Source organism: Hippocampus guttulatus, chromosome 7 (assembly GCF_054856545.1).
Source record: "Hippocampus guttulatus isolate MCC_2025c chromosome 7, RoL_Hgut_1.0, whole genome shotgun sequence".
Lineage (NCBI taxonomy): Eukaryota > Metazoa > Chordata > Actinopteri > Syngnathiformes > Syngnathidae > Hippocampus > Hippocampus guttulatus.
In genome coordinates this window covers 10,614,740-10,727,547 of record NC_141267.1, presented here as the reverse complement: position 1 = coordinate 10,727,547, position 112,808 = coordinate 10,614,740, and the positions used below count along the sequence as shown (strand labels likewise).

Genomic DNA, 112,808 nt, shown 5'->3' with positions numbered 1-112,808 from the left:
CCCACCTACAGTATGTGTGTGTGTGTGTGTCACATTTGTAATCGTTTTGGATTTTTTTTTTGCTTTTCTTATTAAATACATTTACTTTTAACTCGTTTTTAGTGCAGATGTGTTAGTTTTTTTGCAAGAAAAAAACAGGTCACTAAGTATTGGGTGATAAAGTACATAATACAAAAATCCATCTTATTCTGAAATAAATTCATTGAGCGTAAAGCCCAAAAGCTCATATCTGAAATTAATTGACAAAGGTGAAAAACATTTTTGCTGTAACTATAGTAAATGTTAACTACTTCTACAAACATAAAATCTTTTAAATTAGTTTCGCATTTTCTTTATTTTGTTAACGGAAATGCTTTTTTCTATTCGAACTATTTTGCTGCTGAAATACGAACCTGAGTGGACTGTGCGCGTGTTTGTGTGTGCATGCGTGTCTGTTCTAATGAATGAATAAATCATGACTCGTTGTTTTGAGCTGCCCCAAGATGAAGAGCAGTGGCGTGATGGAATGAAGGAACGCTCGGATGAGTTGTGTGTGGACGAGCTTCCCATCAAATTTGCCACGTCAACCGGGAAGGTCTTCCTTCCGAGAAGAGCGGTGGAAGCCGCGACGCTTATAGAGGCTCTCCGAGACGCTGTGCGGTAGGTGGTCCGATACTTGGGCCAAGTGTTCCCTCAGTCTTCTTTTCCCCGTTACGTCCTTTCCACTCGCCAACTCGGCGGACGTGACAGATGGCGTCTCTGGTTTAAGCTAGGCCAGACTGAATATACATCAGCTCACGTCACTCAATATGAAACGTTGGCTTTTTCCCCCACAATCACATGAAGTTGTTGATGAAAACGTGGACTGTTTTCGCGGTGGTCAAACTTTTACGATAGTGTAACTTGATGGCGAGGTGCTCAACTGTCCTCATGTCAACTCTGGCGAACAATTGACACATGCCTGTCATTTTAGCACCTTTCAAAATGTAACGTCATTCTTTTAATATTTGGCTTTTATTCTTCAAGGAATTGGGCCCTTTTTTGGCTGTTGTTTAGGTTGCTGTCACATTATTTTGTTCTTGTAAAATCCTATTTTTCACTGGGATATTAATATTTGTAATCCAAAAAAAATCCAACGTGACAACTTCATTTAAATCAAATTGACTTTTTTCAAGGCATCTATTTTGTAAAATCACACTTTATTGGCAAAATTTGAAAGTTTATTCCCCCAATCCTATTTTTTAAATTACATTTGCTCATGTAAACTACATTTTATTTGAAATCTCTTTTCTTTCTCCAACTTTATTAGAGAAAAATATGACTTCCCCCTCATAAGATGCCTACTCTTTTGGGTGATATTAAAACTGCTGTTGGATCTAAAACCAATTTTCTCACTATAATTTACAATGTCATCCTTCAAGTCTGCATTTCACTGACACACTTTGACAGAGAAAGAAGCATACGGTGTCCATGTGAGTGGAGTAGCTCACTGGTCCGGGAAATGATGAAAGACCTTCAAGTCAACAGTACTGATTCAATCAAGATTGACTAAGGCCAGGAAGAAAATCCAGCCATGAAGAGTGCTGACTCTTCATTTCAGACACACTTACGGGCACGTTCCAGGATTTGGGCTTCTTGGTACTTGGAGTTCCTGGTACTAAAAAGGCTTCTGCTCTTGGACCTGTTTTAAAGCACCCACAATTTTAGTAGAGAATCAGTTTCCCAAAAAAATTGCAAAGTACCTCAGTTCCTCTCACGTGGTATTAATCGTTTAGTTTTTTTTTTTTAAACACTAAGCAAACCAAATAAACAAGAATAATTGGTTAATAATTAGCAATGAGGAAAAAAATGTTTTGTAATGCACTTTAATGCAAAATAACATTTTATCTGCACGACTCTGTAATTGATGGAATAATCAATTGTAAAAAAAAAAAAAAGAAATAGCAACAGCCCTAAAAAATGTATTAAACAAATTAAACCCTCATTTGGCAAGATGCCACAATCAGAAGAAAACCACCATCTCTATAGGAAGAAGTTGTCTGTTCCATATAAATCAACAAATCATTTTACTGCTGACATAAGACATGACAATATTTCCAGTGTCGGTGATGAAACTTCGCAGCGTTTGCGTATTATCTGCAAAAATGACAAAAGACAGTTCACCCACTGTAGTTCTCATTGTCTCAATTGTACTGAGTAAGTTTTACTGCTTGATTCGCTTATGATGTTCTCACAAATGTAATTACAAATGCTGCTTTTACTTGGTCTTCATGGAGGCTCGCTTTTCTTTTCACACACTAGCCTTCCCGAGAACAAGAAACTGCTCGCCGAGTTACAACACCCTCCTCATATGATGGAATAGATTGCGTGATGACACAAATCCAGCACAAAATGAAGCATTTTAATCAGCAATTATTAACCCTTTCATGCACCCTGTAACCTGATAACATGATAAGCTGTCCACTGTGGTAACAGCTGTCCATGAAAGGGTTAACCAAATCTTAGTTTGTCTGAAACTTCTGAGCCATGCAGATTTAATGAGTTCATCCAGGCTTCGTCAACATCAATCGGAGTGCATTTCAACACTGCTTCTGTGTCATCATGTTCCTGCAAAAAGCAGCAAAAAAAAAACCTTCCCCAAAGAGGATGCTAAACAGCTGCACGGCACATCTGGAACAGTGGCAACATGCCTGAAAGCTGCTGGAAAAAGGTGGGATGCAAATGGCTGCGGGTTGAAATGATCCAGAAGGATCACATAATAATAACGTGCGGTGAAGTACAAGAACAATAAATGTGTTCATAGCACACGCTTGATTGTTTGGATTCTCAGCAGCAAGCAGTTCCAGAACACAGTTCAGACTTTGCAATTGACTGTGGACAAATCTCGCCTCATTATTGACATTCTCTTGTGCGCTGCCGAATGTACGACCACCGCGAACATATTGTGACACAAATCTAAAGGGAGCTGGATGGCGATACAATGGGCATTGTGTACCTAATGTTGTGTCCAATGAGTGTTAAGTTTGTCAAGGGAGGACAAGTGCAAGCGTTGAGGTATAGTCAGCTCTGGACTCCAACATCGTTTTATGGAGAGGAACACCTCATGTGGTGGCCCTTTATTTCTCCACAGGCAAGCACACCGCAAACCTCCTGGAAAACAACCAGAACCAGGGCTACAGCCTGTGTGTGTGTGTGTGTGTGTGTGTGTGTGTGTTTGTGTGTGTCAACACACATTACAATCGAACACCTTTGGCCAAAGATTGTATTATCTGTCTGTTACTATCTGTCTGAACAACATTTACATGTTCACTCTCCCTGCCCCCATAACTTTCAAAACGTATGTTTTGCCTGTACCTTTTTTTCCCTTATTCTTCAGGACAAAAGAGCGGACATGAGAAGCCAACACACTGCTGTCCAAATACAAGGTTTGGGTTATACAAAAAAAAAAGAAAAAAAATCATCAAGTGAAGACCTAGTTTAGGTAGGCGTTTTTTAATTTATTTTTATTTTATTTTATTTTTTTTTTTACCAGTAAGTTAGTTAGTTAGTTAGTTCCGCCCGCTCCTATTTGGAACATTGGGCGACGAGCCTCCTCCATTTGTTCCGGTCACTGGCGACCCTTCTTGCTCCATGCCAGCTGACACCCATCTCACTGAGGTCTTCTTTGGCAGTCTGTCTCCACGTCTTCTTTGGCCTACCTCTCTTCCTCTTTCCACCCTCTGGCATCCAGTCCATGGCCACACTTGCCGGTCTCTCTCTTGGCAGCCGGAGTACGTGGCCGATCATTTTCCTTCTCCTTTCAGAGACAATGTCTGACAGTTCAGCCACTCCTGCCCTCTTCATCACCTCCTCGTTGGTGATGTGGTCTCTCCATGAGATCCTCAGGATGGATCTCAGGCAACGCCGATGAAAGACATCTAACTTGTTGGTAATGTTGGCTGTCTTCATCCATGTCTCACAGGCGTAAATCGCTGTTGGGATAACCACTGACATATAGAGGCGTAGCTTGGTGGTCGTAGTGATGGCTTTCGATGACCAGATGTTGCGGAGGCGTTGGAACACTCCCGCAGCTTTACCAAGTCTACTGTTGACGTCTTTCTCCACACCACCTGTATTTGAGATGTTACTCCCAAGATATGTGAAGCTGTCAATGTACTCTATGTCATGTTGGTGTAGAGTGAGTGGTTGAAGGTGTTGGTGCTGTCCGACGGCCATGGCCTTGGTCTTTTCCTGGCTAATTCGTAAACCGACCTTAACTCCGTGCTCATGCAGATTGTTGGTCAACTCCTGGAGTGCGGGCTGGGTGTGACTTAACAGAGCCAAATCATCTGCAAATTCCAGGTCAGCTAGTCTGCTCCCTCCCCACTTGATACCAACTTTTTCCCCTGTGATGGACTTCCTCATCACAAAGTCAATTATGATGATGAAGAGTAGGGGTGACAGAATGCAACCCTGTCTTACACCAGTGACAATGTCAAAATCATCAGTTGTGCCACTGTTGGTTTTGACACAACAGGTTGAGTTGTGGTACAATGACCTGAAGATGTTGATGTACTTGAGGGGTACACCATACAGCTGGACGATCTGCCACAGTGACTCCCGGTGGATGCTGTCGAAGGCTTTCTTGAAATCGATATAGTTGATCATGAGTGGTGTCTGAAGTTCTTGGCACTGCTCTATGATGTTTCGAAGGGTAAAGATCTGTTCGGCGCAAGACCTTCCCTTCCTGAAACCGGCTTGCTCTTCCCTCAAGATGTTATCCACTTCATCTTTAAGGCGATGTAGCAGGACACTGCAGAATACCTTGCTGGGGATTGACAGCAGTGTAATGCCCCGCCAGTTATTGCAGTCTGCGAGGTTTCCCTTCTTAGGAAGCGTGACAATGACCCCACGTCTCCAGTCGGCAGGAACCTCTTCAGCATGCCAAATCAGGTTGAACAGGTGGGTAAGGCTCTCCACAACAGCGTCTTGGCCGTGTTTCAACATCTCGGCAGCTGCCTCATCGAGTCCCGGTGCCTTGTTGTTCTTAAGGCCCTTGATTGCTTTGGCAACCTCAGTCTCGGATATCTCTTTCGATGTAATATTTAGAGCTGGAGCTGGTGTCTCTTGATCGAAATTGAAGAGCACGGGAGGCATTGGTTGGTTGAGAACCTCCCTGAAGTGTTCCAGCCATCTTGCTTCTTGCTCCTCGTCGCTTAGAAGTGTCCTGCCATCCTTGCTCCTGATTGGCACGCTAGAGCTGCTCCTGGAGTTGGTTAGCTCCCGCACGATCTTGTATAGGGTCGTCGTGTTGTTGTTCTCGGCTGCTTCCTGTGCCTCTCTTGCTTTCTCTTCTAGCCACTGTCTTTTATCCTTCCTGCAACTCTTCTTCACTGCCCTGTCCAAGCGCCTGTACTCCTCGTCTTCCATCCTCCAGCTCCGGAGCCTCCTCTTTTGTTCTCTTTTTATCTTGGCCACTTTCCTTTCATCAATCAACTTCCAGGTGTCGTCTGTTATCCATCTCTCTTTGTTGGTACCCCTCTTTCTGCTGATAACTGCTTCTGCAGTTTCAGCAATGGCACAAGAGAACATACTCCACTGCTCCTCAATGTTTGCAAGGTGTTGTGATACCTTGAGCTTCCTACTCAACTCCTCACAGAAGCTTTCTGAGATGTTGTTATCCTTTAGCTTGTCCACTGCGTAAGGTCTCTTGGGCTGCACCTTTTTCACCTTCTTCAGCTTCAGCTTGATTTTACTCACCACAAGGAAGTGGTCTGAACCCACATCTGCACCTCTGTGGGAGCGAACGTCGAGCAATGACGAGCGCCACCTTGTGTTGATGCAGATGTAGTCCAGTTCGTTCTGGGTCCCGCCACCAGGTGAAACCCAGGTTACTTTGTGGATCCGCTTGTGCTCAAAAAAGGTGTTGCCAATGCTGAGGCCGTTGGTACTGGTTAGCATCAACAGTCTCTCCCCGTTGTCGTTCGTGGAGCCTGCAGACCCATGTGGTCCAACTGTGGCATTCAGGCCCCTTCTGTCATTATCCAGTTTTGCGTTGAAGTCTCCAATCAGCATTTTGATGTCATGTCTGGGGATTTCCTCAAGCACGGTCTGGAGCTGGTTGTAGAAGGTGTCTTTATCGTCCGCTGAGGCAGCTTCGGTTGGGGCATAGACTTGTACGATGGTTACTTTGGCATATCTGGTGTAGAGCCTTGCTGTAATAATCCGTTCATTCACCGGCTTCCATCCAATCAATGCTTTTGCTGCACTATTGGAGAGGATGATGCCGACTCCATGGGAATGGTGGTCTTGCTTCCCAGAGTACAGAAAAGTTGCTCCATCAACCACGAGACGCCCTTGCCCCGTCCACCTCATTTCACTAACGCCTAAGATGTCCAGGCGATAGTCCCTCATATTCTTCAGCACCTGGTCCATGCGACCAGACTGGAACATTGTGCGCACATTCCAGGTGCCTACTCTGGTGTTGGTTTTGGTTCCAAAGATCGGGGTCATCAGGGGTCGGGCTTCCTGCTGGATTTCACCCGGCCCCGTCATAGATACATCCAAGGATGTGCCGTCTCTTCTTCGCCGTGGTTTACCGGAATGGCTTCCTCTCGTCGTTTCTGTAACAGGTTTTGTTTTACAGGGTGAGGTTGTTAACCTCACGCCCAACCCCCAACCTGGAGGACCAGTTGGATGCAGTTTAACGTCGTACCCAGGACATACCAGTAAACGACCATGTATATCGTAAGGCGTTTTAGCCGAAAAAAAACGACCATGTATCGTCAGGTTTTTTTTTACCAAGAAAATGACCATATACAAGACGTTACTAGCCAAAAATAACGACCATGTAAGGTAAGGCATTTTCAGCCCAAAAAACGAGCATGTATAGTAAGGCGTTTTTAGCCGAAAAAAACGACCATGTATAGTCAGGCGTTTTTACCCGAAAAAAACGACCATGTATAGTAAGGCGTTTTTTGCCGAAAAAAACAACCATGTTTAGTAAGGCGTTTTTACCCGAAAAAAACCACCATGTATAGTAAGGCGTTTTTACCCGAAAAAAAACACCATGTATAGTAAGGCGTTTTTACCCGAAAAAAACCACCATGTATAGTAAGGCGTTTTTACCACAAAACAAAAACGACCATGTATAGTAAGGCGTTTTTAGCCGAAAAAAACGACCATGTATAGTAAGGCGTTTTTCGCACGAAAAAAACGACATAGTATAGTAAGGCTTTTTTACCCGAAAAAAACGACCATGTATAGTAAGGCGTTTTTTGCCGAAAAAAAACGACCATGTATAGTAAGGCGTTTTTTGCCGAAAAAAACGACCATGTATAGTAAGGCGTTTTTTGCCCGAAAAAAACGACCATGTATAGTAAGGCGTTTTTTGCCTGAAAAAAACGACCATGTATAGTAAGGCGTTTTTAGCCCAAAAAAAACGACCATGTATATAGTAAGGCATTTTTTTGCCCGAAAAAAACCACCATGTATAGTAAGGCGTTTTTGCCGAAAAAAACCGACCATGTATAGTAAGGCGTTTTTACCCGAAAAAAACGACCATGTATAGTAAGGCGTTTTTTGCCTGAAAAAAACGACCATGTATAGTAAGGCGTTTTTAGCCCAAAAAAAACGACCATGTATATAGTAAGGCGTTTTTTTGCCCGAAAAAAACCACCATGTATAGTAAGGCGTTTTTGCCGAAAAAAAACGACCATGTATAGTAAGGCGTTTTTACCCGAAAAAAACGACCATGTATAGTAAGGCGTTTTTTGCAGAAAAAAACGACCATGTATAGTAAGGCGTTTTTAGCCGAAAAAAACGACCATGTATAGTAAGGCGTTTTTACCCGAAAAAAACGACCATGTATAGTAAGGCGTTTTTACCAAAAAAAAACACGACCATGTATAGTCAGGCGTTTTTAGCCGAAAAAAACGACCATGTATAGTAAGGCGTTTTTAGCCGAAAAAAACGACCATGTATAGTCAGGCGTTTTTAGCCCGAAAAAAACGACCATGTATAGTATGGCGTTTTTAGCCGAAAAAAACGACCATGTATAGTAAGGCATTTTTTGCCCAAAAAAAACGACCATGTATAGTAAGGCGTTTTTAGCCGAAAAAAACGACCATGTATAGTAAGGCGTTTTTTTGCCCGAAAAAAACGACCATGTATAGTAAGGTGTTTTTACCAAAAAAAACGACCATGTATAGTCAGGCGTTTTTAGCCGAAAAAAACGACCATGTATAGTCGGGTGTTTTTAGCCCAAAAAAACTACCATGTATGGTCAGGCGTTTTCAACCGAAAAAAAAGACCATGTATAGGAAGGCTTTTTTAGCCGAAAAAAACGACCATGTATTGGAAGGCGTTTTTAGCCGAAAACAACGACCATCTATCGAAAGGCGTTTTCAACCGAAAAAAAAGACCATGTATAGTCAGGTGTTTTTAGCCGAAAAAAAACGACCATGTATAGTAAGGCGTTTTTAGCCGAAAAAAACGACCATGCATTGTAAGGCGTTTTTAGCCCAAAAAAACGACCATCTATAGAAAGGTGTTTTTAGCCAAAAAAAACGACCATGTCTCATAAGGCGTTCTTAGCCGAAAAAACGACCATGAATAGTAAGGCGTTTTAAGCCGAAAAAAACCTATCATGTATAGTAAGGCGTTTTTAGCCGAAAAAAACGACCATGTAAAGTAAGGCGTTTTTAGCCGAAAAAAACGACCATGTATAGTAAGGCGTTTTTTGCCCGAAAAAAACGACCATGTATATATAGTAAGGCGTTTTTGCCGAAAAAAACCCGAACATGTATAGTAAGGCATTTTTACCCGAAAAAAACGACCATGTATAGTAAGGCGTTTTTTGCAGAAAAAAACGACCATGTATAGTAAGGCGTTTTTAGTCGAAAAAAACGACCATGTATATAGTAAGGCGTTTTTAGCCGAAAAAAACGACCATGGATAGTAAGGCGTTTTTACCAAAAAAAAACACGACCATGTAAAGTCAGGCGTTTTTAGCCGAAAAAAACGGCCATGTATAGTAAGGCGTTTTTAGCCGAAAAAAAACGACCATGTATAGTCGGGTGTTTTTAGCCCAAAAAAACGACCATGTATGGTCAGGCGTTTTCAACCGAAAAAAAACGACCATGTATAGTAAGGCGTTTTTAGCCCAAACAACGACCATGTATAGTAAGGCGTTTTAAGCCGAAAAAAAAGACCATGTATAGGAAGGCTTTTTTAGCCGAAAAAAACGACCATGTATTGGAAGGCGTTTTTAGCCGAAAAAAACGACCATGTATAGTAAGGCGTTTTTAGCCGAAAAAAACGACCATGTATAGTCAGGCGTTTTCAACCGAAAAAAACGACCATGTATAGTCAGGTGTTTTTAGCCGAAAAAAAACGACCATGTATAGTAAGGCGTTTTTAGCCGAAAAAAACGACCATGTATTGAAGGCGTTTTCAGCCGAAAAAAACGACCATGCATTGTAAGGCGTTTTTAGCCCAAAAAAACGACCATCTATAGAAAGGTGTTTTTAGCCCAAAAAAACGACCATGTCTCATAAGGCGTTCTTAGCCGAAAAAACGACCATGAATAGTAAGGCGTTTTAAGCCGAAAAAAAACTATCATGTATAGTAAGGCGTTTTTAGCCGAAAAAAACGACCATGTATTGGAAGGCGTTTTCAGCCGAAAAAAACGACCATGCATTGTAAGGCGTTTTTAGCCCAAAAAAACGACCATCTATAGAAAGGTGTTTTTAGCCAAAAAAAACGGCCATGTCTCATAAGGCGTTCTTAGCCGAAAAAACGACCATGAATAGTAAGGCGTTTTAAGCCGAAAAAAACTATCATGTATAGTAAGGCGTTTTTAGCCGAAAAAAACGACCATGTAATGTAAGGCGTTTTTAGCCCAAAAAACGACCATGTATCGTCAGGCGTTTTAAGCCGAAAAAAACTATCATGTATAGAAAGGCGTTTTTAGCTGAAAAAAAAACGGCCATATATAATAATAATAATAGATTTTATTTAGTAAGGCGTTTTTAGTCTAAACAAACGACCATCTATAGAAAGGCGTTTTCAACCGAAAAAAACGAACATGTATCATAAGGCGTTTTTAGCCGAAAAACAACCATGTATTGGAAGGCATTTTTAGCCGAAAAAAACGACCATGTATAATACGGCATTTTTAGCCGAAAAAAACGGCCATGTATAGTAAGCCGTTTTTAGTAAAAAAAAACGCCTTACTATAAAAAGGTGTTTTCAACAGAAAAAAACGAACATGTATCGTAAGGCGTTTTTAGCCGAAAAACAACAACCATGTATCGGAAGGCGTTTTTAGCCGAAAAAAACGACCATTTTTAAAGTAAGGCGTTTTTTGCCGAAAAAAACGACGTTTAGTAAGGCGTTTTTATATGAAAAAAACAACCATGTATAGTAAGGCGTTTTTAGCCGTAAAAAACGACCATGTATAGTAAGGCGTTTTTAGACGAAAAAAACGACCATGTATCGGAAGGCGTTTTCAGCTGAAAAAAATTATGTAGTTAGGCGTCTTTTGCCCAAAAAAGACAACCCTGTATAGGAAGGCGTTTTTTGCAGCCCAAAAAAAAAGGAAACCATGTCGAGTAAAGCATTTTGTGAATTGTTCCTCTGCGTGAGTGTGAGCGTGAAGAAGAGCATGAGAAAAGTGGCTGGCCACACTTGTTTTTGAGAGCACACAGGAAGGGCAAGGTGGGATTCAAACCCTGTACCGCTGCACTGGGACGCAGATGCACTAACCATTCGACTACCAAGCCAGGGTTTTCCATTTCACACTGTCCCTATATGAGACAATTTTTTTTAAATACGAGCATGAATAGACGTGCTTTTTTTTTTTGTAAACTATTTTATTAATTATACGAGGGTGTTTTTCAAAACAAAGAAACGACCATGTGCCGGAAGGCATTTTCAGCCGAAAAAATCGCCATGTAGAGTAAGTCGTTTTCAGCCGATAAAAAACGACCATGTAGAGTAAGGGTTTTTCAGCCGAAAAAAACGACCATGTATATTAAGGCGTTTTTAGCCCAAAAAACGACCATGTATAGTAAGGCTTTTTTTGGCGAAAAAAACGACCATGTAAGGTAAGGCGTTTTTAGCCGAAAAAAACGACCATGTATAGGAAGGCGTTTTTAGCCGGAAAAAACGACCATGTACTGTATAGTAAGGATTTTTTCGCCGAAAAAAAACGACCATGTATAGGATGGCGTTTTTTGTAGCCAAAAAAAGGAAACCATGTAAAGCATTTTGTGAATCGTTCCTCTGCGTGAGTGTGAGCGCGAAGAAGAACATGAGAAAAGTGGATGGCCCAATTTGTTTTTGAGAACACACAGAAAGGGCAAGGTGGGATTTGAACCCTGTACCGCTGAACTGGGACGCAGATGCACTAACCATTCGACTACCAGGCCAGGGATGTCCGTTTCACATTGTCCCTATCTGAGACAATTCTTTTTTTAAATACGAGCATGAATAGTAATGCTTTTTTTTTTTTTGTAAAACTATTTTTCTAAGTGTACGAGGGCGTTTTTCAAAACAAAAAAATGACCATGTGTCGGAAGGCATTTTTAGCCCAAAAACGGCCATGTATAGGAAGGCATTTTCAGCCGAAAAAAATTACCATGTATAGTCAGCCGTTTTTAGCCCAAAAAATGACCATGTATATATAGTTAGGCATTTTTAGCCAAAAAAAGACCATGTATAGTAAGGCGTTTTTACCCGAAAAAAACAACCATGTATAGTAAGGCGTTTTTACCACAAAACAAAAACGACCATGTATAGTAAGGCGTTTTTAGCCGAAAAAAACGACCATGTATAGTAAGGCGTTTTTCGCACGAAAAAAACGACAGTATAGTAAGGCTTTTTTACCCGAAAAAAACGACCATGTATAGTAAGGCGTTTTTTGCCGAAAAAAACGACCATGTATAGTAAGGCGTTTTTTGCCCGAAAAAAACGACCATGTATAGTCAGGTGTTTTTTACCCAAAAAAAAACAACCATGTATAGTAAGGCGTTTTTAGCCGAATAAAATGACCATGTATAGTCAGGTGTTTTTTACCCAAAAAATTGACCATGTCTCGTAAGGCTTTTTTACCCGAAAAAGAAGACCATGTCTAGTAAGGCGTTTTTAGCTGGGGGGAAAAAAAACGACCATGTACACTCCAGGATTCCCACGGGTCCTTAAAGTTCATAAAAATCCATTAAAAAGTTGTGAAATGATGTTCTTAATTGTCCTTAATTTTCAGAGAAAGCTTCTAAAATCAATAAAAATCCTTAAAAATTAACCTGTGGTGTTCATTTTATTTGTGTTTGTCATTTTCCCCACCCTTCCAATTAATAGTTTGGTCAGAAAATGCGCCTGGCGCCCTTCCCCTCAGACCCCGCTGTTGGGCGACATGCCTTCCTGGTTCCCGCTCCGCTTTTCCCGCCGTCTCCGATCAGTTCCAATGATGATCACGTGATCACTTCGGGCCAATTTGACATACAATATGTCAAATAAAGGGTTAGCTGATTGCCCCTAAAAATGAAGATGTGCCCTTCCTTTGGCAGCAATGATTTGAACACCACCTCATTGACATGTGGTTTTCTGTTCATTAAATCCACTGTGAATACCCTGCTGAATGGAGAAAAAGTCCTTAAAAAATGGCAAAATGTTTTCATCGGCTTTTCGTGACATGTGCTTTCTGGACAAAGTCTGAAGATTTTGTGCCAACGCTAACTGCTCTTTTTTACTGGTCGTAAATGCTTTCATGTCATCACAGACTCCAGTTCTAACATAAGAAAAAGAGTGCCGCAGCATGATGCTATCAACATATTCATTGAAAGCCTGGTGTTATTTTGGTGTTGTATGGTGCGGCAAAATAATTTTGGAATAATAGCTGTAAAGTTAAACCTTGGTTTCATTGAGCGATAACAAAATCTCGTAAACATGGGGCCAAAAGTTACAGAAAAGGTGTGCACAGTTGAGCAACCACATTACTTCAGTTGGTTTTACTTGCCTTCTCAAAAATGTGACAGAAAATACCCCAATTCAGCTGTGTAGCTCATCGGACATATTACCGGCACGTTTGTGGACAGTTGTTTCCATCCACAAAAATATGTTTTGAAATGTAATACAAAACTTGAAATTTAATACAAAAAGTCACACTAACATGAAGGTTTTTTTTTTTTACATAATACAAGTACTGTATTTATGATGTGGCCGGGCGGCTTTTTGTTTTACAAAGGGGACTAAGGCTGTGCTTCACACACACGAAGCAACACAATTCGTCAGTTTGTGTATATGTAAGTCCAGCTATAATGTTGCTATTGATATACAGTGCCATACATGTAAAACAAAACAAAAAAAAAACGACATGAGTAAAAGAACGAAAGAATATACACAAATTTCATTCAAGTACCGGTGAACAATTTAAACTTTTGTGTAAAGTGTGTGTATGTATCTCTCTCTCTCTCTATAATCTCTCTCTCTCTATGTGTGTTTTATATATATATATATGTATATATATAGAGAGAGAGAGAGAGAGAGAGAGAGAGAGATACATGCTCAGACCACAAACACACATATATATACACAACATATTTTGATTTTTTTTAATCCCAACTAGTCTTTTCATTTTACATTGAACACAAGGACATAAACATACATGAGACTTGCACGGAAGTAAGAATGAATTTGAGGTTTGACAATTTGACAACACTATGCCTCACAGACTGCGATTGGCTGGCAACCGATTCAGGGTGTCCCCCGCCTACTGCCCGAAGATTGCTGGGATAGGCTCCAGCACCCCCGCGACCCTAGTGAGGATGAAGCGGTTCGGAAGATCAATGAATGAATGACTCACAAGTTGGGTTTTTTTTTTCTATTCTATTTTTTTCTAGTCAGACTTCATGTTGCAATGATAAACGCTCACTTAACAGCGTCCGGTGTAGTCCTTTTCAACACGACAAATCAAAAAAATTAAATGAAATTCTAATGTGTGGACAATATCATGTCAAGAAGTTGAACACAATTGTCATCCTCCATCATCGGCAACGTCGCACTGTCGATTGATTGCCCCGCTGCTATTCACCACAACACGTGACATGCCAAAACAACAGATTCATCTCTGACACGTTTGACACACACACACACACACACACACACACATCTTACCCTGAGGTAAACACTGGTGGTCACGTAAGATAAACAGATTTGTGCAAATTAAAAGTTTGGATAAAAAGGTCCGACTAAGGCCTCAAATAAAAGAAGGATTTTCTAGGTGAGCCGAAGGAGCTCACCAGGCTTCAACGGCGTACCTTTCACTTGCTTGACTTAAGGTCGGCGTCCAACACCGGTCCTTCACTTTAATGCTCAGCCTGTGCTTACAAGCAGGCATCGCCACGTCCAAAGAATTCAATTTGATGTCAGACATTGGAATCAAACGCAAAGGTTCGTCGTCAGGGTCTCTGGGGGTCGTAGTGCTGGTAGCGGTTCAGCTTGTCTGGGTCGTTGGAGGCCATGTGGGTGAAGTCCTGGAAGATGTCCTGGTAGGTTTCATCTCCTGCCACAAGTAAAACATAAACAATTGCCTTAAAAGAATGCAGATATAACACCAAGTTTTACGTTCTCATTTGTGGAATATCTGAATAGAGATGTGTATGGACAGCTAGATGGTTGTGGGTCATCGCATGGATAAATGTAAGTGCACCTCAATATATTTGAATATGGACATGCATCAACGAGTGTAACAGAAACAACTCGAAAGACTCGACAAATGATAAAATGTGTAGAAGAAAATGACACAAATTTAAAAAAATATTCCGAAACAAATGGTTTGAAAATAATGACCTACTGACAGCTACAATTTTAGTGTCTTCCTAGGAATTTCTATTTCTGATTCATCTCATGAAGAATAAATGGCCTACCTCAAAACTGACAATTTTTTGCAAGCACGTGCGTCTTGATGAAAAGCTTTGTATGTATTTTAGGGGTCCCAAACCCGACGCCCTAAAACCCACTCTGTAGCGCCCCTCCATGGAAAGGGTCTTATTTGCCATCAAATCAGTTTCAACCCTAAATTGGGAGGGGTGGGGAATCCATCGAGACTGGACCCACAAAAAAGTCATGGGGATCCATGCCAGTAATTGAACAGGAAGTCAGACATTTAGCTTCGAGGCAGCCATTTGGAGCGAGTTCCAGGGTTGGTATTTCGACAATGCCCGAGGAGGGAATTCAGCCAAATGAGTCCCAAAGATCAGGTAATGTCACAATGCATATCCTGGTGACGATGTATGCAATTCAGAGTTTGAAACAGTGCCCAAACCCACCCTGTGGTGCCCCTTGGAAAAACTTCGACCATGCCATCAAAAGCCACGGCAATAAAGTTTGAACATTTAAAAATGGGAATTTCAATCGTACAGTAAATTGTTCCTTATATTGTGAGCTCATCTCCCAAGCTTTCCTCACAAAATCAACTATCAGGTAATATATTGCAACAAAGTGGAAATGACATGACATTAGATGAGAAATAATCAGCCAGTCATCAAAGGAGATGGGGGAACAAAAGAGTCACATTTAGAAGAAGCGGGAGGGAAAAGGAGAAAGTCAGCCATACCTGTCGGAGCAGCGGCGTGGCTGGACATATGAAAGAGAAAGCAGGCCCAGAGAACACAAAAAGATGGAGCAGAAGAAGCAAGCAGACACTCACACACAGGAAGTTAGCTTATTGTTAACAACTGTATTGTGTTTAAAGTGCAGCCTTGTATTGACAACAAATACAGTTGGGGTAACACAAAAAAAAGGCACAAATTCCAGAGTGGGATTTTACACCAACCGAAACAACCAAAAGCTCTCAATTTGCCACTCATAAAAACATTTTGTCCCCCCCCCTCCCGCCCCCCAAAAGTTATGTTTGTGAAGTTGTAACCGTATCGGTTCAAATCTGTTGAATGCAGCCGTAGGTGAACAATCAAAGGAAGTGATGAGACGGCTTGTCTCTCATGAGCAGCGTCATTCATCATCTGATTGGGCGACTGATGAGTTGGCCCTCATCTAGCCAAGAACGAATGAGAAAATGATGACGATGGCATCAAATCGCTTGTTCGTCTCCCCTTTTCCGTGATTGCCGACTGCTCTCGAGACGTGCAAGCACCAGCAATCAGCAATCATCACTATCATCCCCCTTTTAACAGCCCACGCCAAGAAATGAGTTGCTTTCTGGCTCGTCATAGGTCCAAAAACTCCTTCTCCCCAAAGTGACAAATGATTGCTCAAGCGGCGTGCAAAGGCGTTCAAAGGTCCAGCAGTGTTGGACAATTAAAGGGTCAGTGTGTTGGGGGGGGGGGGGGGGGGGTGTCCTCGGTTTCAAGATAAAATGCGCTGCAGGCTATCCCTACACAGTCATTAATTCTTAATTACAATATTTGAAAGAAAAGACAATTTGACTGACTGGCTAACAGTCCGGGATCGAGTCAACTAGAAGCCTAATGAGGACAGACACTATAGAAAAGTGAATGGACACTTCGAGGCCATATAGGGAGAACAATATTCAAGTTTGCCGTCTTGTGCCGAGTGAAAACGGATACCTATGCTAGTTCATCAACAGAGGACCTCCCCCACCCCCCTGAACAGATTGTGAGGCTTAACCGAGTGTTCACCCATTTCTGTCATATGAAGAAAAAAAAGGATTGAGACAAGCAGACCCATGTCTGTGTGTGTGTGTGTGTGTGTGTGTGTGTGTGTGTGTGTGTGTGTGTGTGTGTGTGTGTGTGTGTGCGTGTGTGAGGGCCACTCCACCATCCTACACACTGCTCCTTTAATCAAAGTGCTTGTGCGCTATCTAAATATTTGGAGCTGCGTGGAGCGGCAACAACAGATGAAAATGTGGTACATCTTTAGAACTCTGTCACTATTTACACAATACTACAGCCCGCTCCTCTTATGCCACCATCTTTTTTTTCACCATCAAAAGCTAATTACCTTTGCTGATTTGCATGAAAAACAACCATCGCGACCATCACAGTCATTTCTTACAATTCTGGATTTCCTGCCATAACATTGGATGAGCACAAAGAAACGCTCCGGGCTTTCGACACCATCATAACATCATTACCAGTGAAACTTTGGTCCAACAACATCAGTCAAATCTGTTTTGTTTTGTTTTTTTCTGTTCAATGGCGAGCATAAAATATTTTTTTGTGCACGTTTGAAATGCGTACACACAACAGAATTGCCTGGAAAGAAAATAAGAGATTGTTGCATATCAACATCATGACAGAAAGATGCTTCATGTATGGACATTCAACGACAAAGTAGCAAGCAAACAAACAAAGAGGAATTCTCACTTAAAAAAAGAATGCCCGAGTATATACTGTACTATAATTGCACTACTTCATAAACTGGACACTTATTTGCCCAAAGATTTAGGTGAACATGTCTAATATTGTGGGTAGAGACGGAGCGGAAAAATGTCAAGGAGTAATCATGGAAAATCAGCAAGTGTGATATCCCTGAATTTAAAGGGAGGGTGCAGCCTCCATGTAATATTTGAGAGAAGCTTTTCATTATGTTGCCACCAGGATATTTTTCTGCACAATGTTGAGTGTCCTGTGTTGAAACTGAACAGTGCGGCGCTGCCCCCGACGCTGAACCATCCCAGGGGCGCTGCGGGTCACTGACGAGAGTTGGGCTCTGACTATTTTCCATTAAGCGGAAGTGTCTCAACAAGCAAAATGCTTCCCATTTGTAAGAAGAATCTGAAAAAGATTTCAGTGATTTCTGAGGACCACAAAACTCTGCTGAAAATGTGCCTCCTCAGAAAAATATCCTCCAAGCAGGCCCTTTATCCCCCCCCCAACCCCCCACACAACCCCAAGCCTGTTTTTGCGACACACGAGTACTGTGCATTAGGTGCCATCCAGCTGCAGACTGATAAACTCCTGCATACACTTCCTGTACTGCATCTCAGTGGGGCTGTTGGCGTTATATTGACCTGTCTGGCTGTAGGGGCCCTCCGCCTCGCGCATCTCCTCGTTCATCTTGGCCAATCGCAGCCTGTGGAGCAAGAAGAGAGGAACGCAAATGGCATTAGAAAGATTCTTATCAGTGATCAATAATGCCCTTTTCAGACAGCGCAGCTTTACGTATGAGAGCTGATTTTGACTGGCCAGCTGAAATATTGTGTCTATGTAAGCACCAAATGGTGAAGGAGATAAATGTGATCATATAGTGACACCTTGTGGTAGATTCATGCGACAAGGAAATTGGGAGGAGAAAATGTATGAGTGCACTAGATTGACTTGAGGGATGATGGTTGAGACTCATCCAGTTGTCCTTTTTCTACTTTGCTTGACCTCATTAGGGTTGCAGGTGAGCTGGAGCCTCTGCCCACTGACTTTGGGCAAGAGGCAGCTTACATTGGTCCGCCGGCCAATCATAGGGCACGGACATTTAACAACCATGCACGCTCGTATTCACACCTAAGGACAACGCAGAGTTTTAAAGGAGCCAACAGCACCGTGGTGGAGAGTTAGTCATCAGATCAGATCACCTGTACTATACACCCCATGATATAATCTCTCACTGTCAGAGTTTATTTAGTGACAACGATCAGCTCACAGTGAGACGCATCTCATTGCAATGATGAAGAGAGAAGCCAGCAAAAATGTGTGGTGACCATCAGCGTTAAACAAAAAGGATGCGATTTTTACTAAGCTAAAGCAAAAGATAAAGACTGCGGTGAAAGGACAAAACTCACAATGTAACAATGTCTGCATTAGCCGCTTCCACCGCGATGGCCAGCGGTGTTTTCTCCTCAATGTCTGCAGCGTTTTGATTGGCTCCTCTCTTCAAGAATAAACACACTTGCCTGAAAGTGAGACAAGGTAAATGGATGCTGTTCCAAAGTTTCGTTGACGAGACAAAGAGTGCCGATCACCGACCCTGTGCGTCCCAGCATGGTGGCGTGGTGCAGAGGTCCTCGACCTTGAGCATCCTGCTGATTTACATTGGCCGCGTTTTGGAGCAAAAACTCGCAGGTCACCAATGAGCCCTGGAATGAAACATGAATGAAACACTGAATTTGTTAAGAAAAAATAGATGTACAGTATATGTTATGCATAGCGATATCTCTCTATGTACACACACACACACACAGTTTTTATTTATTTATTTACTAATTCAGACTGAAATTGTAGTTCAATGACGTGGTGAAGCCTGCTTACCCCGTGCACTGCCATGATGAGCGGTGTTCTCTTGTCGTCTTCGGTGTTGACCCAGTTGACTTGGGCTCCGTGGGCCAGTGCCTCAGCCATGTCAGGTAGACTGCGGGCAAACGAAGCCCAGTAGAGCTGAAGACCTGAACTGTACTCCTTGGGCTCGTAGAACACGGTCTCCTTACAAGGTGATGGCGGCGGCAGTGTGGCTGGCATGGGCATGGGCGGAGGCTCAGCAACATCTTCAGAATAAAGGCAATAGATCGACATTCAGACTTTTCAAACTGAATGAATGATAGCATCATATGGCAGACAATTCTGTTTTCTAGCACATGGCAGACAATTCTGTTTTCTAGCACAAGTGTATTTCAAAAAAAAAAAAGTAAAGACAGAAGGGGGTTTTAAAGCAAATCTCTCTGTATATGAAAACATGCCAGCTCCTAAACACACTTTGGACAATCAAAAGCCAAATTTCAGATGACACAACCACTACAGACAACACCAACAATTGCATATTTGTGAAAGTCGAAACCACCTCTAAATGTTTTTGCTTTCTTAAATACCCATGTTCGTGTTAATATGGCTTTAGTTTCAGTTAGAATCGATGGTTCAGTTTATGCGAGAACTGCATTTAATTGTTTTTACCTGCATCGGCCAAACTACTATTAGAGGGAGTGGTGGCCAGCAGTTCCCTGCTGCCATCAGCACTATGCTGGATTCCACTGTCGGCGCTTTTGACTGCAAAGAAAGAAAAAGACCATCAATAAGGAACACGGATGTAAAACAACCTGAAAAATTATATTTGATGAATTTTGAATTTCGTAACTTAGAATAGTTAGAATACCCAGCATATTTTGTTGTCTCTGTTTTTAAGACAGACTCAAGTATTGCCGCAATAAAAAAATGTTTGTTGAATAATATTATGACTATGAATCCTATTTTGACATTTGCAAGTTTATGTGCTAAATTATCACCGACATCTTGTGTTAGGATTGCTGCCTACGAATAAAACTGTGTACATTATTCTTGACGTTATAATTATTAACATGTAGTGTCAAGATGAGATGTGTGAGGACAGATTCCAACAATCAGGTTTCTAGATCACATCAACATAAAGACACCGTGTATATTAATCAGCGAACCACAACCGTGTGTGAGCATCATTCCCTCCCCCGGGAAAAAGACAACATGGAATAATTCTCTTCCCGCAAAGAAATCCTCGATTAGTAGAGTCTGGGTGAAGGAGGAGAAGGCGAGAGGATGAAGGGTTGTTAGGATCACAGCCTCCAATTTAGCGAGAGTCAAATGGGCAGATGGGATGGAGAAGCAGGCCAGACATTAACAACACTGAATACTTACTGCTCCTGAGCTTGGAGGAGTTGTCAAAGTAGGAGAAGAGTGAATGAAGCTCGTCAGGACAGAAGAGAGAGTCCCGCCGGGCCTCCGAGCCACTGGCAACAGCTACGCAAGGAATTTGGGGAATGGGATGTTGGGTAGCACAGGTTGTAGGGGGGCAGGTAGGGGTGGGAACGGCGATTCGAGGAAGGCGGGTGGAGCAGGTATTAGTCCAGTAGCAAAGGACAGCCGGGGGAGGGGGGCGGGGAGACAAAATGTGACAACGAACGAGAGAGAGAGGAGAATGAGAGAAAGAGCGAAGGCAGACATAGTTAAGAGTAGCTGCTCGGCTGACACTGGAGGAGACAGACTCGAAAGAGGCAATGGGAGGCAAACAGAGCTGAGACATATGCTGTTCACGGAGAACATACACTATGCCAAAAGGCTCGTTCACAGCAGTGCAGAAAAAGCACACCGAGCGCAGGGGAATGGGACAGGCTGCGATGAGGGAAGGAAGAGTGACTCTAAAGATGTGGTGCTCGTGTCATCATTTCTCTCACCCGCAAACACTAAAATCGCCAAGTTTGACAAAAGGCTTCAGACACACGTGCTAATACGCGGCCTCCAAGTATCAGTTGGCGCTTTCAACTGATGGTTCCACTGACCTGACTGTCCAGATGCGTTGGAACCGGGTCGCAGTTTGGGGGTGGGCGGCGGCGGTCTAGGGGGCAGGTGCTCGGAGCTGCTGCTCAGTCTCTTCTCCTGTTTGCTGAGGGACACCACCTTGCTCCGAAGCTCCTCATCAGACGGCCTGTGCACGAACCTGCGATCCACATACTTGGCTTTGATGTAGGTCTCCACTTCATGTCTGGGAAAATAAAAAGGAGAATAGCAAATGAGTCACTTTTGAATCTCTCAAAAGTTGTTTTCAAAACTAGAGGTGTGTGCTGTATTGCCAGTTAATAGTGACCCATAAATGTTATCCAAATATGCTCCCTGAGGAACTTTGATCAGCATAATCTTTATGTCTTAAAGAATTAGTTAAATCAAAATATTGAAACTAAATGAGCATGGGATTATCTTTGATCTTGTTTAAAAAATATGCATGCAAAAATCTGTCCCAAGTCAAGGTATACCTTGGGTCTCCTGGCTGTGGTTTTCTCGCTCCCAATTCCTCTCGCCGAGCCTCATATATCTGGTTAATAACTCCGTTTCCAAGTTCACACATTAGCTGCAAAAGATGGGTTAAAAGAGAAAGAAGGAGAACACACTTTTGAGTTGAACGGATCCTGCAAGCACTTGTTAAACATCATGAAATGAGAAAGAAAGAAAGAAAACTTGATTGAAAATAAATGCAAAGTAGTTAATGCAAAGTAGGAACAGTGTATGTTGGAAGGGTATTGTGCATTTGTTTGTGAACATTAACTCTAAAATACCTTAAGCAGTTCTGGCTCCCATGAATCCAAAGTCAGCGACCGGACCTTTGAGAAATGAACTCCCAGACTCCTGCACATGAAGAAAAATTGACACCAAGTGGATTACCTCTGGTCATTCGTTGAAAGTTCATTGCTGTGAGGTCTAACGCTGCTAAAAAATACTGTGACATGATGCTTTAAAACTGCTCATTTTGTTCCCATTAATAACAGTTGTAATCAAGTAAATGGGCCCTCTGCAAACGACATCTTTTGGTATGACTAAGTTTTCTTTTTGGCGTCATTCACTCCAGAAAAACTTAACATTTGTGTATCGTGATATTTTTACCTGTGAATTCCAGAGCATTGAATACAAAGGGTGATGCCGAGATTGATGCTGGCCCAGCGTGGATCTGGCTGGCCGCAGTCACAGCAACAAGCGTTGCCCGGGATGGCGATGACTTTCTGCAGGGCGCTCTCCCCTTTTAGCGATCTCTCCTTGGGTTCCCCACCCGAGTCTAAGCTCCCCGTTGATGTGGAAGATTTCCTGTCCAGCTTCTGTGGCGGTCACACAGCAAAGAAACAGCTTTTTTGAATTTGTATTTGTTGAAATGGTCCTCGCCGAATCATGACACTTCAAAATTGTTGGTACACAAATGAACACACAATTAGGCAAATATCACACGCTACGATGACGATTATCTTAAATTTGAGAAATGCAGAGGAGTCAATAAAATGTGTTGTTGATATTATTCCAACATATTTTCCATTCCACCCAACGTCAGCCGTATGTGTTTTTAAAAATGTTTTATCTTCCATCCAAACAGTCCGCCTTGTGTGTGTGTGTGTGTGGGAGGGGGTTACCTCAGCGTCATCTCCCTTGTCGCGGAAGGCAGTGGCGATGCTGTTCTGGACTGCTTTGATCCACGCCTGTCGCAACTTCTCAGAGTCTGCTTGCATCATGCAGCTCCTGTTGGGAAAACAAGAGACGCACAACTACTCCCTGCTTCGTGTGTGTGTGTATCTTGTCTTGTGGTAGGATGTTGGTACATTACTACTTTTCTATATTCCTGTGCTCATTAACATTGACAGGCTAACTAGTTGTGCCTCACCAGTTAATGTGGCAGTGCTGTCTTTGTGTGCAGTGCATTTTGTTGTGTGCACTTACTTGGTGGGTGACACCACCTCGAAACAAAAGCGGCGCTCCAAATCTTCACAGTGTTTGACCGTACAAAGCCTCAAGTCTTCCACGACCACCGTTGGGTTGTCCTGGGGCGACATCAAAAGCAGTGGGTATTTCAAAATTTTCACTTTCAGTTGATAAAGTGTGCCTGGGTGAACCCATAAAAGTCACATGCAGCAATTTGACCATGTGTCAAACTATGACCCTGATGCTATCATTCAAAAGGATCAGCGTTATTCCCCTTCACAAGAAACCTATAAGGTGAAAAATGTGACCGGTCACGCAAATAAATAGTCTGTTTGGAATGGCAGGTAACATCGACTTAGTGCTTAAACATTCCGTTATTCTCTAAAAATGAGCAACAGACATGCAAGTCTACTCAATGAGGTTGGCCGAAAGGGAGTCACTTGGCATACCTTGAATTTCTTCTGGTAAACCAGCTGATTGTTTTGGATGGAGAACCACCGTCTGAAAAGTGATCACAAGACTGTTAGCAGGGCAAAATCCATACTTCTGTTTGGGTTGCTCTGTTTTTAAAAACAATGGCAAATTAATTTCAATATTGTTCGGGTTACTTTGGTCCTCAAATGATCCATAATCAATGTTCATTCCCCCCCAAAAAATCAAGCCTGGTCTCACATCCCTGATTCCCGACTTGCTTATATATCCATATTCGTGTGATTTGAATTGGTCCCGTCATACCGATTCCATGTCTTGAAGGCATTGCTGGCCCTCTTAAAAAGATAACCCTCCATGGCGATGCCGTTCTCTGCATCCACGTTGTATTCCAACTTGGTGTCGTCATTAGAGAAGTCCTACACAAGACAGGGGGAATGATGAATAAAATGCAATGCAAATTAAGAAAATAAAACACAACAATAGGACATAATCGGGGGAAACACTCTGGTAGAACTGATTGCTTTTCAGGTGATGAGTGAGTCTGCACTACCAAAGACACCCAAAAGGCGTATTGAGTTGAAAGTGACCCCTTATTGTTCAGTGGTGTTGATGGTCACACCGACCCCAACACACAAACATCTTGTTTTAAAGTTGAAGTCGAAAATGTCATGTCTCAATTTGATCCCTTTTATTTGCCTTCAAATGCACCCTTTTTCTCTCTGAGGTGTGAAACAAGTATACCTTAGCCCCACATTTTTGGGGCCCAATTACACATCTGAAGATGGCATACAAATGACAGAACCAAATTCACACTGTTTCAGTCGTTGTTATTGCTTTGCAACTCATGGCACAGTCAGCTGCAGTCAAACAAAACAATTGGCTGTGTAGGCAAGGGTTCGTATGACTTCAACTACCTCAGTGCTCTATTGTTACACAGTGATAAAAACCCCGCTTCATGCGCTTCAAATGACACTGAACACTGGCATGCATGCATTGTGTGTGACTACGTGTATCCTTGAGGACTCGGTTTACATCAAGGGCAAGCGACCTGTCAACCCATCACGGCTAGGGCAAGCTACACAATTCATGGACAGAAGTAAACCTGGCCATGACATCTCCCTGAGGTTAACACTTGGGGGGGTATGGAGTTGGTTTCCCCTCTGCAGCGTCCATACCACCTTGGAAGATTTTCTTCCTGTTGTTGCAGCAAGTACCCATAATCAGGGATTTCTGACAAAATGTGCGGTTTGAAGTGTGACTAGTGTATATCATCGACTCTCTCAATTTATATCGAGTCCACACAGTGAGTGGTGAAGTTGCTGGAACCTAGTTCCATGAAAGTAACCCATAACACGCGCAGGAGTGAATATCATGGTCCGCATGACACACAAGAGGACAACTGAGGTTTATTATTGGGTGCACAACAAAGGGCCTGAAAAGGAAGGCAAAGGGAAAAGACCTACATACATTCAACCTGTCAGCTCTTGCTTAAGATGAGACACAAACTCTGCAGGTGGACCATCACTGAAAGGTAAAGTTGGGCTGAATGAGGAGGCTACTCAAAAAGTAACTCAAGTTTGAGCCACGTACACACATACTAAGATGCGCACAGCACTAATTATTGAGACGAACAAAATAAAGGCATGAAGTGCAACACTGTTGCTGACTTCAATCCAATGACATGGCTTCACAACAGCATGGCAAAAACCAATGAAGCATCACAACAAAAACATGTCGCCAAATGAAGACAAGATCAGGTGGAGCGCTCGTAAATGAAAGGGCAGTCGTGGGTGCAATCGTGTACACAAACACCGCAATGCAGTCTGGGTTGGTTAGTATGACCAAGGTGAGAAGATGAAGATGAGCGAAATGTTACATGAGAAAAAAATGTCAATCAGAAATCAATGCGGTGATACTACGTACGGAGGATGACCTCCAAGCACAAAAGTTTCGGTGGTCTGAGTCCAACTCCGTCATCTCCTAAATGTCACACAGCAAAAAGAAAAGAAACATGTACTTCTCGGCCCAATTAAAGATTTGTAGATAGAAGAGAAAATCCAAGCTGAATGTAAGACAAAACCAAATATATCAACAGTCATGGACGCATGCAGGCTCACAATCAAATATGCACAAAGATGTACACAAATGCACACCGCAGCCCGACTCACCAGATACCAAACATAGTGGAAACGACTGAAAATCTTCATTTTTAACAATCCTGTCAAGTTTGGACAATCTTTTGCAAAACCCTCATGGGCTCAAGAAGTCTTCAGCATCGAAAGCCTTTTTTGCAGTGGAGCATCTCTATGCAGCATAGCCATTCCTGAAACAAATATAACTCCTCCTTTGGCTGTGTGTGTGTGTCTATCAAAAGCCTGTGCCAACCACTGCTACTGATCCTCCTCTTGAGGCCTTATGCTGTGAAGGTCACCTGTGTGCCTGTTTGTGTGTTTCTGTGTGTGTGTGTGTGTGTGTGTTGGAGATCCGATATTAAAGGGGGCAGTGCCAAACAGCCCAGTCATCAAACATTTATATGCTATTGAGGTTAGCGGCCACACACTCAGCCTTTCGTACGAGCTGTGGAAAGCCCTCATGAAAGCAGCCATCCTCTTTCTCCCCTGTGGCCATCGTGTCATGGATGAGTAATGCACACAGTGCCAATGAATCAGAAAATAGTGGAAGTCCCTTTTAAGAACTTTTGATTATTGAAGTCTGTGGAAATAAAACAAAATCATGTGGCTAGCGATAAATATAATATATTGCAGCAGGTATGCACGAATTGTTTAAAGTGGAAGTCAACTCAAAAATGTTCTTTATATTCACATGTTCTATGCGGCCCCACTAGTCGAAACACGGTATTCGGATTAATATTGTGTTTGTGGAATATGAAGTAGGCAGCAAAACCTGTCCACCCGCTTTTGTCCATCTCAGTGGTTGGCCATTTTGCTACTTGCTGCTAACTGAAAATGGTATCATAGATGCTCATGGCTCAAATAACGAATCACGCCTCACCTGTTTTCTGAGTTTGGACATTCCAAGCTGAGCTGTGATTGGTTGTTAGTTACCTAAGCCCTGAGCAACTGTAATGTCATTTTCAGTCGACGGCTAGTGACAAAATGGTCGCCTCCTGAGATGGATAAAAACATATTGTGTAGAACATGTTGTAAAGAAAAATTTTATCTGTAGAAGAAAATGTCCTAATATAACACATAAATCAATTTTGGTGATAAAATGATACAATTATGAATTACAGAAATGTTCTGTTGATGCTTGTGGTCTACTAAGAAACAAATAGTCATTTTAGTCTATGGAAAGGGAGCCAATGTGAGGAAAAAGGTGACCAAACATTGCTTACCTGCAAAGCAGCCTGAACCAAGAAGAAGAGATAGAGGAAAAAGAGGATCGGACATTTGGTTAGGAGGGTAGAGGCAGTGAGTGTTGGCAGACGGACATCATTTAAAACAGGAGGACGAGGAGGAACGAGGTGTTAGGGTACAAACATGACCTTGCAGAAGCAGAAAGAGTGGACATGCAAACAACACATCATTCCTAACTGGGCACATTTCATTGATGGCGCAATTATTTGACTGCTGTTTCGGTTACTTAAGTCTATAGTTGAATGAAATCACGGCGTCTCGTTTGACACTAATCTGTACCTTTTGCTGGATGGTGGAGTGTTTTTGCTCCATGTCCCGCTTCTCTTTGGCAGCATCCACAACCAGCTGGTCCAACTGCAAAGGACAACAAACAGATTAGTCAGGCATGCTAAACCACCTGGTCACACTCTAAAAACAAACAATGTAAGATCTCACAAATATGTCAAAGATATTTTTCACAGCTAATTTCCTAATGCTCAATACAAAACAGCTGAAAATAATTGCAATGGAAAACAGACGCTTCATATTCCCTTGAGATTCTTCAGATTTGAATATGAACTAGATAGGAGAATCCCTCTTCGACAAACAAAACCGACCCGTCAGCAACGGTGTCATCTTGTGTGAAATCAGGTGGGAAATGAATGATTCTCTTCAACCCTGCCTGTCGACATCATTTCACAGAAAGAAACAAATGTCTGCTTTCATAAAGAATGCCACAAATGTGCCAGTTTGCCTCAAGGCGTTGAGGTTCAAGTCTATTCATAATTTGTTGCCACAATGCGACCTAAATCAGAAGGCAAGACAAAAATAAAATCCTTCTCAATAAGGGGGCAAAATTAACAAAAGGTGAAAAGGTGAAATGTGAGACAAAAGTATTGTTTGACAGCGGTCACTAATACCTTGTTTCTTTCACATAAATGCTGACACAAAAATATTTTCTTTCATTTAGAGTGTTTTTTTTTTTGTTTATCGTTCAGAGGTTTTAGATGAAAATAAAAATAACTTTTTGGCAAACAGTCCACTTTACAAACATAGGAGAATAGAACAACCATTTCCCTCAGGAAGGCCATCCTAAAGTTACACTTAAAAGGGAAAGTCAAGTCAAAAATGGGCTTTACAATAATATGTTCTATGCTTGCCCACTAGTCTAAACACCGAATTCTGATTATTAGGTTTGTGGAATATGAACTGGCAGCAATATCAACCCATTTTTATTTGGCTAAAACTCGGGAAACAGGTGAGCCGTGCCTGGCCGTTTCGGAGTCATTTACAGTCGACAGCAAGTGGCAAAATGTGACCGCCCCTGCGTTGGAAACAAACAGATGGATTTTACAGTTTAAATTCTTATTCCATCAGAATACCATTTGTAGACTAGTTGGGGAGCATAGAACATATTTTTGTTAAGAACATTTTTTTGAATTGACCTGACCCCTTTTAATATGACAAAGCCGTGATACAATGCCATACAGTGTTGTTCATTTCGTGGAAGATATTAAATACTAGGAGCTTTTTAAAAAGAAAAAAAAAGAAAAAAGAAAAAAAAGATGCTTTGTTTTTGGGGGAGATTAGCCTTTCGCTTTGTTTGGGCAGGAAATGGGTGGACGGCAGAGCAGCAGTATGATAGCATCAGATGGGAAATATGTTCCTGCTGTCACAACCATAACAACAAGTCCAGTCCAGTCCAGTCCAGATTGTCTATCTACATACATTTCATTCAAATGTGTTTGAGGCTCCCTCCATAGTTTGAGAGAGTGACTTGCCTAAAAAGTCCAATATTTTATGGTTGCAAACGAACCATTCTCATAATGACAACGCTGAATTCAACCACTATGCCGCCATCTGTACATACAAGTATTACTGCTTTGGCCATAGTAAGACGTCAGATAGATTCACTCGTGCCGTATCTTCCCCCATCCACAATAACATAAATAAAATTAACCGGACCACTTTTTTTTGTTTGTACTGTAATTTTCCTGCCCTTAGTCATACATTGACAACAGACCTGTTGACAGCTCCTCCACACCTCCCTGCACAGCCGCTGCACTTTCTTCAGCTTCATGATGGACGAAGAGTTAATCGTCGTATCCTTGCTTCACTGTTTAGATGCTGATTCTCCCCCCCTTGTCACTTTTACGCAGATCGCAGCTTTCCAGATTCACTCAGCGGGGTTACACTTCATGGTCGAGTTGTTCCTCTCCCAATTTTCCTCTTCTGTCCTTTGACTGTCGAAGCCACGTGTTTCCATATGTGCCTCTTCCTTCTGTGTCCATCACTGTGGAAGATTATACTCCGCCTCTCATCCTGTCCTAAATATGTCTCAACAAAAGCTTCTTTTTGCCTGATACAGTTCTCTCTTGTGAAGGATGGTTCCAATTTCAGTACATGAGAGCTAAAAAACCACACTTGTCTCACCGCTCCAGTTCCGAGGAATGTTGTTTGAACTCTTCAGAATTCCCTCAAAAGTAAGCCTTCGCTCTCGTTCCCACAAAAACACTCTTTTGTCCGTGCACTGCTTCATTCTTCTCTAACTCCCCTAATTTAAAAAAAAAAAAAAAAAGATATTTCATTTAGATTTTTCTTTTCCTGATGTAGCCTCAGAACCATCCGCTAACAATCCATAAAACTTCAACAGGATCCTTGGGTTTCTACGCCGCATTCTCTCAGCTGTGTCGAAACTCTAGTGGGACTGACGGTGGGAAAATACATCTCAAGCCTTCTAGCTGCCTTCTTCCTCATTCTACTGATATCACCATCTCAAAGTCACAAATGGGCTAAGAGGGAGGGCTGTTTATCATAGGATGTGCACAGATTCACTTCACAGAGAACAATGTATTCAAATAATGCCACTACAAACTAAGGACCGCATGTTTTCAAGAACCCAAATACAGTCTCCGTCTCAGAGACAAATCCAAATGAGTCTATGAACAGAAATGCCATTATAATCAAACTACGCTTCCCCCCTCCCCCAAAAACCATAAGAATGAATGTTGATCCACTGCAGGGAAATGGAATGTAAACATTTTTTACCGTGAGTCTGCTGCTTCACTCAGGATAACTCCAAGTTTGCATGTGATCTGTTGTACACACTGTTGATGTACCCGTTTTAAGTTTAAGAATAAGAATATAACATTAAACTTCCGTCTACTTCCGCACCTCTGCGGACAACGATATAAGCCATGTTGCTATTTTCATCCATTGCTATCCCCAGTAATTAATATACAGCTGAGGCAGCAGAACAATTTGTGGAGCGGTAGGGGTGCACAGTGCTCAGGGGTGAACATCCAAAAAAGAGGGCAACCAGGCTCAAAAATGAAATACATCTCACTTTGATGTAACTATGCTACTGATAAGCAACCCATGCTGAGATAGGCATTATCGCACCATGAGGGTTGTGAAAACATACGCGATGAAAGGAGCAAAATAGGGTTTGGCGGTGTCTTCCCTTGCCTCTGGAGCTAAGTATACTTGTACCTAAGGCGCACGAGTATTGTATGTACCACATGTACCGGTACATATGCCTGTAAATTTGTGTGTGAATTTCTGGCATGCTGTACCTGTCCTCCAAGCTGTTTCATTAGAGGCTGTAACTCACTGAAGAGGTCATAGCCTTGGTGGAAAAAAGTCAGGTGGGCATACATGAAGGACAGCATCTGTGGTGGGGGCAGTCATTATCCATTGAGCAAAACAAGCGGAGTCTCTCTGGATCACGAAACGGTTGAGGGTCCTGTACTCACAGATTTGAGGATTTCCGATCTTCTCTTGGACTGTAGCACGTTAATCTGCCAAAAAAAAATAAAACCATAAATATTGAGCCGATATTGAGTGGTGATGGAGGCCACAATAAGGTTAACACAAATGTTTTTTTAATACTGACACCAGGGGGAGCTCTGTATGACGGCAGATGATACTGGCGTCACAAGCTGCTGCCAATTTTTGCCTCAAGCCTTGTCTAGGTTTCACTGCCTATCTGCTTTCCTAACAATGTATGTTTCGTTAAATGGGCGTGCCAAGCCACAGAAGGATAATGCTACCGAGTAGAGAATTGAAGTGCGATTATTGTTTCATGACTCGATATTGCTTGTAAGTCTTCTCCAAACTCAGTCTGATCTCCAAATAACAGCTGCAAGTGGACTGCAACCTGAAAAGACATGAACATCCTTGACTAATTTATTGGTGCACCAAGCATCCGATGCGCTGCACACTCTCTCTGCTGCATGTTTACGACATCAAAGGAATGAAATGATTTCTTCCTATTGTATGACACTCATTTCTGCTTGAGTGGCGTCTCCAAAAGTTTACCAAGGTTTTTGGTTAAAAAAAAAAAGTCTCATAAGTCAAGCAATACATGGAGCTCAATGCATCATCGTAGGCGTTTGAAAATCTTGTTAGCTCAGTGAGAAGCTAAGGGATTAAATGGACTCTCTATTTGGCCTCTTTGTGTGTGTGATGAAAACTATAGAACGAGAAATGAAACTTATTATGACATTGGACAGTAATGAATGTGGTTTGGAAATTTTCAAATTCGTCATTAGTATCGCATGCTTCATTTCAGGGTTATGAAGTTTCGATACCTGCAAATTAGTAGAGATTGGTATTCCGGACCAATTTGCACAACAGAAAAATGTCTAACGCAACAGGCTCACAGCACCTCTCTTCCTCCATCTTGGATGTCACTTTTCAATGTGCAAACATATTAGTACTCAATGCCACAAAAAGAGCACAAAAGCAACATTTCAAGTCTTAACCGTTTCCTACAAGATCCAGAAGCGGAATTTTTCTTTCTGCTGCGACAGCAGCTTGCCAGATAAATTTCCAACATTCAGACACAATGGCAAGAAAACCAGTCAGAGCTAAACTTCATCTTCGAAGAGAAATCATGGAATGAACCAAAGGAGCTCATTACAGAAATGTATTTTCCACATCTGATTTCTTTTTTTTCTTTTTTTTTTTGCTTTGGATTCTTCCCTCTGAGGCTTTTTGGATAAGTGTGACATATGCAATAATTTTACTTGAAATGTGGCTGTGAGGCTTTCCGGGTGTTGTACTCATTCTATTGCTCCCTTCCTCTTTTACTTATTCTTCACTATTTTTACTCAAGTATAGGAATAATTGGATGCATGTATCCATCCCCATGCCATATTTTAAGCATTATTTCTCACTAGTAATAGTCCAAACTACAACTTCAGCGAAATGAATCCCCATCATGCGGTAGAGTGCATTATTTTGTATTTAGTGGGATCAAACACATCTGAGGCTCATTCTTCCGTGTCCTAACATCAGCAAGTTAAACCCTGACTCAGCACATTAAGCTTTCGGCTCAAATCTATGACTGCTTGTACAGCATTTTTAGAACGTCTGGTTAAGGAGATATGCATGCCTCGATTTATTTGTGTCCTTTTGAGAAAAAAAAAAATCTCCTCAGAGACCTTCAAAAAATATATACTGATTATTAAATGAACTGAAATTGTGTAATATGATTCTTTAATTAACTGGAAGAAAAACTTAAAAACAACGGACAAATAGCCAGTGCATTTTAAAACTATATGCCGGCATCTTGCTTTCAACACAAAGTGACGACCAGTGAAATACGATTGATACGACACTTTTTCCTTTCAGAGAAAAATATGTTAACAAATGATTTCGATTGTAGATGGATTAACATGCCACTGTACCTGCAAAACATAGTCGAGAACGATGTGTCGGAAGCACTTGCGAGTGGCGGTAAGGATGTTGGTAGCCTCTTCCACTTCGTGCTGCTTGTTGCGGGGAGCCTGGGCATTTTTGATCAGCGCTGCATCCTTTTCTTCACTCACCTTGTCAAACTGCTTCTTGGCTTCTTTAAATTTACGTAGGTCACTGGCAATTGGATCGGGTGGAAAGACGGGTAGAGTTTTAGGTGGTTTTGCCAAGGTGTCGAAAGACAATGGCAAGTGAAAGTAAAACTTGAAAAGAAGCCAAGTTGTCATTGATTTTAACCCGACGGTTAAACAGATTTAAAAATTCGCGAAGGGACCATGCAGTCCTTCATGAGGCTAATGAAGCCGCATGTCTAAGAGTGTCTGCAGTGCACACACTTTAAACATTCTCGTGTCTCACCTTTGCTTTCTCATGTCTTTGGGTTTAGAGAGATTAAGTCATATTTGAATCCTGTAAGGCAGTGGGTAATTATGGAGAAACGCACTTCCCTGCTCTATCTGAGTAGGCATGTGACTACTGATGTGGGTGTTAAGTCCTGGTGAGCCAGGGGCAAAAAAAAGGCTAATTCCTAAAAATCTAATTAATCTGGGTTAAGATCTCCTGCTTCTTCAAAGTACAAGCCCATCTGGAGTGCTATATTTGGAAATAAGACTCCGTAGAAAAACACTTAAGGTAAATAATTTTGGACCCATCATCCACTCTAAAAGTATACTTTCTAACCTCTCATATTATTTCCGACTTGGCTGCAGAATGCAAAATAATTGATCGCCATTTCTGACATAAATGATCATTCTTTTAATACTCACTCTTTTACAAATGTTTGAAGCTGGGTCTTGATTGATCTCTGGGCCTGATCGAATAGTATCTGCACAGTAAAAGATCATTTCATTGACATGAACAACGGTTGCATTAAACAGTTCTCTAAGAGAGTCCCGAAGAGCAAAGTATGCATTTATTTGGCAGGTGACAAGATGCTTGGCAAGTAGTGGTGCTCCGATCATAAAACCCTGATCGGAACAGTGCTATTGGCAAGTCATTTGCACTTCTGTATGACTTACAAAACATTTTTGTTCATTGTGACACACAAGCACGTCACTGTTATTATGGATTCTATGCAATTTGGAAAGTAGAGAGGACAATACGAGCAGTGTGGCTAGTAGATGCTACCAATGTCAAACAGAGCACTGTTTGAGATCATGTGCTTTAAAAAGATCGCTGAGTGGCAACAAACACTCATGAGAATCAGCTGACGTGACCGGCGTTTCCTCAACAGACTCACACTCATCCTCAACTGTTGATCAATTTAGAAGAACAGACTTAAAGAACTTGGCCACCTATTTGAAAATATACTGTGTTGAATAATAGTGGTGGCACGGTGGACAACTGGCTAGCATGTCGGCCTCGCAGCGCAGAGGTGCAGGATTCGATTCCGGCTCCGGCCTTCCTGTGTGGAGTTTGCATGCTGTCCCCATGCCTGCGTGGGTTTTCTCCGGGTACTCTGGTTTCCTCCCACATTCCAAAAACATGCATGGCAGGTTAATGGAACACTCTAAATTGTCCCTAGGTGTGATTGTGAGCGCGGGTGATTGTTCGTCTAAGTGTGCTCGGTGATTGGCTGGCAGTTCAGGGTGTACCCTCGTGAGGATAAGCAGATGGATGAATGGATGGATGAATGGATCATGGCTGATTATCCATTTCTAGAATGTGCTGAAGTCTTGACATGCCCATGAAAATCTGATGCAGTTTCAGACTGTGAGACCAGATGCGTTTTGTCTTCAGCCAGCTGTCAACAGGGAATTCTAACACATCCCGTTTCACATGGATTAACCTACCGTATGATAGTTGATCATCTCCTGAAGGCTTTCTGCAAACTTGGAAAGACTGGACTGTGGAGAGAAAAGAGAGACAAACGTCAGTATAAAATAAGTCAGTAAAAGATGACATAAAAAGCAGGAATACATTGGCAATTCTGAAACATCGCTAGGGCTCAATCAAATGCAAACTTCATCATATTACATGACTAACAGAGTCTGTGTTCAAAAAGAAAAGGAATAAACACTGTGCTTTTGGGAGCGAAAGAAAATATATATGTACACACACACACACACAAATACATGTATAAATAAACACATGCACACACCTACACATCCCTTTCCAAATGCAAGATTTTTGTGATGTAAAAAATGATACCAAAATAAAACATTAAAACTTTTTCTAGCATTAATGTGACCTATAATTGAATTGAAGAAAAAAATCAAGGGGAAGTAAAATAACTGAAATGTGGTTGCACGCCCTCTTATAACTTGTCTGTGTTCAAAATTTACAAATCACAATCAACCTCATGTTAAATGAAAGTAAGCACACACCTGCCAACATTAAAAGTGGGTCCAATTGTTAACGTGAAATAATTGTACTATCAGGCGTTGCCGACATCGTTTTTGCTTCTAGCAGAAGCCTACAGGTTTCGTGCTAAGGCATACTGCCATTTTGAACTGTTCATAATTCCTTCCACAGCCCCAAAGCATGACAGTGGCACCCCCAGGCATCACTGCAGGTAAGGTGCTCTTTTGGTGATGAGCAGTACTCTCTGTGCCAAACTTACCTTACCTATTGGAATCATAGCCTCGTAGCTCAACCTTGATTTAATTTCTAACACGTGACTGAAACGTGACTGGGTAATTCCGAATACAACCAAATTAGAGTTAGAACACAAAAGAGGCATGAGTCAGATTTGTATTCACCTCGATGACTTCATCTTTGGTAGATTGCAGGGCAAGCTCCCGGATCCCGTTGACAAACTGTTTGTTGGCAGCATTGTAAGCTTTCCCAGCATCTATCATCCCGATACACAACTTCACCAGCTAAAGAAAGATAACATCAAGAAAGCATGAAAATGGGGTATAATTTTAGAATAATAATAATGTGGTGTCAAGTATGAGTCCAAAACATTGTTAGCGTCTTCTTAATAAAAAGGAATTTGTTTTGTTTCCCTTCTGAGTCACTTGGGGGGGAACAGAGATAATTTCAGGTTATGTAAACGTAAACAGAGCTTGGCTATACACCATTCTCTCCCACAGAGATATCTGAGCCAAAATGAAGCAAACAAAAATAAGCCACTTCAACTGTCAAGGTCTGAAAGAAACAATCATTCATCCATTTTCTGTGCCAATTAACAGCTTGCTTTGTTCTTATATTAACATAAGATGCATGAAATTGTTATATAATGTTATGACTTTTGTCTTTCTCTTTGTTGGGTTCATCCATCCATTTTTAACTGTTTAAGGGTCAAGAAGAGCTGGAGCCTGTCCAAGGTGACTGTGAGTGAGAGGCAGAGTACACTGCCCGATATTTGAATGTAGTCCTGCAAAGTTTTGCAAACTCTCCTCCTCGCTCAACTCCTTCTGCCAACTACAAGCTATTGTATTTCAAAGAGCACACTCAGATCTGACTGACTGTGTAGGGAGTTGTACATTTTCCGCAAGCCCATTTTCCGCATTTTCCGCAAGCCCGATTGTAGAGTCCCTTAGTCAAAGCAAGTTGATAAGAACTGTTAAAATAATGGAAGGAGCTCTGCAAGCATATAATACATTGTCAATAATAGGACACATTCACAATGAAAGCAACTGCGTGAACACATTCACGGCTCGACACACTGGCGAGTGGCGACAATATGAGAGGGGGTTAAAAATAAACAGAATAGTTAACAGGGAGAAAATGTAAGTGCCTCGGGAGAATTTACGAACAATTATGGGAATGTAATCCTTTTTTATTGTCTTGTTTTAAGTGTGTTACGACATGTGTATGTGTAGCTGTTTCAAGTCTCCGCCCTTCAACACACACACACACACAAGCACACACGGGCGAGTACTAACAGACACTCCCACTCTCCAGTCAATCCTTCCTCTTTATAGCAAGAAGGGAAGTGAAGGCTGCACTGAGTCACAGAGGTGGAGTTTTGAGGAGGGGAGGAAGAGGAGGAAGAGGAGGAAGAGGAGGGTGAGGACACGATTAAGTCCAGGAACAATGAACATGAATAGTTTAGGCCCAAGGTCTTTCCCTCACTGAGTAAACATAGGCTCTGCTCAGCTTGGAGAACAGATTAAGTTGCTAAAAACTGTATGGGGATGACACAAAACCACACAATATGGAGAATTAGAGCCAAACTGAAAAGGTAAAAAAAAAAAAAATAGTAAAATGACAAGTGTTGTTATTACAATGGCGCTGATTAAAACAAAGGAAGTCATTTTTGGGAGGAAAATTGCCCTTCAAAAACAGATTTTTCTTTGTTCTCATGTGTTATGTGCTCCCCAATGTTCTGGATTTCAAGCTAAAAGATTGAAGGAATGTGCAGTTGCACAGTCATTTGATAGTTTGGGATTTCTTATGTTCAGGCACGTATTTTTTGTATACAAAATACTTTTTACATTCAAAGAATTGATGAAAGACTTGATTCAATGAATTGATGAAAATATTCAAGAACTCTTGGTGGTACTCACTTTGTCGAGTTTCGATTCCAACTCACACACATCCCCCTCCACGTCCTCTATGGTCGCTCTGCAGAGGAGAAATACAAGATTTGAAAAGAAATGTTGGTTTGGCTCACCACTTACTGATCAGCTGTGATAGATTGGGACTTAATAGAAATGTTAAACATTGCAATGTGAAAAACATTATGGGAGAGACTGTAATATACTACTTTTGTTTTTGTTCACTTTTCTATCATCGGGTTATGTTGACGTGCATTATTTGTACTACTCGGTGTACCGCATTGCTTTTAAGAATTGCATGAAGTCAGCGATGGTCCTCTCAATTACATAAAAGCAGTCTTTGGGCGCTTGAGTGAAATTGGGCAGATTAAGAGCAACAAACTACTGTAACGGCATTGGAACATTTGCCAAACTCCCTGCAGCGGTTGTTTGTCCCTTTGAGTCACAGCAAAAACCGCCAACATCATCTCTGGCATCGTGTCAGAGCACCAGAGGCAATCTCATCTTGTGATCTGCTTTTACTAAAGAAACATTGGACATGCAGCTTTCAGAAAGAATAAAAACAGAATACAGTTAAGTACACAAAGCATAGTGCCCAACTGCATTGAAAGTGTTGCATTTCCCCAAGCTATCATTCAAATCAATCAAGTCAAAAAATGACTTATTCAACAAGACTACTCCTCTCTACAAAAATCCTTCTGCAGTTGACACACACTAAATGTCAACAGTTTGGGGCCAAAACATGCTGCGGCCGTTATTCGACCAAGGACAACATGACAATTACCTCAAAGCTTGTGAATGTACTGCGACCCAGGAATGTAGGCAAAACAGCTAGCACATGTATTTAATGTGGAAAAACATGCACCGGCAGCATGTGAAGCTGAGGTCTGCAGAGATTCCCAACCATACCTATTGCACCCGTCAAAACTTGCAAATAAATGTATTTGGCCGATTATGTTACATCATTACTTGCAAATATTAAGATGCACTGTAGCTCTAGCTATTATTAACCAATACAGAGAACATTTTTTTATACTACATTAATCAAAAGAAAAGTAGACACCAAGGACAAAAACTTATTTTTAATAGGTAACATTCTTGACAAGATATGGGCATATGAGACTACATTTCCTTGACTTTAAGTAATTACAGGGTAAATTTAAAAATACAATACAATACATATTTATTTAGATATCAATGAAATGTTTTGTGCCATGGGATAAGAAAACTCCAGATGTGGTGAATGCCATTGTTGAGCGGAATAACGCTGCTCAGAGCTGTTATGCCATTGTGGAGATTTGGGTGCAGGGCTCGAGATTAACTATTTTCACTGGTTGCACCATCTCCCCCCGCCTCCCTTTGGAGCACCAGCGCAAAAGTTAGTCGCAACCAAAATTTGGAGTGCATCACATTCAACACCATAGTTTCAATGTCAGTTTTGTTCTTAGCCATATCTGACTGCAGCACACGCATCTCCAAATCCAGGCACGCGAATATCTGGACCACAGCCAACCAGGGTGGCCACACCCTTCACTTTTTCCTGATTGGTTCAGACCACGATGTGCCTCATGTGGGTTGCAGAACAACCAAATGGAGGCTTTCAGAGTCACAAAGACTTTCTAACCCTAAACATCAAAAGGCTGGTCATGGCAGTACAACTTCTTATTTGTTTTAGCGTTTGTTTGTTTTTTTTTTACTGTTGAGAAATTGGTCTCAATCTAGATCGAGCCATGGGGTCGATGTCGATCAACTCCCCATAGCTGACGTTATTTATTGTTATGCTTTAGACTGCAAAGTAATTGAGACTGGATCAACAGTATCTCTGGTGTGTACTACTTTTTCCTTTTCCTTCAGAAAAGGATTACTCAACAGCCACTTCCACATAATTCTAAGCGATCATTATGCCCACTTCTACTGGGGACTCTGAGTCGAACAGACCAGTAGTCATCCAGTCTATGCACTAAATTTACCACTGTGCAATGACTGTTACAGTCCCTTCTAAAAGAATTGAAATAGAGAGAAAAACCTGTTCTTTCAGAAGTGTGTATCAAACTGGTCACCCTTTGCATTAATTAGACAAGCTTTCAAAAAGGTTGGTGACATGGAGCCTAATTCTTCATGCCAGTGAATTCAACAAAGACCCACCCGTAGCAGAGAAAAGGCAATATACTTAAGTACAAGCAGTGGTCAATCAACCTCTTTATTAGCGCAGATTTAGGACCCGGCTTCAGAGCTGTGACCTTGAAACATGTTTGGGTAACCGAATGAGCAAAGGAAGAAAGAGACGCTACACACCGTGCGCGGCACTAATGCTCTATGTTGATTATTTTTAAAAATCTGCAAAACGGATGCTCTTTAGAGAGTAACAGAGACAATTCATAAAGGTAATCATGTCTTCCTATGTCTGCCCATGTAGTTGTGTGTTATGTAATAGAGGCATTAACGGTGTCATCCAACATCATAATCTCCCTTTCGGGCTCATGGTTCTTTGCAAATCCAATTTTATTTTCATTTTCACAGTGTTATTTGGGTCCTCTAAGGACGGTGAAACCTCTTTTACACAGAGATCATGTGGAAGCATCAGAAGGTACACATTTACATTTTAAATACAACCCATCAAAGATGAGAAATGTCATATTCAAATTTCATACAGCAACACAATATCTCAATCAGTCAACGCCAGATGTCATAAATGAAATACTTTGTTGGACACCACTAATTGCTTTCAACACAACTGGGAAAACAAATACACTAAGGGTTGGTTTTTACAGGCAGTGTAAAATGACCTTTAGTGAACTTGGTAATAGTGAGATGCACTTGCAGAGGACACACTAGACTCAAGACAAAATATAACACCACTCAAGACAGATGTAATTAATATATTTTATAGCTTTTGACCATAAAACAGCATGTCATCAAATATATATTAAATACTTATCAACATTTAAGAGGGGCCAGTAGGGATATGTAGATATTTTTTTACATTTATTGACAAACGTATGCTTATCACAGCTTTATAAAGTGGCATCAATAAGCTTGCATCTGTATTTTGCTTTAAGTGCAAAACACTTTTGGCAAAACATCTGACGTCTGGCTCCAACACAGCCCAAAAAAAAAGTGTAATGAGAGCTGCCGCAAGGCACACAATTGCAAGTGACTTTGTTCTAATTTCATCACAATGAACTGAATTCGGTTTTGTGATATGATATGTGAGGTTACGTTTCCATTTTGGGAATATCATAGGTGAACCTGACACAAAAAGCCAGCAGCAGGTTAGTGTACGCACACTACACAGAATACAGTCTTCTGTCTACGACACTTGAACTTTTCTGTCCAAGACAAAACAAATGTGAAAACCAAGACATTGTGGTGAAAAAGCTAGCTAGTGAGGTTGACGCTAGGGCTAGATAAAGACTGAGATGTGGTTTGATGTAGTCTACAGCCCATCGAAAGGAAAAAAGCCAGCTTTGCAAACCACATGAGCAAGGAAAAGGCCAATTCAGCATTCAGGGAACGTTGAGGTCCCTGTTCTTACTGACGAGGTATTTCCTCACAAGGATGGTCCATCTTAAAACTGAGATATTTACACAATTGAGAAGAGAAAAAAAAGCTATGACATTCTTTTAAAAAACAGTGTGAGTGAGTCTCGTTCTGACTGTTACTTTCAATGAAGCATGATTTCGCAGTTTCCAACAATACTATTTAAAATGGAAACCAGACCCCCCCAGGCAGGTAGAATGAGACAAAAACAAAAATGTTTATTTCAATATAAAAGGGACGGACGGCAAAAGAGAAAGCAATATACACCGTGCTGCTTGTTTATGGATGATGTCGGAATTTTGTCTTGTTAAGTGTCAATTGTATCACTTTTGTTTAATTCATTGGCGACTTACATGCTGCAAATGCATATCCATATTATCGATTTTTAAGGGAGGTATGGGCTCTTATAAGTGTCCTGCCTAGTTAATTCTGTCCTATTCAATCTAGAACAAAAACAAGATACAAAAATGAATTATTTATATTTGCTAGGTGGAGAATAATAATGAGACCTGTACTTCGCTTTCTGCTGCCATGTTTTGAGCACCAAAGTTTGTCGGGCAGCCAGTAAAATCGAGTAAGCCTCTTGGGTTACGGCTAACTCAAGAGGCTGCCCCTGCGATGACCAATCAGCATCAACTAAAGTAACAGGCATGAGTCTTGGATCACAACAAGGCCAAAGCCCATCTTCCAAGACTGTAGCACCCCTGAAAAGAGAGACCTCCTGATTCTTCTCCCCTCATTGAAAGTGCTTCTGCTATAAGAGGCTGTAACTGGCGCCAAGACTGAGTTGTTGGTTGCCATGACAACGAAAATACAATTTATTTTAGGCTTGTTGTTTTGCAAAGTATTTTGTATTTCTATGTGAACTTTCATATATGTTTTTTCTTTGAATCCTGTGAATAGGTTATTTGGAATGTTTTGTTAAGAATCACTTCCGGGTCACGTGCCGTGGATAGCGAGGAATGAGAGAAAGATCGAGAAGACAACTTGAGAGAGAGAGAGAGAAAGAGAGAGACAGAACTACGATACCGTGTGGTCTATGTGATTTACTGTAATTTGATCTACTTTCGGTTTACCAAGGTGCACACGGTATGTCATTTTGTGTTTATTTATTTAATGTCCTGTTCAAGATATTTAATTTTGATTGTTGTTTGAAATATGTTTTAGTTTTCACGGTGTTCCACGAGTAAACGTTTTTGGACATCAGTACGAGGCGTCATCCTTGACCGGGGTAGATACAGAGGCTGTCAGGAGGTCAGGCTGTCATATGCACTCTGCTTGCAAAATGAGCTAGAAAAACAGGTTTGTCATGTCAATACAATTACCACAGTCACCAAAGTTGGCTCTTCAAGCGACCAAGTCAAAACATGAAGAGACCTTTCGGGTTGTGGACCCCGGTGACCCGCATCCGGGCAAGGGAAAACAATTATTTGTGTATTTTCACTACTTGCAGCAGGGCTCGTCTCCCCGCCCGAGAATAGGGGAGGTTCGTAATATACCGTCAATGCTGATTGGTGAAAGGAACTCCAGAGTATTACAGTGACAGAGCCTGTTGCAAAAAATAAACAACTCAATAAAAATAACCTCAACACTATAACTTGGTTATCGTGGACAGATATGTGGGGAATGGGGTGAGCGCATTGCTATGACGAAGATCCTGTAATTGTTTGAAAGTGGAGCAGCGATTCTTTGGAGAGGCGTCCTGCTGCTGTAGAACACACCAATGGAGGCTCGAGCAACATCACCAAAATAAAATTATGATTTAACAAGGCGCATCTACTCATGTTGTTGTAGTATTATATTTGCTCTTAAAAGGGGGATGAACATTTCAAGCAGTCTGATGACACTGTAGGCGATACTGTAGGCACGTGTTTCCTTAAAGGCGTACGATGACACTGTAGCATGAAACCTGTCGGTCACGACAGTTAATCATCATTACAAATGCCAATTAAAAGGCAAATGGGCCGCAGAGTAATTCAATCACACAATAACAGGGCCAGCATGCAAACAATCACACAGCTCACTTCCCAAAAGACGCGATGGCAATGTGAGCAATGCTCACCAGGTGCAGGTTAGGTGCCTGTGATCTGCTGACTCGACAGCTGTGTGTGACTCAGTGCAAAGCAGGAAGGTTTGACCAACTCCTTCACACAACGAAACCCATCCTAGTTCCAAATAGGCACCACAGATATGCAACGAGCAATCACGAACAAAGTGAAGGAAGGAAGTCGCTGCTAATTAGTTGCCACTAAAACTTTAGTTTCCTTTCTGTTGTCGTCATGCTTATATTGTGCTCTAATTGGTGGGAAAACACTTGTTCAGGTGTGAGCTAAATGTCAAATCAGATTAGGAAACACATTAAACTATTAACTACACACAAGACATTACTAATTGTGTGATATTTAAATTCTCCACTGGAAGCATACTCTCACAGGACACTACATTAGGTACAGTTGGTCAACTGACACGGTTACACTACTTCCGTATAAGAAATATTCAAAGAGCTCTTTGCTTGCTAAGTAAAATCGGTAAGTAGTACTACTGGGGTAGGAGTGGTGTATGCCAGGGCCACAGCATTCCTAAATTAATAAATTAGTTAATATTAAAACTTAACACTTTTTAAACAATAACATTTAATGACAAATGAGAAGAGCATAATTAAAATTGGAAAGCTCATCCAATGTTGTAATATTAACGATCACACTACTGATTTCACAATATTTTGATCCCCCGCAACCTCCAATGAAAAGAAAAATCAAATGACAATGCCATATTTGGAAACTTGGAAAAAGTGCCCGTTTCAACACAACACTTAATACATTTTAAATGTTTGACAATTTACCATTGATAAATTAATATGCTAATCCACATGTAAATATCAAACAGTAATTCTGTGGAAGAAGGGTTGATCCTCATTATAGTCAGGACAGCAAAGCATGGATAGTATTGCCTGCTATGTGCATGTCATAAATTTGTCAGCTTAGGATGGCAAAAATAAAAATAGAGCATGGTTTATGAACATAGACAGCTCCAAGGCCAAATGAGGATGAGTCCAAAAAAACAAAAAAGAATTTAGTATTGTGCCAAAATTACCACTTGAAAACAAGCCTTTCTCTTTGGGGGCTCCATATTCTCTGGCGCAAAGTCATAAGCAAACACTAAAATGGAAACAGATGTTGAGCGAATGAAAGCTGCTCCACTTTACTGGTATATGGATGATGTTTTCATCCATTCTCTTCTGCTTTGTCCTCCTCTATGGCCAAAAACAAGCTGTTGTGTGGGGAGGGGTGAAAAAAAATGAGTGAAAACATGGTATGAATGGAAAACTGTCCGTAAATAATCTGTGCCTCATCCGAACACGTGACAAAACTGCGGTAGCGGGATGAAAACCAAGTGATGACTTTACTAATCGGGCTAAAGGTCACCAAAGTCATGGATGAATGTGGCCATGACTGCACAGCATTCTGTGAAAAACATTACGATGACATTGAAGTTACAGGCTGGATAGTGTTCTCAACTTCACATCAGCGTCAACAATGGCATTAGCATTCATGAGAAGCAAATGACATTTACCGTATTTTTCGCACTAAATGGCGCACCTAAAAGCCTTCCATTTTCTTAACTCATTCACTCCCAGAGACGTTTTTAAACGTCTTTTCAGACTTGGTCAAGAATTGGCTGGTACTGAATGAGTTAAAAGCTCACAGTGCGCCTTAAAATCCGGTCCGCCTTGTGTATGGTCATTACGGTAATATTTCAACCCCAAAATGGCTCCTTACTCGAGGCATGCTTACAACGCATAGTTCAAACTTAAGGCGATCGGTTACGCAGTTGAACACGGAAAAAGAGCAGCGGCAAGAGAGTTCAACGTTAACGAGTCAATGTTATAACTTGCTGTTGGTTAAGTGAACTGTGTCGCTGCTTTAAGTTTTACTGACATCTGATCATTCTGTTGGCATTTCCTTAAGTGTAGCTTCATCTAGTGGATGCATTGTAGATTGCGTCTTATAATGCGGTGCGCCCAATGTAGGAAAAAAAAATACAAAATAGGCCATTCATTGAAGGTGCGCCTCATAATCCAGTGCGCCTTTTCGCGAGGAAAATACGGTACATGAAATGATGAGAGCGATCGAAAATACTATTGTTGTGAAAGCATTTTATTGAACCAAAAGAATAATTTGTAGCTAAAAAATTCCTCTAATCTGCACCCAGGCAATAACCTGCATCTCAATAACCTGCATCTGAACGTTAGTCACCTAACGCTTTCCACTTCCACCTGGCCTAGTGAGTGACAAATGAGTGTTGTTGACTGTTGTTAGCTCAAGTTAGGCATTCTCCGTTTAGAGTCCCTGGGGATCAGTTGTGGCCATTGCATCTTGTGTCGTGATAAGTGTATTATGCATTTATTTTAGCTTGGTTCAATCAAGCAACTAAAGGTGCACTGGCGATTGTGTCTATTCTTGACCAGTTGTAGAAGCATTACAATATGTTCTAACTAGTGGTAAGCTGATATTTACATTACCTTGTGTCAGCAATTGTAGATATGCTGTTGCGTAAGCCAGCTGTACTTTGCACAAGAAACACTGCAATTTGTCTTCTTCCTTTCTTAGTGTGACATGTTTCGAGACTTTGAACATTGGCAGTTTTTTTACACAGTCTTCCCTCCTGGCCTGGAACCATCGCACCAAAGTATTTCTGCAGAGGGGTGCGTGAGCCTGTATGTGGAAAAATTATGACTGCAATACCCTGAAGCCAAAATATGTTTTTTTTTGTTTTTTTAAGCAAATTGAATTGTTCATCTATCGTTTGCAGCACTTAAATTACCAGTAGTTGAATTATTTTTTTATTATTTTGAAAGAGAAACTTATGATGGCCACATTTTGAATCCAGTACAGATTAAAACCGTCCTGTTTCGATGTTAGGAACACAGCACAATGAACTAGTTTTCCGGGCAGCGTAGGACGATGTGGTTACGTGGCACAAGCAGAGATGCTCAGTTAGCGCCATACTTAGTGTTTTCATTGGATTGTTTTCTATGACTGCTCTCCCATTCATCCCACCAACATCATCATCAATTTGCTGGCGACACCTCCTTTCTAAGACTGACAACAATGCGTCAACCTGCAGGGAGGTGGTCAGGCATCTCAGGCAATGGTGTGAAATGAATCATCAGGACCCCAATAGCAGCAAAGATGAAGAAGGTGATGATTGACTTCAGGAAATCCAACCGCCCTCTATATCGATGGCGAGAAGGTGGAGAAGGTGGAGAGCCTCCAGTTCGTAGAGTCAACATCTCAGCAGATCTCACCTGGTACACCATCTATGTCAAGCCTTGCCCAACACCTGCTAATATACTTCCACCATGGAGAGCCTCCTGACCTACTGTTGCACAAGTTGCTGCGCAACAGATATATTGTGATGGACAGGAGGGAGTAGATGGTGAAAGCAGCAGCGTGGGTGACTGGATGTTCACTAACCAGCCTCAGAGACACCTCCGTTGGCAGAAAACAGCTTATACCTGCAGTTTTTATTGTTATTATGACTTTACCGCCACTGGTTTTCAAAATTTTTAATGTGTGTCCAAATTCAGGTTAGGTCGCATCAATAGGAAGTTACGGGACGCCGCCGTAAACCAAGGACCTCTGAATTCCAATTCCTATTAAATCCACACAAAAGAGAGTATGATTAATCCACATCCTGGAAAGGATTGTTCGTACTCAACTTTACATTCAAATGTATTTACAACTGCACTTTCATACAAGAACAATCGAGGAGATGTATCAAAGGTGTCAGTGGTTTCAGTGGTAAACAATTACGGGAATGACTTCATCACTGGTTATTCATGTTAGTCTTTGGTAAACAATAAAACCCAAGTCTTTGTTACAGCTGCAGCTGTTGTGAAAGCGCTATTTAAATAAACAAGTATTGTATACGCTGACATGGCTGCTCACCGAGTAGGTTTGAGAGATCAAATCAAACTTCACTTATGAGAAGATCAAATGGACTGCAATGATTCAGCATTTTACGTTCTACGTTCGTGTCAAAAAATTATGTAACCATTCTGTTTTGAAAAGGAAATTAAATAATTGTTTTATGACAAACTTGAAGCACAACAGTTCTTGACACTCCCCTAATTTAATACATACACACATACATATATATATATATAAAATCATCCCCCATTGCTAAAATGCTCAACAAATGAATCTTTAACATCTGTTCCTCATTTGGATGAGGAAAGCGGAAGTTGCAGTATCACAAAATGAGGAGGCCGGTTTCTCAGAAATCTGGGAAACGTAAGATGAGAGCAAATAAGCAAGTTTAGATCCAAAATCCCAGTTTGAACACACTTCACAGGTTTTACACACTGAAAGAAACTTTGGCTGTAGCCAAAGAACATAACCCCGCTTTCACAATCCAGATAGATAGATAGATAAATAGACAGACAGACAGACAGAATAACTCTTTGGGGCTGTGAAATGCAAAGATCACTCCCTGATCAAATAGGGTGACATCATACAGGATGGGTGATATAATGACATGAATGACACATTGTGAGACCCAAAGGTGGCATTAATATGCACAGTGTGATTACTGTTAATGTTTTCGTTGACTGGATAATTTACTGAGAGATCTTTTTCCACTCAGTGGAGTCTAACTTCCTCTGAGCAAAAGTAGCCACAAGCTAGTGTCCATTCTGGTATAATATGAGAACATCAGAAAGTCACACTGAATGATTAAGAGGTTTGTTAACACGGGGCTACTTACTCAGTTATTACTATACAATCTGCTTGGTCCTCTTTACATAATTGATCAACATTAAAGAGACTCACTTGCTCCTATGGCGATTGCAACATATTGCCCTGTGAGTTTGTTTTCCCTGCCTGCTTGGCTGGCTTCAGCTTTCTTGAGAGACCAAAAATAGCAAGGTGGCAGTCGTCAAGGACCATTCTTTTTAAAAGTGCTGAGCACAAAAATTGTACAATATTGTCAAACGCACATTGGGGGGGAGATGGGCTCACATTACGCACGCACCCAAACACATAATCGGTTGTCATCGCTCACCTGAACCGTGGGGAGTCCTTCAAACATTCCTCGAAATCCACAGTTATCTTCATTTTCCTCGTACTCGTGAACCTTAAACTCCCGATCGCCGTTTGATTGCGGACAGTAATCCACGGTGAGCCTTTGAGGCTAATTAGCTTGTTTTGCTAACGTTGGTGTGGCGCTACGCTGCGCTGTCCGACCAGCTGGATCCTGCCTCCTCCGTCCGTCAAGGCTCTGCTAGCCAGCTAGCCTCAAAAGACCAGCCGCTACGGTCTACAAGAGGCACAAATGTAACCATAAACGAGCGCAAGTGGAGAGCGACAAGGACGGAACCGAAAGTGACTATTTCGGACACGGCAGTCGGTCACGGGAGCGGAAAGTGTCGCTCTTAAAGCTCGCTCATGGAAGCCAGTGGGAGAGAGAGGCTTTTCTTCGACGCACATACTATGGACTCGTACGGAGATCGTCTATACACGTAAAGCGGGATGCGACGCAACCGACAGCCTCAGCTCGACAGTGCGTATGTTTTAATCCACAATACAAATAATCGAGACGCCATTCAACAAAATATCTTTTGAAAAATAACAGGTGAACAACATGCGAGGTTGAGTCACAAAGATTTCAATTTGGGTTTTTTTTAATTGGTGAACGGGGAAAAATAATTTACAAAAATGAGGAAAATGACAAAAACCAAGTTAACAGCCCTGTAATAGTAATCAAATCTTGCTGAAATGCCCCCGCTAATTATATATACGTGTGCGTGTGTGTGTGTACAGTATACGTATGCACGTGAGCGTGCACATTCCGAGTGAGTTGTGCTCTCCTTATTTGTAATCGTTACACCCAGTGACAGCCTTCCTGATCCGTTAGAATTACTCTTGATGATTCCCGGACAAGCAAGCGCCGACCTTGCGGTACGAATTGAATACGATTGAATCCATTAAAGGGATTGTCTCTATTAAAAATATTTTTATATAAAATCAAGCATTGAATGAAATCTGATTATTTGCACGGCATGGAAGTGAGTGCGAATTGCAGTTTCTAGAGCGAACGTTCATAATCCAAGCATGAACCCGGTCGTGACTTTTATCCTATTAGTTGCTCCGAGTACAGAGGAACAAATCCAATATGATGTTGAGCAGTGCCACCAACTGGCAGGTAGATAGATTACATGTGTCGGTGTTGGTTAATTCTATCAGTCATTGTACCGAGCCGTCAGATACTTTCCAATGTCACAACGATTTCCATGTCAAGTTCCATGCTTATTGCCACTTTGCACTCTCTGGTACCATTTCTTGAGGTAATAATGAAAGACACAAAGGCCAAAGAAAAAGCTAAATTGGATTTACTACTTTGTCTTTTCTGTCATTCTGTGTAACATTAGACATGCTATTATATGTCTAAATTAATTGTACAACTTTTGCGGCGTTGGACTTGAGTGATGAATAACATGGAAAGTGAAAACAAAATAATTAGCGTCCATAGTTTTGGGACCTACTCACGATAATAGGTTGGATCCTCATTGCAAAATAAGTAAAGTATATACTGTACAAGCAAATCAGTGGACAAAATTAGACAAAAAAATTAACATGATACATTTGTATCATGACTACATTTGATTCAACTAAAAAGTGAGCATGTCTACAAATAGAAATTCCGGGTATCTTTTTTTTCTGAGCCCAGTTTGTGCAAATGGTCGACGGATTAATTCATTGTGGCACAATAATGGAAAATGCTAAATTCAGAATGACAAGAACAAAGTGCAAGGGTGAGTCTGCAGAAGTCAAGATGTTCAGTACTGTATTTCCATAACACAATGTTCAGAATATCACCAGTCACAACAGGAATTTAATGGGTCAATGATAAAAATGAATGCAACAAGACACTGTCATGGCTCCGACATACTGTACTTAACTGTCAACCTTTCCCCCAATATTTGAAATGATAACTTTATATTCGGAACCCATAAGAAAGCCAACATTTATGAATTTATTCATCAGTAGCATCGTTTTTTTTCCTCCTGCTTGAACATTATTTATTAGCAAAGCACAAAATGAACTAGGCCATTCATTGCATGTTCCTCATTAGAATTTACATTTAAAATTTGTAAACTGAAGCTTAGACATTGTGGAAAGTCAAAATTATCAAAGCGTAGTGAACACAGCATTCATTCAGGATGACAAGAGAGCCTCGTGAAAGAAACACACAGCATTCCTCCAACATCTGACTTCCTATGCACATGCATTAGTTCACTGTTTGAGTGAGTGACTTAATACTGTTCCGTCCTTGAATATTAGATAAAGTTTTTACTCCACCCAAGAACAACAGGGAGCTGGAGCCTGAATCAGTCCCGTCTTTTACGTTCATCAGTTTGAAGTGCAGGGGAAGAAAAAAAAAAAACAATCCATGAAAAAGTGCTTCTTTAAAGAAAACCACGATTGTAAATCTTTCATTTTTGAGTTAAAAGGTCACTCGAGAGAAGAGAGATATTCTTAAAATTATAATTGAGGTTTGGTGCTTTGTCAAGAGCCAAAACTCAAGAGAGAAAAAAAATCAGGGTTGGTTAATTTGCTTTTATAAAAGTCTGTTTTCGACCGGTTGTCTGACACTGCAACATCCAGTGTCTAGCAGTGATGGGCATCAAATTAAAACTGTCAACAACATCGAAACAAACCAGAGCAGTGAGTTCCAGATTTGAAGTCCATCTGAACTGCAGCTGGTACAAGCACAGTCATTAGAGGGGATTATGCCGTGCCTGAGGGAAGTCCCATTCATTTTCCTCGAAGGCCTTCAAATCCTTTTACACTCATTCAGTATACTGTATTCAGTGCGCGCCAGTGCAGCGGAGAGGGCGATGGGGACCTCCAAGGGGCAAGGGAAGGACATTTCCACGAGGTTTGAGGTTCTATTGCACTTTTTGGAACAGTGGAGACTTCAAGGTTACTGGCTGTTCAGGGGAGTTCAATGGGTGAAGCGGGGTCTAGTGTTTGGCCTGACATTGAAAACACGCGGCGCAGCGACGTCGTCTGTCAGCATGGTGAGCCGACACACGTACTGGGGCGAGGAGAGACACCTCATCTACGAGTCCAGAGATTCGGCTAGCGAGAACAAAGACAAACATATACTGAGAGAAACTGCATCCAACAAGACACTAACAGCCAACAACGTATTTACATGACATACCAACATGGAGCTGTTGGTGATGGTAAGAAGACTAACTGTATACAAGAGGAGATTTATAGAAGGGGAAAATGTGGAGTAATGTCGGATTAACTGGTACAATGCAGATCCAAGTACCCAATTACGATTCAATGCCCGTATACAGTACACATCTATTTATGTGTACTTTTCAACTTAGTGTCACATATATAGATATGGCTGTGTTTCCACTGACTGAATGTATGAAACAACCTTTATAAGATGGGATAAGAAAACCTGTATTAGTCTCACAATGAACAAATTCTCAAATTGTAAACAAAGGGCATGAGGAGAACAGAGTTTCTTTACATGAGAAGCTCAACCGAAACTTTCACCCAACCCAAATATTTGATTACCTTCCTGGGGTGGGTCAACACTGATTTCCTCAGCCTCCTCCGTTTCATCCCTCATCTCCTCGTCTTCGTCCTCGTCGAGCTCGCTGGCGATGAGCTGCCGCGCCAGCTTGATGTTGAGGCCCTCATTGTAGTGCTTCTTCCTCATCATTTGAAAATGTTTCTTTTTAGCTGGAGAGGAATAAGGGGAAGCATCAATGTAAAAAGAAAAACCAATCGACACGTTCATCTGGTCATAATGAGCTATGATGACATGGAACAATAAGGTTACATTTTTCCAGAAAGGACCCCCCCCCCCCCGAGGAACTTATTTATCTCCATGGAGTGTCGAAGACGACAATGACTATGGAAAATGACAGCATTTTGAATATTTAATTTTCCTACATTATCGTCATCAGCAAAAATCCCATTTGATTCGAAAAATAAAAGTCAAGGTTGAATTGAGAAGACCTTTTCTTGGAGGATACTCTTTTTCCACAAACATATGTGCCTGGCACTGGTTAAATGGGTCAAAGACTCAAAGTTATATATTCATATATCCTAATTATGAAGTAGATTCCCTTTAAAATGATATAAAATGAATGAAAGTACCTCAATAATTGACAAAGTTACAGTAAATTGAATATTGCCAAGTTGAAATGCCTAATTTTATGAAAAAACGCATTGAAAGTTTTGGTTACATAGTGTACATCTTTCATAGGTCTATAGCAACCAGTATCTTAGCAAAAAGATCAACCCCAAACGTTCAGGAACTGTTGAAAGACCAGGAGAAAGTAAATTCCAATGGCGGGTAACGGCATTCTGAGATTTTAACCCTTAAAAAAATGATGAAGTTAAATCGCCCAAAACTGTTGATTCAGCCTTAACCAAAAGCAACTTTGAAAATCCCATTGAGCTGACAATTCATCTCCTCGGGCACGATCAGCCAAGTTTGGTCATTTTATTGTTGCTACTTACCCCCACCCCCCCCCCTTTTTTTTTTGTTGTTAAATGTCAAATGTATTCAATGTTTACTGATATTTTATCATGGATAGTATAATCTCAAATGCATTTGGCCACATAAAATGAAAATGTTGTGATGGTTCAACACAATTTTTAAGCAACACAGTCCAGGGTGAAACCTGCCTCTCGCCCAGAGTCAGAAACACATGTCAGGACAAGCCGATATTAAAAAATTAATGGATGGATTATTAGTAGGACTCATTTACCCTTGAGAGAGAATCCATTTTAGCCTAAAATATGGCAGAGAGCATTCACAAAAATGTCAATGAATTGCTGAATTCTGCCTGAGCAACAGAATAAACATTTGACCATCCCAGTGACAACAATTATATCCAATGATGAGGTTGAGGTCGAGCAGATGTCTTGGCTCACCTTGTTCCTCGGGGGATAACTCCTCTTCTTCTTCTTCACTACTTTCCTCTTCCTCCTCCTCCTCTTCTTCCTCTTTCATAAATCGAGGTTCTGAGCCTTCTGCTGCTTTTAGCCTTGACAAAAAGAGGAGAAGGTTCTTTAGACATTCTATCACACCTCAACTGCAAATATCTGGTTAACTTTCAAACAGGCCATATTCGGAGTGAGAGCAGATGGGGAGAAAGAGGAGGATGAGATTAGGGGGAGGAGAGCGTGGGCACGGGGGGAGAGAAGAAGCAGCAAGCGTGTGAGCATGTACTCGAGCATGAAGCAAAAATAATAGATTTACCATTGCCATCTCTAACACACAGCAGCAGCCCAGGACAAAATGAATCACAGTTTATGGCTGAGCGGATGGTTGACAATGGCCGTGGGGGAAGAGCCCATTTACTGTCCTACTACTCTCCAACCAGATTGGCCTGATTCAGCCTGTCAGTTTAAAATCTGATCTTTACGCAAGATGTGGACAAAGACAAGTCGATAAAAATGTACTTTGAGATAAGGTGCATCAATTTAAAAAAAAAGGGGGGGGGGGGGGAAACATTTGTTGGATGAGTTAGTGGACATGGTAATCAGTAACTGCAGGAGGAAAAGGGCAGCTGATATGGAGAGGCTTCAACAGGAAACAGCAAAAGGAGGCTAATTGAGTTGCTAGCCGGGAGCTAACCACCGTCCTCACTAAAGCTTGTCTTATTCCGACATCAATGCACTTCCATTAGATGGCAGAAAACAAACATCTCCCTCCCAACACACAAGCGACCAAAGCTCAAAAAGTATGGATTGCTCATGCTACCAACATACTTGCAGAGATCAGTGAGCATCCAAAAGATTTTTATACCAACTTTTTACATTTGGCAAACGATAAAATCTGAATTTCAGGCTAAGAAGATGAATGCAGCATGCTGTCAATCTGTATTGCATTTAAGTTAGGAAGCCACACAAGTTCAACAAGCATTCAGTTTCTGTCAACCAAACATTGTCACCTCCAAAAACTCAAATCTTACTTTGACGTCAAGTCATCCACTGGGAGTGCACTCCGACCTTCTGCGTCACTCAAGGCTCCCTCATCCTCGTCATCTCCAACCATCCTAAAAAGTACAAAAGATGAAAGTCATGTGACCTTTGCCTCATCATTCTGAGGCACTCCATTATGAACCCCATTTCTAAACCTTTATGCACTGGAATTGATGAGGGCTGTGAACAGGTGACAAGTATCCAGTCCACATTTTTCAGTGAAAATATTTTTGTGATAAAAAGGCGGACCTGTTATAAGGTGTGCTGGGCTCGTCTATCTTCATCAGGCCGTAATCTTTGTCTGCTGGATGGTATGTGGCCAGGATATTCATCTCATCCCACTTCTGGGTTTTCTTTCTGCATATAAAAAAAAGGCCAGCGCAAAAGCAATGAGAGGTAAATCAAAGATGAGTGCATTGTGACCACGACACACCGCAACCAACCGACATCCTCAGTCCCAAAAGATCTGTCCAAGAAAGAACGTGAACACATTTTAACTGGGGCTCAGCATGTCCCAGTTTTCACTTTTGACTGCATCCTTTTGGGAACACTTGAGAACAAATGCGTGAAAAATATCATGAGCATCCATTTCTTAATCAGTCCAAGAAATACACAAACATTACAAATACGATTATTGGGAACTAAGGAGGCCGATAACTGATGTTTGGAGATGACATTAGTTTGCAGTAAAAGGGAAAACATCACTGTCAAAATGAAAAAAATAAAAATAAAAATACCTCAGCCTTAACTTCGTTTAAATCCCTTTAACAAGTGTATTAAACAGCTTTTGAGGTGTGAAGCTTGTTTTAAAAAAAAACTTGAATTGACAGACTTTTTTAAAATTCAAACAACAATAGCAGGGAACTGTCCAGCTCAGTCAGCAGCATGTTTTAAACAAATAAAGCAATCTCTATACTTTGACAATAAACAAAGTCTTCCAAAATTTCAGTACAACTGAAACGCTCTGATGCAGCATCAAAATAACCGATTTTTGAATCACTCTCTCGGGACGTTAAAAAGCGCTGATGCCGATATGCTTCAAAATGCCAAATATCAGTGCTCATAATCAGCCTTGCCAATAATTGGTCTCTCTCTCCTTAAAGTGTTTTGTGATGGTATTTCAGCAGCGAAGCAAGTCAGTTCATTTCTGCTCTGTCATATATAACATGCCTAACCAATAGAGGAAAGACCACTGACCGCAGCTACAAATAAATAGAGGATCATATGCTGATGACTTTACCTAGCCGGAGCTGGTCTACAGCTGGCAACATTTTGCTTGGAGATTACTCATTAAATAGAGTGAGTCATGAGAGAGAGCTGAGCAGCGAGATCAGGTGACAGAATCGAAGGGCAGTGAGGAAAGGTGCTCCCCTACCGACTTCTGTGAAGCGAACCCAATAGCAACAGCAGTGGGCATTAGTTTACTCCGAAGATAGCAGCTGGTTCAAACATCCTGCACAGGAAAGCTCACAAGAATCAAGTGGCAGATATGGTTTTCGCTAGGGATGGTCATAAAACAGATTTCTTGATTCAGTGTAACCTCTGACGACGAAGCAATTTTTTTTCATATGGACAGAGCAATGTCAGACATGTCCTGTGCTAATTAGGTCTGTTTCAGGACTCGTTCAAAGTCATCAGAGTCATTTGAGCGTTTTTTCGGGTTGTTTGCCATGTGGTGTGTGCAGTGGAATATGAGAAATGATTGGCAGAGCGGTAATATTTGCAAGCCATCCATTTATTGCACTCTTTGGGTGGGACAACTTGGGGATTTGCTTCCTTGTTTAAACTGTACACAGGAAGGCTGTATTGTTTGAATGGGGACAGCTGACGGGATGATGGGTGGCTTACCCAGGAAATCCTTTGGTTGTAAATGAGAAGAGTAAAGGGGTTTGCTCCACGACAGACACATAAGCAGGGAGAAGTGTTTAAGCTGTTGGAAAACTCAATGAGCATATAAGGCGGTCATTGTTGAGGCAGCCCTGGGAAAGTTCATATTGGATATTGTGTCCTTCATAAGAGCTCAGGCTCAGTTCAGATTGTGGTTCAAGAAAATTTACTGTACTCCGAGTGTATGTTTCCATCATTTAAATGGGAAAACTGCCTCTGAAAATATTTGGTTCAAACCATGGTGCTCTCAGTGTTTGGTGCTGGGCTCCACTCCAGGAGCCTCTTCTAGATGTTTTTCCCTTTACCTCTTCACTCCCTTACAGAGGCTATTTTGGGATCAAAACAGAAAAAGCTTGATTCACTAATAGCTGTCATCTCTGGCCTAATTTTACAGAGTGCTGCTCTGACATTACGAGCTCACGTCTCAAGCTGCTGTCTCGGTTAGCAAAGGGACAATGCTGGATAGTCACTAATTACAAAATGACTGATGGAACGATAAGACCAGTGTGGCAATTGTGCAAGCCTCCTACAAGATTTGATAAATAAGTGTTTACTTGCTCCAATGCGAGAGCTACACGAAATTAATCTACCCCTAAAATTGTGCTGTTTTGAGAATTTTACAACAGGCCTCTCCACCTGTCCATCCATCAACAAAGATTTTTTTTTAATAACCAATAGTCACATAATTTAAAATCCAAGGCAGAGTAGACATCTTTATTCCTAGTTTGTATTTTTGGCAGAGGAATGATAGAAGTCTAAAGAAGAAAAAAGATGGAAATAAGCAATGTTAAGCATCGTTTTCGTTCATACTGCCGGCTTCCAAGAGGTCTCAAATAGAGCTGGTATTGACCAACTTTTTGTGACTTCCCCATCAAATACAATGCATGGACAGAAGTCATAACACGCTCATTTCCGAACCAATTTTTTATTTAGTTTACTTTTTTTTTTGTTTTTTTGTGAACGCCAAACCTGTGCTATCGATGCATGCTTGATATTTTGGTTTTTGTGCTACCCATGAACATGCAAACACATTTGCCCTTCTAGTTTTAATATCACCATGGGCACTACTGACGTGTCGTATCTACCAATTGTTCATATCAATACTAATGACAGTCAAGCCGCTTGGTTCACAGAATGCATTGCATGGTGCAATACATTGAAAATTTATGTTTATAAGGATGTGAATCGTTTTTAACAGATCAGTTCGATTAATGTGTGTCTTATTTATCACATGTAAATACAGACGGCAAGGTGACCACCTCACAGTGCAGAGGTGCAGGGTTCGATTCTGGCTCTGACCTTCCTCTGTATTGCGTTTTGATTGATACTGTCAAGAGAGATGTTCACATTTAGCCATATGTTCATCAGTGTTGTTGTAATTTAAAATAATGTATGGTTGCACCACTTTGTCCATTCGACATGTGTAAATTAGGAACACTTTTTGTGAGGTGGCAAAACAGGGACGTTAAATTATGTATTCTGTGTCCATTAGTAACTCTGTTACTAAGAAAAGTGAGATGGGTGTAACATGACACAGTATTTCAAACAGTAGGTCAAGTCAATAAGACAATATGGGGAATCAAAATACATCAAATAGTGGGCCGTAAATGTGACATCTGACACGTTTGGTCTCAATATGAACTTCGATTGATAGCCCATTGATTGTGTGTATTTCTCATTTATTTAACAGGTGGAATGTGGAACGATGTCTTACATGTCTTAGGAATCGTCAGAAATAAAGGCTCGCGAAGAATAAATATAACACACGTAGAAGACTAACAGAGGATAACTGAGCATTTGGAAACGAGCGCATCCATTTCAAACAAACCATGCGAACACGAAATTACTCAATGTTGCGACTTTCACTGTCGTAAAGTTACGCTAGTCTGCGCTAACAAGCGTGCTGTTGTTAAGCTAGCTGTCATTAATGTAACGCATTCATACACACATCCGACAGGAGGCGGCAGGGAACACTCACTGCTGGTCTTCATCGGAAAGTCCGGGAGTTTGTTCGGGTTTGTCTCCCAGAAAGTCGCCAGGCGCAGGTTTAACGCTGGCTGCGTTATTCTTGTTTTTTAGGATGCCTTTTATCGGCCGTGGAGCTGCCATTCCTTCTCCCACGCTGGCTGTCAAAGCAGGCTGCTCGCGCAGGTGTTGATCCCCGACTGCTTTTCCCAACTCGATTTCTTCCTTTCAATATTCAAAGAGAGAATCAAACATCCTCGCTTTGATACCTCAACGGTCTTCGGGTACTTTCAGGGAAAACCTGGATAGGAGCCACAGAGTGACAACACATTACTGCTCTGTCGATTCAAGACTGACGCGGTCACAGTGTTGGGAGCGGGTGTACGCCAGACATCCTCTCGCGATAGTTTGAAAACGAGATTACCGCGTGACATTTGCTGCCCTCGGACAAAACTGTGTTGCACTTTATCTATATACGGTGTTGTTTTTCATTTATGAAAGCAAACACTAGCCACGTGTTTTTAAAATAAATCAGTAGACATCTGAAATGCTTATCCTCACAAAAGTTGCTAGTGTGCTGGGGTCTAACCCAGGTGTCTTCAGGCAGCAGGTGGGGTACACCCTTAACTAGTTGCCAGGTAATCTCAGAATTTTTAAAAAAAAAATCACAAGTCTTACTCTTCGAACATGGTAAACCGGAAAATAAATATGTTTGTTTTCTATCTGCTCTGGGCATTTTCAAGTGAGAATTTTGTGAATAAAATTTAAGGAAGAACTACATAAATACATACATACCTAAATAAACATACATTTATTTTTTTCAAATCAATAAGATCGGTAGTCAATGTATCTGTAATATGATTTTCATATAGCCATTGGGTAAGGGAGAGAAGGCAGAAGAGCAAATTTAAGTACAGTGTAATACCATTATTATTTATTATTTACATGTATTTAGTTTGACAAGGAAATACTGAATTACAAATATGAATCTGTTGTTTCAACCATTCATTCCGATTCATACATTACAGATATCTGGGATATTATTTTCATAATGACTCACGCCTTACTGTATATCTCAAAAAGCTAAGTTAAAGGGAATGGCTTACTGTGGCAAAGTCTGAGGTAATTCTCATTTTCCACTCCAAAACATTTCTTAATTGTGTGGTTCAGGCAAGTGGGGAAGCAGATGGATTATCCACTGTACCTAGGATATAGCTGATTGACAGTAGAATTAATGTGTGCTCTGATTGTGCTTCCTGGCGAGTGTTCGAGCAATGCTTAGCTGCTTCGACCAAGGATTCTCTGTGAAGGCACTATTTGCATTTCAATTATTTATTACTCCAGCACTAGGCAAGCCATTTTTGGGGGGTCTTTAATGTAGCAGTATGCTTGTGATCAGCCTTCTCACCTCAAGCTTATTTTGTTCTTTTATCTCAAAATATTCTTGAATTTATTTAATGGAATCAAAATGAGATGTTCGGTAATTTCAGAGTCTAAAATTTTAAATGAAGTTAGCATGCTCTCGACATGTCCACACAAACATGAGTTTTGATTCTGTGGATTCCTCCCATATCCCATTGAAGCATTGTCTAAAACAGTGCCTCAAACGGCTTTAAGAAGCTTGTGGAGATGCAATATTGTAGCTAACCATTCGGGAATTATGTTATATATACTTTCAGTGTGGCAGAAAGGTTAGCACATCCGCCTCGCAGTGCAGAGGTGCCAGGTTCGATTCTGGCCCCGGTCTTTCTGTGTAGAATTTGCATCTTCTCCCCATGCCTGTGTGGATTTTTTCTGGGTACTGCGGTTTTCTCCCACATTCCAAAAACATGCATGGCAGGTTAATGGAACACTCTAAATTGTCCGTAGGTGTGACTGTGGCCTGCGATTGGCTGGCAACCAGGTCAGGGTGTCCCCCACCTACTGCCCGAAGACAGCTGGAATAGCACGCTCGTGACTCTCGTGAGGATAAATGGATGGAAAAATAGATGGATAGATATTTTCAGTGTGCAACATAAAGCACTGAATGAGAAAAATGACTACATTTTTGCATAACAATGGTGAGATGGTTGACCACACTGCAACATAAGCAGTTTCCTAATTGGCAATGATTAGAGAATGTGGTTGCGACAATCTTAATTTCTTTTTTGTCACACTTGGTGTATTGAACTGACCCACTGACAGAATATTTAGGACATACCTAATTAAGATCATAGGTACAGATGGTGATTGCCAGCCAGTCCGAGAGATTACAGGTGTGCCACTGGAAATGATCCAGTTGTCCAATTTCACTTTAATGGTCCAAAAATGATTTCTTTACCACAGATCTTATCACAGATCTGTGAGTAACGTTTAGTGGCAGACAGACAGAACAATCAAATGTTTATTTTCCACAAGATGGATGAAGGTACATTGCAAACCCAAGTATCCACTTTTTTTGTGACAATTAATTAATTAATTAATTATAATAATAAATCAGAATTAAGTTGATAAATGGAGAAAGGTACTGCAATATCCATTATGAATACAAGAGAAAATTGACACAAGAGTGCCAGGGTGTGTATGTATAAAATCCCGATACAAACCAAAAGTTGTAAAAATATCACGGTTAAGGGTAAAGCATGAGCCTTAATGGAGACTTCTTTCTTCTTACTTTCTTTCTTTTCTGATTGATATAAAAATGATCTATTTATATATAAACACATAACACGGGGTAGGACTAGATACGTTTTTCACTTCCTCCTACTCCCTTGAACATAATTGTGTTGAATGATGACTGATTCTCTTTCCTTTTTACTATTTTACTTACCTTACTTTCTGTCAAATTATTACTGTATATGTTTTATGTTCAATGAACAAACGAAACGAAACAATTTAGTTTGGTGGTATGCCTTGAGATTTTATATTATATTTATAATACATTTAAAATATGTACCTTGCATTTATTAAGGTTGGGAAACACCGCTAAGATTTACAATAGTTGAAAGAAACCTGGCCACTGTCAAGCCTTATATACTATTGTATTTTCTCTGGCATTTCAGCCTCTGAGATGCAAAGGCGTGTTGAAGAAGCGGTGGGAGGTTGGTGATGTGCCAGCGAATGCTTGCTATGGAATGTGTTTTCTGCTAAGAGGTGGGAGTGAGCAGTGGCTGGCGCACAGACGACTGGGTCATTCAGTGGTGTCACTCATCATACAATATTTGCCCATAATCTGACTGTATTTTGGCTTTATATTTTTTACATTCAAAGAGGAGTGAGTTTGCATGCTTTTCCACTTGCCTGCGTGGGTTTTCTGCGGGTACTGCGGTTTACTTCCACATTCCAAAAACATGCATGGCAGGCTCATGGAACATTCTAAAATTGTCTTTTGGTGTGATGGACGTGCGAATGGTTGTTCATCTATGTGTGTCCTGTGATTGGCTGGCAACCAGTTCAGAGTGTATCCCGCCTACTGTCCAAAGACAGCTGGGGTTAGGCCCTGGCATGCCCGCGACCCTCGTGAGGGTAAGCGGATTAGAAAATAAATGGATGGATGGATAGAGAAGTGTCTACAATTTTCTCCCAAATCACTTTTTGTCAGATTTGTTAAAACTGTCAGTCTCACGTGATATAGTACATTGGTGAAATGATCTGTTTTGAAAAAAAAATCATCCTTCTATGGCTCCATATTGTACATCTTGATTTTAAAGAAATCACTGTGCCTGTGGAAAAACTAACAATCAGAAAGAGAAGGTCTGACTGATTAGGTGTCAGTCATTTGCAGAACGCTGGCGGGCACACTCATGGTGAGCACATCACTGTGGCCTCAAGCTGATCTTTTAACTTGGGCTTCCAGAACTTCCAGAAAGAGTAAGGATTGATTTGGTAGTGATTTATGTAACTTCTTTGAAAGAACACATGTTACCAAAATAAAAAATAAAAAATGTAATGGAATTTTTAATTTTATTTCAAGTGTGAAATTATAAAGCCATGTAAATCTTGTATAGCTATATAGCTGCTGCTACAACAAGGAATCTAGCAGCCGGAGTAGAACGAAGCACTATGTCAAATTCAAAAGATAATTAGAGTTGTATTGTTTGCACAGAGTGGCTAATGGTAACCAATGTAACCAACATAACAAGTCTCTAATCAGTCTCTGTTTGATTATACCTCCTTGGCGTTTATGCAGTTATGTCGGTTAGCAGCCTCTACTGGTAAAAAAGTTGATGTAACAGTTTATAGACGATAACTTCCACAGCGTTCTGACCTACTTACTATTATAAACTATAATTTTTTTGGCTAAAGGTGGAGATTTGATAACATTGTGTGAGTGATAGTGATGCCAGCCTTGTACAATAAAATATGGTGTTTCAAGATGAGTGGTTTCTCACCTGAAACAACATAAATTGGAGATTACTGTGTGTGTGTGTGTGTGTGTGTGTGTGTGTGTGTGTGTGTGTGTGTGTGTGTGTGTGTGTGTGTGTGTGTGTGTGTGTGTGTGTGTGTGTGTGTGTGTGTGTGTGTGGCAAGGTTACCAGTGATAAAAACTCTGGTACATTCATATAAACTACCATAAAAAAACAACAACAAAAACAAAACTCTTTGGTGTAAACATGTAGAATCACTACAGTGACTTTTTATGCCACAAATACTGTAGATTGAGGGCACAAAAGGAACCTCTAATTCCTTTCTGTGTCATTGACTGAAAGTGGAACGATTGCCCGTTACTTTACTGCATCAGAGTTGCCTCACTTCTGCTTAAGTCTGAATACCTTTTCGAGGCCTTTTATGGTGCTGCCGCTCCTCATGCCCACGTCATTCAGAGCCCAACAATCTTGGAGTGCTGCACCACCACAGCTCAGTTCCAGGTATTGGTACTTGTCTTTGGAAAAGACTCCTAACAGAAGTGATCATAAAAATTATTTCTCACCATAAAAGAAATCATATACTGTACGGTGCTTTTGGAATTGTATCACAGCTTTAGCAATAGAAACATGAATACACACACACACACACACACACACACACACACATAGGCAGGTGCAAACAAATATATGTACAGTATTTGTAGCGCCATGATTTACTATTCAGTATCCTTGAGTCCCTCAGAAGTAAGTAAATCTAAGTCCAAACTAATATTATGATTAAAATATAGAATACATTCATGTGCAGGTATATTATCATGACATTATGCCTGATTTCCCAACCATTGTGTCATAGGGCATTTGTGTGTTGTGACTCATGACCTATCTTTCAAGTGCATCGCAGGAAATGATCAGTTTTCACCAAATTAGTCCAAATATTGCTATTATTTTGACAAATAAGAGGACTGATGATGCCATGTTGTTTGCAAGTGACGAGTGATGCACAAAACTGATGGTGGTTTACTGAGAGATTTTTCTCATGCAAAATATGTCTTGGCCCAATAAAGGTTGAAAAATTCTGAGTGCAATTTCAATCCAAAGGATAGCACAAATGTAATTTTGTAACGCAGTGGCAGGCTATGCCATTGGTATCACAGTCTTCAGTGGGGATTTACCCTAACCCACAACGAGCATATTTTTATTATAGAAACCATCAATTCTATGTAAAATAATTTTACATAGAATTGATGATCGGTTAAAAAAGTAAAATAAATAAATTATTTATCGAGTGGCTTTCAATGTTATTAAAATAACATTGAATATAAAAATAATATTGAATGTTATAAAAATAACATTCAATGTTATTTAAAATAACATTGAAAGCCACGGAATGGAAATAATATGACGTAAAAAATACAGAGAATAATTTTGTTTACATATTTATGAAAATAAAATAACATAAATTAAGTTTATGTTATTCTCTGAATGTTTAGGCCAGCAGAGAAGGCCTTGCTGGCCCTGAGGGTCCGCCACTCGTAAAATGCAATATAACAGTATACAATCGTTCATCATGTACATCATCTGGAGCAGTTCAAAATGACTATTTTAAGTCATAAGATTACAAAACATACGTTTGAAGACGTAATACAGTATATGTAATGTATAATTATAAATAAAAATTATATTGTTTTGCTAGTTGAACTTGGTTGGAACAAGTTTACTATGACCAACCATTCATAGGACGGGAGTTGCTTGTTATTTTGAGCCCGCAGGCTGGCCCTATGAAGCGAATTTGAAATCATTTCATTCCATGAAACAGTCCCATTGTTAATATAGTTTAATACATGGGCCAAGACAACTGATTCTGAAGGCCCAGAAGATTAGATTGACATGATAGTACAAAAACACTGAAATCTTGTTATTTTTATTTTCTAAAGTCTTATTCTTAAAATTTATATTGGAAGCCGTGTCGAGAAATGTTAAGAAATAAAGATAAAAGACTATTTGGGATGCGTTAATACAATTTCAACCGATAAACCTGTAAATCAGCGTGCAAATGTTGCTTAATGTTTCTGTGATATTGTTGAGGACAAGAAAGAAAGGCTTGGCAGCCCTGGGGGACGTACACGGAGCTCAGAGTTGTTTTGGAGCCGTCACGTGTGAAGTGTTTTCGTCTGCAATCATTTCCGGAAAGAAACATGATTGACAGTTACTTTACCCAATCAGAGGCCAGACGTCTGAGTACGCGTGTGGCGGAAGTTTGTATGCTCACATGAATCACCAACATAGGGGACCGGAGCGGATTAGCCTTGTCCCAAGCGTTCGAACGGCATGACGAGCATCCACGATCGATGTCGTTGCTCTCACTCCTTCACATGACTTGCATGTCCCTGCGTGGAGCTTCAATTAGATAAGAAAAAGCACCGCGGAGAAATCGAGGTAAATGCCTGCTAACGCGCATTAGCACGTTCCTAGCTCCTGGTATTATCTGGTTTACATTGCTTGTCATTCCTCATTTTACAGATGTGTAATCGTTTTGCTCGTGGGCCTCTGAGATTTGTTTGTCATCATTTTCACCTCATAATATTTAAGGTTATGATTTGGTCTGTTTGTATGTTTTGTCATCTTCAACAAATCAGTTTGATCATTTCAAGTCACTTGATTTTTAGTCATCTGCTCGCAGCAATCATGTGCACCGTAGCTTTCGCTTCCCTTTTATTTTACTTTGAAATAGGTGTGCAGTGTCTGTCTATCTGTCTATCAATCTATCTTGTTGTTATGTCACCAAATCACTAACATTCATTCTTTAATGACAGTGAGGATGGTGCCTGCACATTGCTTTCTGCATGACTTGTTTGCAATAATATAGTCTGTCTGGTAGTTTAGATATCGTGTCCTGCTATAATCGATTTGAAATAGTTGGGCATCGTTGTGATGATGGATTATCATAGAGCTGTGCCACAAGGCCTCAGCATAAAATGTCAGTTAGTTCCCCGCCTCCATATGAATTTAGTTTTCAATTTTTATGATTTTCTTAGAATAACAAAATGATAATGACATTCTTTAAAACAAGTCAGAATGGCATTCTTTAAAACAAGTTATGTTAATGACAAGCATGCATTGAAAATCCAATGATCAAACAATTCAAATTATTTTTTCCCCTTTACAGTTATGAAATTGTTTTGTCACATGCATGTAAGTAACCATGTATGCATCCCAAACACACTAAAATTTGAACTCACTCATTCCTAATTTCCCAATTGCATGGCTTGTCAGATTCATGTGCCTGTTGTGGAAGAGTGATGCTGCACCCAATTCAGCTCTCTCATGCTTTTTTTCTCACATAGAATTCAGGTGTGGCCAAAGTGGCCTCAACAAAATATTATATTATTAAAAGGGGCAGGTGAGCATTACAGGAGGAATATTTAATGGAAACAAGTTTTTATTTCTGTGTCATTTGTGATTTTTTTTTATGCTGTATGGATTTTATTTCTCAAAAACCATCTGTTGAAAGTTTTTCAAGTTATTATTCACATAAATATTATAATTAATTAAACAGAATGGGGGCATTTATAGAATAAGGATGGAATGTTTTTTATGAACATTAGGTAACAAAGCCTCACTTTCCTTGAATGTGGTATACAGTTGAACTTCAGTGCTTGGTCAGTAGCCACAGAGCGCACTGGGTGGAGTTGCTGTGGTTTATTAACATGATCTAAAATTAACCATGTGCCGTGCCTGTGGAGTGTGACACACTCGGCCAAGGGCATTGCTTGCTCTTGGTACCGTATACTTACATGCATTTGTAATTGTCGAAACTTTAAAAGCGCTATGACAAGGAAGCACACCCTCATGTTAGGAAAGAGTGGCAGGTGGCTTCTTGCACAACCGTGAATTTAACTGGTTTATAACGTCTTAAGTACAGTGATCATGCCACTGTCACAAATCATGAATCACCCTATGACCCCTGCTAACAAAAGAAATCGCTTATGTCGAATGTATATAAGCCACTGCTCACCTCGGCCACTTCTAATACGGCATGTTGAACGCAAGTATGGCTTTGCTATGCGTTACTGTGGTGTCCAGGGTGTTGAGAGGAGGCAGGCGGCTTCTTGCGCACAAGTGGAATCGGCAGCCCAGAGTGAAAAATGTGAGCACCCTTAACGACAGTAAAATGATTATACATTATTATTATTCTTATTAAAAGTGTGGATTGTATTTTTACTCCTGGAGGAGACACAAATAATCTTTTGCAATTACTCCTTCATTGTTATTCATAACACATCTGAAATATTATAGCAGCAATTTGTAGTTACCCATCCATCCATTTTCTTATCCGCTTATCCTCACGAGTGTCATGAGAATGTTGGAGCCTATCCTAGAAGTCTTCGGGCAGTAGGCAAGGTACACCCTGAACTGATTGCCAGCCAATCGCAGGGCACATAAACAACCATTCACGCTCACAATCACACTGAGGGAAAATTTGGAACATTCAGTCAATCCACCGTGCATGCTTTTGGAATTGTGGGACTAAACCGCAGTACCTGGAGAAAACCCACGCAGGCATGGGAAGAACATGCAAATTCCACACAGGAAGACTCAATCTAACGACCTTTGCACTGTGAGACGGATGTGCTAACCAGTCTCTCTATTATTATTAGTAGTAGTAGTCGGCGTAGTATTATTAATATTTTTATCTTCGTTATTATTGTCTGCTGAATATCTGCGCTGATATTCTGCATATATGAATATATATATGAATACATGAATGAGTCGTTTAACTGTACTTTCTGCCATCCAGTGTAATAACATTTAATTGTCCTTTCACTATAAGTCACATGGTGTAGATGAGCAAAAATGCATGATTTGTAGTAAATAAATAGTTTTTTTAAGTAAAATTTGATCATTTCCCGCGGAATATTACCTACCACACATGAGTTGAGATGATAGTCTTTGCCCTCATTTTCTTGAATGCACAATTGATTATTAACCAATTCCTCACACCTGAAAAAAAATAACGCGACTGATTGGCAATTATCCTGCCCCTGTGTAGTCCTTACCTTTATTTTAAAAAGGTTTGTGCTTTTTTTTCTTGTGGCAAGATCAACACGCTGTCTCACAGTGCGTTGTTTATGAGTGAGCGGTGCGGCAGCAGCTGAGCATTGCAACGGGATGCAAAGATGCTGCTGTCCCTGGGAATGCTGATGCTGTCGGCCACGCAGATCTACACCATCTTCACCGTCCAGCTCTTTGCTTTTCTCCACCTGCTGCCTGTGGAAGCCGACATCGCAGCTGTGAGTAACTCTCAATGCGAAAGCCTCCCGTAAGACTGCAGTTTGTGAGATTTGTCCACAGCCTTTTTGTAATAATACCATATCTATCTCAAGTCAGTGTCCTAAGTAAGACATTCTTAACCTTCTTTCAGTACTCATTTGAGAACAAAACTAAGACCTTTGATGACCTCCCGTCAAGGTTTGGATACCGACTACCTAGCGATGGATTGAAGGTGAGTCTCAAAGCATCTGAGGTCTATTCTTACGCATCCAACACAATCCATTCCACAAAATAAGATTCCCGAACAAAATAATTGATGCATTAAAAAAACCAAATCTACCCCATGGTCAACATTATACCATCGTAAGATCTTTTTTTACTTGTATAGCATCCGTCAGAAGTCAAAAAGGTTAACCCCCTTTATAGGCTGTTTAATACATGCCAAAGCAACAACTGGTTTTATATTCCCTCAAAGAAAAAAAAACATTTTTTGCAGCATTTTTACTTTTTTTTAAAATAGAAACATGCCTGCAGCGATTCCTTTTGCATCATAAGGCAACACAAGACTGAGGATTCCCCTCAGGGCAACAGGCGGCCAAACAAAGCCTTCTCTGTTTTCACTTGCACAACTGCTACTGTGTACACTTGCCACACATTTCCAAAACAGCAACACGGGTTTCAAGCCACGGAACGCAATGCTCTGCTTTGTGGCATCTGATTATTTTTGAAACTTGGTGCTGTTGATCAAATAATGAAAAATGAGGCGCAACACTAACTTTGTCTTCCAAAATTTGGTGATGGAGGCTTTGCCGTGGACAGCAATTATAAGCTTGTGAAACACTGTGTTCCATTGAATTATTATTTTTTTATTTTTTTGTCAGAGGTTGTCATTCCAAATCTCCCTGTGCTGGATGTGTTTATCTCTTGAACTGTTTTTCTCCCACATAACAAATAACATAATGGTAGGCTATTTGAATACTTAAACCCATTTAATCCCACTGGTCACATTTGTGAAGGACAACAATGCTTTAATTTACAGAGCTCAAAAATTTTTTAGAGCTACCAATGACACCTGATTTTGACTTTTAAATGTCTGGGGAAGATTTGGGATTAAATGGGTTAAACTGGCCATTGGATGTGACAGTGAGTGGTTCTTTATCTGTATGTACCCTGTGATTGACAGAGTAACACTACCTGAACTGGTAAGGTCAATTGGGATATGCTCCAGTACTAGACTTGTGACCTTGAGCACGTGTGCGGACTTGGGCTCAGGGACTTTTTATGGGGGGTTTTTCAAATGGCGAAATGGGTCAGGTCATTTATAGATTACGTAAATTAAAAAAGAAAGAGTTTTTTCAGCTGCTGCCAGGGCTTTCCATGGTAACAATGACAAATGCATATTGCTGACCGAGCTGTGGCCTAATTATACATCAAAACCACCGGGAAAAGTCCCCATTCTAGTTCCTGTTCAGTCGTTTAGCAACCAGCACCCAAGATGGGTACGTTTGTGCCGGGCCGCCATGCCTGTTCCGTCCTGCAGCCCACCACGGGGTTGGGCACTTTGAAAAGAAAGTGCAACGTCTAAGCGACTTAACATGAGTGCCCAGTACATCCACATGAGCGCTTTGTTTCACGCTTTCAGCCTCCTTTATACAGAGACCTCACATCAGAGCCGCATCAGAGCTGCAGCAGAACACCCCTCTCCAAGAGGGACTACACGTTTTATACACAACCCTGCAAAGGAGCAGTATTGCTGTTGATTGTGTGATTTTTACACATCAAGCCGGCATCGCATAATGCGATTACAGTTTCTATAGCGTCAGTTTCTAGCGTGAAGTGTCACAAATACAACAATGGCGGGAGAGGTGAGTGTCAAGGTACTTGTCCGAGCAGTTGTTGTTTTTTTCAACTTTTCAAACTGCACTTCAACTGCTGTACTTCAAATTCCTCATTTTATAGGTCATTACAATGTCTACCCATTGCTGGCTTTACTCTATAGGATGTTTTTTTTTCCTTTTTACAAATGCAAAACAGTGGGCTTCCTTATAGACAATAAAAAACATTTTCATTTATGAAGGCGGCTCTTCGTACATTTCACTATTAAGGTGGGTCATGCTGATGTTCAACCCATGCATTTGATGTTTTTTTTAATTGTTTTTGGAAGATAAAAACTTTAATGATCATTCGACAATATTCAACAAAAATACTGTAAATCTGCACTTACTTCACAGAACAATGATGAATAGACAGCATTCCTGAACAACAGCTCGTTTATATTTTCAATTGCTTTGTAGATATTATGCAAAACATTGCACAGTGATATTCTACAGCAATATTTAACAGTGAAAAACTTCAAATTAGGGTGTTTTCATTGATTTTTGTGACAATTTCTGTCTACTGAATGCGGTTTCTCCTTTAGGAGAGATATTAGCAAAGTTTGATGTATAGCATGCAAAGGCCTACCATTTGTCGCTACTACAGCAGTCAGATTCTGAATGAAAAAAATATTTTCTTTAAGAAATGCTGATTTATCACTTTAACGTTTCTTTTCTCAGATGTTCCCAAAATGTCTCATGGTTTGTGGGAAAGTGGTGTACTGACGCAAAAAAAAAAAAGTCACGCGAGGTTCTCTTCCCCCCCCCATACTGTGTCTCGCTTTTTTTCCCCCATAATGCACCAAGGCTCACTCCCACTCTCATTTCCTTGCAACATCCTGTGCTTCCTTATTTGGCCAACAGAGAACCCTTCAGCACGATCCCCTTTCCACCTACTGTAGAGCCTTATTTGGCCTACAGAGGGCGGTCTTGCCGCGGTTTCCACAGTCAGTAGGGCAATAAGGCAGGAGCACAGTGACGTCACGGAGCGCCAGCCAAGGAGAAAGGGGTGATGGTAAAAAAAAAAAACGGGATGGGGTGGCCAGGGTGCTTGGTAATTACTCACATCCTGTGCTTGATTAAAGATGAAAAAGATAACTAGCTAGATGAAAACCTAACTTGCTTTTGGTAAATTGTTGTGTAGATCGTGCGTGGGTGTGCGTGCGCACGTAAGTGTCTGCTCATGCCTGTGTGTGTGTGTGTGTGTGTGTGTGTGTGTGTGTGTGTGTGTGTGTGTGTGTGTGTGTGTGTGTGTGTGTGTGTGTGTGTGTGTGTGTGTGTGCGTATGTGTGTGTGAGAGAGAGAGAGAGATACATGGTGTTTTTTAGCGTTATCTTGAAGGGTGCTTGACTTCTCCACACTTCCTGTTGAAACAGCAATTGACACTTACACACTTATGCACACACTCCTGTTCCTTATACAGTGTATGTGTATATATATATTTTAAAAAAAATCCTCGTCTCACCCCTCGGGTGGTGTCGTCCCTCATTCAGCTCGGGTCCTCTACCAGAGGCCAGGAAGCTTGAGGGTTCTGCGCAGTATCCTTGCTGTTCCAGCACTGCACATTTCTGGGCTGAGATGTCCGATGTTGTTCCCGGGATCTGTTGCAACCACTCATCTAGTTTGGGGGTCACTGCCCCGAGTGCTCCGACCACCACAGGCACGACTGTCACCTTTACCTTCCAGGCTCTCTCCAGCTCCTCTCTGAGCCCTTGGTATTTCTCGAGTTTCTCGTGTTCCTTCTTTCTGATGTTTCCATCACTTGGGACCGCGACATCCACTACAACGGCTTTCCTCTGCCCTTTATCTATGATCACGATATCTGGTTGGTTCGCCATTACCATCTTGTCAGTCTGGATCTGGAAGTCCCACAGGATCTTCGCTCTGTCATTCTCCACCACCTTCGGAGGTGTTTCCCATTTTGACCTTGGGGTTTCCAGTCCATACTCCGCACAGATGTTTCGGTAGACGATGCCAGCCACCTGGTTATGGCGTTCCATGTAGGCTTCCCCTGCCAGCATCTTACACCCTGCAGTTATGTGTTGGATCGTCTCAGGTGCCTCTTTGCACAACCTACACCTTGGGTCTTGTCTGGTGTGGTATATCTGGGCCTCAATGTGCAGGATGAGTGCCTCTGTGCTGTCCTTCAGGCCACCCCTCTCTAGCCACTGATAGGACCTCTTGAGATCGGCCACTTCAGTTATGGTCCGGTGGTACATCCCGTGTAGGGGCTTGTCCTCACATGATGGTCCCTCTTCCAGCGTTTCAAATGCTAACCCTCCTTCTGTTCCCCATTGTCTGAGGCATTCTCTGAGTACGTCATCCGTTGGAGCCTTCTCCTTGATGTATTCATGGAGCTTGGATGTTTCATCCTGGACAGTGGCTCTCACACTCACTAGTCCCCGGCCTCCTTCCTTTCGGCTTGCGTACAGTCTCAGGGTGCTGGATTTGGGATGGAACCCTCCGTGCATGGTTAGGAGCCTTTGGGTCTTAACGTCCGTGGTCTGAATCTCTTCCTTTGGCCACCTTATTATTCCTGCAGGGTATCTGTTCACTGGCAGGGCATAGCTGTTTATTGCCCGGGTCTTATTCTTGCCATTGAGCTGGCTTCTTAGGACTTGCCTCACTCGCTGGAGGTATTTGGCCGTAGTGAATCTAACGTGTGTGTTTTTACAAAGGGGGAGGAAGCCGTAGTTCCACGAGCCAGCCCACACAAGCAGATTTGAAATCAGAATCTCTCACTTGCGAGACAGAAACGCTAACCATCTAACCCACCGTACCAGCCACCCTGACCTACACCCAAATTAAAACCATTTGCAATGAAGTAGAACATACTTATCAGGGTCCTAATGACTAGCTGTCTGTTGTAATATATTCATGATTATGTATAACCCATTTTTGATGTGATGATGTCACAAATATTAATTATGTCATTCCCACAGGGCTTCCTGATTGATGCACGACCAGCAAATGCATGCCAGCCCATCGACCCCCCACCCAGGGACAACTTGACCGGTGCCTTCGTTGTCCTTATCAAACGCTTTGACTGCAACTTTGATATTAAGGTTTGCCCTTTGTCACTGCTTGGATGGGATATGCCTGTGTGAAATACAGTGGTACCTTGACTTATAAGTAGCTGCTGGATAATATGGGGAGCGTGGAAGGGGTGTTCTGCAAATAAATGTTCTTAAAATGACATTACAGTAGATTTTACCTTTTTTTTCTTATCAGACCCAGATATACCGAGTTTAAACTTAAATATATTATATTGTGTTTAAAATTGCCCCACTGAAAATATTTCTAGACAAGAAAAATAGTTTGTCGCGATGTACAATGTGAATTTAACAAATAAAAACGTATTTTTATTATTTGACCTAAAAAAAAAAAAACTTCAGGTTCCTGGAATTAACCAGGAAAAAAATACAGCTCAAAATGAAAACGTTGCTCCTCAAATGAAATCATTGGTTCGCAAAACTACAAAAAAAAATCTAAAAAAAATAAATGAGCTTTGGCACTTCGCAACAGACCTTTGAGGTACACTTCCAACAGACGAATAAAACACTGTTCTTGTGTTTTATTCACAAGAATATTATTATAACACTTTCTCTTCTTTTATTCTAATTGTGTACATTATACTGTAGTGCTAGATTTTGCGTTATTGGGGGAAAGCTGATTAAACGTGAGTGAAATGAGTTTGGAGCTGAGAGCAATTTAAACCTGTAAGTCAAGATACCACGACCCAATACATATGTTTCTATATATTTAACCAGTTTATTTTCTTACAGAAAAACAAAGGCATATGTGGTTAAAAAAAAGTTATTTCAGCAGCCGTGATGTTCCGCTTGTCAGTATTTAGTGTTTGAGGTTTAGCTTGTCTGAAACGATAGCACGGAAACAGGAAGTGGGCCCATCTCTCAACCCGACATACTCCATATGCGCCTCTGCCGTTCGTTACTTTGCTCATGACTGTCTTGACTTTTGCAATAGCTGGCAACTGAACAACTTCAAATTCTTTCTATTTGTATTAATTCAGAAAATGACAAGGAATAGAATGAATTTGATCAAATGAATACATTTTGAAAATGTTGTTAAACCTTTAAAACAATTGAAAGCAAAATATTTCTCACTTTTCAACACTACTGATAGTTTGTTGTTTCTGACAAAAGCTTTGTTGTTTTCGCAAAGTTATCATGGTAATACTGTAATACTGTAATACAATGTAATATATATCTAATATAATGTAATACATAGGAAGCTACTAAGTTCGTCCGCCAAGGCTAAACCAATTTAAAAAAGTGAAAACAATCCATTGAGGTGTGTATTTGGGTTTTTATCCATCAATGTGTTAGTTTGCGGCCTATTTCCTGGAGGATGGGAAACAGACAATTCTGTGGGATGGACGGTGCTATCGATGCCACGGTGACTCTTAGTCCAGAAATAAATGATGACGATCTACACCCTAATTCATATCCACAGAAAAAATACTTGTGTGGCCCACCCAAGCCCCTTTTGACACAGAGTTGAGGTTATCTAGGTAAGGTGCAATTTTTACATGACAGTAGTCAATTTTCCAAAATACATGATGTCTCCTTGGTTGCAGTCTTTTCCTTGTTTTGTCTTCATCATGCTCTGTTAAAAGTGATCAACGAGGTAGATGTAATGTAAAAGGAGTGGGAGAAAGGGTGAGGGTTAAGCACTGGAAGAGGATGTGTGAATAATTGTTGCGAGATGAGCAAAGCATGCTGGATCTTGGCAGCATCTCCTCCTCGCCTGTATGAGCTTCACCCATCCTCTCATTCATTCATTCAGATTGTTCTTAGTTTTTTGTTGTTTTTTTTTAACACTTGGTTGCTCGGTACATTGGTTAAAGTCAAGCCTGTTTTCCCGTTTTACTCTTTTCGTCTTTTGTGACTGAACCAGCCATACAGCCTTATAAGGTCTTACTGCAGTACGTACGCACACACACAGACAACATTTATTGTTGTAAACCATTTATTCAAGGCCGGGCCACCCCCACCCTCACCACACGAGTTATGCACACACAACACACACATGCAGGAATTTGAAAGTTGGGTTTTTGTCAAAATGGCCTCGCATTCCTAAAATCTTTATAAGACTGAGACACAGACACACTGGTAAGAGTGTAAACCAGATTCCATCTCACAAATCGGATTTGCGTTGACACTTACACACACGCCTTGATGGTTGCCGTTTACACTCCTCGCCCTTTTAGTCAGATTAGTGCTTTTGGCTCTATTGTCTGTTCTTGGATGAAGCAAAGCACTACATGGATCACAGACTTCTCTCCAGTAGTTTTTTTCCTGTAGTTGGTATTTTATGCTGCCCTATTAAGTATACTTAAAATGAGTTGTGTCTTGTTGGCCTTGTACACACAGATTAATCCTATGCCATTTGCCTGTGATCCAGATGTGCTTCTCCTGTTGCATGCACGAATGGCCTTAAGGGGGCAGTGTGGTGTGCATATGCAAATACAGATTTGCAGAAAAGAACAAGAGAAGACAGTAGTGTCTGAGTTTCAATATTGCAGATTTTTTTCACTGAGAGGAAAGACATTGTGTCTCTAAATACAGTTATATTTCATCTTTCTGAATACAGTATGTTGCTGCGCTGTTTGCGGTCGAATATTTGTTCTTTAGAGGTTTGCACTGCGACAGCAATGCTATTTGTTAGCCCGCTTGTGGCGTTCTTGTGTGTGAGCATTAACCTTGCAGAGACAAAGCTGTTTTTTGTAAGATGAAGTATGTATTTGGATTAATGTACAACATGTGTATTTCTCTTTTCTTGTATGTTTAGTTTTACAGTAAACTTTAATTGGAATGCCTGCCAATAAACCGTTTGAAGCAAGCACACATGGACTCTTTTTGAAAAACTGCTTGCTATGTGGCAAACGACACACTGCAGGCTCTCGAGGAGGACAGTACAGCATAGTACATATAAGAGGAGCTTGTACTGGGTGTGGTAGTATCGGAGTGTTTTTTTGGGGGGGGGGGGGTGAGCAAGAGCAGCTATCCTTGACCTTGGTGTGCCTGCACTGTAAGAGCTAACAGTGCAATCTATGTACATCACGATATCTATTTTGTCCCACTTCTATTGCGCTTATGTTTGTATGCATGTGTCAGCATTCAATATTGCCACCCCCATGTTATTTCCAGAGAACCTCCGCCCGAATACATTAGCTGTTAGCATCCAATGACTCTACATCATAATGGATCTGTTGCTGTAATGGACAACAAAAGAGACTTGTGTCCTCTTAACCTTTGAAGTGTGAGCACTTCCACAGGCTCGTGCGCGTGATTATGTATGTGTGTGTGTGTTTGGGGGGGGGGATGGCATTCCTCCTGATTCTCTTTAGAAAAACAAATCTCCAGAGGAAAGGGGGTTGCACTTCCTCTAGCCAGATTTTTTTAATGTATTTTGGGGAGTTGGGGCGGCACATGACATCAGTGACCTCTATGCAGGAGGGGGGAGGTTGAACAGGAAACTGGAAACCTCAACGCCTGCCCCCTTCTCATAGCGTCCTTTCTTGCTTCTTTCATTGTCAGAGTTGACTGTTCCCCTTGCATGCTCTTTCAAGTCTATACACATTGAGACATAATGTTCTAGTTATGCAACATGCACAGCCGAGGCCAACTATTTTGACACACAAATTTGCTGGCATTGGACTGACAAACAAGCCAGATTTGAACATTTTCCTTGCCTCACAATCAAAGTCAGCAAATGTCAGATATCTCTTTCAGCTTAAGGAAAAGATAAGAAAACCTTTATTAGTCTCGCAACGGAGAAATTCCCAATTCACAGCAGCAAAGTTATGAAAGGAAGAAGTAGAACAACAAAATATAGGAGCTGCTGGAAAGGCAGCCACTCTCGCGGCGCCATTTTGAAGTCAAAATAACAAAAATAACACAACACAACACATAGGACACAGACAGTCGTGCAATCTTCACCACTTTTCTGCATACACTTTGTTCTCTGAAGCAGTTCTAGATGAAAGAGGAGAGGATCAAAGTGTCCTTTCACCAGTGGATCAGAGACGTCATGCTAAAAATGTGCACACGTCTGCTACAAGCTAAGTTTTGAAAGCAAACACGAAGCTGTAACGTCCATTGACGAAAAGAGATTCGTTCACTTCTCCTGTCCCACGTAATCCGCTTCAAACTCCAAGCCGCGACTCCCAGTTCCAAATCCGCATCGGCGCTCCGCGCTAACGCTCCTTTCTTCTCATCGTCGGCTCCTCAAGACTTACATCCATCCAGCCGCAGACCGTTCAACAGCACCGATCTCTCCGCTGAACAAAGCGGGGCTGTGAAAAATGCTGCCCATTACAGGCGCAAGACACAAGCGCCACGGGACTGTCCAGCAACGACAGTCAAATGGCGCCGACATTCCTCCCAGTCAAAAACAGTGCTGGTATACCCATGCTGCCGAGAAGGCGCAACCACCAAGCACAAAGTCTCCTCCTTGATGAATGTCGTGGCCAAAAAATGCTGAAAAAAGTCCACATCAGGTCCACATGACGTAACAACAAACACAAAGTGACAAAGCAAACACAAAAAAAAAAAAAAAAAGCAAGGCTCATGAGAGCACTTGCTGACGGCTGCCTACTCGGGCGCCATCTTGACTTCAAAGTGGTGAGAGCCTGCAATCGTAAATGTTAAAACTGTTCAGTACTCTTCTGCGTGTGGTCAATACCAAGTTTGGCCAAACTGTGGACTCGGCAGTTGTGACGTGCAACAAAATTAGAGACATTTAGGAAGTAACCTGAAGCTTGACACAAATAGAGGTGCAACTGGTTGAGTTTTGTGTTTATATAACATTCACAGGTCACTTGAGACAATAAAAATGACGAGAAGAGTGTGCAAACACAATGTATTTATCAGATAAGCTAACAGACAGATAGCCTAGCTTCTCCGATAGCTGTTGTCTTTGTTTGTTTTTTAAGTAGTCTTAACATCTACCTTTCAAAGGTCAGTCTTGGTACTGTTACTGACATTTTTATGGGTATGGTGTGCTGTGTTGTCTTAAATCCACACTGTGTCTGAGCTGTCAGAACACACATTTTCTTTTTCATTCATTTGAAAATCAGTACGTGTACTCCACTTACACGCTCTAATAGTGTCTGGTCCGCAGACCTGAGTCATTGGGCAGGTGTGTAGAGGCGGAGGAGCTGAGAGAGGTAAAGTGGGGTCAGGTCATTTAAAGATTTGAAAACAAATAATAGGATCTTTAAAAAAAACAACTCAACTGTACAGGGATAAAGTGAGGGAATGCCAGTGTAGTAGTTATGTGCTCCCTCTTACGAGTACCAGTGAAGAGGTGAGCAGCAGCATTTTGGACCAACTGGAGATGCTTCATGGATGATTGGCCTGCTCCAAAGTAAAGTGCATTATAGTAATCCAGCCGGGATGTGACGAAGGCATGCATTACTCTTTCAAAGTGCTCATGAGAAAGGAGAGGCTTTACTTTAGCCAGCTGCCTAAAATGAAAGAACCTGGATTTAATGACGGCTGTTCCAATTTAAAACCACTGTCCAGTTCAAGACCCAAGTTTGAGACTGTTGGCTTAAAATAAGGAGTCTGGGGGTCAAGTACGCAAGATGGGATGTACAAAGGCCACTGGGACCATATGCCATCACTTCTGTCTTCTTTTGATTGAAATTCAAGAGATGTTGTGCCATCCAGGTCTTGATTTCCTCCAGACAGAATAAAAGTGGCCTCAATGATTAACAATCAATCAATGGTTAACAGAGGAAGTAAAATGAATGATTTAAAGTACAGTAAATATTCCCATCCCCGGAATTCTATAGAAAGGAATATCCTTCACCCGGAATAAAAACCTATGCATTAACATTTTGACTACGATATTACGTGTTACCGGAAGTTGCGTAAGCGGAAATTCCACTACCCGTAACCCGGATGGAGGTGTAATGCCGCGGGAGCTTAAATACACGCAACGCCCACCCGATGCGACGGAAAAGACTGACGCTGAAACAAGTTTTCACTTCGCGTTTTTCGATCATCAGATTCTAAACGACGACGTGTAAGTGAGTTTTTATTGCCGTGCGTTTTACTGTAATTGTGAATGATTTTAACTTTATTCGCTTACGTCCTGGAGAACGCGGCACTATCTTAAAAGCAGCACCCACTCGACATGACCGAAGAAAAGTGTTCGCTTCGCCGTTTTCATTCATCAGATTTGAAACGACACATGTAAGCGACTTTTTATTGGCGTGCGTTTTACTGTAATTGCGAAAGATGTTAACTTTATTCACTTACGTCGTGTAGATCATCGCATCGAAACGTAGAAGAACTGTGATGACTGGAGCGGAGCGAGTGAAATGCATCCGTTTGAGCGAGGCTGGACACAAAGTTAAAAAGATCCAGCAGACACTTGGAGTCGGAAAGACGCAAATTTACGAAACTTTAAAAAACAAGGCATCGATTCAACTCCTGATGACAAGCCACCATCCAGCAAGGAAGCAATGCAAATGGCAACAAAAATCCTTCAGTATGCACAAGAATTACCAGACATCAGTGATCAACGGGACAGTTACTTGCAACTCGCAAGAAAGCTGTATGACACGCAGGCAAACATTGTCATAAACCAAAGAATGCATCCAACAAAACAATCCAAAAGACACATTTTTTTCCCAAGACAGAAAAAAATAAACATTAAAATACTATGCGTATTTTACTGTTGTGATTTTTTGGGGATACACCTGTATTGCAGTTTTTGTTACAAAAATATACTGTCCAAAAACTGTTTATATATTTTATTGATTGTGTTGTTACACATGCATTTTGTCAACATACTTGCAGGTTCATAAAGGACATGTACCATGCTCATTTCCCAAATGAGGAATTTCTGTTATCATGATAAATTGGACAGCGCAAACACAAGTCCGTACTAGAGAATATTTACTGTACTGCCAAACTTCCAAGGTGTTTATAACTCAGTGATCAGAACAGTGTGATCTCCAGGCATAGAATCATTTTTAACTCGTTCAGTACCAGCCAATTCTGGACCAAGTCTGAAAAGATGTTTAAAAGCGTCTTTGGGAGTGAATGAGTTAATGATACAATGTTCAATGAGTGTAAAAATGAGTTGAACTGTTGTAATGTTAATAGTTAATACAATGAAAGACACTCTTAAGGTGGAGCTCTCTCTCCTTGACTGTCTTCTTCGCTTCCCCTTAAAGGGGCCGCACCCAGCGAAATAATGATCTTACAAATCATACAGATCACTGCATTGCTCTTTATTCAGGAAAACAGATGTTTTCATTAAATGAAATGATATAGTGATCTCGAGCTCCAGCAAGTTTTAACATGTCAGTCTGTCCATTGAAAGGATGTCTGCAGGGCAACAAAAAAAAGTGCTTCAGCATATCTTTGCTTTGGGTGTGGCAGTGTTACTTCCTCTTCGGTTCTTTATCGTCAGATCAAACATTTGAGACGCTTTGGCTGACTAAGGTGTGGCTTGGCTACAGGGCCAATTTTTCCGCACCAGCTTATTCTGTTTGTGAGGAGAAACCATTCGAATCTGCTTTTAGCAACCTAAGTTAACTATTTGTCATCTCGCCTTTTATTTATTAATTTTGCAATAGTAAACCTCATCTTACTGGTAGGAAGGCAAATTCTGTTTGTGCTACACTGACCTGCACAGCCCTGGAGCTATGCACAATAACAAACACACACATACAGACCTTGCTTTTATGAACGCGATGATCTGGCTTCCTGCATGCGCTCACTCAGTCTCATGACTTGACTAAGTATGACTACGGTTGACTGGATGAGTGACTCGTGGATGTTTGTGGGTGCTGATTCTCCAAGTTGTGGCAATAAACAGCACCGTCTGCCCCCATGGGTTTGCGGGCGCGCATATATGTATTGCCAAACACACATGGTCTTATTTGAGTACTTATATGAGAACACATACAAGTCGTATGTGTCTTTTTTCCCTAAATATCAATTTTCACAGAATGTGTTCTCTTAGATCATGACATGCAGTCAAAACAAGTCCTTTGGTATAACAGCATACACTGCCGAACCGATAAAAATGATTCTGCATTTTTCGTCAATGTTACCCCGAGGCGTAAGATTGACATTTCTGTGCATTCTTGAAGCAGCAAGACCTCCTTTACATGTGGTTAAGATATATATAGGGCATGGATTCTAAATTGGAGCCAAGCATGCCAAATGTTTTGCACATGCGTGTTGGAGAATCCAACGACGGCGCTGAGTATGATGCGTCGTGCCAAATCTGATAAGCGAAATGATCTTTCAACACCCAATACGATAATGAATATGATCGATTCTCTCCATTAACACGGTAGTGCCAGTCACATTAAAATGTGTTGCAGATCTCTGCGGTTCCACGGCAAACAAAATAATCAGCTCCCATGGAGTAAAATAACTTTGCAGCTGTACAGGATTATCATTGAACTGGACTCCTCCCTGCAGTTTGCAGGTTTATTGAACCCTTTATCTAATCAGTCGCCTGGACCTTGAAGCTACAAACCTGAGCAAATTCCTCTGAAACTCAAAAGAAAAGGCGGAGAATGGGGGTTGGGTACTGAGGAAGAAGACAAGGGAGGCAAAGAATAAAGGCAGGAGGGTGGTAACATCCGAATAGTGGCTCGGCACACCTAAAGAGATCATAAGAAAAGATAACAGAATGTAATAAATACATACAAACATTTTTTTTTGGGGGGGGGGGGGGTAATGTGCGGAAGCCAATTTTGTCAAAACGGTCTGAACACACTGAGCTGCAAAATTATTATAAAAATGTTTTACAGGGAACACAACGAAACACGAAAGTATGTAGCTTGTCATCAACGAGGGTGAGTAAAATATTTGTTGGCAAGTCAAAATGTCGCTGATGGTGTAGCGATACAAATGCCTGACTTGTGAGTAGGCAGCATGGGATCGGTTCCCATTCCGTGACGGTGTGGATGTTGTGGTTGTGAGTGGTTGTTTGTCTCGATATGTGCCCTGCGACTGACTGGCGACTAGTTCAGGTTGTAGTCTGCCTTCCGCCTCAAGTCAGCTGGGAAAGGCTCCAGCAAACACTCAGCGACCCCGTTCAGGATAAGCAGTGTTAAAAATGGATGGACGGATGATGACAAGTCACAAAGTCATCATTGCTTTTAAGCAGGAACAGATACATACTTGAGTTAAGCCTTCTCTATCCGACTTCATAGACTGTAATTGAAGTATGCATTCACACTGTACGCCAGGGGTGTCAAACTCATTTTACACTGTGGACCACATACGGACTCGGTAGATGTCAAGTGGGCCGAACCATTAACATGATACCATGCTGTGCTATGAATCACCAAAATCTCATCTCTTTACTTTGTTTTGGTCTCAAGAAGCATTGATTGGCGCTTTCGTATCATTTGCTGCGTTGGGTCTATCTCGGTGACAGACTGAGACGACTGTTTTCTTCCCCGATCAAAACAATGTCTTCTACTGTGATCAAAACAGTGTGCCCCCTAGCGGATAATCCAGGAATTGCATTTTATTTAAAATACTCATTCTGTGTCTTTAATGCATTTTTTCCACTTTTAAATTATCCCGCGGGCCAGATCGAACCTCCTTGGGGGCCAGTTCCGGCCCACGGGCCGTATGTTTGACACCACTGCTGCACACTGTAATCAATAGTTTGTAAGCAATCGTTACGATGCTTGTGATGACTTCAAACCAGATCATTTGGTCAGCAATTCCAAACGTCAAAGTGGTGCGGATCATTTTCATTTTTCACGCTACATCTGATCCAAATAACAGGGGAAAAAAAGAACCAATCTGCGTTGACCTTAATCAGAAAAATGGCAGTGTAACTCACTACTAATAGAAAACAGATGTGACCGACTTGCCAAACTCATCTTCAACTTACTAAAAGCTAGTATGTCCCTATATGACCGGTGTCAGAATTTGGTCCACGTTGCCGGCAACAAGTCAAATTTATTTACAGTGAGGGTTGTATAAGACAGTACAATTGTAGGAAAGGAACCATAGGTTTGTGCCGATTTGTACGAGTAGAGCAGCTGGAGCATTGTGGTGTAAATATAATACACAAGGGCGAAGCACAGAAAATGAGCTGAGAGAATGTGAGCGGAATGAGGATATGGGAGGGATTTTGATCCTATGGCAGAACAAAATAGGGCATGAAGCAACGTGCTCTAGCTGCTGTGCTGCATCAGGGAAGATATCATGTTCAGAGGAGGAATCTGCCGTTATCATTGACACACACAGACACACAGGCGTGCGTACTGAGCTGATGTGGCAATGATCGCTGATGCCATCGGTGGTCTATTTCTACACAGGTGTTGCTTTAGAAGAGTGGAAAAGGCAGTTACTCTGCAAGATGCTGTATTTTCTTGCGCATTTTACCTTCAGCTTTTTTTTTTTTTTTGGCCTTTATGGTATCCATATGGTAAATCCACCATGGGTCCATGTTGTCCAGTTGTGTTTATACACATCCACAAGTGCTGCATGGTACAAAAGGAAATCTTCTCACAATAAATGAGTTGGATTTTCTTGAAAAGTTATCACTAAAGCTACTTAAATCATCAATCAAAAAATACACTTAAAAAAATGAATTCAATAAAGTGCATGACTGAATATTTCAGAAACTGGCAAAATAGATTTTAAGTGCTCCAAACCTTTGTGCCGGTGCATACCCCCACCCCAAAAAAGTTGGGAGCACCAGTGAAAAAATGGTTAGAACCCTGGACAAAAAAATATGTAAAGTAGAGTAAATGATTTAAAATATAACTCTTTGGGTGTGGGCCAAAGAAAAAAAATAAGAACATGAATCATTTTGGACACATTAAACGTTTCAATGTCCTCTTCCACTTTATACTTTTTATTGTGTTTAACTAAGATGCGGATCTCGTTCTTGGTATAACATTTCCACGCATTATATATAGGCCGTCATGTGCCAGGTGTTACTCAGTGTATTTCATACATTAATGGTGACTGTTGACACCTAATTTTAACCCTTCCGTGCACAATTTATGATAACCTACTTGTGGATTTTTAGAGATTTAGGGCGGGGATTCATCCATGTGGGAGTAACTTTTGAATATCTGTCCACTGCGGTGAACGCCGTACCAGAAAGTGTTAAGGCGTAGAAAAAAAAAGTAGTGTGTTTCCAGTAACATGAAATTTCAGCATAGGGTCGGTAGGTCGGACAAAGTTTTTTTTTTTATCTTTTTTTTTTCCATCAAAAAATTAAACAAAATAACGATAAAACGTAAAACAAGAAGACATTGAACACGCCATTCCGCGGCCGCGCCGCCGCCACCCATTTCGTTTTCTCCCCGCTCCGGACTCGGGGAGCCGGGGCGCGCCGCCGCCTCCGCCAACGTCCTCCTCCGCCCTCGGTGTTTACTCGGCCCATGGTGTTCATCAAATAATTCGCAGATTTTTTTTCGATACATCAATGGATGCTACTTTCTTAACATTACGGTGCGAGCATGCAACTGTAACACAGAAAACGCGGTTTAAACTGTCGTCGCAGATCGCGGCCGCCGCCATGTTTCAATGTTGTTGACAGACGACAGGGCAAACGACGCACGCGCTCAACTTGAATATCGCGAGAGTTTGCACCGATGTAAACCCTCTACACAAAAATGTAGAGGGTTGTTTGAAAAAAAATGCCGACCGTAAAGTTTTTTTCGACGTAGAAATTCTCGGTCGGTCGGGTTACCGGAAACACTCTCCTTTTTTTTCTACTCCTAACTTGCCTGCTGCAATCAGACTGAGTTCAGTGAAAATGTATCTTTTACTGTCAGTTGGCTTTCTCCATACAACGTTTTGGTTCATTGAACCGAAGACATGGCAATTCGCTTTCGTCTTACGTACAATGTCACTCTCAGTTTGTCTGTAATGCAAATGAGATGGACGAAGAATGGCATTAGGCCTGAATGTAGCAATGAATAACTGCTTAGGAAACTGGTCATTCTGTCAAACCCTACAAGCTATGTCTTAAGTGTAGTTTGACAATGTTTAGAAATGTACAAGAATTTCATGTCTTCCCAGCTCGAGGGTTCCTGCAAACAAATTGTGTGGTAGCTTGAGAAAAAAACGATATGCAGCTCCTATATGATAGTCTGCAAATCGAAGAGCAGCAATGCAGAAATGCGACACATCGTTGACAGTCCCACAAACGCATTTTTTTTCCCTCTTTGTGAACTTCCTCTTCTCTTTTACTTATTCTCTCACTTCTGTTCTCCTTTTTTGAGCCCTCCCCCCTTTCAGTCTCAGGCATGTATCATATGTCCATACCTCTGCAGAGGCCGAATTCCTCTTTGCACAGAGTGCACAAATGGGGCTTTTGTAATCCAGTGACCGATAAAAGACAGTATGTTGTGCAAATGAACATTCTCGGTCACTGTTTGGTCGAAGCGAATCGAATCTTGACACGGTCTATGAATCGACATACTGCTGAGGGCGCTGGCGTCAGCTCTCCTTATCAAAACGCACAGACGCACACACACACTCACACATCCAGAGTTGTGCACGTGTCCCTCGTCCAGACAGCGTGCACAGTGGCCATTGATGCATTCAAACAATATGCACACATATGCAGTCACACTGGCCCGACTGCTGTACACACCGCTTCACATATGCGCGCATGCTCAGAGAATTGTGATAACATGGCTCAGACAAAAGACAGGACTGTTCTGCTTAAGCGTCCAAACGTGTCTTTGTGCACACACACACACACACACACACAGTTGGCGCGTCACAGGTCTAAATGCATTGAATTGCATCACAGCAGAGGATTTTTACATAGAGAAAACAGCCCGGTCCATTTAAAAAAATATATATATATTTTTTTTAAATACTACAGTTGATTTGTTACTGTTCTTTTTTTTTAAGCAATTTTTTGGTGCTGATTTTCAGTACAAAGTGAATGGGTGAATTGTGGGAAATGATAATAGAATACAGTACAAGAATCAAAGGACAGTTCTTCGGCCAATGAAGATACTTGTTTAAGAATATCCATCCATTTTTTCAGATCCGCTTTAGTTCAATCAGCCTGCCATGCATGTTTTTGGAATGTGGGAAGAAACTGGAGTACCCGGAGAAAACCCACGCAGGCCCGGGGAGCACATGCAAACTCCACACAGGAAGGGCGGAGCCAGGATCGAACCCATGATCACTGTGTGGTCGACACGCTAACCACTGGAGAACCGGGCCGCCCGTGTTTGAGAATATGATGTTTTAAATCATCTATTTACAGTTTACAGTCCTGAAGAAAACAGCCTCCCTCACTTAGTCAATGCAGGACCACAAATAATTCCAAGAATAGTTTGTGACATCCTATTTCCTTCTCAACATCTGTCGTCAGCGGCCCGCTACCACAATAGCTGAACAGGATGCCGTCGCTTCTGTTCCGAATCGGAGCCTCACAGATGGAAACGATCGTCATGACAGTGTGATTCATACAGCTTCCTGCACGTTCATGACGCAGCAAACGTTGCCACCACTGGGAGGACCACCAAGCAACCTTTTTAAAATACAGTACACATTTTTAACCACACGACCCACTGCGGGCATTCTGTCAACAACTTTATACAGCCATTGTGTATTGAAAGTATTGGGACACCCGGGAAAACGTTATCGTTCAGCGGTTTGTCAGTTATTCGGGAAGACTCTAATAAGAGGAAATACTCATATACTACTGTCTAAAATACTTGGAATGTAATATGCAGTTTCCCCAAAGTATTTCTTTTCTGCAAGATCAAAGCCAATGGAATTGTTTTAAGCTTTACTGCACATGTCGAAGCCATCAACTATGGGTTTTCTTTAGTGAATGTCTCCTGGGGGTTTCAGAGGGACAAGTATGGGCAAGTTGAGTGTTCATTGCATCGGAGGGAATGCTCTGGGCCTTGCGTGTCTATGAACCAAGCATGTTGTTTCTTGCACAGACTCTTGAGTAATGGGCTGTCTGCACCACGATAGTCTTGCATAAGTGCCAAATGGCGTTCTACATAATGATCAAGCAACATGCTTTACGTTAACAGGCAAATGTTTTCTTCTCCCAGGTCCTCAATGCACAGAAAGCTGGGTACAAGGCGGCCATTGTTCACAATGTGGACTCCAATGACTTGATCAGCATGGGCTCCAATGATCGTAAGTTTGCTTGCACCGTCTCCTGCATAACCATCCGCCATAGCTGCCTGCTCACCAAGCTCGATGACGCTCGAGTTGAGGAATCCCTGTCAAGTCCCAGGATGTTTCTTGGAATGTTGTGATGCCCCACAGTGGCTGAGCACAGCCTACTTTCGTCACCGTGATAGTATCTGTCCCCTGTCCTCACTTGAAAGGGCGCACCACAGTCATGAAGGTGCTTTTTTTTTTTTTGCCCTGTTGCAGACCTGCCAAGCATGTTTCTTGTTTCTGTGTTGAGACCTGCCACATTTAATCATGCCCTCCTTTCACGCCCGCCTGACAGCTCCTGGTATTTTATGAGTGTGAAGCTCCTGTGATTGGTGCAAAATCATGCGCAGTAGCTTGGTCAGATGTGCAGAGGCCACAAACGACATGGTTAACTACAGCTCATCCCTTGCCGTACACCAGGGGTGTCAATCTTATTTTGTCGTCTGCCACATTTGAGTTACTGTTTCCCTTGGAGGGGCGTTATGACTGAAACCAAATTTAAAAAGTCAATAATAACGGCTCATTCAACTATTGTTTAAGTTACTGTAATGTAATGTTTGGTTACAAGAAAATGCTTACAATATGTCTCGTATTTATTACATGGGAAATTTTTCAATGTTGGTTTTAGCAAGCATCATGCAAGTTGACATGCTTGATTTGCTTCCGCGCGACACATAAAATGATGTGGCGGGCCGGATCTGGCCCCCGGGCCTTGAGTTTGACACCAGTGCCTTACACGCTGTCCCCTTTGCTTGCGCCCACCGCTGCAGACAAGTCAGCTTTGTTTGAATCATGTTCAAGCTTGGCAACATTTTGAGAAGTCACCGTGGTGCTATAAATGGCAATTGGATCTTCAATTTAGATTTTATGTCCGATAGATTGAACACCAGTCATTCAAAAGTATGTTTCACATTTTGGATTGAGATTTTCACTTCACAATAATACCGGACAGCCAAACTGAGCCATCCGGGAGAGAAATCCTGTGGCCTTTGCCATAAAAAGGCTCTCATGACTGGTGACACCCTGGTGTCAGTTCAATGCGTGGAGGAAGCCATGCACCACTTGCTACTCCAATAATGACTGTATTAACACAAGGCTTCAGTATAACTAGTCTGATAAAGTTAAATGGGCTTCAAGTCATTTTTTTAAATTTCCGTGTCTTGTTTGTAGTGGACATAATGAAGCAGATTGATATTCCCTCCGTGTTTGTGAGTGAAGAGACGGCCAACTCTTTGAAAGAAGACTACCTATTTGACAAAGGGTAAGTTGATGAAGTGTACGATACAGAAAAAGGCATTTTTTGCAGTTTTTGCAGATCGCTCTTACTCGTTCATTTTGTTTTAGGGGGCGTGTGATTCTCATGCCAGATTTCAGCCTTCCATTGGAATACTACTTGATCCCCTTCCTCATCATCGTTGGAATCTGCCTCATCCTCATTGTTGTCTTCATGGTAGGTTCTCTTGTCCACATTCCGAGTTGGAACAAAGATTCTCCAATAGATCAGACTGTTGGAAGTCATGCATCTGCGGTTGATTGGTTCAACTTGCACTCACTTAGACCTCAGAGATCAATCTACTCTAACCAGGTTGCACTACTAGAGCGCTAGGATATAATGATAAAGTAAACAGAAACCTTTTCTGCTTTCTTTGTCGCTAGATCACAAAGTTTGTCCAAGATCGACACAGGGCTCGGAGGAGCCGCCTCCGCAAAGATCAGTTGAAGAAGCTTCCGATCCACAAGTACAAAAAAGGTCAGTGTCTGTCCTGTTTTTTTCTTTTCCCGCGGGTATGGTAAAGACTGATCTCCATATCGCATGTGCTTTCTCACCATTTGACCCAGATGAGCGTGATAGCAATGCACTCCGACATATCATTCTTCCATTTTGGCGCTAATCGGATTATTATCGTCTCAAAGGTTTTTTTTTTCTTTTAAAGCTCTCCCTGGGTGATCAGAGGTATTCCGAGTGGAGAGTGGACACATGACTGATGGTTAAGAATGTGTTGTCGGGCCAAACTGGGAGGAAAGTAGTTTCTCACTGTTGAGTGGATTGAACAGTTGAGTTTTTTTGGTGACACGTAAGCCACACTTTTCCTTTTTCCCTAATTGGGACTGTTCGGTTGATCACAATCCAGCTCAGGTAAAGACTGTTTAGTCAGCTATGTAAATAGAAAACATAGCAACCATACCAGCGAGAGTGTGTGTAATTTGCCCATCCGTCAAGTAAAACAATAAGCGGCCGTGTGTGAGAGTGTGGTGTGTTCACAATACTCATAAACAAGAAAGATGACATTCTCTCTTCCGAACATTCTTTTGTCGTAATGCGTTTTTTTTTCCCCCCAGTGCTGCTCGGTATTTTCTTCCCACTCAATTAATTTAAAAGAAAGAAGATATGTCTCTTTCAATCTGGCACCCTAGCGAAAGCGGACAGAAAAATGAGACGTGATGGTATTTCTCTAATTACAGTTTAGACTTGGTGAAGCAGAATGTGGCTTGCTGTCCAAGGTTATTTTGTGCTCTCTCTTCCAAGGGACTGACAATTGTATAGTATGTTAAAGTCAGTCCAGAGGGATAATTAGTAAGTCGTTACCCTACTAACATCATTGCCGAAGCCATTTTTAGCTTCAATAAAAAAAATAAAAAATTTAAAACACAAAAAAATACCAATGTGCTTGCTGAAAATTGTTTCTCTTGTTATTCAAAAAATGTTCAGATATGACTAAGTGTGATTAAAAAGTCCTCACATTTGCTTGACACGTGAACCTTAAATCTAGCATTAAAAGCTATTGAAGAAAATTTATACCAAACCGGAACCCTTGGTGCAAAACAAGGCGATTGAAAGACAATCTGAACTCTACACAAGAAAATGAAGCAACAGATGAGACACTCTTGTAATCAGGATATTGCTTTGCGCACATTTTATTTGGGTTTTTATTTGATTGTGACTCTTAGAAAAGACAACGGTGCAGCTACTTTGGTCCCTGCAGGGGATCTTTTAAAAGCGAGTCGCATAATAAGGAACTCCCTTGTAAATCTGCATATTGAGGAGGCCATGCTGCTGTTTCCCATGTGAGCCAAATGCAGCATGAGTGCTCAGTGGCTTTCTGTATCGGTCTGATGAGACGGCTGGGCGGTGGGGGGTTATTGGGGGGGGGGGGGGGGGTTGCTGCAGTCCTGCCAGCTGAATCAGAGTATTTGGTGACAGGGAGGAGACACCAAATGCAAACGTAATCACATTTAGAGCAGGCTTGCTTGGAAGCAAACCAAATGATGACTTAAGAGTACGTAGGGGACCCACGAGTGAGCAATGTGATGGGATTCATTAGTTGGTGCTTATTTGATGAAGACCGTTAGCGGAGCCGGCTAGTCGAAAACATACGAAGCAAAGCAGGAATTAGCCATTGGAGGTTACTTGGATCCAGGTACTGACAGTTTGGGGCCAGGCAATGTCATTAAGTCATTAAATCAATTATTTATATTACATTTTAATGAGCTATCTGTTATGTATACTGGCATGCATTATAAAGACAAATGTCTAATATTTAGGCTCGCACATGGTGCTGAAAAACAGATGATTTGAGAGAGCCCTTGCGATGATTAACAGACTAAATTTGTGTGTTGCAAACCGGTACTAATTTGTAATTGATTGTACGTTCCAGAAAAATTAACCTTCAAAAACAATGACATTTAGTGTTGAAACATTACGAAACAGTCATGCTATCAAGTAGGACTGAACAGTTAAGTGAATTAAAATCGACATCGCATTGTAGTGGAATGCAATTTCCAAATCTCAAAGGTTTGCAATTTTGAAGAAAATATAGGGCTTCATTTTTTTAAACTATATATATATATATATATATATACACACACACACAGTGAAACTTCTCTACAACGAAACCTACATGGGTGAAAATATCCACTAGTGTGAAAAAATCTTCATGCATGAAAGCCATTCCCACTTTTCGGCTCCCCCTACAACGAAAAGTCACCCTGTTGCGTAATACGAAATCTTTTTCCCTGCCTTGCAACGAGATACACTACAACAAAAACAAGCCTTCCGCAAAAGTCTAATCCAACCTCAGCCTGCCACAGCCACCAGTCCTGCTTTGCTCTGAAACAGCAATAGCAACCACCACACTGGTTTCCACGTGCTCAGTAGTACAGGAAGTGTTTGTTATTGTTAGTTTCAGACACAGCACGAATGTTGCATTGCTAAAATGGCCACAAAACGGACCTTTGCAGACCAAGGAGTTAAGAAAAGCTTTAATGCTTGAAGACAGGATAAAAGTAATAAAAATGAAAGATGGAGGAAGCAAAGTAAAAGACATGATGCAATAAATCGATTTACTGTCAGTAAAAGAGAATGCTGATCGTAAATTTTGCAATTTCTTTCCCTTTTTTCTTTCTACGCTGGCTATATCAAGTGTATGCTCATACTTCTGCACTATTGGAATAAAAATAGAGTACACATATATGTTTTGTGTGTGCGTGTGTATGTGTGTTTACATCCATCCATCCATTTTCCGAACCGCTTAATCCTCACTAGGGTCGCGGGGGGAGCCGGAGCCTATCCCAGCCGTCTTCGGGCAGTAGGCGGGGGACACCCTGAATCGATTGCCAGCCAATCGCAAGGCACACAGAGACGAACAACCATGCGCGCTCACACACACACACACACACACACACACACACCTAGGGACAATTTAGTGTGTTCAACCAGCCTGCCATGCATGGTTTTGGAACGTGGTAGGAAACCGGAGCACCCAGAGAAAACCCACGCACGCCCGGGGAGAACATGCAAACTCCACACAGGGAGGCCGGAGTTGGGATTAAACCGGTACCTCTGCACTGTGAAGTTGACGTGCTTACCACTGGACTACCTGGCCGCCCTGTGTGTTTACATCTGAGATAAAATTTGCTATAGTGAAAAGTCCCCTGTTGTGAAAGATTTCTTGCTCCAAACATGATTTTGTTGTAGAGGAGTTTCACTGTATATATTTATTTATATGGTGTGAGGACAGCACTGTGGTTGACCGGTTAGCATGTTTGCCTCACAGTGCAGACTGCAGGGTTTGATTCCGGCTGCGGCCTTCTTGTGTGGAGTTTTGCATGTTCTCCCCGTGTCTGTGGGTTTTCTCTGGGAAGTCCGGTTTCCTCCCACATTCCAAAAACATGCTTGGCAGGTTAATGGAACTCTCTAAATTGTGCCTAGGTGTGACTGTGAGTGCAAATGGTTGTTCGTCGGTGTGTGCCCTGCAATTGGCTGGCAACCAATTCAGGGTGTCCCCCACCTACTGCCCTAAGACGGCTGGCATAGACTCCAGCACGCCCACGGGCGTATACATTGCAGGCTGTTCGAATTTGGATGCTCCATTGAAAAACACTTTTCAATATAAGAATGAGAGAATTTACTTTACACAATGCGCTTCCAAAAAATTGGCAAAATGGACCAAGTGTCAGATTTCCATAAATGGTGTACAGTCCGAAGGTGGGGTACAGTGGAAGTCTATAGTGCCCGTGTAATCGGTGCACAATAGCAGCGTGAGACATAGGATCTGTGTCAATGCATTGGATTATGTAACGGCAGCTGCCGCGCCTGTCAGCGTCGCGCTGCCATTTTAATATCTTTGGTTGCAGTGTGATTGCAGAGCCTTGCATCATCCTCGCTCAGCTTTAGTGTCAGTCCACTCGGTGGACAGAATCCCCAACTTCTGTTTATAGCAAGAGGTCATGGCACATATTTGAAGGTCCCTCCTTCCCAACGCTGACCTCTATCTTGATGATTGCGCGTGCGCGCACACACACGCACACGCCCGCACGTGCACACACAGTGAACAGAGCAGCTGCAGTGTTTCACGACACGGGCACAGAGCAGCGCTCTGATTCAGCGACACATTACACACTTCTTCCACTGAGTCTCCTTGCTCACACGCTTCACACTGCTGATCCGAAGTTCAGTGGGACAGCGTGGCTCCTTCGAGAGACGAGAACGCTGTCGCAGGGCTAGCTGAAGAGAGAAAAAAAAAAGTCAGAAGGAGGGGACATGAATTGCGATGACTCCTATGTGGTTTTTATTAGTCCGTTTTCAGGAATGCCGGGAATTTTAGATGTGGCCAAAATGCCTTTTGAGAGGAAAGAAAAACTTTTGGGGCAATTCAAAGCACACTTGTATGTAGGGCAAAATGTTCTGATGAGCTCCAATGGAATACCTTGCTATTGGGGAACGATATAGTATCGTATTTGCATGTACAAGTGTTTGTGCACACAGTTTATAATTCCTTTCCTGTCTAAAAAAAAAAAAAGGCACCAGACCAGTTTGTCGAGTCTTAAGAAAGACTGCGCAGGTTTCATGAATATCAACTTCCTGTTTTGGTCTTTGGGTGGTTAGGTTTGCAGGTGGGGAAATGCAATGCTTGCACATGATGTGCATCGATAATTGAATCCCCAATTTTACACACGGAAACAATTAACTATGAACAATTCTCTTGTAGTTTTCACTAATATAGATAGAAAAATAGTTAAATAAGTGAATATGTGTATTGGGTTATTATTGTGGTTGTAGTTGTGGTTTGCTGTGGTGTGGAACGTTATTGTATCAAGACATGTTGTCAGTGTATTGTCCAATAAATACCTCTCCATCAGTGTCAACATTATTACTTTTGTACAGTAAAAATAATTGATATAATAAAGGCCTTGTAACGTATTTCTTGGGATTACTAATGTCTGCCCATACATCAGAATGATTGTGATTTATGGGTGTTAATTACACAACTACAGAGAGGTCGGGCATTTGGTGGGGAAAGGTCTTTATACAATTACATCGTTATATTGTTCCACAAATTAATAACAATGCTTTATTCAAGTCAATGGTCAGCATGCAACTGTGCCTCGTGTGTCATCTGAATTCAGTTTTCTCTCTGTATCTTAATAACATGACCAAAAATGATTAAAAAAAATATCGAATAAGAATTTTAAAAATCGTACATACGGCGATAGCTGCATTTTGTGAGTGCAACTTGCGCTGACCAACACATCAGAGGATGTATAAACTCAGACATTATGGTGGACAAGCTAGATGGCCCTGAGCGTTGAATTTGAAATCTGTTTGGGCAAGATAGTTGCCAGTTACTTCAGCCACCAATACTGATTCTGAAGGCGACAGCAACACGTAGGGACTGAAATTTGGACAAAAACATCTGACATCCACATACGGGTGCAGCCAAGAGAAATGCTACAAAATGACGATGATAGACTGTTGGGAATGAATCCATTCTACTTCTTAGAACAAAGATTCAAATTTAGCTTGTAATGTGTAAAATGATATGGAAAGTTGCACAGGCAAGTCAGAATGAAAAACTGTAAGACTGCACTTCTGACAGACTGTATCGGTGCTGCTCTTCTGGTTAGCAACATGGTTCAAATGGGCGCCGCATTTGACTCTTGAGTGGTCTTGTGGTGAATCATAGTGCCACCTGTTTTTATCCTTTGGGGATAAATGCGCCTATTTTGAGTGTATTACACAACCGGGGATTTAAATGAGTCCTGGTGTTAGTAGGAGTGGAGGCCACTGATTTTGGGAATGTGCTTCTGTATTTACTTTTACCTCCACACACAAATAAGCACCTCAACTCAAGTAGACGCTTCCACGGAGGGGAATGGATCTTTCAATTGATTGAGTTCATGGATCCTAATGTTCAAACATGAACATTTAGGAGTTGAGCTCATGGGGAAATGTGTTGCTAGCCAAAAGAGCAACACCTGCCGAAGCTATTCAACAACCCATTTGTGAAACGAAACTGTGTCGTATTATCCACTATTAGAATGTTCGTACAATTAAGTGTCTGATAACTTCCGGAAATAACTGAACACTACATGATGAATTCGGGTTGTGTTCTTGAGCCTCTGGTCCACAAAGGAAGTCAATGTGATCTGGTAGTTGCGGGGGGGGGGGTAATGAAGAAAATTCAATTAAAACACGGAAAACAAACTCAACTGTTAACTTATGGCCAAGAGCAAGTTTAGTGGATTGTCTTATTTGTCTTGCTACCCAAGCTTGGGCCTGAAAGTTTGACAAGAACAGATGAAGTGAAAACGTTGCCTTTAAGTTTCAGTTGCTGACAGAGGAATAAAAAAGGAGGAAGGAGGAGGGTGGTGGTGGTTGTAACTGGGCCTCCATATAAGGTCACATGCGGCCCTGGCGTAGACAGCAGAGGAAAACATGCTCACTTTGAGCTTACGTAAACAGAGAAGCTCACAAGAGTCCAGCCTCCTTCAAGCACCCACTGGAAGAAAGGCAACTGTGGAATTTGAAAGGGGAACATGTTGGTAAATTCCTCAACTCACATCTTTGACAGGCTTGGATGTAAGGACATTTTTGGAAGAGTCATACCAAGATTGTGAGGAGAGCGATAAACACTGTTTGGAGTCAATGGTGGAATCGGTTTTGGTTCAAAGCTGTTGTCGATTGTTTTTCAGTATTGTCAAACGTGTCCATAAACACTCAAATACACTAAAAACATATTTGATGTTTGGACATTTCATTCAATTCCATTCCTCTGTATTCTATAGCGCTTTTCCTGGCGATTCAATGAGCAAGAGGCAGAATGCACCGTGGACCAGTTGCCTGCCAATTGCAAGACACATAAAGTTTCGAATATTTTTTGTTGTCAGAAGTAGCGTGAGAGTGAAAACATTGGTATGAAAGACCTAAAACGTCTTCCCGGTGTGTTAGTCGAGGCGATGAAGGCAATGGAAAAATGTGCTTTGTTTCTCAGGAGACAACTATGATGTGTGCGCCATCTGCCTGGACGAGTATGAGGAAGGAGACAAACTGCGGGTCCTGCCATGTTCTCATGGTGAGTCCAGCCTGTGTGGACACTCAAGCTGAATGAGTTCAACACTATCTGCACTTGAGCAACCAAATACAGTCGATTGCCAGACCGGGCTGGTCCGTGAGGAGAAAAAATCCACATTAGAACTGGTTCCCAATTGAAATGCATTGGAGGAGGAAAAAATTAATCCTGAAAGGTCTTTAAAAAAAAAAAATAGTAATAAACATTCAGTCTCTGTTTCCTACAAAAAATGAGGGGCACGTTTATTTTACTGCCCGAAGTCCATTCCCGTGAATATAAAATGACAAGATTCAATCGAATCATAATCCCACTGAATTGAACTAAATTGAATCATTCCTCTTTCAATTCAAGCAGTCCTTGAATCTTATTGCACCCCATGTATCGAGATACATATCAAATCGTCTTTTATCGGAGAGCTGCACACTACTAGTTAAAATGTTCAACAGGCATTTTCCACAATGCAGGCTTTTATGACTAACCCAAGACAAGCTTCCCAGTCCGGGACAACATTTTGGTGACGAATCCTGTCAAAAGCCAGGCTTTCAGAATAAAAGCTCTGGCCCCGTGGTGGCTATATGTAGTCGTTGCACTCAACTATTTGTTTTTTTGGCTAAATAAGCTATGACGTGAGCCCCAAAAGTGCCGGGAAGTTGTTTTATTATACATTCTGCTCTTATTTTGAAAATCTGATTTTGGATAGAATGTTACGCTGTCGCCCAACACGCCGATAGACGTGATGAACCCTTTTTACCTAACTTGGAAAATGCTTCAGATGTACACCCTTCAATTCAGGGAAACAAACGGTGGAGTGGTTAGGTCTAAAAAATGCGCATAAGTAAACCACGGTTCCACTGTACCCTACTTTTTGTGAGTACAGCTCGGTATGGTGTGCAGTCATTCCTGTTCGCATTGGGAACAAGCTGATGCTGTTCCCTTGGCTGTTGGCACGGCTCCAATTACGAACCACGTGTAATCAGCGATTGTCCCCACAGCCTACCACAGCAAATGCGTGGACCCCTGGCTGACCAAAACCAAGAAGACGTGTCCAGTGTGCAAGCAGAAGGTAGTCCCCTCGCAGGACGACTCTGACTCTGACGAGAGCGGCGGTGAAGAGAATGACGAGGCGTCCGAAAGCACCCCGCTGCTGCGCTCGCTAGCCTCCACCAGCGCCCACTCCTTCGGCACCATGTCGGCGGCGTCCCGCTCCGACCGCGACCAAGGGGAGTCCTCAGAGTATGAGGACGATGAGCTGGGTGAAAGCAGCGATGGCGAGGAGGAGGTCACCGTGGTAGTCCAGATGCAGCGATCAAGCCCGGAAGACCTTGATCACGACCTGCTTCGAGCTTGACCCTTTCTTGGGGACAACTCACTGTTGACCTTGATATACTCTCCTTACATATTCATAGGTACTGTATATTTGATTTCAAGATGGCGAATGAAGCGTTGAAGGAAGTCTGCTGCACACCTGTGATAGGACTACACACGCAATGACTAAGAGTCACAAATACGAGATACACTCCTACGGGCCAAGGCCATATCCACATGAGCACTGCGTAAATACACATGACCATATGTATATATATATACATATATATACACACATATACTGTATATAGATAGATAGATAGATAGATAGCAGTGGTGGGCCATGCATTTCAACCTTAGGCCTTCAGTGATGTCACATACATTAACACAATACAGAAGAGGCTCGTCAAGCAGCACTTAATTTCAGGAGCATTTAAAACCATCAAGTATGCATTCACAATTAAGAGCAGGAAACTAAATTTATAGATATTGTCAAAAATAAAAAGATGATTTAAAAATACTAAATAAAATGCCACCCAAATTACGGTGTGTGATCTTAAACAAGTCTGTCCAATAAATTGCACAATGTCGAAGTTTCATATAAGACACCAACCAAACAACAACAAAACAAACTATTCTTTGAAAATCAAGTTAATAGATCTTTTGCATTTTGAGAATAGGCGACACAATAGCAAATAACTGATGATGTTGAGCAGCTGAGATTGAACGAACTTTAGTACACGAAGGTGACTACAATGCGGCATTATGAATTGCAGGTGAGCAGATTTAGTTGATACATTTTATCTTTGTCATTTTATTTCGTTACCATTAATTTAATACTAACGAAATAAAATGACAAGAAGAAATGTAAAATAAAATTCATTTACTCACCAATGTAGTGCCTGTTCACTGAGCTGCACATCTACGCCAGTGTCCCCAAACGTTTTTAAACGTACCGTAGTTTGTAAGTGCCCAGCCGTGCTGACGTTTTCTTGCTGCCTTGGTAAAACAACTTAAATGGGTAAATCCACTGTGGCTCCAAACACCAAATCGGTCCGTTGCAAGCAATAGGCATTCCCAGCAGTACAATTTGCAGCGTTTCTCAGAGGCTGTGAGCCACGGGTACCGTTCATAATTGCTCGTCTGAAAATGACGTACAAACCCTTTTTCCTTGCTGGGAAAGGCTAGCTAGCGCAGGATTTGGGCGACATCTTTGCACAATTTCCAGCTTTTCGTGGAAGGTCCGTCTTGAAAATTGTGTGGAAAGTAGTTCCGCAATTCGGCCATTTTGGGTTAAAATGCAGTGATAGCTCCCTCTAGCAGGCGCTAATCCAATCACCGAACGCGCACGTCCAGTCTCGACGTAAGGCATTCTAGCTGGCCCAGGTGCGCAGACTCGTGATCTGATTGGCTATTGCAACCTGACTGTGCCCGTTCATTTTCAGCGCACAGGGCCCTGCTCTGTTTTATCTGAAGGCCCCGAGCAAGTTTAATTTACGTGGCAACACAAGTTAGCTGAAATATGATTGGTTAAAAACTCTACCATAATAAGTTATTTAAAATAACATTAAAAGCCACTCGACTAAGTGGAAATAATATGACGTAAAGAATACAGAGAATAATTTTGTTTACATATTTATGAAAATAAAATAACATGAATTAAATGTGTTATTGTATGAATGTTTAGGCCAGCAGAGAAGGCCTTGCTGGCCCTGAGGGTTCGCCACTGAATATATATACACACACACATATATATATATACATATATACTCTATGTAATATATAAAACTGTTGTTCTCCACCGTAGTTTTTTTATTGTACATACAGATGCAATGGCTCTGTAGCTTCTTTTTTGAAGCATGTGTTTAAAAAAAAAACAGCATATATTGAAGTTTTCACCCCACTGGAAAGAAAATCATGTTGAGAAATAAGTCAGTATTACAATAAAATTTTAATTACACAAAAAAAGTGTCATTTCATCGATGTAATGTTATGAGGGGAAAATGTTATACTGTATTTGAAATATTTTCAACAAGAAAATGATCAATTCAATTTGTGCCCACGAACCGCTTACCTTCACCGTCGCTTGATGTGATATAACTGCAATCAATCATCAACATTTACGCAACCACACCCCAATTCAAAATTGTTGCCAGTCATCGGTGAAATGAGACCTTTCGTCCCACCTGTGTTGTTGCAGTCAAAAATCTCACTGGACCCATTTTTTTTTTTTTTTTAAATGGTGGCTAACAAACGTATCTGACCCTTAATTCTGCACTGCAGCAAATGGAACCGCAACGAGGACAAGCACCATAAATTAAGGGGTTAGTCATAAGATATCTACTGTAAGTCGTAATTTTAAGAGTACCTTGCTAAACCACACAATAGTCATACCTTCAAGAGGTTGAAAAAGGAGAAAGCCATGACAGCTTCACGGTTGCGTCGTCTTCATTCTAGTAACATTACAACAGAACAGCCCTAATCATTGCTGAACTTTTCAGCACAAAACAGCGAATCCATACTAAAAAGGAATTTAACATGCGGATAAACCACTGCATGCACGTGTGCATAACTAATGGGCCTTCACTTACACAGAAGTTATTGCTTTGTTAAATTGCTTTTCCCTTTTCATTTTCTGTTGCCAGATTGTTATTGCAAATGCTGTTCTAATAAAAACATTGAAGAAAAAGTCAGGAAACACCTAATTTTTCTAAATCCATACGCTTAAAAGATGAATGACATTGCTAACAAACTTGTGAGAGCACTGCTGAATTTGAACAAACTCAAGAGCAGAACAGGAAACACTTCTCTGGTTGGAACAAATTTATTTTTGATCTGTCTGAACAAGATAAATCAATATGGCATTCTTGGTTGTATGCATGTGAAATTCAATGCATTGACAGACTATCCCAGACATAAGAAAACTAAAGTGAGAACAGAAATCAGCAACGGGGGACTTTGAAACAGATCTGATGCTTACACACGGCTTTAACAGTGGAGCTGAAGCTGCGGGGAGAGGGTGGGGGGACAAGTTATGGGAGGGAAAATTAATCCGAGAAGAGCAACAGACCTCTCTACATTATGGCACAAGATACACAGGTTCAAATCAAGAACATGTTGGTTCCATCCAACCCACCGCCCAAAGACATTACAATTGTCGGTCCTGCGCTCAGTGGACGATGAAAGAAAGGCAATTAATTCCACAGTTTCAGTTGTCAACATAGCGTAATGAGGATTTCTTCCAAATACAGTGCAGCTTCGGAAAAGGGGCGGGGACAAGGGACACCCCCCCCCCCAAAAAATAGCTCCGCGCTCACCTTCCCTGCCACTTAACCCGTTTGGTGTTTTGTTTCAACTTCCGAGCTTTTACTACATTTGGTCCTATCTGGAGGAAGGGTGGGGGGGCATGCTCCAGGTGGTTGGAAAGCGAGAGAGACCTGTCCCACAAAATGGTAGCCTTTCAGAAAACAAATTACAGGAACTGGCAAAAAAAAAAAAAAAAAAAAAAAAAAAAGAATCAAGTACCTGAGTAGGTAACTGGAATGTCCATTGATTTTTGCCGTCGTTTACAGGTACAGTAAAACTCTGCTGGATGATGGTTAACTGAAACAAAACTACACCTTGACAAGGATGTGCATGTTTGAAGTGTCATTATTTTGGGGGGTGGGTGGGGGGGGGGGCGGAAAGATGAACATGACTTTGTCCAACGTAGTAGTTGGTGGGAGAGGAGGAAGTGATGAGCAACTGCTTCAGCGCTCCCATTTATATTAAAAAAAAATAGGCAGTGGCCACTAAGAGAGCGCATACGGGACTTGTATCAATGGGCACCAAAGAAACATGAGGTGTTTGGCTTTCATTCTGCTGGTCTTTTGTCAAGTGACGAGATTTGTCATCTTGGCTATGGATTAACTACAAGGGCTGAGACTCTTTTTTGGGGGGGGGGGGGTGTCAGAAGAAAAGTCAGGAGCAACGAGGACAGGAAGTGTGAAATGCAACAGGGTGGTAGGTCGCCAGGTAGCTGGTGGGTTGGGTGGCCTGGCACGGGATGCTTCAGTAGCCAGCCTCCCTCAGGTGCTTGGCCATTTCGAATGCCAATGTGTTCAGCTGCCCTCCGTGGACACCTTCATTGCCCTTGACCAGAATCATTACTAGAACATAAAAAGGAAGAAGAGAACACAAAATGAAATGGAGGGTGAGGGAGGGGGGAATACATTTTTAAAAAAATATACATCTTTTGCGAAAGACATTTATTTGGTTCAGTTTGCCTGTAACCAAACAATTTCCAAATAACAGACACGATGTGCCCTTTGTTGTACCGTATTTTCCGCACTATAGGGTGCACCAAAAAGTCTTCCATTTTCTTAAAAGCTCACCGAACGCCTTAAAATCCGGTGCGTCTTGTGTATGGTCCTTACGGTAATGCGTCAACTCCCAAGATAGCTCCTTCCTGGAGACATGCTTCCAATGTTATAACTTGCTGTTGGTTCAGTGAACTGTGCCGCTGCTTTATTAAATAAGTTTGTGTTGCAGCTCCGAAAAAAGGAGAGCTGTGGTGTTCATTTTTTAAAACAGTCTCAACAAATACAGGTACGTCTGTCTGTCTCCGTGCCTTCTTCCGTTCGACTAGAGAGGCGTTCAAGACCGCCTCCGAAAAACGTAAACTAACGATTACTTCCATTTCTATAGCCACCCCTACAGAATTTATATTGTGATTTCATCATTTGTGAATACACAACAAAGGAATAACTACGACTGACATCTGTTGGAGCTACGATCAAGGATATACCAACGCGTTTTTCGGAGGTGGTCATGAACGCCTCTCGAGCTGACCGGAAGAAAAGAAGGCACGGAGACTGACAAAGACGCACCTGTATTTGTTGAAAAAAGGATTATCTACAGAGCCAACACTACCATCTCGGTCAAGAGGCAAACAAAAACTCAAATAGCAAAACGTGTGGTCAATAAGAGCGATTTGCCCCTTTCCATATTGGGGATGAATAAAAATAGATTGAATTGAGTTTCATGATATCGCCCAGCATGATGGCCAAACGCGTTGCAATGATGGGAGCTAAACCAAGAAGCACCAGGGCGTATGCATTTGCTGCGGACATGGCAACAGGTGAAAGTCAATGACTCGTGTTAAAACGGCTACAGTTGATGAAAGGAGGGCTTGACCTCACCCAAGACACTTGACATCGCCAGTAGCCGCCACCACCAAGAAATCCCCACCACCACCACTCAAAGGATTTTAGGAAGGGCAAGGCTTCACCACCGCTAGAATATACTTCATAAACTGTGTCTGGTTTGGTGGTGGACAAAGCTCGCTTGCTTCCAAACCCGGAATTTTTTTGTATTTGTGAAATCCTGCCGAGTGGGTGACGCCACTGCGTTGTATGCGTGCACTGCTGCGTTGTTGTTACTACCTTGTAGTAGTTACCCAAATCGATCTGTAACCACACGCCCCCCCCAAAAAAAATAACATATTTGGTACACATCCCTAGCCACTATTATTCTGCCAAAACACGCGTGGGTATCAGTCACCTGATGTCCAGAGGACTTTAATGAAATATTAGCAACAAGGCAGCATATAATTCGAGGCGGAGACCTCATTTTATGACGACATGTCTGTTGTAGCTTTTACTCATTTAATTGTATTATACAATAGTTATTAAAGTTGGGCATCGAGAATCAAGTAAACCCAGGAGTAACATTTAGGTTTTCCTGGAAGTGTTCAGATTTTAAAATTGCAGTGCTGAGTTCACCATACGGAAGCTGATGAACACCAGCGAAGAAGGACCAATAATAAATGTGTACATGTGTGACGCAACAATACACTCGTCGCTGAACAACAACTACAAGTGTGTGTGAGCGTCAAATTTAGAATTGTGGTAATTGACACTACTCGGCAGAGATATTAAGTGAATTCCAAATATATGTGGAATACAATTCGACCTATCAGCGGTGACCTTTGGCTCCGACCTTCAACCTTATAGCACACCAAAATCAGGTAATTAAACCAGGAAAATAAGTCTTCGCTTATACAACTTTATGGTAAAAGCTTCTATTACATATGTTCCTTGTGTCTCCTCAAATCCAGCTTGTCACATTTTCCTTCTCAGTGCTCAGTAGCATGCTTGAAGTATCTGCAGCATGATATTGTTGTATTTTTGAGGTTCTAAAAAGCTCTCATGAAAATTTTAAGTTTGATATTAATATACCGTTTATAAACAGGCAGTTGAGAAGTTCACAGCTCAATTCATTAACAGTAAAACATTCAAGAAATTAAAAAACAAATTCAAATGATTTCATGCCCCGCCCCGTCCTAATAAGCCCCCTCACAGAAACCATGCAAACTTCAAAAGAATAAAAAAAAGAATCTATTGAGAATTATCGGGAACCAGAGTCACCCAAGCTCAAAATGTGACCAATGCTGGAAAGTTGCTTTGGTTTTGTTTTTTAAACTTGTTTGACAGACAGAACCTGTTTCGATCCTTCTCCACAGCAATGTGTTAGTTTCATGACGACCATGCGTGAATCAAAAATTTCTCTGTTTATGGGAAATTCTGTTTTGAAATTCGAAGTTGGAAAACAAGCTTAGCATGGAACAGAGGGTGACAGTTCACTCGGGGGCATGAGGGCAAGGAACTCTATGATGGCAGTCATGTACCTCACAGCACTTACCAGTGGCAGCTTTGCTCAGAGCAATGTTGTACGTGGGCCCTCCACCTGCACATTTTGTCCGTATGTCCATTGTCCATTCCATCTCTATATTAAATCTGTCTCTGATCACAGAGCATTTTTCATTTCCTAGGGTCAGGCCAGCGGTCAAGAATGTATTGCGATCCTTTAACGATACCAATACATCAATTTCGGCAGGCTGCAAAAAAAAAACAAAAAGGTCAGTTACAACAGTATTCATCTGGTGGGTCAGAACACAAGTGTGGGTCACAGACTGGTAGCTTAAAAAAAACAACAACTCCCCAGTTTACAATGACAATAATACAAACATTTTCTGGTTACGAACAGCATGCAGAACACACATTCACAGAGTAAGAATGTCACCATGTGGCATGAGAAGGTTCACGCAGTTGCCACCCCCAAAACCTCCCCACTCTGAACATGCATCTCAAGCGTTATTACTTGGGACATATAATACACCTTCGTACCTTACCAAGTCCACCATAAAGTAAAATTTGGTTTGAGATGTTTTGTGCAACTGTGACACAATTACACAATACAAAAGTGTGCGAATGAAAGGGGGTGAGGGCCGATTGATGTACTGTAATGTGCGCAAGAGGAGTCACAGCCGCTGATGCACAATCAGCCAATTACACCGCGGAACAAAATACAATTAGGAACAAAAATAAAATGCTGTTCAGATTTTTCTGCTGATTAAAATTGGCATGCCGATTCCAAATTTGCAGTCAGGTTTTTTTTTCTTCCAGCACGGTATGTTCTTGTTTTGTTTTTCCTTCACAGCTTACCAGCTAAGTATAAATTCCACTCAATACCTGTGGTAAGTCTCGCCATCTTATTATATGATTGGAATCATCTATAGAGTCATGGCAACATGCAGTTACAATTGCGTATGGTTGGTAAGAGGTGTATGCGGCTCCCAATCATTCAGTACTATCTATGTGCAAATAGAAAGCTAGCATCATCGGAATTAAGGTGGCTTTTTTTCTTAACCTCGTAACCGTGGACATACCGTTCTAAGCTTTTATTTTTCAAAGCTTGTCACTTACATGTTTTATTTACATAAACATGTTTAGAACAAGAATCCTACAGCTCTAAAACTTAATGTGAAGGAAAAATTAAAGAAAGAAAAACTAAGATCAGTTTTGTATTCCGGGTGCACACTTTAAAACATGTACATGCAACTAACAAGTCGGGTGAGTACTGCGTGTACGTTCCTGTATATTTTATGATGACACTTCCCGAGGTACACAGACAGTACAGTAAGTAAAAGGAACACTGCAAACCTGTAACAGCTACAAAAACCAAAAAGGAAAATTTACAACACATTACATGCCGCCTTTGTCTAGAAAGCTTGTGTCCTTGAATAGTGCCTCTGAAAACACACACCACCCTGCCTGAAATCGTGATTATCGGCGATGAATTGACACCCCTATGAAGAGGTTTATCAATGTGTTTAGATGACTCACGATGGCAGCAAAGCACTACTTTTCTGTTAGCGAATGCGATGGCCTGTCTGAATGATTTGAAGCTCCTCCACTCACTTCAGTTTCTCGACACAAGGATCCCACAAGATAGCCCCAAAACAATACTTCTTACAGTGGCTTCAGTTCAAGCAGTGACAAGGTGAGTTTTTCAGGGAACAAGGGATCTGTTCCCCAACCCCCTCCCTGGTTTTATGGTCTACTGTACTAAAAATGCCGTGTGGCGCTGTCAAGTATTTCCATATCATATAATGGCATTTAAAGCGTGTGCTTTTTAACTGCATACACTTGCATTTACTGTAACGATAGAAACATCAGCCACTCTCATAACAACTAGCTTCATTGCATCCCGATCATGGCGGATACAAGCCTCTGTTCGCCGCAAATATTTTCAAATTGGACAGGGGTTGCTGTCTGTGCCTATAGCGGTTTGATCCTTATATTACCAGCAATCAGTCTTCAATTTATTTACAGCTATTTATTTTCAATTTATTTATTCAAAAGTCTTCTTTGGGGCTTTCTTCTTCTGTCAGTCATGCATGTCCATTACATGGGTGCATCCGGTGTTCATAGATATTTTCTACAAGGTGTCCATATATTTCACAGATGTGATTAAATGAACCTTTAATATATAGAATATTTTAGTTATATTTTATTATAAATTAATTTCTTGGACTTTGAATCAGGACATTAATTGCCTTTTATTACAAATGATTTTTTTGTGATGCCACCACAACAGCATGCTTGTTCAATCATTGACATTGCATTGCATCAAGACTGAAAGTTGGTGAGTCACGGATTCATAGAAGATGTAGAGAGATAATGACCAAATTCTGACACAAGATATCAGCCCAACGCAAGCATCATACAGGGCCAGTGCTGGTTCTGGCAGGGCCACAATTTGGCCCAGCAATCAAAAAAAGCTTAAGGTTGAACCTTGTTATTTTTACTGTTACTGATTAATGGGCAGAAGTGTAGAGCAAGACAGCGACAAAAAAAAGTAGAAAGCTCATGTTCTTGAATATCTAAATTTCCTGCTTCCACGTGTATCTCGACGTTCCTGTACAGCATGGTGTAAAACAATGTGTGCAAACATGGAGGATCTTGCCATCTGAACTTTCACACGTCAAATTAGTTTCTCCAGACTGGTTCGCACATCCAGCATAGCATTGTTCTGAGAACATGGGTTCAAATTCAGGCTTTGGCCTTTCTGTGTGGAGTTTGCAACTTTGCATGTTCTCCCTGTGCCTCTAAATTACCTCAGGGCACTGCATTGTTCTCCCACATTCCAACAACATGCCTGGTAGGTTAATTGAACAATAAATCATCCTTGGGTGTCAATTTGAGTGAATGGCTGGTGACTAGTTCAGGGTGTAACCTGCTTCTCGTACAAAGTCAGCTGGGGTAGTCTCCATCATACCAATGGCACCATTGAGGATAAACCGTGAAGAGATTGGATGGTGAGCTAAAACTCATCGCACGGGTCAAGTCTAACAGCAGAAGTGCAGAGTCATTGGGTAGCACCGCCCAGCACAGCACATGCTTTGTGCATTCAGGAAGCGGAAATGCAATAGTGAGATAGCCTCGCGAGATGCTTCGAAGTGTGGCCCTGTACATTCGACAAACGACAGGGCGCTTCACAGCTGCCAGTCCAAACTCTGCCCTTACAATAGCGATACGAGGGAAAACCCATTCAAAGAAAATGCAGTAACCCACAGTGTGGCCCACGCCCTGGCGCTAATGTAACACGGGGCAAAACTACACAAAGCTGGTAAATGTTTTAACAATTGCGTAGAATCGGAAAACCAATCTAGTCAGCGTTTCTTTTCACAGCGCAATCTAACACGCACACAATTAACAAAAATGATTGTTATTGAGAAGCCAGGGTAACTTTAGAAGTAATACTAACGCCAAAAAAATGAGATCATACGAGTAGAATTGTGCCACGCTAATGTTTCCAGGCACACACGAAAATAATCTTTCGGCCGTGGAAACATTTTCGCATTTCCCCTCCACGTCAACTGAATAAAAGACTGGAAGAGCGCCCTCCGGACGGCAAGTGGACAATGGAAAATTACTCAATAATGTTTAGAAGTTCACTGGTTTCACAACAAACTACTTCACCAATCAATTAAAATATACTTTTCATGCCAACAAAAGACTGGTTAAAAGCCGGCACAATTAGATACGTTCGGGAAACCAGTCACGCCTTTCGGCTTCCGGCTCAAATGCGCGGTTCCGAACGCCAAATGGCTGACGCCTCTGCTAGCGAGCTAGCCTCCCCGTGGCCGCACGGAAGCTCGCGTTAGTCACGTTTAGTCTTACCCCTTGATACTTAATCTCATTTATAAAAGCGATTCACATGAGACGTTCCAATAAAAGTAAGTTTTGAAACCGGAAGCCCAAACACGTAGACGCCATGTGTGCTACAGCGCCCGACGAGGCCTTCTCAAACACACGCGCGGGTATGCACGTTTTCTTATGAGGCTAAAAGTAACTGTAAAAATGTGAGAAGGGGCATACTAACCGTGATCTTGGCAAATTCGCCGCCGGCATATGCCGCCCAGACGTATTTGTTGTCACAGAACCCAACAACGGCCGCGTCCTTGCAAATGCCACTTCCAATCAAAGTGTCCACGTAGCCTTGCCAGGCGGACATGGTTTCTGACGATAGGTCGAATATAAAAGGAACCTGGGTCTAGAAAGTTTTACCACCACGTCTCCACCGACAAAGGAAGAGAGACTACCACTGTATGTGTCAGTTCCAGGCTCCCAGCTTTCTTCTACTCGGCACCAAAGAAAAGCCACAGCGGCGAGACAAGGGCTTGGGTGTAGTCCCGATTAGATCACTCCGCGAGGGTGGTGATTGGACCGTTGCTTCGTTGCGTAATATAAGACATGGCGGATGAATACAATCGTATACGACCTACTTTACTCTGTGATTCTACTCATACAGTCCACTCTATCACATTTAAGTGATTTTTCTGGAACACAAATGACTTATTCATGTGTATTCGTAACACGTTCGACTAAAAAAAACTATTCTATGTGACTGTTTTTAAGTGTACGCAAATGTCAAGTTTCAACACGTGTGAACAGACACCCCGACTCCACGTAAAGTACAAGTGAAACACATTGAACAGAACTGTACAAATGCACGAGAATAGAAATTCGATCAGTGTTCGTCCCGTCGATAATGGCCAACGTGGCAAAGCGAAACTTGTTCGAGCGCTGCGTGGTTGATGGAGGTTAAAGGCCGAAGTGTGGTTACGTTGGCACCAATGCCCTGACGTATCATGATTCAACGTATGTGCTCTCAGTACATTAACCCCTCGCTATAACACGATTCAGCTTTCACGGCATCGCCGTTTCATCTATTTTTTACAGTGCATTGTGTTCTGCATCCTGATTGGCCAAGGGACTGTCAACTAATATCAGCAGTCGTTGCCTCATCGCTGTACATCTTTTCATTGTCAGTTGTTTGTAGAAAAATGTTTATATTTTTGTTTGTTTTTTAATGCTTCGGAGTGTGTTTATATTTTTGTTTGTTTTTAATGCTTCCGAGTGCAAAAAAGGTTTAATATTTGGTTTCATTCAATACTGTGTTGTATTGTATCGTATATGTAATAATTGTAAAAAAAAAAAAAAAAAAGATGACTACTTCACATATTTCACTTACAGGTTCTTTTGGGGACATAGCTCCTGCAATAAACGAGGGATTACTGTATAGTCTTTCATGTCTCTGATGTTAACTGGTACACTGCTGCTGTTTCTTTTCAGGTGACAGCCAGGGGTGTCAAACCTATTTTTGCAGTTTCCTTCATTTCAATCTTAACTTTTGTTTTTTTAACCGAGGAAATGTGCTGAATCAGTTGGCTACGCCTCCTCTTAATTTTTATCACGTGTACTGTATGTGTACATTTACTACGTACACAGTAAAGTCTCCTCATTTAAAGTATTTTTCACTGTTGTTCCAGATTCTAAAAGAAGCTAGCATTCAAACATGCATCCTGTACTTGCATTTTATTCCCCCCCCCCACCCCATCTACAAGGGAGCATCCCTTATCAAGGGGACATAGCCGTGAACGTATTGTTTCAGCATCCCAAAAATACCATTGTTGATTGTTATAATTATACTGTGTTTTATTCTTATTTAGAATCAGAAGTGTGACACAAAAGATTTCCACGATGCTGACTGATCATGTGAAATGTCTGTGAATGTAATTTTGGAGTTTGGAAATGTAGCCTACACAATGTCCGGGAAAAAAAACAAGTAGCAGTAACCAGATTATATTCATCATTGTGCAGCAAAAAACAATTTTAAAAAATGTCTTCAATCGACGAGTATGCCTTTCGTGATTATGAGAGGAACTTCAGGCTTTCTCTTAAGTGTCCTTCAGGATGGGGCACGCCTGAGCACCTTGGATGAGCTTGTCCTATTCTAAATGGAATGTAGCATTCAGCTCTGTGCTCTCTGTGTCATTTCAAGTCGTACAAAACAGGTTTGGAAAACAAGAAGTATTTGTTGCTCATTATTATCGCATGGACCTCTAGCTTACTGTACATTGCATTACATGTGAAAGTTAACATTTGAAGCTATAGTTTATTCAGTTTGATAAATTACTGCTAACTCCCTCTTCTTTGGTATTCTTGAAGCAAATGTTTGACCTGTGGACAGGGCAAAGTGATGGTGTTTAAATCAGATGCGGAAAATCAGAATGGCAAGCCTGAACAGCCTGTGACAAGTTGAAAACGAGGCCACACATACTTCACATCCCGAAATGGGTGGTGAATAGTTCGGCTGACAAGTCCTTACACCATGTGTAGGCTCGTTCGGGGAACAAAAAGACATTCTTGAGGGATAACAAATTCAAACTTCTGGTCCTAAAGGTGAAATGCTACGAAGCTATTGATTTAAAACTCATATGTAAAGACCGTAATAAAAACAAAACGGATAATTTTTTTAACTAAAATATTTGTGTTTTTATTTTTGTACAGCTTTTTCACCTGTATGGGCCTTATTTATTTACTTAGCATTAGGGCTAATGCTTGAATAATTTTAGAATCGATTATTATATTGGTTATTCCATCACTTCATTGAATAATTGAATTTTTATTTTGATTTTTAAAATAGTTGATAATTGGATAATATATGAATTTTCGATTAGTCAATGCATTTTGATACCTGTCTTTGCCCATTGACTCTTGTTAAAAGTTTGACATATGCAGTAGTTCTTCAATGCAATAGATAGCATATGGGACCAAGGTGGGGTGCAACATTTCAGGTCTCAGAACTGGCCAAACGTCACATTCTGACTGGACACTATGCCCTCAGCACTTTGGTGAGTCGAATAATATTGTTACAGAATAAATTAAATGATTTTAAACAAACAGCATTTTTGTTAGGGTTTGGATGTGACCCCAATAGCACAACAACAGGCAGGTATCGTGGAAGCCAACACTAGGCGTAGTTTATTTAAGAGTCTTCACAAAGTCACTCAGGGAGAAGCACGAGGAGTCCACAAGGAAATGTCCACACAAGGAACAAGAAGTTGTAGGAGATGGCAACAGAGTCCACTGGCGTGGTGACGGCACAAACTTGCACTGAGGAATGGTCTGTGAGTCAATTTGTACCAGTCCAAATGAGCAGATAGGCAACAGGTAGGTGATGAGCTGACGAGTGTCAGGTGTGAGGTACAGAGCACCCTGGCTGAGGAGGCTGCCTGGCTGGCCCCGCCCTAACAATTTTCTTAAATCAAAGTTTTTGTGAATATGCATTGTTTACAATTATTATTCTCAGCAATGTTTCAACAGATTTCACAGGTTGCAAAGAACTGCAAATAGTGATTTGTCAAATATACAGCATTAGGCAAGGCTAGGCAACTTTCTGTATAGAGCATATTTCATACACGAGGCAGCTCAGTGTGCTTCACACAAGTATAGACACAGCACTTAAAAGCATTTACAAACACAACAGCTCATCACCTTCCGAAGCAAAGCAGAGAAAACAAAAGTAGCTTACCAGAATTACTAAAAGAAGCAGCACACAGTGACATTTAAACACATTGACACAAGACCATAAAAACATCCACCCATCCCTTTGCAATACATTTATCCCGTACACCATAGGTGTCAAACTCAGGTCCTGGAGGGCCGCTGCCCTGCATGTTTTCCAAGTCTCCCTGTTGCAACACACCTGATTCAAATGAACAGGTTCAATGTCAGGCTTGCGCAGAGCTTGCTGATGATCTGATCATTTGAATCAGGTGTGTTGGAACAGGGAGACTTGGAAAACATGCAGGGCAGCGGCCCTCCAGGACCTGAGTTTGACACCTAGGCCGTACACGGTCGCAGGGGTTGCTGGAGCCTATCCCAGCTGGCTACGAGCGAAAGGCAGACTACAACCTGAACCGGTCGTCCGTCGGTCGCAAGCTATAGAGATGACCGACCCTTCACAACCACATCCACACTGTCATCAAGTGGGAACCGATCCACGCTGCCCTCACACAAGTTAGGTGAATGTACCACTACAACATCAGCGACTCCTTAAAAACAATTAAAACATTTAGTAAATAAATAAAAGTAGGTTCTTAAAATTGGTGAAATAAAAAAATGAGATTTAAAATGTTCAGAAGACCTTAATGAAAGATGGAACCAAGAGCAGAATTTTTCACTTATTGGGAGCCAGTGTAAAGGGTTGAGACAGCATTCGGAATGAGCTGCAGCTGTTTGATGCATTTTTCTTGATCCAGTCAGAAGGCAGTTACAATTAGCAAATCTGCTGGAGATAAAAGCATGGATAAGTTCCTCCCGGTCTGCTTGGAGTATGCAGTGCTTCAGTCTGGATATGTTTTTTGTGCTGATAATAGGCTGTTTTAGTGATTGATTTGATATGATTGCTGAAAGTCAGGTCTGAATCGATCAGAATCCCAACATTTTGGACTTGGTCTTTGTTTTGGAAAGACAATGACTGCAGGTGTTTTGTAACAGCATTAGGTTTTCCTTATCGCCGAAAAGGTGGTCAAAATTGAACAAAAAGTCCATTTGAGTTCAACAATTTTCTAGGGTGTAAGTGTCCTCTTGCCAAAGGGTTTATTTGTGAAGAGGATTAGGATATCACTGAACTGGCGTTAGTGCTTAAAACTCAAAATTTGCAGATTCATTTCAAGATTGAACATGTTCTTAGTTGCATTATAGCAAAATATAACGTGTATCATTCTGATTTGAAATGAACAGCAGAGCATCACTTTTATCCATCCGTTTTCCGATCCACTTTATCCTCACAAGGGTCACAGGGGGTGCTGGAGCAGTAGGCAGGGGACACCCTGAACCGGTTGCCAGCCAATTGCGGGGCACACACAGACGAACAACCATCCGTGCTCACACTCACACCTAGGGACAATTCAGAGCGTTCAATCAGCCTGCCATGCATGTTTTTGAAATGTGGACGCAAACCGGAGTACTCAGAGAAAACTCACGCAGGCACAGGGAGAACATGCAAACTCCACACAGGAAGGCTAGGGCTGGAATCGAACCCTGCACCTCTGCACTGTGAGGCCTACTTGCTAACCACTTGACACCGAGCCGCCACATCACTTTTATGATGATGATTATTATTTTTTAACAGAAGAAGTTGTCATGCCTTCCTGGTGCAATTCAGGCTGAGCGCATTAAATATTGAGTAGCAAAAAGAGAAGTGGAAGCATGTTGTTCCTCTTTGTTCTGAGCAAATGTCTCCTCTTGACTCTCAAGGCTGTGGCTTGGACACACACAAAGAAAATCTATAATGGAGCAAAGAATTTTACGTATTTTGTGTCCACTGGGCAGAGGCGGAGACGGTGACATTGTGTCATCTGCTCTTTCTGTACAAGACGTGTGTCGAGTAATTTCAGTGTATGTCACACATACACTGAAATTATATGAAAATAGCACGTTATTCCTTTTCGACTGACAGTCAACACATAAGCAAGGCGAGTTAGTCTTCTTGTGTGAACAAGCCCTGTTACAGATTGGGGAAATGGTGATGGTGACACAATGTGTATTCACAGGCATCTTTCTGCTTCCTGTTCCTTCTCGAGTTGAGTGACAAACAGGAAATGCAACGGTATCATGCATTTCATTTTCGTGAGTGACATCTACATTTGGCAGCGAAGCCTGTTGCTATTGTCCTACTTCACATCCAGCTCGCCTCACACTGAGAGCTTTGTATGATAATGTTGAGTCTGGAGTGAAAGGCTGCAGTGTTCCTGGCCGATGAATAGTCATAATGCACAGAGTAGGATGAAGTGAGTTCTTTCAATGGACATTCTTATGGT

At 41.5% G+C, this 112,808-nt stretch overlaps 5 protein-coding genes across 8 annotated transcripts; 1 reads left to right on the top strand and 4 right to left on the bottom strand.

Moving 5' to 3' along the window:
* Window positions 1–12,940: 12,940 nt before the first annotated feature.
* Window positions 12,941–47,809, bottom strand: LOC147202221 (arf-GAP with coiled-coil, ANK repeat and PH domain-containing protein 2-like). 4 transcript variants are annotated; one of them, XM_086116332.1, is made up of 25 exons: window positions 47,668–47,809; window positions 37,072–37,129; window positions 35,317–35,436; window positions 34,408–34,461; window positions 33,382–33,440; window positions 32,551–32,734; window positions 30,613–30,657; window positions 30,433–30,528; window positions 27,158–27,232; window positions 26,857–26,868; window positions 23,805–23,917; window positions 23,519–23,570; window positions 23,088–23,188; window positions 22,784–22,889; window positions 22,269–22,477; window positions 21,944–22,013; window positions 21,644–21,738; window positions 21,173–21,375; window positions 20,532–20,633; window positions 19,818–19,910; window positions 19,182–19,414; window positions 18,900–19,009; window positions 18,716–18,826; window positions 17,951–18,012; window positions 12,941–14,521 (listed from the first exon to the last, which is right to left on the bottom strand). In XM_086116332.1, exons 1-25 carry the CDS (start codon window positions 47,718–47,720, stop codon window positions 14,418–14,420), a joined length of 2,520 nt encoding a protein of 839 aa, XP_085972458.1. In that variant the 5' UTR covers window positions 47,721–47,809; the 3' UTR covers window positions 12,941–14,417. The 4 variants fall into 4 exon arrangements, 3 of the variants coding, with proteins under 3 accessions (XP_085972458.1, XP_085972460.1, XP_085972459.1); XM_086116334.1 differs by lacking the exon at window positions 20,532–20,633; XM_086116333.1 differs by lacking the exon at window positions 26,857–26,868.
* Window positions 47,810–49,432: 1,623 nt separating this feature from the next.
* Window positions 49,433–57,873, bottom strand: ppp1r2 (protein phosphatase 1, regulatory (inhibitor) subunit 2). Its single transcript, XM_086116492.1, has 6 exons — window positions 57,493–57,873; window positions 53,877–53,984; window positions 53,618–53,701; window positions 52,575–52,687; window positions 51,204–51,371; window positions 49,433–50,747 (listed from the first exon to the last, which is right to left on the bottom strand). Exons 1-6 carry the CDS (start codon window positions 57,621–57,623, stop codon window positions 50,728–50,730), a joined length of 624 nt encoding a protein of 207 aa, XP_085972618.1. The 5' UTR covers window positions 57,624–57,873; the 3' UTR covers window positions 49,433–50,727.
* A 9,093-nt stretch (window positions 57,874–66,966) lies between these two features.
* Window positions 66,967–98,997, top strand: rnf13 (ring finger protein 13). The gene is made up of 9 exons (XM_086116335.1): window positions 66,967–67,116; window positions 67,248–67,328; window positions 71,913–72,035; window positions 86,045–86,132; window positions 87,330–87,420; window positions 87,504–87,609; window positions 87,816–87,909; window positions 94,931–95,011; window positions 96,001–98,997. Exons 1-9 carry the CDS (start codon window positions 67,003–67,005, stop codon window positions 96,354–96,356), a joined length of 1,134 nt encoding a protein of 377 aa, XP_085972461.1. The 5' UTR covers window positions 66,967–67,002; the 3' UTR covers window positions 96,357–98,997.
* LOC147202219 (uncharacterized) lies at window positions 66,969–71,586 on the bottom strand. The gene is made up of 2 exons (XM_086116336.1): window positions 69,560–71,586; window positions 66,969–67,093 (listed from the first exon to the last, which is right to left on the bottom strand). Exon 1 carries the CDS (start codon window positions 71,439–71,441, stop codon window positions 70,386–70,388), a length of 1,056 nt encoding a protein of 351 aa, XP_085972462.1. The 5' UTR covers window positions 71,442–71,586; the 3' UTR covers window positions 66,969–67,093; window positions 69,560–70,385.
* Window positions 98,998–99,118: 121 nt separating the features above from the next.
* Window positions 99,119–107,323, bottom strand: LOC147202217 (profilin-2-like). Its single transcript, XM_086115502.1, has 3 exons — window positions 107,021–107,323; window positions 102,995–103,190; window positions 99,119–100,461 (listed from the first exon to the last, which is right to left on the bottom strand). Exons 1-3 carry the CDS (start codon window positions 107,150–107,152, stop codon window positions 100,364–100,366), a joined length of 426 nt encoding a protein of 141 aa, XP_085971628.1. The 5' UTR covers window positions 107,153–107,323; the 3' UTR covers window positions 99,119–100,363.
* Between the last annotated feature and the right edge of the window lie 5,485 nt (window positions 107,324–112,808).

Excerpts from the sequence above, each read along its gene's own strand:
- LOC147202221 (XM_086116332.1), bottom strand. The coding sequence starts at position 47,720 with ATGAAGATAACTGTGGATTTCGAGGAATGTTTGAAGGACTCCCCACGG. Across the intron at positions 35,437-37,071 it reads TGGAATCGAAACTCGACAAA|CTGGTGAAGTTGTGTATCGG; the intron begins GTGAGTACCACC and ends ATCTTTCTTTAG. Across the intron at positions 27,233-30,432 it reads TGAAACAGCTTGGAGGACAG|TTGGACCAGCTGGTTGTGGA; the intron begins GTACAGCATGCC and ends TGTCCTTTGCAG.
- rnf13 (XM_086116335.1), top strand. The coding sequence starts at position 67,003 with ATGCTGCTGTCCCTGGGAATGCTGATGCTGTCGGCCACGCAGATCTAC. Across the intron at positions 67,117-67,247 it reads TGGAAGCCGACATCGCAGCT|TACTCATTTGAGAACAAAAC; the intron begins GTGAGTAACTCT and ends ACCTTCTTTCAG. Across the intron at positions 67,329-71,912 it reads TACCTAGCGATGGATTGAAG|GGCTTCCTGATTGATGCACG; the intron begins GTGAGTCTCAAA and ends TCATTCCCACAG.
- ppp1r2 (XM_086116492.1), bottom strand. The coding sequence starts at position 57,623 with ATGGCAGCTCCACGGCCGATAAAAGGCATCCTAAAAAACAAGAATAAC. Across the intron at positions 53,702-53,876 it reads CCCAGCACACCTTATAACAG|GATGGTTGGAGATGACGAGG; the intron begins GTCCGCCTTTTT and ends TGTACTTTTTAG. Across the intron at positions 50,748-51,203 it reads TGTTGACCCACCCCAGGAAG|CCGAATCTCTGGACTCGTAG; the intron begins GTAATCAAATAT and ends TGTTCTCGCTAG.
- LOC147202217 (XM_086115502.1), bottom strand. The coding sequence starts at position 107,152 with ATGTCCGCCTGGCAAGGCTACGTGGACACTTTGATTGGAAGTGGCATT. Across the intron at positions 103,191-107,020 it reads GCGAATTTGCCAAGATCACG|CCTGCCGAAATTGATGTATT; the intron begins GTTAGTATGCCC and ends TTTTTTTTGCAG. Across the intron at positions 100,462-102,994 it reads TCTGAGCAAAGCTGCCACTG|TAATGATTCTGGTCAAGGGC; the intron begins GTAAGTGCTGTG and ends TTTATGTTCTAG.
- LOC147202219 (XM_086116336.1), bottom strand. The coding sequence starts at position 71,441 with ATGCACGGAGGGTTCCATCCCAAATCCAGCACCCTGAGACTGTACGCA.